At 33.8% G+C, this 144,179-nt stretch overlaps 5 protein-coding genes, 4 long non-coding RNA genes and 3 pseudogenes across 17 annotated transcripts; 5 read left to right on the top strand and 7 right to left on the bottom strand.

Moving 5' to 3' along the window:
• Positions 1-8,847: 8,847 nt before the first annotated feature.
• On the bottom strand, positions 8,848-11,253 carry LOC127898846 (uncharacterized). The gene is made up of 2 exons (XM_052431337.1): positions 10,908-11,253; positions 8,848-9,827 (listed from the first exon to the last, which is right to left on the bottom strand). The coding sequence occupies exons 1-2, from the start codon at positions 11,251-11,253 to the stop codon at positions 8,848-8,850; spliced, it is 1,326 nt and encodes a 441-aa protein (XP_052287297.1).
• A 2,208-nt stretch (positions 11,254-13,461) lies between these two features.
• LOC107175103 (uncharacterized) lies at positions 13,462-16,310 on the top strand. The gene is made up of 2 exons (XM_015526466.3): positions 13,462-16,007; positions 16,103-16,310. The coding sequence occupies exons 1-2, from the start codon at positions 15,557-15,559 to the stop codon at positions 16,117-16,119; spliced, it is 468 nt and encodes a 155-aa protein (XP_015381952.2). The 5' UTR covers positions 13,462-15,556; the 3' UTR covers positions 16,120-16,310.
• Positions 16,311-50,308: 33,998 nt separating this feature from the next.
• On the bottom strand, positions 50,309-52,957 carry LOC127903654 (TPD1 protein homolog 1-like). The gene is made up of 3 exons (XM_052443989.1): positions 52,862-52,957; positions 52,531-52,626; positions 50,309-50,626 (listed from the first exon to the last, which is right to left on the bottom strand). Exons 1-3 carry the CDS (start codon positions 52,929-52,931, stop codon positions 50,319-50,321), a joined length of 474 nt encoding a protein of 157 aa, XP_052299949.1. The 5' UTR covers positions 52,932-52,957; the 3' UTR covers positions 50,309-50,318.
• An 11,140-nt stretch (positions 52,958-64,097) lies between these two features.
• Positions 64,098-76,691, bottom strand: LOC127898845 (leucine-rich repeat receptor protein kinase EMS1-like; annotated as a pseudogene).
• Positions 76,692-97,208: 20,517 nt separating this feature from the next.
• LOC127898959 (uncharacterized) lies at positions 97,209-98,509 on the bottom strand. The gene is made up of 2 exons (XR_008050722.1): positions 98,363-98,509; positions 97,209-97,548 (listed from the first exon to the last, which is right to left on the bottom strand). It is a non-coding gene; the product is annotated as an uncharacterized LOC127898959 (long non-coding RNA).
• On the top strand, positions 98,228-100,508 carry LOC102621808 (uncharacterized). Its single transcript, XR_008050720.1, has 3 exons — positions 98,228-98,621; positions 98,939-99,151; positions 99,866-100,508. It is a non-coding gene; the product is annotated as an uncharacterized LOC102621808 (long non-coding RNA).
• A 3,184-nt stretch (positions 100,509-103,692) lies between these two features.
• On the bottom strand, positions 103,693-111,065 carry LOC127898844 (leucine-rich repeat receptor protein kinase EMS1-like; annotated as a pseudogene).
• An 803-nt stretch (positions 111,066-111,868) lies between these two features.
• LOC112497307 (uncharacterized) lies at positions 111,869-114,492 on the bottom strand. The gene is made up of 4 exons (XR_008050721.1): positions 114,230-114,492; positions 113,390-113,452; positions 112,147-112,256; positions 111,869-112,076 (listed from the first exon to the last, which is right to left on the bottom strand). It is a non-coding gene; the product is annotated as an uncharacterized LOC112497307 (long non-coding RNA).
• Positions 114,493-116,063: 1,571 nt separating this feature from the next.
• On the top strand, positions 116,064-118,020 carry LOC102620941 (uncharacterized; annotated as a pseudogene).
• A 958-nt stretch (positions 118,021-118,978) lies between these two features.
• On the bottom strand, positions 118,979-121,127 carry LOC112497303 (uncharacterized). 6 transcript variants are annotated; one of them, XR_008056727.1, is made up of 3 exons: positions 119,941-121,127; positions 119,478-119,808; positions 118,979-119,354 (listed from the first exon to the last, which is right to left on the bottom strand). It is a non-coding gene; the product is annotated as an uncharacterized LOC112497303 (long non-coding RNA). The 6 variants fall into 6 exon arrangements; XR_008056728.1 differs by having other exon boundaries at positions 119,478-119,805; XR_008056723.1 differs by having other exon boundaries at positions 119,478-120,022; positions 120,426-121,127.
• Positions 121,128-132,930: 11,803 nt separating this feature from the next.
• On the top strand, positions 132,931-136,897 carry LOC102623279 (ankyrin repeat-containing protein At5g02620-like). 4 transcript variants are annotated; one of them, XR_008056384.1, is made up of 3 exons: positions 132,931-133,165; positions 135,537-136,126; positions 136,765-136,897. XR_008056384.1 is itself a non-coding variant. In XM_052444019.1 (2 exons), the coding sequence occupies exons 1-2, from the start codon at positions 133,125-133,127 to the stop codon at positions 136,015-136,017; spliced, it is 522 nt and encodes a 173-aa protein (XP_052299979.1). In that variant the 5' UTR covers positions 132,931-133,124; the 3' UTR covers positions 136,018-136,293. The 4 variants fall into 4 exon arrangements, 1 of the variants encoding a protein (XP_052299979.1); XR_008056383.1 differs by lacking the exon at positions 136,765-136,897 and adding an exon at positions 136,446-136,696; XR_008056382.1 differs by lacking the exon at positions 136,765-136,897 and adding an exon at positions 136,225-136,293.
• On the top strand, positions 136,770-137,876 carry LOC127898668 (ankyrin repeat-containing protein At5g02620-like). Its single transcript, XM_052431336.1, has 2 exons — positions 136,770-137,294; positions 137,697-137,876. The coding sequence occupies exons 1-2, from the start codon at positions 136,770-136,772 to the stop codon at positions 137,874-137,876; spliced, it is 705 nt and encodes a 234-aa protein (XP_052287296.1).
• Positions 137,877-144,179: the final 6,303 nt, after the last annotated feature.

Below are 144,179 nucleotides of genomic sequence, written 5' to 3'. Positions count from 1 at the left end.
TTTTGTAGATAATATCTTCTTCTTTTTTTCAATTCAATTAATTTATAAACCTGTGAACTGAGAAGATGATTGACACGTGCACTTCAGTGAAGTGACTCATTGGCACAGTTTTGCGTGGCAAGCAAGGAGAACAAAACGGTGTCGTTCACCATGAAACTTGGGAAATTTATCCTTAGTGGCCGAGAAGAATCAGTGTCGTTAGATCGGGTTGTGGGCCTTTCTATGGTTTTCACAAAGGAATACTATGGGTATTTTGGTAAATTGATTTTCATTCCCATTCCTTATTCCCATTTATTTTGTCAAGTAAATACATGAAGGGCATTCCAGCACATTCCCATTCCCATTCCCATTTATTTTTGCTAAGTAAACATTGAAATCTCATTCCCAGCCTATTCTCATTCCACCCTATTCCCATTCCATGAAGTAAACGCACCATAATTTCTGATATTTGGTTGCATGTATATATCTGAAGTTTTTGGATTAATCATAATGATGGAGCGGGATAGCGAGAGCGGAATTGATACTTCATGATGACAAAGCAGGATAGCAAAAGTGGAATTAATAGCGGAATTGATAAGATAGATAACACCGCCTACACGTTTAGGTTACATTCTAATTGAAGCAGATTAGATTTCATTCTAATGCAAACGACTCAATGAGAATTTAATAATGTGTTAAATGAGATTAGATTACGCTCTAACCAAAATGATTCTATAAGAGAGATTTTAATAAATGATCCCAAAGGGAATTGTAAAAAAAGGGTTTTATTGAATAATTAAAGCTGAAGCTAAGAAAATAATAAAATAATAAAAAGACCTCTTTATTTATAATGAAGTAAAAGTTAAGTTAAAAGGGAAATTAAATAATAATTATAATAGAAATAAAATACTAAAACATGGCGCTAATTAAAATAGAAAATAACAAAATACCTATAATAATAAATAAAATAACGTCCTATATCACACAATAATCTTGAATGATAAATCCATAATTCTTTATTAATAATTGCATGTTTGTCAACTTTGACACGTCTCTGGCCATGTAAAATTACATGAAGCTCACACGACACAAGTATAAAATCTCAACTTATATACCTTAAATGGCCTTAATAAAGTTGTTACTTGAAACATATACACTCACATTTTTTAGACTGATATTACAATCAAACAACTACTGATCTATTTATATTTTCTATGCTTGTTAATTTTTAAAAAATATCTACTCTACTTAATTTTATAACGGAGAAAACAGTCTCCACTCAATTATTTTTTTATTTGATGGAGAAATTGAATCTCCATATTTCAATATGGAATCTTTCGGCCGAGTGGCAAATACACATTTTTCGAATTCCAATAAATAATAAACCAACGAGACGTATAATAGTAAAAATATATATACAGTAAATTGAGATCAAGATTTTGGCGCCAATAAATTTGTTTCCCTCAGGGTCTTAACGCTGAATTCAACATTGGTAGTTAATTTCAATCACTATCATCATCAAAATTTTATAATTATTATTATTTACTCATACGGTGTGGGTGTGACGCTCGTCACTGTCAGTGGGCTGGGAAAAGTCGAATGAAGTCACCGCTTGTGCATCTTTGGGTAGGGGAGCATGGAGAACAAAACAGCGTCGCTCACAATAGAAATTTATCAAATTTGTCCGTGGTGACCAAGAGATGATACAGTGTCGTTAAGGCAAGAAATTTAAGAGGATTCCACTACCATAAGGAGGTCTTCTTTTTATACCATTTTCTTATTAAATATAATATAATTATATTTATTAAAATAAAATAATGTCAAATTTATTTAAAAGTAATAATATCATTTTTTAAATAATATTATATATTATTTAATAATAATACATTTATTAATAATAATAATATTAAGCTTATTAATTATAATATTATTATATTTATTTAATTTTAATATATTATATTTATTTAATTTTAATTAATAATAATAATAATAAATATTTTACTCTAAGAAAATTTAATTTTGCAGTATATTATTAATAATGATGTTTCATTTGTGTTGTCCTTTTCAATAATTTTAGTTACTTAATTAAATTAAAATTAAATAAAAAATTATGGTTTATATAATTAAAATAAATAGTTTATTTTACATATCTTTAAATAATGGTAAAATTATAATTTAAAATAATTGACTCCCAATCTAAGACAAATAAACACATAATGAAATTTTGATTCCTATTCCATACTCTCATTCTAGTGTAAGTAAACAACTTATTCTCATCAATTAAAGTTGAACTTAACAATCATCATATTATAGTTAATATTTACTTAAAATTGAAAATGATTTTTAAAAATTATTTTAGAATAAAATGCTACATGTTCATTTAGAGCTAAATAGTTAAAGTATCTTTTTTTTCTTCCTTAAAAATATGCTGATGATATAAAATAAAAGGGGATAGGGGATAGGAGAAGGGGATGGATATCTCTAATTTTTATTAGAGAATCCCTAATCCATGTCCATTCAAGCGCGTAATGGATAAGGGTCAATGACATGAATATTCTCTACCAAATGGATAGATGTATTGTATCGACATCCATATACAATACCTAACCCATTGCCATTTGGTAGTCCCACCAAGGTTCAAGTACTAGATGAACTTGAAGGGCTATTAGAATGCAATAACAGAGTATAACTTATTTTAAACTCTTAAAAAAATCCTCATTTCTTATTTATAGCTTTTTCTTTAATGAAATTATAAAAAGGATATAAAAGTACAATAATGTTTTAATTAGATTTTTTTATCATTTAGAATGAATCAATTAAAATTGTAAACATACTTTTTCATAATAAAAATAATTACTAGGTAATTTATATCTTCATTGTTTCGAAATTATTTTGATTTCATCAATAAAAATTAATTATATCACATATTAGGATAAAAAAATAGTTCTTGGTTCATGATTTCCAAAGACATTTTAGTTTAATTAAATTCATATTTATTCTTTTATGTAATTTTTAATAACAGTAGAACTATGATTACAAAAAAAAAAAAAAAATAGGCTGTTATAAGGATATCACAAGGGTGTAAAAAGCATTAGCCCAAATGTAATACATATTGTCGACGAGATTTGGACTTCTTTTTTTTTTTTTAACATTTTGGAAGGAATTGCTTGGACCAGAAAATATTTTACTTCCTAAACATAGCAGAGGTTTAGAATGTATGCAGACAAATTCAATATTTTTTAAAAATAGAAAAAGTGACGGTCATTTTTTGGCTAAAAAAATAAAAATCTTGCTGGAGAGAAAAATCAACTAATTAAATTAAAGTTCTTTATTTGGGCAATTCTGGATTAGAAGATTTAATTTGTTTGTTAATTACTATTTACTCCCAAAAGAAAAGAGGAGGGAATGTTGGATATATTGATGTGGAAGAGTTGAGTTGGATGAATGTAATTGGTAATGATTTTGCTGAGTTGACTTGCATTTGAGCTTGTAATTTTGTTTATAAATGGAGTACCATCTCCAATGTTAGTTTATAAATATGTTTCAAAAAGCTAACTTGATTTTTTGTTGGATTATCAATGTCTATAGTATGGCTCTTGAAGGTTAGGTTCTAATTGTAATTACACCACCGCCTGATTGTTGTATTTTTGTGGCATTATAATGCAACCATCGCATTTATAATTGGTTTCAGTTATGCTTTTTCCCGTTACATACATATCGATACATACATATATATATATATATAGATTCTAACAGGAATCTCACCGCCTGCTCCCCTTATAATTATAAGATACTCGCTACTAAGGTTCTGAAAGAAGGCAGCTAAATCAGCAATAGAAGAGAACTCCAGATCTATGAATAGCCAACAAAGAGCCTAGCTTTATTATATATATGTATATATATAGATACATACATACATACATACATACATACATACATATATATATAACACTCATGCATCACAATTCTTTCTATCTATATCTTGTTAGGGGTGGGCAAATTACCCGACATGAAAATGGTGAAACCCGATCGGGTTGCTATAAAAAAAAAAAAAAAACCTAAACCTAAAGCACACACGCCACACACACAAATCACAAAATTTCCTCTCACAATACACGATTACACGGTTACATACACAAACACTCACTAGACTCACAACTCTCCTCAATCTCATTACACAAAACACATACACAGCCACAGACAACGGTGTTGGGCCAATGCCAACTCGCCAATAGAGGCCGCCACACAAGTCACAGCCTCACCCTCAAGAAGCATCCCATCTGCTGCGCGACTCCACGCCGATTTGCTGCGTGTCCACCGATTTGCTACTGCGCGTCTGTCCATTTGCTGCTGCCCGTCCGTGGCCACTTATCTGCACTCTACTGCTCCAAGCCTTCAAGGATTCAACCCGAGTTACCCGACCCGAGTTTCTCCCGTTTGAAACTTTGAGTTTTATTTTCTGAAGCTTTTTTTTTAAGCTTTGAATTGATGGTATATATAATTTATATATAGTAAACTAGACAATTAATAGTTATTTATTGTGTTTTACTCGAAATGAAATCATTTACTGTAAAAAAAAATATTAGTAATAAAATCAAGAAAATTGGCTAACCTGAACCGATCCTACCCGAATTCCACCCGACCCGACCTGATCCGAATATATTGGATTGGATCCGAATTCCTTATGATGAACTAAGCAAGAAAAGGATGTTCGGGTTGGGTCAATTTCAAAGTCTTTAGAAAGAATTAAAGTAATTTTTATCAAGTATTTTCTTGTGGTGATTTGCTTTAAAGCAAACAGAAAATCATTGAGTATAGATTCAATGTTTTCAAGGTTTTGTTCATTCTCACCATCAGACTCAACATCTTTATCAGAATTATCTTCGGATCGGGTCGGGTCGGGTTGTAAGTTCGAGTTCTATCGGATTAATTTTCATCCCACTCGAACAACCCGAAACCCGATCGGGTTGACCCGAACCCGGTTTTGCCCACCCCTATATCTTGTAAACTTTAATAACATCAATAATGATGGAAACTATCTTAGTTTTCCATAAGCATCATTGAGTCTGGTAAAGAAAATTCCATGGTTTATTGTTAATTTCACATTTTGGGTATTTTGATTTTCTTATGTGTATTTTTTTTTTAAATTTTGAATAGAATATATATTGACTTAATGATCTACTGCTAACTTTTTAGTCGAACACATTCCTTTGTGTTTCCATTTTGGCACTTTTGATGATGAGATGCACTCATCCACGAGTGGTCAGGTATAAATATTTCAAGTTGCCTTAAGCATCTTTTTATATTTGTATGTCTATACTAATATGATAAGTTGCACTCTGTTTAACGTTATTTCATTTTTTCTTTGAAAAAATGTATAATCTAGGGTGAAAAGTGTGGAGTATATTGAGAAAAGTTGTAGCATAATAGCAATTTTTATTGCCAACTTGGATCTGAACCTTGCAACTTAATGCCCTTCCCCACATTTCCTACATCTTACCATATAGTAAAATATATAGACTGCATACTTATCACCTCTATATAGACTACATTTCCTTTTGTGTTTCTTAGGAAAAAAATGCTTGTTTTTTTAGTAGATAGTCGATGCTTCCAGTGTGTGTCAACACCGTCACGCACATGGCCCTATCATTTCTAATGTAAAGCAAATCATCTATGTATAAGCAAACTATGAGCATTTTTCCTCCGTCTTCAACTTTTATAAAGAGTATATGTGTTGGAGGATTAACAATTAAAACACACAAAAAACACACTATTTTATTTCTTCAACAACACTCCTCACCAATTACAACTCGTATTTTTCACTCTCTACACCTTAGAGATTTTGCTGCTTCACTTGATGTTTAAACCAAAGGGGAGAGGGGGTATTTATACATGAAACAAACTAATCACAACCATTCATTTATTCAACTAATAAACACATCCTCACCATCCATTAAAACCTACTCATGGAACCTTCCATGAGTTGGGCTTGATTTATTCATCTTGGATCAAGTTTATGATCCAACACCTCCCCTTAAACTTGATCCTGTGACACCAAGCAAACTTCTGAATTTTACAAAGTCTTCTTATTTGAGTGGTTTGGTGAAGATATCAGCTGCTTGATCTTGTGATTTTACATACTTGATTTGCACTTCTTTTCTTGCAATACACTCTCTTATGAAATGAAATGATAGCGAGTGTCTATGTGTTTACTTCGATCATGAAAGACTGGATTCTTGGATAAGGCAATTGCTGATTTGTTATCAACACAAATCTCAGTTGGCTCTTCTTGTGCCAAACTCAACTCCTTTAGCAAATTTCTGAGCCAAATTGCATCACAAACACTTGATGTGGCAGCTACATATTCAACTTCACAGGTGGATAGCGTGACAATTGGTTGCTTCTTTGACATCCATGTGAAAGTAGTATCTCCTATGAAGAACACAAATCCCGTGGTGCTCTTTCGATCATCTACATCTCCACCCCAATCGCTATCGCTATATCCAACAAGCTTGTAGTTATTAGAAAATGAGTATAGCAAGCCGAAATTAGTTGTACCTTTGATGTAGCGAAGGATTCTTTTTGCAGCTTTAAAATGGGTAGTCTTTGGATTCTCCATGTATCGGCTCACAAGTCCAACAGCATAAAGGATATCTGGTCTTGTGCATGTCAAATAACGTAGGCTTCCAACCAAACTTTTAAAGAATGTTGGATCTATATCTTTGCCTTCATCATGTTTGGATAACTTGACTCCGCATTCCACTGGTGTGCTTATAGGCTTACAATCATTCATCTTGAACTTCTTAAGAATCTCCTCTGCATAGCTTTCTTGGGAGATAAATATGCTTTCTTCCTTTTGCTTGACTTCAATGCCGAGGTAATATGCCATCAGTCCGATGTCAGTCATCTCGAACTCTTTGATCATCACTCTCTTGAACTCTTCAAACAAGCTTGGATTACTTCCAGTGAAGATGAGATCATCCACATACAGGCACACAATCAAAATATCTCCATATTTTTCTTTGACGTAGAGAGCATGTTCATATGGGCATTTGGTGAAGCCTTTCTCTTGAAAATACTTGTCAATTCTGCTATTCCATGCCCTTGGTGCTTGCTTTAACCCATAAAGAGCTTTCTTCAATCTCAAAACTTTGTCCTCGTGTCCTTTCACCACATAGCCTAATGGTTGTTCGATGTAAACTTCTTCTTCAAGGAATCCATTCAAGAAAGCAGACTTCACATCCATTTGAAAAATCTTCCATTTGTTTTGAGCAGCCAAAGAAATAATAAGTCTAATAGTTTCAAGTCGAGCTATAGGAGCAAATACCTCGTCATAGTCTATGCCAGCCTTTTGACTATAGCCTTTTGCAACTAGCCTCGCCTTGTGCCTTTCAATTTCTCCCTTCGCATTTCTTTTTGTTTTATACACCCATTTGACACCGATCGCCTTGTGACCTTTTGGAAGAGTAGTAAGCTCCCAAGTATCATTCTTCACAATGGCTTTGATTTCTTCATCCATTGCAATTCTCCACTTCTCATCTAGTGCAGCTTCTTGGAAGTTGACTGGCTCACAATCAGCAAAGAGGCAAAAGAGAGTGAGATTATCATGTCTCTCAGTTACCTCATAGAGATCTTGAAGACTCCTTGTACGTTCTTCGGTTCTTTCATTTAAGAAAGACGGTGGTGAATCTCCGCATGTGGTTGGTGCTGGTGAGATAGGTGGAGTGGCAGGCTCTTGTTGTTCATCTACTTGTTTTACCTGTGTATGATCATCTTCTTCAATGGAAAAGAAGTTGAAGTCATCCACACCAGAGCCAAAATCCCATTCTCCTTCTTCATAAAAAATTACATCTCGACTGATCACGATCTTTCCATTGTTTGGATTGTAAAGCTTGTATCCTTTGGAGTTGTTGTCGTAGCCGATGAAGATAAACTGCTCACTTTTGTCATCCAGCTTGGCTCTACTTTCGTCTGGTACATGTACATGGGCAATGCTTCTGAAAACTCTTAGATGGGTGATGCCAGGTTTTCTTCCACTCCAAGCTTCTTGTGGCGTCTTGCCCCACACGCTTCTTGTTGGAGATCGATTGGATAAGTAGATTGCACATGCAACTGCTTCAGCCCAAAATTCTTTGGGTAGCCTCTTACTCTTAAGCATGCTTCTTGCCATGTCGAGGATGGTTCTGTTCTTCCTTTCTGCAACACCATTTTGTTGGGGGGATCTTGGAATTGTCAAAGGGCGTCGAATTCCATTTGCTTTACAAAACTCTAAAAATTCTTTGGAAGTGAACTCTCCACCTCGATCAGATCTCATGGCTTTAATCTGGTATCCACTTTCTTTTTCAACTGCAGCTTTAAACTTCTTAAAAGCTTCAAAGACTTCTGATTTTTGCTTCAAAAAATACACCCAAGTTTTTCTTGAAAAATCATCTATAAAAAGAAGGAAGTAATTACTTTTACCAAGGGAGTTTGGCTTGAATGGACCACACACATCAGTATGAATGAGCTCGAGTGGCTTCTGAGCTCTTGAGTTTGACTCCTTTGGAAAGCTCTTTCTGAACTGCTTGCCAAGTAAACATCCTTCACAAAGTTTATTAGGGTGATTGATGTATGGCAAGCCTTTCACCATGTTCTTCTTAGATAGTAGCTCCAGTCCTCTAAAGTTGAGATGCCCATATCGAAGATGCCAAGTCCAGGATTGATCTTTGTGACAGGCTTTGAGACATTTTGCAACATCATTTTGAATATTTAAAGGAAACATTCTATTCTTTGACATTCTCACTTTTGTAATTAGATTTCCTTTGTCATCTCTTAGAAAAAGACTATAATCTTTTAAGTGAATATCATAGCCCTTTTCTAAAAGTTGACCTAAACTAAGAATGTTGCTTTGTAAACATTCGAAATTATTTGGTGGCTACCATCTTTTGCACGAAAAAGAATGTTACCTCTACCCTTCACTGGTACTTTTGAATCATCTCCAAAAGTGACACTGCCATTCACAAATTCACTTAGTTGCACGAATATGCTTCTGTTTCCACTCATATGATTGCTAGCACCTGTGTCAAGATACCATGTATTTTCTTGACCTCCATTTGTGTCATTGCATGCTAGTAAAAGTGTGCCATCTTCACCATTTTTCTCTTCAGCATAGTTCACTCTCTCTTCAATTCTGGTGCTTGGAGCTATGCATTCTGAAGCATAATGCCCAAACTTTTGACAATTATAGCACTGTACTTGGGATTTGTCATACCTCGATCTTGAATTGCCTCTGCCTCGTCCTCTGGTTGAGCTTTCTCCTTTGGCATAATTGGAGTTGTTGTTGTTGAAATCCCAACCTCGTCCATGACCACGACCTCTACCTCGTCCTCGACCTCTACCTCGGACATAGTGCCTTCTCTCATTGTCGGAGCTTTCTTCTCTTTTCTTTGGATTGACTTCCATCTTGAGAAGTTGTTCTTCGATTCCTTGCTTCTTTTTTTGTTTTTCTTCATAGGCTTGCAACCTTCCTTGAAGTTGCTCGATCGTCATATCCTCCAGATCTCTTGTTTCTTCAATTGTCACAACAATATGATCAAACTTCGAGTCTACTGATCGAAGTATCTTTTCAATGATCCTTACCTCTTTTAACTCCTCGCCATTTCTTTTTAATTCATTGGAAACGGTCACAACTCGAGTAAAGTAGTCAGAAATTGACTCCGACACCTTCATGTGTAAGGACTCAAATTCTCCTCGTAATGTTTGGAGACGAACCTTCTTAATTTGCTCCGCTCCTTTGTAAGAGGTCTCTAGTTTCTCCCATGCTTCTTTTGAGGAGGTTGTACCAGCAATCTTTTCAAAAGCATCTTCATCTAATGATTGAAAGATGAGATACTTTGCTTTATTCTCTTTCTTCTTCAAGTCTTTTAAATTCTCCTTCTACGCCGCAGTTAAAGTGGCTTCATTTTCTGGCACAATAAAGCCTTTCTCCACGACATCCCATACGTCATGTGCACCCAATAGAGCCTTTATTTTAATACTCCAATTGTCAAACTTACTTCCTTTTAATTGTGGAACTTGAAATGACATCATACCACCGTTTGCCATAACTCACAAATTGAGTGAGAATTTGGAGATTCTGAATGCACAGATGGATCCGGCACGTCAAAAAACCTTGGGAAGGACTCGAGTCAACTTTCGGTCAACGGTCAACGGTCAACGCTGGTCAACGGTCAACGTCGGTCAACGGTCAACACCGGCTTGGTAGTCTCGGTTCGGTCCGGATTGGTTCAGCTCCAGTTGGCTCGGTTCGACTTGATTCGGTTCAGCTCGGCTCGCCTTGGTTCAGTTCGGCTCAGCTTGGTTCAACTCGGTGAGTCGACTCAGCTTCAGGACATAAAACTTCCGGCGGCAAGTGTGGGCGTGTCCGGTCTCGGATCGGGATGATTTTTGCGGCGTCACGTTCCTCTTGTCGAGATCTTCGATTTGATATGCTATATGACTATATATAGCATCAAGCACTAGCTCTGATACCACTTTGTTGGAGGATTAACAATTAAAACACACTATTTTATTTCTTCAACAACACTCCTCACCAATTACAACTCTTATTTTTCACTCTCTACACCTTATAGATTTTGCTGCTTCACTTGATGTTTAAACCAAAGGGGAGAGGGGGTATTTATACATGAAACAAACTAATCACAACCATTCATTTATTCAACTAATAAACACATCATCACCATCCATTAAAACCTACTCATGGAACCTTCCATGAGTTGGGCTTGATTTATTCATCTTGGATCAAGTTTATAATCCAACAATATGTTCATAAGGACATTGTTTGAAACCCTCCTTCAGAAAATAAGCTTCTATACAACTATACGAAACTCATAGAGCTTATTTTAATCCGTGTAAAATTTAGTTTAATTTATACACTTTACGCTCACTACCATGAATGACATAACCAGGGGCTTGATCAATAAATATCTGCTCCTCCAAATTGCCATGTAAAAATGCTAACTTTACATCCAAGTGAAGGATAGGCCATGAATTTTGTGCTGCTATTGATATAACTAGTCTGATTGTATCATGCCTTGTGATAGGAGCAAAACCTTCCTTACAATCAACGTTATACTCTTGTTTATAGCCTTTAGCTACCAACCGCGCTTTGCATTTGTCAACTTTGCCATTTTCTTTTAGTTTTGTCTTGTACTCCCATTCAATCCCAATGGTCTTTTGCCCTTTAGGAAGCTCCACTAAATTTCGAGTGCTGTTTTTCTCAATGGCTGCATCCATGGCTTTCTGCCACTTTGATTCTTTGATAGCATCTTCAAAAAACTACTGGATCACAATCTAAAAAAAGAGCAAAATGTGAAAGTGGATCATCTGAATGATCAACCCCAGTTATCCTATAATCTGACATCCATGCTGGCATTCTTTTAGCTCATTGACGTCTTTCGCAATTTGTTTCAATAATGGCTGGACTTGGAGGATCTATAGGAACTGTTAGTATTGGATGTTGCTCAATCATATCTTGTTGCTACTCAGTGACATCTTCTGCATGAAAATCAATAGAAATTTGTTGCCCAACAGTGTTATTGTTCCATAACCAAAAGTTTTCTTCATCAAATATGACATCACGACTGACAACAATCATCTTGGTGATAGGATTGTATAATTTGTAGGCTTTTGACAGATCACTAACACCAAGAAAAATGCATTTTTCTCCTTTGTCATCTAGCTTTCTCCTCTTTTGATCCGAAAACAAGTGTAAGCAATACTCCTGAAAATTCTGAAATGATGAACTGTAGGTTTGTTTCCATTCCAAGCTTCTTCAGGGGTCATATTTTGAACAGCAAAAGTTGGGCTTTTGTTCAAAATATGAATGATCCAATTAATAGCTTCAGGCCAAAATGTTTTTGGAACTCGACTTGTTGCTGTTAGTAATATGCCCTATAGGCCAATCGAATGGTGTTTGTTTGTTTAGGGTATTATTGTATTTGAATAGCATTTTGATATTTATAAAATGGCAAAGTTATCACCATTCATGAATATAGTTCAAGAAGTAAAATAGTTAAGGAACACATTCTCGAGTTTGTCGAGAATATGAAACGTGCATCCTTTGTACTATACTTCTAAAATAGTTCCTAGTGGTGGATTTATGATTGGACATTATAAATTCCTATAAATACTACTATGTGTTATGACTCCTTATGGTATGTGATACTAAAATGGATGGTGAGTTTCATATCATTGACATGAGATGTCAAGTCAAACACATAGATACTTGTTGAGAGAACGAGTTTACTGAACTTGACCAAATATAGTATGCCATATGGTTTTGAGTGTTAATGGCTTATTATACATTGTAATAGACACTATGTTTAGTAATGGTCTTTAGACCTGAGGCATAACAGATGTCTTATACATAGACATCTTTGATATGCGAAAGCATAATAATTGATTCCTAATCAAGGAAGAGATCTAGCAATAGCTGTCATGGTTGGCTATGTATGAAGACAAGTGTATGACCAATATGGAATTCATCACTTTGTAATATACAAAAAGGATGTCCCTATGAGATAATATGAATTGGTATGAAAAATCCTTGGCCAAGGTGAAATATATTTGAAGGAGTTCAAATTATATTTTCATGCCAAGTTCATTTAGATTTATTTTGAGATAAAGCATAACTGCTTAATATAATAAACCATAAGCCATGCTTTTCTCTGGACATGGATGATGAAGAGACCAAGACATAGAGATACAATGGAATAGGTTCTATAGATCCAACAATTCTTGTTATTTGGATAGTTGTGATATACTGCTAGGTGTCACTCATGACTTGTAGAAACCTTAAGATTAATATTGGTAAAGCGTATTAGCAATGCATCTTAAGGTCATTAGAAAAGTTCTAATTGATGACTAAAGCGTTTAGCATCATTTAATGAATAAAGAGTTATCATTAAAATAGTTCTACTACCTTATAACTAAGAACCTAAAAGGTCACACACCAAATAGAAATGAAAAAGGAGTTACTAGAAAATGAGAAGTTAAATTTCCTAATTTTAGGAAAATCAATATTTATATTATAATTCATTAAGAATGAATATATATATATATATATATCTTAAATATGATTTAAGATAGAAATTTAGACGTTCCATAAATAGTTTAAGGAACAAAATAAATTTCATAAATCCTCAATTAAACATTATGTAATATCGAGCACGTAAAATGACCATTTTGGACATGTTCCGGTTCATATATGATTATGGACTTCTAGCCCAATTTTGGGCTTTTATTGGATCTAATATGGATTAAGAGAAAGCATTAGAACATGTCACAAAAGAAGCCCACATTCAACCATTTGATTTGATCAAAATGGGATTAATTAATTAAAGATAAAATTAATTAATTTAGCATTTATTTATTTGATTAAATAAAATATTGAAGTGATAAGATCACTTTCAATAAATAATGGCTAAGTGGGTGGGTCTAGTACATGATAATGTTTGGTGCCATTATTGGAGATGATGGTGGCTTTATTTGGTAGAATGAATCATCATGAACTAGCATTCATGTTTCTTCATTATCTCTCTCATTTCTAAACGAAATTTCGAGATTCCAAATCCTATGAACTCCTAGAACATTTCTAAGTGTGGACTGACTAGATTCATCACAATTGGGGTGCTTTAAGGATCTCAGATCGTGGGAAAACAGAAGCTGTTCGTGCAGAGCTCTATTTTCTGGACAGTGTTCGTAGCTTGCTGTTTTCAGTCATTTTCTCCTACTTCACGAAGTCGTTTTTGAAACTACAAGTGAGGTAATTAAACTTAAATCTTTCCTCTTGATTTTCGTTTTTGAATGAAGCCGATCTGAGGTTTCTAGAGCTTCCACCATCCGTTTTAATTTTACTGCGCAAAAGTTGCGTTTTTAGAAACCTCATGGACAAATGTTGCCCTTCAAGTGGTATCAGAGCCATCTTCATTCAATTTTGAATTTTTGAAGCATGATTTATGTTATTTCCATTTATAATAGCATGAAGGATGATCATGGAAAGACCTAGATATTTTATGATAAATTTATGTCATGTGATGATTGAATATATGCGTGATTGAATGAGCTATTGATTTATTTGTTGATTTGGCCGATTTCTAAAGGCTTTAATGGTTGTAATATTTTTAAATAGGGACTTGCATGTCTCTCCTTCTATTAAGATCTGATTGTATCCCATTACCCCTAAATTTGTACCCAGTTCTTCTAAATATGTAATTTCTACAAGTGAGATGATTGTAAAAGGAGGGACGGCGTATTTACGATGCCTTGGAGGTTGGAGCAAGAAGACTTTATGAATCGTTGCAGCACTTCCAATGATATTTTGGCCATTCAAATAGAAATTAATAATTGTAATAATTTGAGGCATAAGATGTCTCATAATCATTATTGTTTGCTTGATACCTAGGTGGACCTTAAAACCAATTTTGGCTCAAATTGGTTTTATTAGAAAATTCCATGATTATCCTTGGTTGGTTTGTCTATAATATGCATGAGATGTATATTAGGGTGCTTAGACATATTTGAATATTGAAAATGGAATAACATGCTAAAAAGTGAGACCATAATAATGACCAAATACTCCCTAATTAAATAAACATAATTATTGTTAAGTTGTAATGATGGATATTGAGAATATCCATCATGGCCTACTAATACCAATGGAATATTTAAAATATTTTATGCTTGGGCTAGTTGTCATGGATACATGGGCTACTCATTCATTAAAATATTAAAAACAAACCATATATCATACGATGATGCATAATTCATACATTAAGCTACCAAGAACTGTTAGGTGAGATTAGTAAGATGTTTTGAAATATGCAAGGGTATTAGGGTAAACTTAACTAAATCATTTATACTAAGAACTGTTAGGTGAGGTATTAATGATTTAGAGGCCGAAGGATAATCGGTACATGCATGAGATGCATTTGGTAAGAGTTACCTACTTATTATAATAAGTAAGCCAAGAACTGTTAGGTGAGGTAAACTTATGCTAATGAGAATCCGATTCCTACTAGAAACTTTTACCAATGAGAGTTTCCGTTTCTTGCATATGGGAGTGTTATGAAATGATAAAATAGTGGAAGGTACTATTTGGTTTAAAGACCAAAATCAAATAGATTATAATAAAATAAAATGCTAATAATTTAATTTATATTTTCTGCAGAAATATTTAATAATGAATAATCCGTTGGCACGAATTCTGGAAAACTACCGTTTGACGGGACCCAATTACGTTGATTGGTTCAGAAATTTAAGAATTATTCTTAATTATGAGAAAATTAGCTATGTTCTTGATACACCTAAGCCAAATGAAATTCCTGAGGGAACAAGTGAGGCAGAACGTGTCACTTATCAGAAGTGGCAAGATGATGACCTAAGTGCTAAAAGCTATATATTGGCATCGATGTCCAATGAACTACAAAGGCAACATGAAAATATGCCTAATGCAAGTTCCATGATACTTCATCTACAATAGTTGTATAGTGAACAAAGTAGAACAGTTAGATATGAGATATCTAAGAAACTGTTCAGAATGAGAATGACTGAAGGATCGGTCAATGAGCATGTACTCAAAATGATTGACTACATAGAGCAGCTGGAAGCTCTTAATTTCTCAATGGATGGGGAATTAGCTATCGACCTTATCCTACAGTCCTTGCCAGACTCATTCTCTCAATTTATCATGAATTTTAACATGAATAAAATGGAGTGCAGTCTTGCTGAACTGCTAAAGATGCTTAATACTGCTGAAACTTGCATAAAGAAGCCAAAAGATGTTATGGCTATAGAAGGGTCCTCAGCTAAAAAGGGTAAAAAGAAAAAGTTTCAACCTAAGGCTAAAGGTGGGATTAAGAAGGGGAAAGCTAATAAGCCCAATGACAAGGGAAAATGTTTCCATTGCGGTAAGGATGGGCATTGGAAGAGGAATTGCAAAGCTTACCTCAACAGCTTGAAAGTCAAGCCTAAAGAGAATCCTTCTGAAGGTATGTTCATTATTGAAACTAATATTTCAATTATTCATTCTACTTCTTGGATTTTAGATTCTGCTGCAACCACACATATTTGTATGTCAATGCAGGATCTGTAAAGAAGTAGAAGACTTAAACAAGGAGAAGTGTCTCTTAGAGTGGGAAATGGAGCAATGGTTACTGCCTTAGCTATAGGGACATTTTTCTTATAAATGACATCTGGGGATGTAATAAGTTTGAATGATTGTTTATTTGTTCCTTCTGCTGTAAGGAACATAGTTTCAATTTCATGTTTATGCAAAGACAATTATGAATTTTATTTCAAAAATAAAATTTGTAACATTTATCATGAGAATAAATATGTTGCATATGGTACTTTAGATAATGATCTTTATGAACTAAACATGAAAGAAAATAATGAGCATGTTGTGAATGTAAATACCATAACACATAAACGTGAAAGAGAAGAAATAAGCCCCAAATATAAATGGCATTTAAGGCTAGGTCATATTGGAGAAGATAGAGTCACAAAATTGGCTAAAGATGGACTAATAGGTCTATTTGGTTTAGAACCTTATCCAACTTGTGAATCATGTCTTCAAGGAAAAATGACCAGGGCACCCTTCGTTAGACGAAGTACAAGGGCCACTGATTTACTTGAACTTATACATACTGATGTATGTGGGCCATTTAATGAAATAGCAATGGGTGGATATTACTACTTCATAACTTTTATCGACGATCACTCAAGGTATAGTTCAATAGACTTAATGAAGTATAAATCTAAAGCCTTTGAAAAGTTCAAAGAATACTGAAATGAAGTAGAGAAACATACTGGAAAAGTTATTAAAACCCTACGATCAGATCGAGGTGGTGAATATCTCAGTGGAGAATTCCAGTCTTACCTTAAAGAAAATGGTATTGTTTCACAATGGACACCTCCAGGTACACCAGAGCTTAATGGAGTATTTGAGAGGAGAAATCGCACACTGTTAGACATGGTGCGATCAATGGTGAGTTATACAGACTTACCAATTTCTCTTTGGGGATATGCTCTCCTTACTGCAACATATGTACTAAACAGAGTACCTTCCAAGTCTGTACCTAAAATACCATATGAGATATGGTATGGTAAACAACCAAGCCTAACTCATCTTAGGATTTGGGGATGTCCTGCTTTTATCAAGAGACTCAAGAGTGAGAAACTTGAAGCTAAAGCGGATAGTGGGAGGTTCATTGGATACTCAAAGGAAACTTTGGGTTATTACTTTTACATCCAATCTGACCAAAGGGTATTGGTCAGTAGAAATGTCATATTTCTTGAAAAAGAGTGTATTAAAAAAGGTGGACAAGCAAGAAAATTAGAATTTATTGAGAATTCTAATGAGGATAAATCCAATGAAGAGCATGTTCAAGTATAAACACAAGGAACACAGTAGCTACGTAGATCTAGTAGGATAATTCACCCACCAGAAAGATATGGTTTACTTCATCAGATGAACGATATATTTTTATTGGGTGATACGGATCATAGAGATGATCTTACTAGTTACGAAGAGGCAATATCAGATATTGACTCTAAGAAATGGCTTGAAGCCATGGATTTAGAGATGGACTCTATGAGAACCAACCAAGTCTGGACTCTAGTGGATCCACCCGAAGGTATTATACCTATCGGATGCAAGTGGATCTTCAAGAGGAACATAGGCTTAGATAGAAAGGTAGAGACCTATAAAGCAAGATTGGTAGCTAAAGGTTATCGTCAAATACAAGGTATAGACTATGAGGAAACCTTTTCACCAATAGCCATGCTAAAGTCCATCAGAATCTTATTGGCTATACCAGAATATTATGAATATGAGATTTGGCAAATGGATGTCAAAACTGCATTTCTTAGTGGGTACATTGAGGAAGATATCTATATGATACAACTTTGTGGTTTTGAATCTAAGACAAATCCTCATAAAGTATGCAAGCTAAGAAAGTTCATTTATGGGCTAAAACAAGCCTCCAAGAGCTGGAACATCCGATTTGATGATGCAATCAAATTATTTGGTTTCATCAAGAATGAGGATGAACCATGTGTTTATAAAAGGGTCAGTGGGAGTGCAATAACTTTCCTTGTGCTATATGTAGATGGCATATTGCTTATAGGAAATGACATTAGACAAATGTCTTCTGTCAAAATTTGGCTTTCTCAAAACTTCTCCATGAAAGACCTAGGAGATGTAATGTATATCTTGGGAATCAGGATTTATAGAGATAGATCTAGAAGATTAATAGGTCTATGTCAAGCTAAGTACATAGAAAAGATATTAAAGAAATTTAATATGTGGGATTCCAAAAGGGGTTTTATACCCTTCAGACATGGAATTAATCTCTCTAAAAGCATGAGTCCTAAAACTTATGATGAGAGAGAGCGAATGAATAAGATTTCATATACTTCTGTAATTAGAAGTCTTATGTATGCTATGCTATGTACTAGACCGGATATAGCTCATGCAGTGAGTGTCACTAGCAGATACCAGAGTAATCCGGGTGAGGAACATTGGACCGCAGTTAAGAATATCTTTAAGTACTTAAGAAGAACTAAAGATTTGTTCTTAACATATGGAGAGGGTAAGCTAAAAAGTGAAGGCTTCACAGATTCAGATTTCCAGTCAGATGTAGATGATAGAAAATCTACATTAGGATTTTTATTCACTATCAATGGTGGAGCAGTAAGCTGGAAAAGTTCTAAGCAAGCAACTACTGCAGATTCTACCACTGAAGCGGAATATATAGCTGCATCAGATGCAGCAAAAGAAGCTGTTTGAATATGGAAGTTTATTCAATAACTTGGAGTGGTTCCAACCATTGCGTTGCCAATCTCATTATATTGTGACAACAATGGAGCTATAGCACAAGCTAAGGAACCAAGGTCTCACCAGAAGTCCAAACACATTGAGAGAAGATATCACATTATCAGAGAAATCATTGGAAGGAGTGATATCACTATGCAGAAAGTAGCCTCCGCTGATAACACTACGGATCCTCTGACTAAAGCACTTACTCAACAACAGTTAGATCGTCATCTTGAGAAGATGGGGATGAGATACCATAGCGATTGGCTTTAGTGCAAGTGGGAGATTGTTAGTAATATGCCTTATAGGGCAATCAAATGGTGTTTGTTTGTTTACGGTATTATTGTATTTGAATAGCATTTTGATATTTATAAAATGACAAAGTTATCACCATTCATGAATATAGTCCAAGAAGTAAAATAGTTAAGGAACACATTCTCGAGTTTGTCGAGAATATGAAACGTGCATCCTTTGTACTATATTTCTAAAATAGTTCCTAGTGGTGGATTTATGATTGGACATTATAAATTCCTATAAACACTACTATGTGTTATGACTCCTTATGGTATGTGATACTAAAATGGATGGTGAGTTTCATATCATTGACATGAGATGTCAAGTCAAACACATAGATACTTGTTGAGAGAACGAGTTTACTGAACTTGACCAAATATAGTATGCCATATGGTTTTGAGTGTTAATGGCTTATTATACATTGTAATAGACACTATGTTTAGTAATGGTCTTTAGACCTGAGGCATAACAGATGTCTTATACATAGACATCTCTGATATGTGAAAGCATAATGATTGATTCCTAATCAAGGAAGAGATCTAGCAATAGCTGTCATGGTTGGCTATGTATGAAGACAAGTGTATGGCTAATATGGAATTCATCATTTTGTAATATACAAAAAGGATGTCCCTATGAGATAATATGAATTGGCATGAAAAATCCTTGGCCAGGGTGAAATATATTTGAAGGAGTTCAAATTATATTTTCATGCCAAGTTCATTTAGATTTATTTTGAGATAAAGCATAACTGCTTAACATAATAAACCATAAGCCGTGCTTTTCTCTGGACATGGATGATGAAGAGACCAAGACATAGAGATACAATGGAATAGGTTCTATAGATCCAACAATTCTTGTTATTTGGATAGCTGTGATATACTGTTAGGTGTCACTCATGACTTGTAGAAACCTTAAGATTAATATTGGTAAAGCGTATTAGCAATGCATCTTAAGGTCATTAGAAAAGTTCTAATTGATGACTAAAGAGTTTAGCATCATTTAATGAATAAAGAGTTATCATTAAAAAAGTTCTACTACCTTATGACTAAGAACTTAAAAGGTCACACACCAAATAGAAATGAAAAAGGAGTTACTAGAAAATGAGAAGTTAAATTTCCTAATTTTAGGAAAATCAATATTTATATTATAATTCATTAAGAATGAATATATATATATATATATATATATAAAACTTTATTTGGTAAAATAAAACTGAGTTGGTATATCGGCTGGAAACCCGAATGTGCGGACTATTGATCTGTTCTAAGTCAGATCTGGGTCCAAAGGCTTCACTTTGTGTAGCATCGATCTGGTTTAACAACGCCACGTACCAATTAGTTATTAAAAATCTGACCAACCGCGATCCAAAGCAAATCTACTTATATTCAAAGCTGGTAATTTATTTTACCAAAAATTACTATCAGTATCATTAGGCTTAGGGATTTTGTAAGGTGAGGCTCTAATTTCTATAGGAGGTTCGCCGTGGTCAACGGTTACACTCCGGAGGGGTGGATGCTCAGAATCGACTGTTCTATTACTTTCGGAGAGTTTCCATTCAGTGGTCTTCTTCCTAATAGTAATAGGGTTTGACTCTTTGAAGGGGTAAGAGATGTTGTTACTAGAAGAATATATCTCGAACCAATCAAAAAACAATATATGAACTTAATGAAGATTTACAAATTCATAATAAGTTTGTTGGATTTCTTTTCTTTGATTTAAAAAATGTTTGAAAAACCAAAGTCTTTTTTCTTTGTTTAAATCAGAATAAAAATCTTTATGCAGAAAAGCTTTATCCAATTCAAATTTCTTTTCAATGACATTAATAACATTTTCTGTAACAGCAGAAAACGTAGGGGAAGTTGGAGGAGAAGGTTCCTTCTCTTCCTGTCTTTGTTCATGTTGACTACTAGTGTAGATAGGGTGAGGAACACTAGTGGCATAGTCAACAGATCTTATAGAAGTGCTAGGTATATCTGAAGTTGAAAACCTAGGTTGACTTTGAAAAGGAAGATTTATAACGGAAGGGATTTTCGTGAATTTCCTTTCTAGTGAAGGAATACTTGAGCACGACTCTTTATCAGAAAATCTAGTTGAAGCAGATCTTCTAAATGACAATTTGACTTTTCCATTAGAATATTGAGTCACATTTTGTAACTCTGTATTAGGCTCAAGTTGTTTTGGAATCGCTGGTGGAGCGGCTCCTTCAAGAATCCATTCTTCTGGAAGATGGACATCTTTCCATTGAATAGGTTTTGGAATGACAGTGTTGGCTCTAGACAAATCAGTCTGCAAGAGAAGAGTCTAATCTCTTTTTGACTGGAATTTATGTTGTGTACTGAATGCAGTGATCATTGCCTTATACGAGATTTTAAAAATTAAGGCAACTGGGATGGATCCCTCAATCATATTATAATTATGGGTTTTGATTTGTAAAATCATGCTTTTCAAAATATTTTTATCTTTAAGTGAAATTGTTATGTTTGGATAACAATCAAATGAAATTGGACCTTTACAAAGACTGGATTCGATGCTACTTAGCAAAGAATCATCAAAAGAGATGAATCGTCCATCTCTTAGGACAGCAAGGATGGAAGTATCCAAGCCTTCTTTGGTTAAGGGTTTTATTCCGACTTGAATAAGACCGATGTGAACATAATTGAAATTCTTTTCTTTTAATTTCTTTAAAGAATGCTCAGAAAACAAGTGAATTGTTTCAAAAGGATTTGAAATAGTTATATCACGTTCTTCAGTTTTTATGATATAATCATTCTTTAAAAAATCAAGCTTTTTTGTTTTGTAAATCTTTTCTTTAGAAATTTTTGGAAGTTCCCAACAATCAATTGCTTTATCAAAGTTCTCAATAAATAATTCTTCTGAACTCACAACATGCTTTGACTCACTAGTCTTCCCGGAAGAAGAGCTAGAAAAGGATGATGTTCTACAGTGTATAGGATCCATGAAAAGAAACCTATGGTCTATCTATGGTTTTGTCAGAATGGCTACAGGTATGGTTTTACAGCCCTAAACGGATGACCTTATCCTATGACGGGACTTACTACCAGTAAGGATTCACCACACAACAAAACTTCAAAATAAAACACAAGTCTTTAAACACAGAACTATAAACTGCTTTACACTATCCTCCCCTTGGCTCTGATACCAGAAGGAAATGTTTGACCACCATGATCATGTTAACAATTTACAAACTATAAATTGCTCTGATACCATGATCATGTTATCATGAGCAATTTATAGTTTGTAATGCACTGGGCCTGTTGTCTTCATCAAGTTCATATATTGTTTTTTGATTGGTTCGAGATATATTCTTCTAGTAACAACATCTCTTACCCCTTCAAAGAGTCAAACCCTATTACTATTAGGAAGAAGACCACTGAATGGAAACTCTCCGAAAGTAATAGAACAGTCGATTCTGAGCATTCACCCCTCCGGAGTGTAACCGTTGACCACAGCGAACCTCCTATAGAAATTAGAACCTCACCTTACAAAATCCCTAAGCCTAATGATACTGATAGTAATTTAAGTAGTATTATTCAACAGAACAATTTCTGTAATACTAACTTAAATACTATAGGAAAACAGTTGACTAGGATAGAAAACTAATTCCAACAGTCAACCATATCTGTTTCTCCTAGTCCAAAGCCTATTCCTTCAAAGTCAGATTTTGATAAAAAGCTTAAAGAACCTATTTTCAAACCCTTTCAGGTTTCGAAAACTAGCCAAAAGCTTGTCAATGAATCAAAATCGGATTTTACCAAAGCCATCAGAGAACAATTAGATAGGATAGAAGCTGCTTCTTCCTCATCTAGCAAAGTTCAGATAGCCCCTGATACTCCTCAATCTAGCAAGATTGGAGTATTAGAGAAAGATGACCAAACTTCTATTGCCTCTTCTGACTTAAAAGCCTTTACCGAAGAACCTGTTTCTAAAGCCAATAAAATCCATTGGGAACTTGCTATCCCTACTTCCAAATCTCCACCTGATTTGACTATAGACAACAGGCCCAGTGCATTAAATCAAGCTCGATATAATGCATCCTCTGTCTATGAGTGGAATATAGATGGAATGTCTGAATACAACATTCTAGGTGTATTGCAGCAAATGACCATGGCAGCCAATGCCTATAAAACCCAATCAGGAACTTCTGACAAGGCCATTGCAGAAATCCTAATTGCGGGTTTTACTGGTCAGCTTAAAGGATGGTGGGATCATCTTCTCACTAAATTGCAGCAATTAGACATCCTTAATGCCATCCAAACCGATGAGAATGGCGCTCCCATTCTTGACGAATTCAATAACCCAATTCAGGATGCTGTTGTCACCCTGATATTGACCATTTCCCTTCATTTCATAGGTGACCCTTCTCACCTTAGGGACAAAAACGCCGAGTTACTACACAACTTAAGGTGTAGAAAACTCAGTGATTTCCAAGAATACAAAACCACTTTCTTTACTAGACTCTTCCTTAGGGATGATGCAAATCATGTAACGTGGAAGGAAAAATTCCTTGCAGGTTTACCCACCCTATTGGGAGAAAAGGTTAGGAATTCAATCAAAGCTCTTTATGACAATCGTATTCCTTATGACGAGCTCACTTATGGTAAACTAGTCAGTTTTGTCAATAAAGAAGGTTTAAAGATCTGTCAAGATTTGAAATTACAGAAACGTCTGAAGCAGGAGCTTAGGAGATCTAAGCAAGAGTTAGGCAGTTTCTGTAAGCAATTCAACTATGACCCATTTAAAGCTTCTACTTCCAAAAACTGTAATGGTAAGTGTTCTTCGAAACCTTACAAGAAACATTACAAGTCTAAGAGCCATAGGAAACCCTTTCATGATTTTAGGAAACTTCCTTATAAGAAACCTTCAAGGCCTTATAAGAAACATAGTTTCTCTAAAAAGAAAGAGTTTAAAGCCAAACCTGAAACCTCATTCAATTTCAAAGATGCTACATGTTTTAAATGTGGCATGAAAGGTCATACTGCAAAGTTTTGCAGAATGAACAAAAGACTCCAAGAGCTTGACCTAAATGAGGACATCCTTTCCAAAATTACCCCCCTCCTTATAGAGCCTTCAGACTCTGAGTCTTCCATGTCGGGAGATAGTGACCCCCTCCAAGTAGATGAGTTATTTGACACCTCTGCATCTAGCAGCAGCGATTCTGATTCAGATTCCTATTTAAAGAAAATCAATGTTTTGACTAAAGACCAAGAGATTTTTCTTGAACTTGTAAAGCATATTTCTGATCCAAATCTTCAAAAGGATTATCTTGATAAACTTTTGAAAACTATGGATTCCGACAAAGCCGGAACCTCTGCTGAGATTTCTAAAGTTCCAATTATCAAAAAGAATTCGTATGATCTTACTCAAATTTTGGATAAAAAGAAAACAAAAAAGATGGTTCCTAATATTCAAGATCTTCAGAAAGAGATAAAAGAAATCAAATGTGAAATCAGAGATTTAAAAGAAAAACAAAAAAGTGATTCTGAGACTATCCAACTTCTTTTACAAAAACAATTGCAGGATAATTCAGATAATGAATCTAATCCTGATAATGGTGATGAAATTAAAGTGGAAAACATTGAGTCAGTACCCGATGATTTCCTATTTGTTTTAAAACAAATCACCACAAGAAAGTATTTGATTAAAGTCACTTTAATCTTTTCTGATGATTTTGCAATGGACGCCATTGCCCTTTTTGATACTGGCGCCAATTTAAATTGCATCAGAGAAGAGATCGTCCCCAAAAGATTTCATGAAAAAACGAAAGAAAGACTTTCTGCCGCTAACAATTCAAAATTGAATGTTAGTTCCAAAGTTGAAGCTTCAATTTATAATAATAAAATTGAATTTAAAACTTCTTTTGTTCTTACAAATGATATACACCATGCTATCATTTTAGGAACCCCTTTTATAAATCTTATAACCCCATATGCTGTCAATTATGATGGTATATATTTCAAAGCAAAATCCAAAGACCTTGTTTTCTCGTTTATTGAAAAGCCAAAGACTAGGAATCTAAACATTGTCAAAGCTTGTTCTGTTTACCAAAACAAAATCAATGCCATTCTTAAATCCAAACAAGATGATTTATTTTGTTTACAAAAGGATTTAAATTTCCAAAGAGTTGGAAGTCAACTACAAAGTGATTTTATACAAAGAAAAATCCTCGATTTCAAAAGCCTTATTGAAAAAGAAATATGTGCTGATTTACCATCTGCTTTTTGGAATAGAAAACAACATTTGGTAGATTTGCCTTATGAAAATTCGTTTGATGAAAAACAAATACCCACAAAAGCACGTCCAATCCAGATGAACATGAAATTGGAACAACATTGCAAAAATGAAATCAAAGATTTAGAGTCAAAAGGACTCATTGTTAAGTCAAGGTCCCCATGGTCTTGTGCCGCTTTTTATGTCAACAAAAACTCTGAAATTGAAAGAGGCGTTCCTAGACTTGTGATAAATTACAAACCTTTGAATAAAGCTTTAAAATTGATTAGGTACCCAATACCTAATAAAAAAGATTTGCTCCAAAAACTCTGTTCGGCTTTCATTTTTTCTAAATTTGATATGAAGTCTGGTTTTTGGCAAATACAAATCCATCCTAAAGATCGTTATAAAACAGCTTTTACTGTTCCCTTCGGACAGTACGAATGGACAGTAATGCCTTTTGGTTTGAAAAATGCACCCTCAGAATTTCAAAGAATCATGAACGATATTTATAATCCCTATTCTGAGTTTTGCATTGTTTACATTGATGATGTGTTGATTTTTTCTCAAAATATTGACCAACATTTCAAACATTTAAAGACTTTTCATCTTGTTACTAAAAAGGCTGGGTTAGCCCTTTCTAGTTCAAAAATTTCTTTATTTCAAACAAAAGTCCGGTTCCTAGGTCATCATATTTCCAAAGGAACTATCACTCCAATTGAAAGATCACTTTTGTTTGCAGATAAATTCCCAGACAAGATTCTGGACAAAACCCAATTACAAAGATTTCTTGGTAGTCTAAATTATGTTCTCGATTTTTGCCCTAATATCAATAGGATGTCTAAACCTTTGCATGATAGGTTGAAAAAGAATCATGTTGCATGGTCAGAAGAACATACTAAAGTTGTTAAATTAATAAAGCAATCTGTAAAAAATATTCCATGTTTATTTCTTGCAAATCCTGCATTACCTAAAATTGTTGAAACTGATGCATCTGACATAGGTTATGGAGGTATATTGAAACAAAAAGAAAATGATAAAGAACAGATAGTACAATATGTTTCTGCTCATTGGAATGATTGCCAGAGAAATTATTCTACTATCAAAAAAGAAATTCTTTCTATTGTTTTATGCATATCAAAATTCCAAAGTGATTTACTAAATCAAAAATTTTTACTTAGAATTGATTGCAAAGCTGCAAAACATGTTTTAGAAAAAGATGTTCAAAACATTGCATCAAAACAGATTTTTGCACGATGGCAAGCTATTTTAAGTGTTTTTGATTTTGATATTGAATTTATTAAAGGTGACAAAAATTCTGTTCCTGATTTTCTAACCAGAGAATTTCTTCAAAACAGATAATGCCGCCAAAGAAGAAAGACAAAGGTAAAGCAGTTCTCAAAGTTACTGATTCTCAAGAACCTTCTAAAGAACCCCAGTCAACTCCTTCTAAAGAAAAACTACTTTCTTCTGCCATGCCCATTAAATCTTGGATTGAAATGGTTGAAGAACATGGAGCCCAATACAAATCTATTTCTTCTGATTACCAAGTAAAGCAATAGATGAGTTCCATTACAAAATCCCCTAAGCTCATGCTCGCCCTTCAAAACCTTTCTCAAAGCCAAATTTCTCCTAAAAAAGAAATTGATATTACAAAACCTTCTTCCCAAAATGTTGTTGTCTCTGCCGAAAGCTCATCTTCTCAAATTGTGCTTTCTCAGCCAACACCTTCAAAGAAAACCTCCGATTGGTTTGATAAAACCCATTTTCAAAACATTCTTTCAATGGAAGATGGATTTTACCATACTGATCCTTTTCAAAGCATTTCAAAGTTTTTCCCCAAAGGTTGGTTTTTCAAACCATGGGATTTGACAAAACCCCAGTCTTACTATCAAAGCATTTTAGAAATAATTGAATCAGTTAAATTCAAACACTTCTTTCTTGACAAAGCCCATCCAGAACCGGCTTATTCCACGGCCACAATCCTAAAAGTATTGAGCCCAAATCAGTGGGGTGACCTACTCCACAATTTTAAAACCTTCCCTCTAAATTTTGAAACTCGTTTACCACATTGTCGGACTTTTTCCTACTGGGATTACCAACAAGCATGGTATAACACCTTTTTTATCCAAAACCCTAAAAGATCTCACTCATGGTTATTTTTCTTCAACACAAAGATAACCGTTCAAAGTCTCCCAAATTGGTTTCATCACTGGTGGAATCTTTTTGGCCCAATTCCACAAATCCTAACACCAAACGCCACAAATTGCCTAAACATCTTCAAAGCTCATTATTTACCTTCTGACTCAGAAAAAAGATTTTCCCCCTTTCTTTGCTTTTGTGCAAATTTCTTCCTACCATGGGTCTGTTCGTGGAACCTCCGTTTTCACACCCAAGATTCCCATGTCATCCTTCAAAGAACCTTTAAAGTCAAATGGTGGTCAAAATTTGACGAACAGTCCAAATTGACTGTTAACATGATCAAAGATTGGCTCTCCTCTAAAAACCTCCTGCAACCAACCCTGGAAGCCTCTAAAGCCCAACAGACCTTCCTAACCCAAAAATCCAAAGCCCAGTCTCTTTTGGCAAGCGCCAAGACTGAAGATGAATATTTTAAAGCCATGGAACAGCTCCTCGCCTCAAGATCAAAATCCTCAGTTGCAGACTCCTCTGAAGATGAAGATGATGATGAAGACGAAGAGCCATTCATTTCCCTCGGAGACGAAAACGAAGATGATTGTTTCGGCATTTTCTCTCCAGTAAAGCATTGTAAATAATTATTTGATTATTTACTTAAAAAAAAAAGAAGAAAAGTAATTTTTATTCTAGTATTTCTTCGGGTGGTCCTCTGGACACAAGTGAGAGCGCACATGTCTCTTCACCCGTATCGTATTTCAATTTTTGTACAAAGCATCTACTATTCAAAGATACGATCCATTTGTTACTGTGCACTTAAAATCCCGCTACAGTGAACAGTACAGAGTTCCAGATGTTACTGTGCACTTAAAGTCCCGCTACAGTGAACAGTTTAAAGATTTTGTATAAAAACCGAGAGGAAGACTCAGACTCCTCAGGTTTTTCATTTCATAGTTTTAAAGCTTCTCTCTCTTCTTCTCTTCCTTCTCTCTAAAAATCTCTCTCTCCGAAGGGTTCCAAAGAAATTTTCTGTTTACACAATAGTTCTATCACAGAGCTTTGGGTGATCAGACTAGTTCTTTACCTTCAATCTTCCCGTCTTTCAATCTTCCCTTCTGGAAAGATTTGAAAATTTGTAAAAGCCAGAAAGCAAAAATGTATGTTTAAATTCAGTTCTTTAAATTTTTAAAGTTCAATGTAATTTAAATTTTCGCAATTTACTTTAAAGCATTTACTTTTCTGTAATTTAATTTTATGCACATTTAAATTCCAGCAATTTATTTTAAAGCACTTTTCTTTTCAAAGCATGCTTGCAGACTGATATGTATCAGATCTGCCATATAAATTCTACATTCCTCTGAGGCAAAGAGACCGGATCTCGATCCTCAGTTGTAAATCTTCTCTTCTTCCTCCATTCCTTCAGAGCACCATTTCCGGGATCCGGAACTGGTACTGTGTATGTACCCAAACCTTTAAAAGAACCTAATCTAAATCTGATAAAGCCCAATAAAAAGAATCAACCACGTTTAAAGTAACTTAACTTTATTTGGTAAAATAAAACTGAGTTGGTATATCGGCTGGAAACCCGAACGTGCGGACTATTGATCTGTTCTAAGTCAGATCTGGGTCCAAAGGCTTCACTTTGTGTAGCATCGATCTGGTTGAACAACGCCACGTACCAATTAGTTATTAAAAATCTGACCAACCGCGATCCAAAGCAAATCTACTTATATTCAAAGCCGGTAATTTATTTTAAAATTTAGAAAAGCCGATCCATTAATTGTTTAATTTGAGTTTTTAATATTGATATCCAACGAAAGCACATCCATCCTTCGATCCCATTTCCTTCTGAATTTTTCCTTCCACGTTACATGATTTGCATCATCCCTAAGGAAGAGTCTAGTAAAGAAAGTGGTTTTGTATTCTTGGAAATCACTGAGTTTTCTACACCTTAAGTTGTGTAGTAACTCGGCGTTTTTGTCCCTAAGGTGAGAAGGGTCACCTATGAAATGAAGGGAAATATTATAACGATTTTTAGGATGGATTTGTATTTGCCAAAAACCAGACTTCATATCAAATTTAGAAAAAATGAAAGCCGAACAGAGTTTTTGGAGCAAATCTTTTTTATTAGGTATTGGGTACCTAATCCATTTTAAAGCTTTATTCAAAGGTTTGTAATTTATCACAAGTCTAGGAACTCCTCTTTCAATTTCAGAGTTTTTGTTGACATAAAAAGCGGCACAAGACCATGGGGACCTTGACTTAACAATGAGTCCTTTTGACTCTAAATCTTTGATTTCATTTTTGCAATGTTGTTCCAATTCCATGTTCATCTGGATTGGACGTGCTTTTGTGGGTATTTGTTTTTCATCAAACGAATTTTCATAAGGCAAATCTACTAAATGTTGTTTTCTATTCCAAAAAGCAGATGGTAAATCAGCACATATTTCTTTTTCAATAAGGCTTTTGAAATCGAGGATTTTTCTTTGTATAAAATCACTTTGTAGTTGACTTCCAACTCTTTGGAAATTTAAATCCTTTTGTAAACAAAATAAATCATCTTGTTTGGATTTAAGAATGGCATTGATTTTGTTTTGGTAAACAGAACAAGCTTTGACAATGTTTAGATTCCTAGTCTTTGGCTTTTCAATAAACGAGAAAACAAGGTCTTTGGATTTTGCTTTGAAATATATACCATCATAATTGACAGCATATGGGGTTATAAGATTTATAAAAGGGGTTCCTAAAATGATAGCATGGTGTATATCATTTGTAAGAACAAAAGAAGTTTTAAATTCAATTTTATTATTATAAATTGAAGCTTCAACTTTGGAACTAACATTCAATTTTGAATTGTTAGCGGCAGAAAGTCTTTCTTTCGTTTTTTCATGAAATCTTTTGGGGACGATCTCTTCTCTTATGCAATTTAAATCGGCGCCAGTATCAAAAAGGGCAATGGCGTCCATTGCAAAATCATCAGAAAAGATTAAAGTGACTTTAATCAAATACTTTCTTGTGGTGATTTGTTTTAAAACAAATAGGAAATCATCTGGTACTGACTCAATGTTTTCCACTTTAATTTCATCACCATTATCAGGATTAGATTCATTATCTGAATTATCCTGCAATTGTTTTTGTAAAAGAAGTTGGATAGTCTCAGAATCACTTTTTTGTTTTTCTTTTAAATCTCTGATTTCACATTTGATTTCTTTTATCTCTTTCTGAAGATCTTGGATATTAGGAACCATCTTTATATATATATATATATATATATATATATATATATATATAAGATGATTTGTTTTGTTTAAAAAAGGATTTAAACTTCCAAAGAATTGAGAGTCAATTACAAAATAATTTTATTCAAAGAAAAATTTCCGATACCAGAAGGAAATAGGATCGAAGGATGGATGTGCTTTCGTTGGATCTCAGTATTAAACAATTAATGGATCGGCAATTTCTAAATTTTAAAATAAGTTATCAGCTTTAAAATTAAGTAGATTTGCTTTGGATCATACAGTGATCAAACAAATTTGAACGCGGTTGGTCAAATTTTAAATAACTAATTAGTACGTGGCGTTGTTAGACCAGATCGATGCTACACAAAGTGAAGCCTTTGGACCCAGATCTGGCTTAGAACAGATCAATAGTCCGCACGTTCGGGTTTCCAGCCGATATACCAAATCAGTCTTATTTTACCAAATATGGTTAAGTTGCTTTAGACGTGGTTGGTTCTTTTTTTATTGGGCTATTATCATATTTAGATTAAGTTCTTTTAAGGGCTTGGGTACATACACAGTACCAGATCCGGTTCCCGGAAATGGTGCTCTGAAGGAATGGAGGAAGAAGAGAAGATTTACAACTGAGGATCGAGATCCGGTCTCTTTGCCTCAGAGGAATGTAGAATTTATATGGCAGATCTGATACAGATCAGTCTGCAAGCATGCTTGGAAAAGAAAAAGTGCTTTTAAAAATAAATTACTGGAATTTAAATGTGCATAAAATTAAATTGCAGAAAAGTAAATGCTTTAAAGTAAATGCTTTAAAGTAAATTGCGGAAATTAAATTGCGAAAATTTAAATTACATTGAACTTTACTGAATTTAAACATACATCTTGCTTTGGTTGGCTTTACAAATTTTCAAACCTTTCCAGAAGGGAAGATTGAAAGACGGGGAGATTGAAGGTAAAGAACCAGTCTGATCACCCAAAGCTCTGAGATAGAACTATTGTGTAAACAGAAAATTTCTTTGGAACCCTTCGGAGAGAGAGGTTTTAGAGAGAAGGAGGGGAAGAAGAGAGAGAAGTTTTAAGCTCAAGAATGAAAACCTGAGGAGTCTAAGTCTTCCTCTCGGTTTATATACAAAATCTTTAAACTGTTCACTGTAGCGGGATTTTAAGTGCACAGTAAACTTTGGAAAGTTGCACTGTTCACTGTAGCGGGATTTTAAGTGCACAGTAACAATTGGATCGTAGCTTTGAATAGTAGACTCTTTGTAGAAAAATACAATACGGGTGAAGAGACATGTGCGCTCTCACTTGTGTCCAGGGGACCACCCGAAAATACATCTCTTTTTTTTTTTTTTTTTAAGTAAATAATCAAATAATTATTTACAATGCTTTATCGGAGAGAAAATGCCGAAACAGTCATCTTCATTATCGTCTCCGAGAGAAATGAAAGGCTCTTCATCATCATCAACATCTTCATCTTCATCTTCAGAGGAATCTGCAGCTGAGGACTTTGATCGAGAGGCGAGGAGCTGTTCCATGGCTTTGAAATACTCATCTTCCGTTTTGGCGCTTGCCAAAAGAGACTGGGCTTTGGATTTTTGGGTTAGGAAGGTCTGTTGGGCTTTAGAGGCTTCCAGGGTTGGTTGTAGGAGGTTTTTAGAGGAGAGCCAATCTTTGATCATGTTGACAGTCAATTTGGACTGTTCATCAAATTTTGACCACCATTTGACTTTAAAGGTTCTTTGAAGGATGACTTGGGAATCTTGGTTGTGGAAACGTAGGTTCCACGAACAAACCCAAGGAAGAAAGAAATTTGCACAAAAGCAAAGAAAGGGGGGAAATCTTTTTTCTGAGACAGAGGGTAAATAATGGGCTTTGAAGAGGTTTAGGCAATTTGTAGCGTTTGGTGATAAGATTTGTGGAATTGGGCCAAAATGATTCCACCAATGCTGAAACCAATTTGGAAGGCTTTGAACGGTTATCTTTGTGTTGAAGAAAAATAACCAAGAGTGGGATTTTTTAGGGTTTTGGATAAAGAAGGTGTTATACCATGCTTGTTGGTAATCCCAGTAGGAAAAAGTCCGACAATGTGGTAAACGGGTTTCAAAATTTAGAGGGAAGGTTTTACAATTGTGGAGTAGGTCACCCCACTGATTTGGGCTCAATACTTTGAGGATTGTGGCCGTTGAATAAGCCGGTTCTGGATGGGCTTTGTCAAGAAAGAAATGTTTGAATTTAACTGATTCAGTTATTTCCAAAATGCTTTGATAATAAGACTGGGGTTTTGTCAAATCCCATGGTTTGAAAAACCAGCCTTTGGGAAAAAACTTTGAAATGCTTTGAAAAGGATCAGAATGGTAAAATCCATCTTCTAGAGAAAGAATGTTTTGAAAATGGGTTTTATCAAACCAATCGGAGGTTTTCTTTGAAGGTGTTGGCTGAGAAAGCACAATTTGGGAGGATGAGCTTTCAGCAGAGACAACAACATTTTGGGAAGAGGGTTTTGAAATTTCAATTTCTTTTTGGGGAGAAATTTGGCTCTGAGAAAGGTTTTGGAGGGCGAGCATGAGCTCAGGTGATTTTGTAATGGAACTCATCCATTGCTTTACTTGGTCATCAGAAGAAATAGATTTGTATTGGGCTCCATGTTCTTCAACCATTTCAATCCAAGATTTAATGGGCATGGCAGAAGAAAGTAATTTTTCTTTAGAAGGGGTTGACTGGGGTTCTTTGGAAGGTTCTTGGGAACCAGTGTCTTTGAGAACTGCTTTACCTTTATTCTTTTTTGGCGGCATTATCTGTTTTGAAGAAATTCCCGAGTTAGAAAATCAGGAACAGAATTTTTGTCACCTTTAATAAATTCAATATCAAAATCAAAAACACTTAAAATAGCTTGCCAACGTGCAAAAATTTGTTTTGATGCAATGTTTTGAACATCTTTTTCTAAAACATGTTTTGCAGCTTTGCAGTCAATTCTAAGTAAAAATTTTTGATTTAATAAATCACTTTGAAATTTTGTAATGCATAAAACAATGGAAAGGATTTCTTTTTTGATAGTAGAATAGTTTTTCTGGCAGTCATTCCAATGAGCAGAAACATATTGAACTATCTGTTCTTTATCATTATCCCTCTGTTTCAAAATTCCTCCATAACCTATGTCAGATGCATCGGTTTCAACAATTTTAGGTAATGCAGGATTTGCAAGAAATAAACAAGGAATGTTTTTTACAGATTGCTTTATTAATCTAACCACTTTGGTATGTTCTTCTGTCCATGCAACAGGATTCTTTTTTAACCTATCATGCAAAGGTTTAGACATCCTATTGATATTAGGGCAGAAATCAAGAACATAATTTAAACTACCAAGAAATCTTTGTAATTGGGTTTTGTCAAGAATTTTGTCTGGGAATTTATCCGCAAACAAAAGTGATCTCTCAATAGGGGTAATAGTGCCTTTGGAAATATGGTGACCAAGGAACCTGACTTTTGTTTGAAATAATGAAATCTTTGTACTTGAAAGAGCCAGGCCAGCCTTTTTTGTAACAAGATGAAAAGTCTTTAAATGTTTGAAGTGTTGATCAATACTTTGAGAAAAAATCAACACATCATCAATATAAACTATACAAAACTCGGAGTAGGGGTTATAAATGTCATTCATGATTCTTTGAAATTCCGAGGGTGCATTCTTTAAACCAAAGGGCATAACAGTCCATTCGTACTGTCCAAATGGAACAGTAAAAGCAGTTTTATAACGGTCTTTTGGAAAGTTGCACTGTTCACTGTAGCGGGATTTTAAGTGCACAGTAACAATTGGATCGTAGCTTTGAATAGTAGACTCTTTGTAGAAAAATACAATACGGGTGAAGAGACATGTGCGCTCTCACTTGTGTCCAGGGGACCACCCGAAAATACATCTTTTTTTTTTTTTTTTTTTTAAGTAAATAATCAAATAATTATTTACAATGCTTTATCGGAGAGAAAATGCCGAAACAGTCATCTTCATTATCGTCTCCGAGAGAAATGAAAGGCTCTTCATCATCATCAACATCTTCATCTTCATCTTCAGAGGAATCTGCAGCTGAGGACTTTGATCGAGAGGCGAGGAGCTGTTCCATGGCTTTGAAATACTCATCTTCCGTTTTGGCGCTTGCCAAAAGAGACTGGGCTTCAGAGGAATTGGAACCAACCCTGGAAGCCTCTAAAGCCCAACAGACCTTCCTAACCCAAAAATCCAAAGCGTGGCGTTGTTAGACCAGATCGATGCTACACAAAGTGAAGCCTTTGGACCCAGATCTGGCTTAGAACAGATCAATAGTCCGCACGTTCGGGTTTCCAGCCGATATACCAAATCAGTCTTATTTTACCAAATATGGTTAAGTTGCTTTAGACGTGGTTGGTTCTTTTTTTATTGGGCTATTATCATATTTAGATTAAGTTCTTTTAAGGGCTTGGGTACATACACAGTACCAGATCCGGTTCCCGGAAATGGTGCTCTGAAGGAATGGAGGAAGAAGAGAAGATTTACAACTGAGGATCGAGATCCGGTCTCTTTGCCTCAGAGGAATGTAGAATTTATATGGCAGATCTGATACAGATCAGTCTGCAAGCATGCTTGGAAAAGAAAAGTGCTTTTAAAAATAAATTACTGGAATTTAAATGTGCATAAAATTAAATTGCAGAAAAGTAAATGCTTTAAAGTAAATTGCGGAAATTAAATTGCGGAAATTTAAATTACATTGAACTTTACTGAATTTAAACATACATCTTGCTTTGGTTGGCTTTACAAATTTTCAAACCTTTCCAGAAGGGAAGATTGAAAGACGGGGAGATTGAAGGTAAAGAACCAGTCTGATCACCCAAAGCTCTGAGATAGAACTATTGTGTAAACAGAAAATTTCTTTGGAACCCTTCGGAGAGAGAGGTTTTAGAGAGAAGGAGGGGAAGAAGAGAGAGAAGTTTTAAGCTCAAGAATGAAAACCTGAGGAGTCTAAGTCTTCCTCTCGGTTTATATACAAAATCTTTAAACTGTTCACTGTAGCGGGATTTTAAGTGCACAGTAAACTTTGGAAAGTTGCACTGTTCACTGTAGCGGGATTTTAAGTGCACAGTAACAATTGGATCGTAGCTTTGAATAGTAAACTCTTTGTAGAAAAATACAATACGGGTGAAGAGACATGTGCGCTCTCACTTGTGTCCAGGGGACCACCTGAAAATACATCTCTTTTTTTTTTTTTTTTTTTAAGTAAATAATCAAATAATTATTTACAATGCTTTATCGGAGAGAAAATACTCTGAAATATGCTTTACAAGTTCAAGAAAAATTTCTTGGTCTTTAGTCAAAACATTGATTTTCTTTAAATAGGAATCCGAATCAGAATCGCTACTGCTAGATGCAGAGGTATCTGAGTCAAATAACTCATCGACCTGGTATTGATCAACACTTCAATCCAAATGAATATGGAATTGGAACAGCATTGTAAAGATGAGATAAATGATCTTATTAACAAAAAGCTCATTGTAAAATCCAGATCACCTTGGTCTTGCGCCGCTTTTTATGTTAATAAAAATTCTGAAATTGAAAGAGGCGTACCTAGACTTGTGATAAATTACAAACCCTTGAATAAAGCTTTAAAATGGATTAGGTACCCAATACCTAACAAAAAGGATTTGCTCCAAAAACTCTGTTCAGCTTTCATTTTTTCAAAATTTGACATGAAGTCTGGTTTTTGGCAAATTCAAATTCATCCAAAAGACCGTTATAAAACTGCTTTTACTGTTCCATTTGGACAGTACGAATGGACTGTTATGCCCTTTGGTTTAAAGAATGCACCCTCGGAATTTCAAAGAATCATGAATGACATTTATAACCCCTACTCCGAGTTTTGTATAGTTTATATTGATGATGTGTTGATTTTTTCTCAAAGTATTGATCAACACTTCAAACATTAAAATCTCTTACAAAGCCATGATTTCTGCATTGTTTATTGAAGAGGGGCTATTTCAATAAACAATTTATTTATTGACAAAACTGACTAGTTCACCATAAGTGAGCTCGTCATAAGGAATACGATTGTCATAGAGAGCTTTGATGGAATTTCTAACCTTTTCTCCCAATAGGGTAGGTAAACCTGCAAGGAATTTTTCCTTCCAAGTTACATGATTTGCATCATCCCTAAGGAAGAGTCTAGTAAAGAAAGTGGTTTTGTATTCTTGGAAATCACTGAGTTTCCTACATCTTAAGTTGTGTAGTAACTCGGCGTTTTTGTCTCTAAGGTGAGAAGGGTCACCTATGAAGTGAAGGGAAATGGTTAAAATCAGGGTAGCAACTGCATCCTGAATAGGGTTATTTAACTCATCAAGAATGGGAGCACCATTCTCATCAGTTTGGATGGCATTAAAAATGTCTAATTGCTGCAATTTAGTGAGAAGATGATCCCACCATCCTTTGAGTTGACCAGTAAAACCGGCAATTAGGATTTCTGCAATGGCTTTGTCAGAAGTTCCTGATTGGGTTTTATAGGCATTGGCTGCCATGGTCATTTGCTGCAATACACCTAAAATGTTATACTCAGACATTCCATCTATATTCCACTCATAGACAGAGGATGCATTATATCGAGCTTGATTTAATGCACTAGGCCTGTTGTCTATAGTCAAATCAGGTGGAGATTTGGAAGTAGGGATAGCAAGTTCCCAATGGATTTTATTGGCTTTAGAAACAGGTTCTTCGGTAAAGGCTTCTAAGTCAGAAGAGGCAATAGAAACCTGGTCTTGTTCTAATACTCCAATCTTGCTAGATTGAGGAGTATCAGGAGCTATTTGAACCTTACTAGATGAGGAAGAAGCAGCTTCTATCCTATCTAGTTGTTCTCTAATGGCTTTGGCAAAATCCGATTTTGATTCATGGACAAGCTTTTGGCTAATTTTCGAAACCTGGAAGGGTTTGAAAATAGGTTCCTTAAGCTTTTTATCAGAATCTGATTTTGAAGGGATAGGCTTTTGACTAGGAGAAACAGATATGGTTGACTGTTGAAATTGGTTTTCTATTCTAGTCAACTGTTTTCCTATAGTATTTAAGTTAGTACTGCAGAAATTATTCTGCTGAATAATACTACTTAAATTACTATCAGTATCATTTGGTTTAGGGATTTTATAAGGTGAAGCTCTAATGTCTATAGGAGGTTCGCCGTGGTCAACGGTTATACTCCGGAGAGGTGGATGCTCAGAATCAATTGTTCTATTACTATCGGAGAGTTTCCACTCAGTGGTCTTTTTCCTAATAGTAATAGGGTTTGACTCTTTGAAAGGGTAAGAAATGTTGTTATTAGAGGAATATATTTCGAACCAATCAAAAAACAATATATGAACTTTATGAAGATCCACAAATTCATAATAAAATTGTTGGATTTCTTTTCTTTGGTTTAAAAAGTGTTTAAAAAACCAAAGTCTTTTTTCTTTATTTAAATCAGAATAAAAATCATTATGTAAAAGAGTTTTATCCAATTCAAATTCTTTTTCGATGACATTAATGACATTTTCTGTGACTGCAGAAAATGTAGGGGATGTTGGAGGAGAAGGTTCCTTCTCTTCCTGACTTTGAATATGTTGACTACTAGTGTAGATTGGATGTGGAACACTAGTGGTGTAATCAACTGATCGGATGGAGGTACTAGGTACATCTGAAGTAGAGAACCTAGGTTGACTTTGAAAAGGAAGATTTATTACTGAAGGGACTTTTGTAAATTTCCTTTCTAAGGAAGGAATACTTGAGCATGAAGCTTTATCAGAAAATCTGGATGAGGTAGATCTTCTGAACGATAGTTTGACTTTACCATCGGAATACTGAGTCACATTTTGCAACTCTGTATTGGGCTCAAGTTGTTTCGGAATCGCTGGTGGAGCGGCTCCTTCAAGGATCCATTCCTCTGGAAGATTTACATCTTTCCATTGGATTGGTTTGGGAATGACCGTGTTTGCTTTGGACAAATCAGTCTGCAAGAGAAGGGTTTCATCTCTTTTTGACTGGTATTTATGCTGTGTGCTAAATGCAGAAATCTGGGTCCAAAGGCTTCACTTTGTGTAGCATCGATCTGGTCTAACAACGCCACGTACTAATTAGTTATTTAAAATTTGACCAACCGCGTTCAAATTTGTTTGATCACTGTATGATCCAAAGGCATATATATATATATATATAAATATATCTTAAATATGATTTAAGATAGAAATTTAGACATTCCATAAATAGTTTAAGGAACAAAATAAATTTCATAAATCCTCGATTAAACATTATGTAATATCGAGCACGTAAAATGACCATTTTGGACATGTTCCTGTTCATATATGATTATGGACTTCTAGCCCAATTTTGGGTTTAGAATTTTGGGCTTTTATTGGATCTCATATGGATTAAGAGAAAGCATTAGAACATGTCACAAAAGAAGCCCACATTCAACCATTTGATTTGATCAAAATGGGATTAATTAATTAAAGATATAATTAATTAATTTAGCATTTATTTATTTGATTAAATAAAATATTGAAGTGATAAGATCACTTTCAATAAGTAATGGCTAAGTGGGTGGGTCTAGTACATGATAATGTTTGGTGCCATTATTGGAGATAATGGTGGCTTTATTTGGTGGAATGAATCATCATGAACTAGCATTCATGTTTCTTCATTATCTCTTTCATTTCTAAACGAAATTTCAAGATTCCAAATCCTATGAACTCCTAGAACATGTCTAAGTGTGGACTGACTAGAGGCATCACAATTGGGGTCCTTTAAGGATCTCAGATCGTGGGAAAACAGAAGTTGTTCGTGCAGAGCTCTATTTTCTGGACAGTGTTCGTAACTTGCTGTTTTCAGTCATTTTCTCCTACTTCACGAAGTCATTTTTGAAACTACAAGTTAATTAAACTTCAAACTTTCCTCTTGATTTTCGTTTTTGAATGAAGCCGATCTGAGGTTTCTAGAGCTTCCGCCATCCGTTTTAATTTTACTGTGCAAAAGTTGCGTTTTTAGAAACCTCATGGACAAATGTTGCCCTTCAGTTGCTTGCATGCTTCTCACCATATTTAGGATCGTCTGATTCTTTTTTTCACACACACTGTTTTGCTCTAGTGTATAGGCTGATGTAAGTTTTCTTTTGATGATGCCATGTGACTCACAAAAATTAACAAGTTCATGTGAGTTGTATTTATTGGGAAAATATGCTCTTTAAAAGCATATGTGTTTATTTAATTGTAATAAACATTTTTTCTGATTAATAAAATTAATGAGGTATTTTATTCAAATATCTTAATTGCATTAATATTTTTATTAAAGTTCATTTAATCATATTATATGTATTTATGTGATCACCATGTAGATTCACAAAAGACATAAATACAAGTTATCTTATGATTAAATAAATTTAGTTCGCAATTGATAAATAAAGTTGGGCACTTTATTTAGGTATAGACTGTAATGAATTCATTGAATGATTTGTCTTAATCATGTATGAATTTATTGATGTAGTACGACTACATTGAACAGGATCACATATGAGATTTAATTAACTTTGAAATGACTGTCAGACTTATTAAATCTCATAGACATTGATTTTACTGTAATCTTAATCTTGAGTTAGTTATGATTTCATGATTGTAATTGTTATTCCATTTGAGTTACCAATGGGCACGACACACAATTGTGGCAAGATTACCCGGTATCTTGGTGGGAGCAATTATGAGTATTGGAGTTATGGATTAACAACATAGAATTTGTACAACACATCTCTTGATGGGTTTTCGGCACTTGATCATAGAATTCTCTGGCCATAGCGTGTCAACATATTTAGTATGTTGAAAATGATCATTAGAGAAAACCAGTAAGTATCAAGGAATAAAATGTAATTAAATTGATTGGACAGTTGAGATATCGATTTAATTAATGATGTGGTACAAAGGATTCTGCGGTAAAGAAATTAATGTGGCTTGGGACGAATTATTATTCGAGCATACAATTATGGAGGTCAATTCCAATCTTTTAGTGGAGTAGATTTGAAATTAAATAATTAGGCTAGTTTAATTACAGGCCTAATTGTTATAGCCACTATTGTATGTTCCCAAATGATCCCCGGGTTAGCTCATTTAATTGACTGCGTCACTACTGGACTAATAAGGAAGATAACTAGCTATTTGGGTCAAAAGCCTAAATATATCATTTAGTGAGAGGCTCTATTTAATTAGCTTGTGTGTAAGGGACCTTAGATTATTTTACAAGGTGGGTCCCCTATAGAAAAAGTAAGTAACGTGAGTTTTGATTTTCATTATTTGGAGCCTAGGGTTTTCACTAAAGGGTGATATAAAAAGACTTATTTTCTCTAAAGAAAAAGATAGAGCAGACATTTTATACAGATCAGAGAAAAATATTTTTTTCTCTATTATTGAGAGAAAAATTTTCTCGTGCTAGTTGCTTTGGTAGTGATAAAGGCGCCCACACGTCAAGTACATATCAAACTTGAGTCATAACTTAGAAGATCATTGGTGCCAGTTCGTGTTCTAACAAGCGTGGTGATGACGGATCATGATCTAACAGGAGTGGTGGTGACGGATCGTGATCTAGGAGCCTAAATCATTTCAATGGAAAAAACCAAATCGGATTTTCAAGGTACGATTTTTAGATTACAAATTCATATATATTATATGAGAGCGGTCTTTAAAAGGTTTTATAAAAATTTTAAAAACTTGAGTTTTCCCCAATAGTATTCTCTTCTACGATCAGTGCGAAGTACTTTTATTTGGCTGCTAATTTATTTCTCAACAAGAACTTTATAGTAAACCCATGTTTTGCGACTACAATCATCAATGAAAGTAATGAAATAACATTTACCTCCATTAGATGCTAGTTTTATTGGCCTGCAAATATCATAATGAACTAGCTCCAACAACTTCTTTGCTTTCCATGATTTTCCTTTGGGAAAGGGATCGCCGTTTTTTTGCCAACAATGCAATCTTCACAAACATTTGAGAGACGATCAAACTATGGAAGATCAGCAACCATCTTCTTTTATTGTAGAGTCTTTAAACCACCAAAATTTAGATGTCCATAACGATAGTGCCAAACCCAAGCCGCCTCCTTCAGTCTTACTGAGAAACATGAATGAATAATGTTGTGCAAATAGAGAGGAAACATTCGGTTTGCTGTCATGCTGACTTGAGCAACTAAGCCCAGTTTTTCATCTCGAATTCGATAGACACCATTTTTGATAAAAAAAATTGTACTCTTCTCTTGCAGTTGATCCACACTAAGCAAATTAGTCTTTTAACTTTGGAACAAAAAGAACATTAGAGATAGTCTATGTTGAGCTTCCCTTAGTCTAGATAGAAACTCTTCATTTTCCCATAACAGAAACTCTTCATGACAAGTTTCATCCAAATAAGAGAATGCAGACTTAGTATGGAGTATAGGATTCCATATGATATCGAACTAAAAATTTCTGGTAAAAGTAACACCCCTAGTCCATAGGCTCAGGCATTTGCAGACTTCATGGTCGAATGTACTGAAGCGAACCAGGAATCAACTCTACTTTAAAGGCAGCGTGTTTCTGCTTCAAGGTGCTGCTCGAAAGTACGCCTCTGAGTATCCAGATCTTTCCTAGTGTTAATCAGCTCATTTCTTACGCTTGATAGCTCATGCTCGAGCTGAGAAACCTTGGATTCAGACAGAGCAACCTTCTCCTCGAGCTTTTCGATTGCAGCATTGAGTTTGGATGATTCCCCTTTCTCCTACTCTAACTCATCATTTAAACTTTGAGTTTCTGCCCTCAATCTCCTGTCGTAATCGACAACTCTAGACCTGTAGATCGAAGAAGCAGTAGAAAGCTGATACGCACACTGCTGGATGGTGTTAAACAAGTCAGGCAGGCTGCAATCATTCTGTTCAGCAAGAAACTCTTATTTCACATGCCTGGCGAGATCCCTCTAGAAGGAACTCAGGAAATCATAATCCTCAACTCGCTGAGAAGATCTTGATTGACTTCTTGCAGAATCAGAAATTACCGGGACTAGGGCCGAAGACTTTTAAACTATTCCCTCAGTCTCGTCAAGAGGAGGAGGCAGTGCTCGAATAGGTGAGGCATCCCTGGTAGCACCCTATTTTTTGGGGGTGTAGATGAACTACTTGGGGGGCAGTCAGTACGACCACGTTTCTTCATCAGCTCGAGTATATTACTCATCTCCTCAGATGCTGCAGAAACAAGTCGAGAGTTAATCAAGCTGGTAGTAGACAACGAATCTTTGTATGAGCTCGCGTTAACTAAAGCTGTCTCGACCGCAATTTGGGCTTTTCTTTTATTTCGTAGACCAGGCTCCAAGAAATTGAAACAAAAAAAAGTAAGAGAGTCAGATCAGAAGAAATACCAGAGGTTGTGGAGCAAAACGCAGTAAGTAGCAAGTGACATGGGGTGCAAAGGCGAGAAGCAACACATATCTCCCTCTTTGGTGTAGAAATTTTCTGACCCCACTTACTTCCTACAAAGAAAAACTTGTTCTTCCAGTTTCCTCCGGAGGTGGGGAGATCTATAATAGGTTTCTTTGCTTCGAGCTGCTTATAAAATAATATCAGCCCGCATATTATGGACTACTCTTGAGCTTGTATAGATGTTTTATGTCCTTCACGTAAGGCGCACCCATCCCACACCTGCACATATAGACCAAAGAGAACCCTCCACCCATTAGGATTGAGTTGACCAAGAGATAGTTTTAATTTTCCCAAAACTTTGATAAAGTATGGCTGAAGTGGTAGCCTAACACCAAGCCTGAAACACTCCAAATATAAGGTTACATATCCTCTTGGGGGGTGGCTAGGGGTGTTACTTTTACCATGAATTTTTAGTTCGATATCATCTGAAATCCTATACTCCATCCTAAGTCTGTCTAAGTCCTCCTGGGTGGCTTCACAGTCCACAAGGTCAATAGGATACAATTCAGCCTCAGTCCTATGACTAATTTTGTTTTCGTTGGCTGAGACTCCTCTGAAGAACTCTCATCGTCACTCTCATCATCACCAATAATCGGCACTACACTAGCATTAGGATTTTCATCAGTATGGGTCTCCTCCCCTGCAGCTCCCTCGTGGGATCTACCTTCTCAAGAAGAACAAGAAGTTTCTGGGGACATTCTCCTAAGAAGTTCCCTAGTTCTAGAAGGCCCAACTTCTTCTATGGTTCCTGAAGGTTAGGGTCTCACCTGGTAGAATAAAAAATGTTGATGTCGAAATCTGGTGGAGCTTCTGATAATGGAATTTAAATTGTATTGATGCTTCTAATGATCTACAATAACAAGAAACAGTCAAGAAAGCCGGATTTTTTCCCGTATTAACCCTCCAACGCTCAAGTCAGCTATTAGGTTATTTTTTTTGGAAAGAAGAATAAAATCTCACACACTTATAATTCCATTTTCTAAATTTTCTTTTTTTTTGGAAAAGACCCCCCTTTCAAGATCTTTCTCAATTTTTATAGACAATCGCTAGTATCAGTTGCTCTTCAATGTGTGACCGTTATCCAATTGAATGCGTCATTTGAATGTAAAAGTTTATACATCCATTTGTGTAATTATTGTGCTACTGTTATAATGTCTGATTGTATTAATCATCGTATCGAATTATACTTATGCGTTACGAACATACTTTTAAATAAATCTCAACGATCTAAAGTACGAGGCAAAACAAATGCGACCTGATTCTAATCTCCTCACTGAACGCTGGTCGAGTTGGAACATGCGACCAGATGACTTCCTCCTCGAGCTCATGTAACTTCTCTTTTTACACCCTAAACAATATATATTTTAATATTTCATATAAAAATTTAAAAAATATAAATATAAAAACTTTGAAATGTTGGATTTGTTCTAAGAATTTTAATATTTTCATTTTCTTAGTTTTTCTAATTAATTAATTTATTTTTGTTCACTATTTAATTAGACTATAAAAATTAACTTTTTTAAAAGCCCAACCCAACCCGACCCAACCTGCAAAACCATGGGTTGGGTCGGGATATGTAATGGGTTAGGTTGGGTTGAAAAATTAAACACGTTCTATATATTCAACCCAACCCGACCCAACCCAACCCGTGCCTATCCCTACTAAATACCAAAAGTTTTTATGGGTTTCCTCCTTCGAATTACACACCATTAAAAGGGATACTTCTTCTTCTTCATTTTCTCAAAAATTAGATCTTTCCCCACAATATTTATTTTAATTTTTACGGCATTCTGAGCGATAATGACCGTACTTGTGACAATGATAACATTCAACCTTACTTTTGTCTACTGAATTTTGTTGTGTCTTGCAAAACTTTGAGCCTCACGACCCTTCCAGCTTCCTTGAGTCTCAGCACCTCTATTTTCTCCATTTCTCTAGTGTGTATTCTTGTGTTTCCATCCACCTTTTCCATGCTCTTTTGAGTTGGTTGCTGTCTACAATGCTTGTTCTTCACTTTCTTGCTGCGTTATCTTTTGCTCATGAACCTATAAGGAATTTTGTAATTCATCTATTGAAAGAGTATCTCCTTAATATAACCAATCACAAAATTAAACATAGAAGTCATTGAACGAAGAATATTTTCAACAATGGTGACATCCTGTAGATTCTCTTCACGATTCCGCATCTTGTTTGCAATTGCCATTATCCTCGAAACATACTCCGAAAACACTCCCCTGACTTCATTTGAAGAGCCTCAAATTCTCGATGAAGAGCTTGAAATTTCACATGCTTTGCCCTTACATTCCCTTGATACTTCTTCTTCATGGAGTCCCAAATTTGCTTAGAAGTATCCTTGCAAAGAATGGTTTCCATGATTGAACGATCAATAACTTGAAAGAGGTAACTCCACCTTCAATCACTTGCCAATATTCTTTGGACCTTAAGAAATTCTCCATCAACATGCTTCAATGATCATAATGACCATCAAAGCATGGGATTGCATGCTGAACATAATTGTCAGAAGCCATGTAGAGACTGCTGCTGTAATGAAAGAAAAATTGTTGCTGCTGCACATTGTTTTTTCACTTTTCCTTCTTGGTGGCTCTGATGGCACTAATAAGAAATTAAAAAGAGGCTAAACTTATGTTGAATGAAGACTTTTATTGCTCACTCTACACTTTAAGCTTACAATTTTGAAAATATAAAATAATGAAATGATGTAATAATTCATAATTGGGTAGGGGCTATTGCAACTTAGGAAAAAGTACCTTTAGCACCCACGTTTCAATTTTAATATTAAAAAAAAAAGTAATTATTCACCGACCACTTGATTTTTCTATTTTTTTAAAAATACACAATTTTTTTTTTTGATAGTACTCCACCTTAAGTTAACATTTTTTTCACTAGTCCACTCCCCTTATAACACTGTTTGAACTTTGTTGACATCATAAGGGTAAAATTATCATTTCACAAAAAAAATTATATACAGGAATGTCATAAGATCATTTAAATTAAATGTGCTCCATTTGATCTAGCTTTATTACAAAAAAAAAAATTCAACAATTACTTATGTAGTGTTTACTTACTGGACTGTGCGTGGAGAATCTGGAGTGACTTAGTGGGCCCCACCCACTTTTGGAGTGTGGATTGGGATTCCTACTTTCATGGGGGGAGGTGAGAGAGGGAATCCACACCTGCATCTTCCTTTTTTACTTATTTTTATTAATATAGTATAATTTATATTTATTAAAATAAAATAATATTACATTTATTTAAAAATAATAATATTATATTTATTCAAATAATATTATTTTATTTATAAAGAATTAATAATATTACTATATACTATCTTTATTTGAAAATATAATATTATCATATTTATTTAATTTTAATAGTATTGCATTTATTTACTATTAATAATTAATAAAAATAATTAGTTTATTCAAAGAAAAATATTAATTTTGTACTATATTATTAATAATAATATTTCATTTGTGTTTCTCATATCAATAATTTTTAATTTACATAATTACAATTAAAATTAATAAAAAATTATGATTTACACAACTAAGAATATTAATAATTATTATTAAGTTATATAATTAAAATTAACAATAAAATAAATAATTTATTTTATAAATATTTTTTATTAAAATATATTTTTCATCAACTTTGTAACTAAAAACTATAAATTTTTAAATAAAGGTAAAATTGTAAGTTAAAACAATTCACTCTCAATCCAAGATAATGTAAGGTTGATGCTATTTGAACTCACCAAATACTCATTAAAATCAATATTTAATAAATTTTTTAATTACTAAAACGTCCACATAGAAAATTACTATAATAGACAAGACTATATAATTACATTAAATTAACAAATTGCAGCTTTTCTCCCATATTCTTTCTTATTCGATGTATTGTTTTCACACTGTCTATGATTTTTTTTAACCCATAGATTAAATTTGTTTTTCCTTATTTACACTTTTGACTTTTTTTAATGGAACAAAGTTTCAATGAAATTTTAATGAAAGCTTATTGCTAGGTCAATTCCTCTTGACTTCCACCATCTAATTTCATTATTTCCAATTTCTTTGAATAGGGCAACAAATCCTCTTCCCATTCAAGAAGCTTTCTTCTATGTAAGAAAATGAAAAAAAAAAAAAAACATGCAAGAACTGTTGCAATTACTTGAAACTTTTTATTTATTATAAATGTATTTGTAATTTTGTTATCAATTGTTTATTTAAAATTTTTTAAGTTTATTGTTCCAAACGCATGAAATATCAAGGAGAAAACATCTACTAAAACTTAAAAATAAAAAGTTCAAGAATTTGGGATAAAATAGTGATGGGAAAAAGTCAAGAAATAAAGAAGAAAAGAACGAAGAAATGGAGAAATGATGTGGAAAGAAAATGATTAGAGAAATTATGATAATTTAGCTTAATAAGGGTATTTTGGGTATTAACATGGGTTAGTAAAACAAAATTGCATGTTTTAAATTTTAAAAGTGTGTATATTCAGTAAATGAGTTCAATGAGCAATTAAGTGAGTTTAAATAACCCGACCCATAATGTAAACACATAAACAGGATTCTGATTTTTATTTCACACTATCATTTCAGTGCAAGTAAATAACCTACTCTCACTCTCACTTCACACTTCTAATTCCAGGATTTCTACTCCTTAAGATTATCAATCCAATCTGAGAAGTAAACGCTGCCTTAATTAAGTTGATTGAATTTTTCATACGGATCGCAGTTTTGTCTACAAACCCACTTTTTCCCATCTCGTACCATAGGATTTGGTGTTCACTTTTTACCTAGGAGATCTTGATGATAAATTTTAGAAGTTAGCCTTTTGCTTTCTACACCATTGAAATACCAAAGTACGTAATTATTCAATTAAACAGAATTTCTGGAGATACTAATATGATTCACCAGCAATTATCTTATGATCTCCCATTATTAATCATAAAAACAAACCTTGATCAAATAATTATAATGTTATAGAGATCATCATTTAGGCTCTGTTTGGTATAACTTTTCAAATAGAGTTTATTTAAGTAAAAGTGTTATAAATAGAGATTTCATAAGTAAAACTTTCACCAAATTTTTTTTTTATTGTTTGGTAATTGGTTGTCAATGAGAGTTTTCATGAAAAATTATAAAATTATTTAATGGGTAAATTTTTTTAAAGTTATATTATAAAAAAATGAAATAAAATTATCAAATATGTAAAGAATATATTAGATTTTTAATTTTTTTTAAAAAAAATTCAAGCTTTACTCCTGAAAAGCCCAAAATTTGAGTTTTGCTAATAAAGGTAAAATAACTTATTTAATATTCAAAAACTCTATTTAAGAAACAACCAAATAATAACAAAAATTTTAAAAAGAACATATAGGATTTAAATAAGCACTTAGAAGCATTAGATAAAACATATGAAACTGTCACTTACAATAACACGATTTTGGTATTAGGTTTGTTGACCAATGGTACTTATGACCTCCACAAATATTGAGAAAATAAGCTCGAGCCTATAAGGGCTCTTATTCCCTTTAATCTCATGTTAGCAGACTTCCCAGCTTAATGCTCGATCGGTAGAACTTTGTGTAGACTACAAATGTTTGTATCTAGGAAAACTATAGTATGATTTTGGGCCCCTTGACCCTTTCATTTATTTAGCCAAGCATGTGCAATTATTATTATTATTATTATTTTGGTCATTTCCAAACTGTGGATCGATTGCTTAAAAATAAAAATTTTTCCAAACTGTGGATCGATTGCTTAAAAATAAACATTCATAGATTATGATCTATGGGCATGGCTTTTAAGCCTTTTAACAGTCAATTTTGAAAAAAGAGTTTTTTTTCCCCCCTTATTAAAGCAAAAGAGAATCTTTCATTAATCTGCAGTATCAAGGAGTGATTAAGGAGATGCACTACAGAATTACAATTAGACTCAACAACAAATGGTGAGAAAACTGTATCAGGTGCAGTGTGAATATGAATAGGGCATGCCTCTACCTCAGCAAAGCACCCAAACCCACTATATTATGCACAGAATCAACGACACATCTGCAGATGTGTTGTCTATTCCTAGAGAACCACACAGCCACATAAAGCATGACAATTGTCAAAACAATTCAAGATCAATCCTCCGAAGAGTGTCAAAAGCCTTCAAAGACATTTGCCAAATATCCATAGAAGAATAGTTCAACACAAAATCTGAAAATAGAGTTTGACATAGAACACCCTTGGGTAACACATTAAATTGTGATCAACCGCCAAAGGCATTTGTAAGAACCATTTGAATCAAGCAGTGCGGGGATGCAAGAGGTTCTTGACATCTTATACTAACGCCAAGATTCAAAATGTTCTCTTTGCTCTGCTTAATTCATCTCTTAACTCTCTTATCTCACGATTATATATTTTCTATATCCTACATTTCTCTATGAATGACCGAAAATTAAAATTCCCAAGAAAGGTTCTTGAGGCTATTTGAAGATTTTATAGGGTATATAAAATAAAAATCTAATGTTTGAAATTCAATAATGGTTTTATTAAGAAAATGGTTTAGATCAAAGTTTGATATTAAAAAAATAAAAAATTCAGATTATTTGCACCAGTATAGGAAAAGAGTGAATCGCGTTGGAGATTTTATACAGAAATAAGCAATTTCTTCTCGTATTGCTTGCTCTACTGTATATTTTATAAGAATGTTAATACAGGAATTGATATCGATTATAGTCATGATCTATCATAAGTCTCTGGTTTTTCGCAACTGAATGAACTGATCATAATTCATCAAACAATTATCTTGTTCAAATATTTTAGGATTTTCATTTAATTTTATGTAGATTAAGCCAAATATAAGCCATTATTCAAATGAAATGGAACTGAGAAATAGAAATAAGATAACATTGCAATTTAGATAATATGGAACTGAGAAATAAAATAATATGACAATTTTTTAATTTCTAATTTACCTACTTTTGCAAATAGAATAAGAACACAATAATGTGGCATGTAGGCCAAAATTTTATTAGTTTCAATCACTCTATTCCACAAAATATTGCAGACTTGTCACAGCAAAGAAAACTGAACATAACTTCATGATTTGATTGCATCATACGCACTCAACTGAAGCAACTGAGAATTTGTACATGAAGTTGGTACTGTATTCGAACAAGACCGCAGCTCGAAACTTTAATGGTTGATTGTTGTTGATGATACAAATATTTGAGTTTTTGGAATGCATAAGAATTTTAGGATCAATGACGTTTTCATGGCTGAATCCTGCACAATTTAGGTGAATTTCGGCAATATCACATCTTGTGGGACAAATGTTGCGTACTTCCACTATAAAAGTTGGAAGTCCACCTCGTCCAGGAAGTTGGCTTTGGGAAATCTGAATATCGCCTACTGAACAGTTTCCTGTAAATGAAGAATATGAACTTTGAGATTCAAAATATACTAATTCAAAAGGAGTCATACTCCCAATATAGGAGTTGCCTCGCCTTAAACTGTAAATTTTTAGGCTCGGCAACGGCTTTTTTAGCCATAAATCAACCTCAGTCAGCGACAAAATAAAATGCTGTATATATATAAATTTCTTCTCTAATAAAAATATCTTTACTTAAAGTGAGGATGCGATTAAAATATGAAATAAGTTCATATTTTAATATATTGAAGAATTTTAATTTTTTTTTTTGTCTGTAAGTGTATTAAAATCTATATCTAATTTTTTTAATTTATTAGTGACATCCTCACTATGCTAAAATGAGGATGTCCTCATTAGAAAATTATTCCATAGAAATTATTTTTTTATAGCAATCTACAAAACCATTTTTAATAATCAATAAATTCACATTCTAATAATCAACCTCAGTTCGCAACAAAAAATAATTCCCTCTCATGCAGGCACCATTATTTTTTTTTTCATGCGGATGCACTATAAAGCCATATGGTTTAATAGAGTCAGTATTTAATTAACTATAAAGTTATATGGCTTAATAGCGTGTCCACAAGAAAAAAAAATGAGGGCGCCTGCATAAAAAAAATGAGGGCGCCGTCATGAAAAAAATAAGGGTGCCAGCATATATGTACACACACACACACACACGTATATAGAGAGAGAGGAACAACTATATATCAGTAGTTTTTTTGTCTAGAATTTTAAAGTGTGAGAAAATCAGGGAAAAATTTAAAACCGTGGGGTTTAAAAAGTTTAAAATTTAAAGCACATAATTTATGTGTTTTTTTGAATTTTCCCGTATTTTAAAATCCTAGACCAAAAAACTAGTCTATATATATATAGTTTTTTTTTATTTTTTGTATAGCAGTCTATAAAATCTTTTAATAATATCACAAAGTCATTTTAAACTGAAAAAAAAAATTAGAAAAAAAATTAGTAAGTATTTAAAAGTTAATATGACAATAATAACAACATTAAACGAAAACAATACAAAAGAAAAAGAATCGAAAAACAGTACGGGAAAGAGGAGGATGCCGGCAATCATATGAAGTTTTTGTGATGCCATCTTTAATTTTTGCTACAAATTCTTACAATGCCAGCTTTTGCAATGATGATGCTTAATTTGTTTGTTCGGTTATTTTATGAAACCTTATTATTCCATTTGTCAGTTGGTTTTTCTTGTTTTCTCTTTTGTTCTCTAGTTTTTCTATTTTTCTTTGTTTTTAATGAAGATAGTTAGGGGAAGCATGTGGCTTTTTTATAGATAGGGTGGAATTGCTTTGTCCCAAAAAAAAAAAAAAAAAGAAAAAATGAACTGAATTGAAAATTTACCAATTCTATGCATATTTTGCTACTATCCTTCTCAATTTACATATTACATTTTATGTTAGGAAAAAGGACATATCCTAAGATTTGGTGAAATAATCACAAAGGCTACCAAGTTTTTAATAAGGGACACCAAGATCCCTTTTTTATTATAATACCCTTTGACTCTATAAACCTAAAAAAGTTACGACTCCTTCTTGTGCCAAAGTCAATTCAATGTCCATCGGTTAACGAATGTCCATTTGCGAATCTAGTCTTAAAATCTATTTACATTGCGTGAAGGTTTGGTTTTGTAGTTGTAGCTGTTTCCGTTTATGAAAAATTATAATAATCACTATCAAACAATATATACAAATGTACAAAATCAGTACATTTATATAATGTACTGATTTAACTTAGGATCATAAACTTAATTATTAAAACCCAAAAAACTATTAAGTTATATGATTTAATAATATAGCTTTTCAAATTTTAATTAACTTTAGAATCCTATACATTTATATATACATATAGATAGAATTATAAGTATATGACTCACCAGCATTTAAAAGTTTATGAGGCAAAATAGGCAAGGTAATATTTTGAAATGAAATTAAGGCTTCTGAATCAATTGAAGATTCGTTGTACTGTAGGCCTGAAACAAAAAGTTTAGGAAGAATAAGGTCACAACAACAACAAAGAAGAAAATAACAATAAGATTGTTATGCACTGCAAACCAAAATTCACATCTGTATGAGAATTTAAAATATTTAAGACAAGATTGTAAGTCAAAATTCACATCTGCATACGATTAAAACAGTTAAGTATGTAAAAATTATTTTAAAAAAATAACACTAAGAAAACATAATTAAGTGAAACAGAGTACATACCGCAAATAATTTCAAGAGAGAGAGCGAGAAAGAGGATGAGGGCAACCGTTTGAAACTTTTGTGATGCCATTTTTAATTTTTTTTGCTACAAATTCTTACAATGCATGCAGATTAAGGGAGCAAATCTGGTTATTTATATAGCCGCACATGCCACAAATCAATTAATGCAATTAATTAAAATAACGTAAATAATAATTGGCTATTTACGGGTATTTTCATAACCGAAATTGATGTGCATGTTTTGGGAAAAAATTTTTATTTTCCTTAATAATTAGATTCTCGATAGTCAATAATTATGATCGATGATTTGAAGAAAGAATGTCACGGAGCAGGTAACAGAAGTGGTTGATAAGGTAAATAAACAATAAATATCATTCTAGTATCGGAACAAGACAATGCGATTAGGTTACACTCTATTGAAGTGCGATTATATATAGTTCTAATCCGAACGACTCAATGAGATTTTGATTACCCGTTAAGCGAGATTAGATGATATCCTAAATTAAATGGCTCTATAAGAAAGATTTTTATAGCTAATCCTAAAGGCTAAAGAGAATTATAAAGAGGGATTTTTTATTAATCAAAAAAAAGTTGTGAAAATAAAAATAAGACCACTCTACTTATAATTAAATAAACCTACATCACTAAGTTAACTTAAAGAAGAAATTATATCACAGTTATAATGGAAATAAAAGACTAAAACACATAGACTCTTAATAAAATTTTAAAAATTACCCAAAACCCTAATTTTATTTATTTAGACTTCATTCAAACTTTTCTAATAAAACTTTCAATATAAGTAAGAAAGTCGCCTAGTGTCATGCACCGCTTGTGCTTTAAGAAGCATACGTGCCTTATTAATTAAGAGGCAATCAGGTACCTACTTCATAAAAACAAGCACATGCATGCTTACCGTTTCATCTGCATCCTTCACCACCTTATTGACATTCTTGCCTCATCAATTTCACATGCTAGCTTCACTTGGTTTATATATAAAGTTTAAGGAATTTGAAAGCAATCTGTCTATATTTCATTTTGAAAAGCCGAGATAAAAACAGAGATCAAAGAAAGAGATGAGCGTAGAAGAGAGAAAAAGAAAAGAAAAAGAAAGAATAAATGAAATAAAAGAAAACAGAGGAGATGGGAGTGAAGAAAAATAGAAAAAAAGAAAGGGAAAAGGGTGAAAGGAATTAAGAAGCCCATAGTGGAAAAGAAGTTGAAAAGCAAAATTAAGAGGAAACATTACAAGAAACGGAATTGAGTAGTTAGATTAATATTCAGTGAATTAGTCGGTAAGATTTATGAAGTTTGAGCAATTATGTTACAGTTTTCATGATATGCATCAGTTTTCATATCAGTTCTAACAATTAATTTTTTAATCTTGTATTTTAGGATTTTTCAAGAACCCATAACGAACTCCGGAGTGAATCAAGATATGTCAGTAGATACTATTATTAATATTAAGTATTCTGCGAAACATTTATGTTTGATAGTATGATTTAATATCATGTTATGATTATATGTATACATATTATATGTTTCATTGAGTCATGGAATGTCATTGTCAGTTACCATATGTGTAACATTCCCCATAGACTCTGCGCATGCATATTGAGAATTAAATTACTCGGCCACTATGATGCAATTAAATTCTGCTTGGTAATAAGAGGTTTCTCCCCCGCTCTACCCATGCAACGATGATATTAGCGAGTATTGAGAGTTAAATTCCTTGCATACTATTTAGTGCAGTTTTATCATGGATGTTTGTATGATTTCATGTTTGCTTATGTAAATATGTTCAGTATGGAATTATGTTATACAATTATGCATAAGCAATAGTGCACTACTTTCTTTTTGTATATAATTCACTACTAGAAAAATGAGTTTTACTGACACCAATTTAGTGTCGGTAATTACTTTTGCTGACACTTATTAATTGTGTTAGTGTCAGTGATTTTTGTGTCAGTAAGTCCTGTGACTATAGTTCACCAAAATAATGATATCATAGTATTAATATTTAATAATACTATTTATATGTCAATAATTTGTATTACTACGGTATCATTAAAATAATAACACAATGATTTTAATATTTAACAATACTATTTACATGTCAGTGATTTATATATTAGTATTTAGTGATGTTATGCTGCATTTGGTTAATAGTGTATTTTTATTTTAATTATATTTTTCCTTTTTATTTTACAATTAAAAAAACTAAAAATATATTAAATATATTGAATCTTACAACACAATTCACATAATAAACATCGCAAACACATCACTTAAATTAACAAAGTACAAAATCAAGTTTCAAAAACCTTAACCAACAAGAATATGCTCAATAATGTCATTGAATATCCATATGTGGCTTCATTTGTTTTCCCACCTACAAGTACATTAAATCAATTAGTACACCACAAAAAAATAAGTCTTGAAATTTAAAAGCAAAAATAATCATAAATTAGTCATACGTTACCTCACGATTACAGGTTGTAATTAACTTGACAACATACGTAGCCCATTGATCACGAAGTCATGAGAGCTCTTTCATGGTGTATTCATCAATTCCCTTGAACTTTAATTTTAAAATAGCAAGTTATTTACCAAAAACAAATTGTAAACTACTTAATTATCATTCATTTAATATATCCACGTGATAGCAATTCAAAACACTTTATGCACTTTAAATGAGCTCCAACAATATTACTCTTTTATCCAAAATTATACAGGAAGACTCTTAATATCTTGAAGACCGTGCTAATAAAAAAAAAGATATTTCAACGAGTGTTGATCTACATTATTATATGAATTACTATTGTTTACTCAACTTATATAATAATCTTTGAAGCCGAAGCAACTTGTGAACACCAACACTAACCACTTTAATGCAAATATGGATGTAGATACAAAGCCTCAATCCCTATGCCTACTATACAACTCCTCATATGAAATATATATATATATAAATTAGTATTGCCTTTGTAAATTAAAATTATTTACGGAAAGGATAGCTAATCATTATTTTACACCATCCATTTTAAAATCACAAAGGTAAATTTCATTATCCATTTATTATTCTACTGGAATGTAATTTCAATAAGCCAAATTCATATAAAACAATATAGATATAGATTCAAGTAGAAACCATAAGCCTTTCCTCAAGCTCTTTAACTCTATATTCCTTGGCTCCTCATAGGTAGAAATGGGCTGCCAGAAATGAAGTGCCAAGATTCATTCAAGCATTTTATCAAACAATTGGAGGGCAAAAAAAATTCGAAGACAATGAACAATATGGCAACATGCATGTGATTACCTACATTCAAGAACAAAAAAAAAAGAAGAGGAATAAAGATAAAGATAGAAGATTGGTCTAATTATCACTCATGTCCTATATAACATGTACACATTACAAGTCATCTCACTGCTAAGTCAGTTACGAATTGTCACTCATTTGTAAGCCATATTGTTAGTGTCTAACATATGAACATAACCAAGTACTCATTTGCTTCACATTACACAGAACATCTTCAAGAGACTTAAATAACCCATGCATGAAACAACTACCAATCAACCTACTCTTCACATGTTGAGGAAAAAAGATAACAGATTTTGCATTACACAAATCAAAAGAGCAATTCAATTCATGTACTTATAAAATTTTAAAATCAAAACACTGTCAAGCACTTATATATTTTAGTCCATAAACATTCACCTACAAACTCCATTTTGCAGCAACTAGCATATGGACTTCCTTCACCAGCAACAAGCATATCTTATAAATGAATAATGAATGGACAAGAAAATCATTTGCGGCTTGCTTTTAACTTGTGAACAATTCACTGCTTAACTGCAGGTAATAAGACAAATCAGTTATTTATTTAGTAACAAGGTTAAGAGTAGATTTTTACTAAACCAGTTGAAATATATATTAATTCCATACTTCCAATCAAAAACAAGGGTAAAAAGGCATGGTAGGTCATGAAGAAATGAACTTACGGGAGCAATAATAACAAATTTGGCTTTATTTTGTAAGCATCATAAACTTGGAAATAGAGAAATTAAAGATGTTAGAGTCATTAAAAAAAAACATGAAAAGCATAGGCATAAGGGTTCCTGTTAGCAAGGACTTGGGGATAATCTTTACAAAATATGTATTTTTTAACATATAATGCTATGTTTAAGCCCATGATTCAAATTAAGAACTAAATTTCAATGACAATTTCACTATATATACAACTCAAATTTTCTAGCATTGAAAACTACATAACTTGAAAAATTGTAATCAAATTCTCTTTATTTTTTTCCTTTTATAGAAATCCAACAAAAACTAGAAGTAACAAGTCTCTCACCACATCAACTTCTTACGGCGAATCAAGCGCGATTCAAGCACCATATATAATAGATGAACTGCCTCTCTTGGCAGAATCATTGCCCATGAAATCTAATCCCAAATACATTGTCGCCCAAAATAGTGACACACCTGGTTTCATCAACTGTGATCTTTGAACAATAGCAAGTGTTTTCTTTAGTGTGTGAAATGGCGAATTATAGTGTGGCTAGGGTTTGTTTGGCACGACAATAAGTTATAGTGGATGTCTTAATTTCAAGCAGCTAGGGTTTGGGTATTATCTAACGGCAAGGGTTTGGGTTTCCTGGGTTATGAAGAGTTTATTGGTGGCAGAGAGTGTCGGTGGTGAGTGAGTGAAGATTTGGGTCTTGATTTGTGGGTGGGTTTTGGATATTTTCAGCAGCTACGGTTTGGATTGTGTTGACAGGTAAGCAGAAGTTTCGATTTAGGACTAACTTCAACTCTGGTGCAGTAAAGAGAGATGACTCTGACTGAACGGCGAGCCAGCGCCCATGAGCTAGGTCTGTCACAGAGAGAGAGAGAAAGAGAAATGCTTGTACTTTGGACTACCGGTGAATAAAAATATGGAAAAATAAGAAAAAAAATAAATTCAAATTACAATTAAATAAAAGAAAAAAGATATAGAAGACAAAACCCATTAGCATCACACTATTGGTAGAATTTCTCAACATCTGAAACAACCCAAAAAATTAAATAAGAAAATTAATCATAAGCTAAATTAAAACAAATCCATCAATTAAATTGACGAAAAATAAAATATTAAGTCATTACCAACTGACAACCCCCTTAGTTCTTTCTCCAAACTTAACTTGTGAGGGAGAACGAGATTACTTGAGTATGCAACTTATTGTAGCCACTTCATCCCTTGTTGATGGTTTTTACTTGCTTGCCCAGTAGAGGCACTAGATGTTTAGTTGGAGAAAAAGCCCCTTCTACAACAAGCAATTAGGGTTTTGGTTCGTTTTTCAATTTGGGAAAATGGAAAAAAAGAAACAAAGTTTTAATTTTTCATTATCTATTTGGATTAATTGAACTTAATTTGTAACTAGACAACAGAAAACAGAAAAGATTGAGAAGAGGAAAACGAAAGAAAAAGAGAAAGATAAAGGCAAGGTAGCAATGTAGTTTAGGAACGATAGCTAGATGGGGAAAATTGCTTAAGTGTAGGTTTTGTGCTGTAGCTATTTATAATTTTTGTTTGTAAATATTATCAAATATTGTTTTGGGCTTGATGCAATAGGGTTTGATGGTTTGTGCTCTAAATGTTAAAGTTTTAAACCTTAGAGGTCTTAAATTCGAGTCGGAACTAAAACAAGTTTTAATATTTTTTTAATCTCTAATACTTTAGTATCAGTAATCTTTGATGTTTAATTTACTGACACACTAGTATCAATAACTTTTGATACCTATTTGTCAAAAGCGGAAAATGGTGCATATATACATAATTACTGACACTTTTTGTAAAGTGTCCGTAACTAAGTGTCAGTGAAAGTCATTTTTGTAGTAGTGATTATATCCACTCACTGAGTTGCAAGGTCACTATTTTCTTATTTACCACATCTCTCCAGGTTTTCACAGGATTTTGTGTAGTTCAGTTTCTAATCAATTGAGGTTGGGCCACAAGACGCATTGCTTCATTACTTGCATTTTGAGCAAGTTAATTTATGTTTATATATATATATATATATATATATATATATATATATATATATATATATATTTATTGTGTATGTATGTATAATGAGATGTGAATTGTGCAAGTTTTGAATATATTTTTGGATGAGGTACATATATTATTATATGATTATGGTATAGGCATGAGGTCAATTTTATATATTCATGAATTAAGTTTATATCATGAGTTTTAGATATTAGATCACATGATTTGACTCGAATCCGACGAATGGGTCGGGGCTGGTTGTGTCCTATAGAATGTGTATAGTACTTTCCGGAGGTTATAACTTGGCTTATAGGTATCCTTTTTGGGCATATAATATATCGTCTCGATACTTGCGACTTTTTTCCCTATGCTCAAGCTAGAAATTTTGCTTATATTCTATTGTTTTTCAGTTTTAAGTTATTTTCTTATTTTTGTTGTTATTTTCAAGATTTTTATCTTTTTTTAGATATCAAATTTGGATGTTGTTTGTATTTTTTCCTTGTTTTGATTAGGTATTTTTATTATGAAATAATATTTCAAATTTATTTATTTTGGTAAATTCATGATATCTAGGGTTAGTATAAAAAGGCTCTAAAATTTTAGTCTTATTCATTTAGACTTTTCTAATAAAACTTTCATTATTTAGAAACCTAATTTCTTTTACCAATCAATCTTTTATGTTTTTGCAGCGTCATTGTCTCCCACTTTTAAAAGAAAATTGTACTTGAGTTTATCTAGAGGATATAACTTATAATAGAGCATCGATGTATCTTGGAGCTTGAACTAATAACCTTGCTCATCAATTATGCTCGAAACTCGAAATACTCCACTCCATGTTTCATCTTTTTCTTGCACTTATGAATAACTTTTTGAGGAGATGAGAGAAGATGAAGCCTTGTGCGAAAGATTCACTTCTAAGCCTCTCAAGTTTTTTGCCAAATCTCAGTCTTGTCACCAATTAACTTTATCTTTATAGCCAAAAATCTTCTTCAAGAATAACATTTATGTCTTCAACATGGATAGGCATAAACATGTCAATCATTGCTAGGGTCTCTTCAACTTAATTTTACTGCACAAACTCAATCATATTATTAGACTCAATGCTCAAATCAAGAGTAGGTTATACCTCCTTTTTTAAAATTTCACATAGATGAACAATATCATCATCTTCTACTTTCATTGGTGTAAAAGGAGATGGTTCGACATCATTATGACGAACTAAATGTTCTTCAATCAATTGTCATATATCAAACCATTCTTTAATTTCATCTAGTCCATGTCGAATTCTTAATTCTTGTAATTATTCCAAAAAATTTAAAGCGTCACATGTCAACCTAAATAATGCATGAGAGACAACAACTTTCAGAGAGACAGTTTGAAGAAAATCATCCATTATGCAAACCCAATAAAAAATATCATCCAGATTACCATCAAAATTTAGGATATTTTCAAATTGAAGCACCCAATATGAACCCTGATGCTTTATATTTGTCATTTTTTTCTCTCAAATAAAAATACAACCGATGGCAAAACTGTAAATAACCTTACTTTTAAGGGTTTGGTGTTGCTGGCGGCTGGTGGCCATGAAAGGGACCAGAGGGAATCAGATCTAGACGGCAGCTGGGAGCAAGTTGATATGAGTGGTGACAATCAACTCGTAGCCGCAACAGTTGGTCGAAACATTAAAGTTGGGCCGCAACTTTGGTTTGATTGCAACCATTCCAGCGATTTTTGGACTCAACACTATGTGGCCAGGGGTAAGTTTGATGATGGGTGTGAGGTTAAATCACAATTACAATGAAAATAAAAGAGTAAAATATATATCATAATATCTTAAATCAAAAAAAAAATCAAAAAAAAATTTTAAAATCTTAAAATAATGTCTTATATTAGAATGTCAAGGATTTTTGTTTTTTAATAACGGAATGTTTCATAACTGCTACGAATGAAGAAAGATTATATTCTCTTTTTTTTCCTTAAATTTTAAGATCATCAAATAGGAATCTTGACAGTATAAAGTAATGAAACGAAGTAATAATTCAAAATTGGGTGGGGGCTATTGCAGCCTAAAGAAAAAAAAACATTAATTAGCACCCACGTTTCAATTTTAATAATAAAAACAACAGAGTACGACAATTTTTCTTTGAATAGATCACTAACGACCTTTATTAATACTAAAAACAACAAAAATTATTGAAGGTCGAATCCAAAATCTGAGTGTTAAGAAGGCTGTTCTTTCCAACTGCAGCTAGAACATTTTTTTTTAAAATTTCAAACCATTTTATTGGTAGGGAGTTAGGCAAGACCCCTACCCATCATTTAGAATAAGTAATGAAATTTTTCTACTTAATTTATTCACGATTTTTTATCTGATATTGCTATTCATGTCAATTTAATGTTTACTAAAAATTCTATGATATTAGTATAAGATACCAATATAAAAAATGAGAGTTTTCAACTCTTGAATTAAAAAAAAAATCTCCAATTAATTTAATTTAATTGATAAGTAATTAAGTAAACTGTAATATTCGTGCTGTAGGTTATATCTTGACACTATAAAATAATTCTTATCAAAGACTATTTTTTACAAATATGAAAGCACACATAGCCAAATTAATTTAGATGTGTGCACGATGAAAATAAATTTATACATAATGATGTCATAAGATTGTTCAAATTAAATATGTTGCATAAGATCTCGCTTTATTTAACAAAAAAAAAATTGTCAACAACCTAGGCTCTCCCATCTCATTCCCCTTCGACAGCGCGAGATAAGGAAAACGGGATATCAAGCGGGAAGGCTGTGAGGGTTCAGTCAAGTCAAAGTAGTCGCAGGAAGCATAGGAAGCAGCAGTAAGAGCAAGAGCAGTCCGTAAAGAAGTGAAGCCTTTGAATGTTGAATGGGAACTGTTGTGCGCGGAATGCGGAATCAAGCGCACCAAATAATTATAGAAAAATAAATGACACAAGAATTACGTGGTTCAGTAATTAAACCTACATCCACATAGGCAAGAAAAAATAATTGTTTATTTAACAATTAATAGAGTACAATATTTGAGTAACGAATCTTACTTCCCAGAAACCCAAATATACCCAGTACTTTCACACTCTACAGGAAAAATAAATTCCCCAGACACACTTCTCTCACTTCTCTCAAAAGCTTAGAAACTTATAAGCTTAACAATTTTTTTGGGATGCAAAAGAATGGAAGAAGTGCCATCTATTTATAGGGAAAACAATTGCACTATTGCACCAACCCCTTTACTATTCCACCTAACCTAAGCAAATTGTCAATGGTGTTCATTTGGCAAATTTGACAAATTTGTCAACTTTCCATTTTTTTCTTCAAATGTTTGGTAGCTCTTTGAAAAATTGCATACTTTCTTGAATTTGCATGCCACGTGCATGTTTTTTCAACAATTCTCCACCTCGGCGAAATTTGTCTAAATCTGAGCCGACTACCAATGAACCATCATCCCCAAAAGTGGCTGCATCTCTGTGACTGCCTATGTACCCAAAATTTGGGATCAAGCCAACCGTAGTTCAAAATTTCCAAAGGACATAACTTAACACAATCAAAGGATTTGAATTAATTTCAAGTAATGTTGAAACTTAACTCTAGAAACTACCTTCGTCAACATATTTGATGGATTATCTTTGGTATCAATCTTTCTCAACAACACAACACCGCTCTCGATAATCTCTCTCACATAATGATATTTCACATCTATGTGCTTCGTCCGAGCGTGATATGTTTGATTCTTCGCAAGGAATATCGCACTTTGATTATCACATAAGACCGCAATGTTCTCTTGGATGACTCCTAAATCACCTAACAAGCCTTTCAACCAAATAGCTTCTTTTACAACTTCAGTTGCTGCCATATACTTTGCTTCTGTAGTGGACAGAGCAATTTTCGATTGTAGAATCGACCTCCAGCTAACCAGACCTCCACCCAATGTGAATACGTAGCCCGTTGTTGATCTTCGCTTGTCAAGGTCTCCAACGAAATCAAAATCACAATACCCAACACATTGTTGACCACAATCCTTCTTGTACAATTAGGGATGGCAATGGGGAGGGGCGGGGAGGGGACCAATCTCCCCGTACCCATCCCCGAAATTTTACGTATGTCCCCGTCCCCTCCCCATCCCCGTCAAAATTATTTAAGAGAATCCCCATCCCCTCCCCAAATAATAACAGGGGATCCCCGAGGGTCCCCGATCCCCGAATAATTAATACATTTTTTTTGTCGATTTTGAGTTAATCATATTAAAATAAAAAATTCAAATAAAAGTAAAGTTCAAAATATATCTTACATTAATATCCATTACAAAAGTCACATACATTAAATTAGTAAGTAACGCAGCATGCAAGGGATACAAACTATCATGAACAAATTAATAGTCTAATACAAAATTGTTACAAATAAAATCAAATTTAGATTCAAAATTAACTTTTCAATGGTGGCATGGGCACTTTATAAATGTGGACTATTCCCTTTACAACACAATAGTTAAGTCGAAGCAAATTAACAGCAAATATTATATTAGATTAGATATTAAAATTATGATTTGCTGTGGGCAATTATAACATCTAAAAATAAATAAAAAATAGATTTAAGATAAATAAAAAATAGATTTAAGATAAATAAAAAATAGATTTAAGTTTAAAATATTTAATGAATATTAAAATTAAAACAAAAGTTTTGGGCTAATAGAATCTGTCCGGTCTTTTTAATGTCATAAATAAAAATTTAGGACTTTAATTAGTTAATTAGGCCTAAAAGTTTAATAATATAAATATTTTGATATTTTTTATTTTTACCAATACTTATAATTTTATAATTCAAATTTTATAATTTATTTACTAGTAATTTTAAAAAATAAAAATTAAATTAAAAATTAAAATGGGGAAATGGGTAGGGGATGGGGATTCCACCTCATCCCCGTCCCCTCCCCGAATAAGAAATTTGGTAAAAAAATTTTCTCGTCCCCTTCCCCGAATAAGAAATTGGGTATGAAATTATCCTTATACCCTCCCCGAATGGAAAAAATCCCCGAGGGTACCCGTCCCCGTGGGGATTTTTGCCATCCCTATGTACAATAATCCAACATTAACTGTCCCATACAGATATCGGAGAATCCACTTTACTGCAAGCCAGTGACTTTTACCCGGATTGTGCATGTATCTACTAACCATGCTCACTGCTTGAGATATATCGGGCCTTGTACATACTATAGCATACATAAAACTACCCACAGTACTAGCATATGAAACACGAGCCATGTAATCGCGCTCCTCTTGAGATTTAGGACATGAAGAAGAGCTTAATTTGAAATGAGGAGCTAGAGTTGTACATACCGGTTTAGTTTTGTCATCCATACCGAATCTTTCTAGCACTTTCTTCAAATAAGACTTTTGAGTCAACCATACGCTCTCATTCTTCTTGTCTCTACGAATCTTCATCCCAAGTATTCTCTGTGCATCACCCAAGTCTTTCATCTCGAACTCAGAAGCCAGCTGCTTCTTTAATCTTTCGATCTCATCTCTATTCTTCAAAGCTATAAGCATATCGTCGACATAGAGTAACAAATAGATGAAAGCTCAATCTAATAGTCTTCTAAAGTAAACACAATGATCGTGTTCACTTCTGGTGAATTTCTGCCCTTGTATAAATTGATCAAATCTTTTGTACCACTGCCTTGGCGACTGTTTTAGTCCATACAAAGATTTAATCAACATACACACATGATTCTCCTTTCCAGCAACTTTGAAACCACAAGGCTGAATCATATAGATTTCCTCCTCCAAATCTCCATGTAAGAACGCCGTCTTAACATCCAATTGAGCAAACTCTAAATTATATTCTGCAACTAAGGCAAGTAGAATACAAATGGAAGTATATTTTACAACTGGAGAGAAAACTTCATTATAGTCAATACCTTCCATCTGAGAAAAATATTTTGCCACGAGCCTTGCCTTGTATCAAGAAGTTGATTGATTCGAAGATCCTTGCTTTTTAGTGTAGACCCATTTATTGCCAATAGCCCTTTTCCCTTTTGGTAACTTTATAAGTTCCTAAGTCTGGTTTTGATGGAGAGATTTCATTTATTCCTTCATGGCTAATTTCCACTGATCACTTTCACTGCTGTGTAATGCTTCATCGAAAGTGTTGGGGATGTCATCATCAATAACTGGAAGTGCATAGGCTACCACCATATCTTTAGTAAGTCATCTAGGTTTCTTTATCTCTCTTCTTGGCCTCCTTGTTGTTATAAAATCATCATTATCTACATCATCAATTGTTTCTTCATTTTGTGGGACATCAGAAGAAACAATCTCTTCTTCAACTCTAGGTGTCACCTCCATAGTTGAACCCTTCTTTAATGTAAAACTAACTAGTACATATGGAGTTACATCAAACTCCACCCGCTGCAATACCTCTTTGGTCTTGTTCTCCACCTGCTGAGAACTTGAAGCTTTTATAATTAAAGCTTCATCAAATGTGACATCTCTGCTACACACAAACTTTTTATTTTCGAGATCCAAAAGCTTGAAGCCCTTTACTCCATCTTTGAATCACACAAAGATAGCTTTTCTAGTACGAGGATCCAGTTTATCATCTTTGACATGATAATAAGCTGGACACCCGAATATACGAAGGGAATCATAGTCTTGTGCATGCTTTCTAGACCACATTTATATAGAAGTTTTACCTCCAATTGCATCAGAAGGCAATCAGTTTATCAAGTGACTTGCGTAACTCACAGCTTCAGCCCAAAAATTTTTATCTAAACCAGCATTAGATAACATACACCGTACCTTCTCCAATAAAGTACGATTCATACGCTCAGCCACACCGTTCTGTTGCGGAGTATGTCTCACCATGAAATGTCTTTTAATACCCTCGTTCTGGCATATTTACAAGAATGGATCATAAGTATATTCACCCCCATTATTAGATCGTAATACTTTGATTTTTCTGCCAGTTTGAGTCTCCACCAATTTCTTCCATTTCAAGAAAATCTCTAGAATCTCATCATTTACTCGCATGGTGTACACCCACACACGTCTAGAGAAATCATCAACAAATGTAACAAAATAATGGCTTCCACCAATTGATACAGCCTTGGTTGGTCCTCATGCATCACTATGAACATATTCAAGGATCTCACGAGTATCGTGATTAGTTGTACCAAACTTGACCCTTGTTTTCTTGCCTACTATACAATGCTCACAGAAATTTAATTTACGGGTTTTAGTACATTTTAAGAGTCCATGCCTCATCAGAGTTTGCAAAGACTTCTCTCCAGCATGTGTTAACATATATGTTTCCATAATATTGATTTTGATGATAACAAACAAGATCAAATTATTTAATATTCTTTTTAAATAAATCATTATTTTTACATTATAAAGGTTTTATATTTAACGAAAAAATGATTTTATGAAATTGATTGTTTTTATTCTTTTTAAATAAATCATTATTTTCACATTATAAATGTTTCATATTTAATGGAAAAATGATTTTATGAAATTGGTTGTTTTTCAAAGTTTATGGTTTAATTGAAAGAATTTTGAAAACTTTGAAATAAACAAGTATTGCTTGAAATTTTGGTAAATGACTTATTTGAAAAGTGTCATAACATTTTTGGCTATATCATAATTTCATAAAGTTTTGGGATTAACAAAGCATTACTTAGAAATTCTAAAATTGGACCTATTTGCAAAGTTTCATAACGTTTTGGGTCGTAATATAGTTTTGTAAAGTTTTGGGGTCAAACTATAATTTTAGAAAATAGTGCACAGTGCAAGTTATTGTAGCATCCGGCTTACCGGATATAAAAACTGAAAAACCGGATATTGGGCAGAATGTATCCAGAACGTAAACGGCTTACCGGATTTCGTAACCGGCAAGCCGAATAGGCAAAATTCAAAATTTTGCCTTAACGGTAACATAAATCCGGCTTACCGGATTCCATAAACGACAAACCGAATACGCCCAGAATGTGCATAACGGCTAGTTTTTGAGTTCAAACTATATAAACTCAAAACCAATTCATTTTTGGGAGATCCAAGCAAGCAAGAACAAGTGCACACAACATATATTGAGCTTCAACTTCGTGAATCATCATTCATTAAATCATCTTTGTTCTTCAATTTGTATATCTACTCTTAAAGAGAGATTCATTGTTGTATTTTTTATTTCTCATCAAATTGTGAGAGTACAAGTGTGAGAAACACTTGGGGTGAAGAGATTGGAGATATAATCTCTTGTTGTAAAGGTTCATTGTTGTAAAAGTTCATTGACACCTTGAAGTCAATTGTAAACATTTGAAGCCTTGGAAAGGCTTGGATAGTGAAATCCTCAAGCCCGGTGTGCTTGGAGGCGTGGACGTAGACGGGGATTCCCGAACCACGTAAAAATCCTTGAGTTTGCTTTCTCTTCCCTTACTCATTTATTATTGTGCTTTTATTGAATTTATTGTTTTCGAATTTATTAAGGCATTAGATTAAATTGTTGTGTGGTTTGCCTAGGATAATTTTTTAAAATCCCAATTCACCTCCCTCTTGGGTTGCCTAGTTAGTATTTCAGCATGTCCCAGTCGTACATGCCATAGCTTGGTGGTGTCACTGTGCGCTTCAACAACATTTGCTTCATTAGTTGTACCTCCCTTCAAATAGTACAGATTGTGACGCCGAACCCCTTGCAGAATCACCATAGCTCCATATGTAAACTTCATTATACCATCTTCAATGGTAACCTTGTAGCCTTTAGCTTCTAAAGCACCCACAGAAATTAGATTTTTCTTTAAAGTCGGAACAAATCTAACCTCTTTGAGTTCTCTAACCATTCCATCAAACATTTTGAGCCGAATTGTTCCTATCCCTATTGTGCGACAAGGTTGATAATTCCCTATCACAACTTCACCGGATTCCAAATTACAAAAATCTGTAAACCATTCCTTAATAGGACACAAATGATAAGTTGCTTCAGTATCAAGTATCCACTCGCTTGAACTAGCCACATATATTGCAGGAGTGATACTTAGTGAATAATCAGAGTCCTCATCTTTCCGTGCCATGTTTGCTGCTACTGGTTTCTTCCCATCTCTCTTTTGAGCCTTTGGACAATCTTTCCTCCAATGACCCATTTCATGACAAAAGGCACACTCATCTCGAGCTAGATTTCTGTTTCTCGATTTGGATCGAGAATTCTTTCCACCACGCTTTTTCTTTTTCTCCATCGCCCAATCTCTGCTCACCAAAATTTCAGACAATGCTTGTTCGGAATTTTTATCATTATTCTGAATCTTCAAGTTAGTCAATGTTGTGCAAACATCTTTGAAAACAATCACACTCTTCCCATATATCAAAGTAGTCACAAAATTGCTATATTCCTCTAGTAGTGAGTGTAACAGAATCATAGCATTGACTTCATCCTTAATATCTTCATTAAGATTCTTCAAATCAGCAAGTAACTTTTCAAATCTTGAGACATGATCGTGCATGAACACCCCAGGCTTCATTCGAAAACCATATACTTGGCTCATTACATGAAGACAATTTTTAGGACTTTTTAACAGATTCTTCTCCTCTAATGTATGCCACAAAGTCACCGCACACTCCTCATCTTTCACCAAGTATTTCACCTCCTTAGTCAAACAAGATCTGATCTAACCACAAGCTTTCTCGTTGATACGATCCCAAATTTCTTCATCATACAAGTGTCTTTTATTTTTCAGAACAATATCGAGATCGATTTGAATAAGGGCATCCATAACTTCGCGCCTCCACATGCCGAAGTTGATTTTCTCATCAAACTTTTCAACATCGATCTTCTGGCCTCCTATAACAGGTGCTGAATAGCGATTTGACAAATCTCGCCTCCCACCTTAAGTGTCTCCTGAAATAGTCTCGGTAGATCTCTCCCCAATTCTGGAAGTTTCATCTTCTACCATTTTCTCAACGAATTATTTCCACTTGAAAAATAGTCTCTATGATGTTAATTTTGTGTGAATAAATGCATCAGGAAAGTTCCCAGGAGACTGGACGGGAACTCGGTCCCAATTAAAAACTAGAATCCTTAGACTTTTATCGCCTTTGTGGACAGAACTTTTCTAGACATGCAAAAATACACACTACTTACAATAGACTGTCTCCCCAAGTACAAATGGCCGTCTCCACCGTATTCGTGAATAGTACCATATACGTGAACAGTACCGTATCCCCCCCAGTACGAACCGTCGGCTCTGATACCACTTGTTGTGCATGGAATACGGAATCAAGCGCACCAAATAATTATAGAAAAATAAAGGACACAAGAATTACGTGGTTCAGTAATTAAACCTACATCCACGGAGGCAAGAAAGAATAATTGTTTATTTAACAATTAATAGAGTACAATATTTGAGTAACGAATCTCACTTCCCAAAAACCCAAATATACGTAGTACTCTCACACTCTGCAGGAAAAATAAATTCCCCAGACACACTTCTCTCACTTCTCTCAAAAGCTTAGAAACTTATAAGCCTAACAATTTTTTTGGGATGCAAATGAATGGAAGAAGTGCCATCTATTTATAGGGAAAACAATGGCACTATTGCACCAACCCCTTTACTATTCCACATAACCTAAGCAAATTGTCAATGCTGTCCATTTGGCAAATTTGACAAATTTGCCAACTTTTTATTTTTTCTTCAAATGTTTGGTAGCTCTTTGAAAAATTGCATGCTTTCTTGATTTTGCATGCCACGTGCATGTTTTTTCAACAGGAACTGGGAAATGAACTGCTACTGGCGGATCCTTGCCTAGAACCGAAGCCTTTAGCTAGCCGACCTTGTACCATAAGTCTATACTGGCATTTCTTTCAATAGGTCAAGCAAGTCTGCTATCAACTCTTGTAGGCTATTGAATCCATTTTGCAAATTCATGTGCCTAGTCTCCAAGGGTTGATGAGGTGTTATGCCATTTTACGAAGGATGGCAATTATACCGTTAAATTAGTGCATCTTATGTCTCTGGCTTGGGAGAATATGGATGCTGTAAAAAGTTCTAGTAATTCTTCAAGGGATCGGAATAAGATCTGGCATCTCAATGTTCCTCGTGAGGTCAAATTCTTTTTGTGGCAGCGTTACACGGTTATGGTTCATTTAGTTAACACTTATTTGACTTAAAGAAAGGGTTTGATGAATACAAATAAAGGACAACACGGAAATCGAAACGAAACTTAATGTAACTGTGCAAGTCTGTAAGATGCTGACAACCTTTTGAATCCTCACACTGCTTGATTCAAAAGGTTCTTACAGATGCCTTTTGGCCGAGGGTCACAATTTAATATGTGGTTCTAGGAATGGACATCACATCTGCAGGGGAATATTGGACGTGCAAAGGCACAAAATGCTCCCGCAACAAAGAATCATTCCAACGATTACCATCCAACGGTATAGGAGAGACTTTTTTATCAAAGCGAGGCACTAGAGACTGCGCAAAAAGAATTGAGCAGTGGAATCCAATTGCGATGACAGACATCCACTTGTGAGTTGTGACCCACACCCAATATTTCACCGAATACCCCGTTCAAGAACACCATGTACCCATAGAAGACTTCACCAGACATAAGATAAGGGTTATGACCATGCTTGGCAGTAAGAAAAGACTTGTGTTTAAAGTATCGAGCTTTCAACACCCGAGCTACCAAAGAATGTTCAAAGACCAATCACCAACCTTGCTTAGCCAACATCGCTCTATTTTTCTTTTTTTCTTTTTTCCATTTTTCCCGAAAGGAACACCCTTCTATTCAAACAACAAAAATCTCTGAAACCATTACAAGTCTACAAATCAAAACGACCAAGCAACCAAGCCTACAGAGTGTTGAAGATGACTGTGCAAACCAATTGGGAATCTTGAAAGACTAATCATCGGCAACTGCTAATCCTTAGCAAGCTAGACCAAAAGTGTATCCCCCTACAATACCAACAAGGAGGAACTGCTATAATATTGTCAACTTGTTTGTTCCTAGAAAATGGAAAGTAAAACTGGTCATGGATAAAAGAAACCTGTATAACTTGACAACTTGGACTGATGTCTACTTACCCCAATGAAAAACCAGCAATTGGTTAAAGCAGCCACTGAATGTTGAACAAGATTTTCATTTTAACTTCATTTTTCTCTCCTTCTAGTCTTGCGTGCTTATGAATTGTAAGAACTCGATCGTGTGAACGATAAACGAGGGTCTAGCAAAAGAATGGTATTATGAGTGGCATACGAATATGAATGAACAAAAATATGAACCTAACTAATAACATTTCAATGTAAAAGAATGGTCTGTTTTAAAAAACTTACCAAATTTAGAAGTGCTGTGATCTTACCAATTAGCTTTTGGCTTCTCCTTACTGTTACCTGCAAAGCGAAATGCGAAGAGATTCAAAATTTGAAAACTTAAAAGCTGCATTTATTTCATTAATTTGCTAGCTTGTAGCTGTTATGAGCCATCTTTTGATTATATAGTTTGAGAACGGGCCATTTGACTCCAATTATGGAGCAACATCCAAATGGGAGAAGTGGAAACAAAAAGAACGACCAAGTGAAATAAATTCATGCACCCTACAGCTAAGTCCTGTCTTGTTTTACTCAAATTGTATTAAAAAAAATACGCAATGATTCACCAACAAAAACATAACTACCAGAAGCTATCCTTTAAAGATGATTTATTGCTGCATAGTTCATCCACGGTTTCTAACTAAGTGTCTGAATCATAGCAACTTGCTCTAGTGAGAGAAATTTTGAAGATCCAGATAAACATTATAACAATAGCATCAGGTTAAGCTGATGCCATCCATTATATTATGGATTCCCCCTAATGTGTGCTCCCCTACATTAGAGTCTCCAATTAGGCAAGGTGGTCTACAGTTGATGCATCTGCCTGTACTGCCCCACAGTCTAAAAGTACATAATGATCTGCACATATCACACTTCAAAGCTCAACAACATAACAAGATGAAGAAAAGAAATACTCACTTTCCAAATGGCTCTAGGCGATTAATAATTGCACCATTACCAACCCCACTCCTCTATAAAACTTATTCTAAAATTTCTTATTCCAATTAAACCTATATAAATGAAAAGGCCACCAAGAAACCAAATGAATAATTCATAAGTCACTGTCAATATCTTTCTCCAATTAAAACTTCAATCCTTCTTATTCATATTCTACCTACTTCTAGCTCACATCCCCTTTACTCCCAAAACTGAAGTCACTATTAATGCCAAAAGCATCTATAAAGTCATGCAAGATGCAAGCTGATATTTATTCTATATTTACAGGATATCCTGTTGCTGGTGGTGTAGTCATTTTCCTGCTAACCTTACACAGATCACTATTCTCTAAACTGTTATGAATTAGGCTACAATATCAATAATTTTGGCCTAAATGCTTAAATGTGATATTGCAAAGTATAGGTAACTATATCATTGTTAAACAAATCTGTTCGGCCATATGACATAACAGGTTTTGTGAACTTGGTTGGTGTTGGTAACAAATGTTTCTCCCACCTGATCTCATTATGTCATATTTCAGGCTAAGAGGAGACAGAAGACACAAAGACATTAATGGCCATTTTTTAGGTTGGTTGCAGTAATAGAGTAGTAGTCACAATTCATTGACACTAGCAGTTTACATTCTCAAACATAAATATTTTGACAGGGTTTACCTCTGTTGACTCTATCATCTTCACTACACATTAGCATAGATACTTCTTTTTCGCTCTCAATCACAGCACTTTCTTGCACAATCAACTCCACTGAAAACGAACCAACTTTGGTATCTCTGGTAGAAGCAAAATAACATCCACACTTTTAACCTGCATGTTTTAACATAACAAAAACTTCAGCAAATAGAGCTTATACTAAGGGATTTTTTTGTTGAGTAGTATCTAGTTAGGACATTGTATATGTGAGTAGATTTTTTGTGTAGCTTTCAGGGGAATTGCGAAAGTTCCCAAGCTCCCAAGTAATGACTTTAATTGACAATAAAAATTTTTTGAAACTAAATTATGATTAGATTAGCAGCAGGAACTCTGGTGCTTATCATTCTAAGTTCATTCTACATATTTTGCAATTTATTTCAAACTTACCTCTGCTATATATATCCTTAGTACCAGAGGATTCTCCCCTTTCTATTCTAATCTCTTCTGAATGTTCTTCCACTATAATATTTTCAAGAAACTCCTGCACATGAAGCATGCTAGGCCTCACAGTAGGATTATCAGAGACGCAAGCAGTGGCAATCTGCAACATTTTAAGCATCATTGGTTTTGAATTTGCATTACGTACTATAAGGTCCAGAACATCATCAACCTATTCCTTCTTCATCATCAGCAACACCCAATCAACCAAGTTCCCACCATCTTTATCTTCAAACTCAGGTCCTGTGGGCTGTTTTCCAGTCACCAATTCAAGTAAAATAACACCGAAGCTATATATATCACCTCTTTCGTTAGCCCTCCCAGCTTGGCCATACTCCGAGGGAACATAGCCAATCGTGTCTGCTGTATCAGTGCTTACATGACTCTCGCAATCACTGATCAATCGAGCAAGCCCAAAATCTGAAACTTTTGCTTCAAAGTAATCATTGAGCAAGATGTTGCTGGTTTTGATATCCATGTGGATGATATAAGGTTTGAAGCCATGATGAAGAAATGATATGCCACGAGCAGCGCCATATGCAATTTTACAGCGTTTGCCCCAATCAAGAGATGCAGCCCGATTTCTTAGCCAGTCATCTAAGCTTCCATTGACCATGTACTCATAAACAAGTAGCTTCTCCTCACCAACTGAGCAGTAACCAAGCAACTGCACAAGATTTTGGTGCTTTACCATGTCCAAGGTTTCCATTTCAGCAGCGAATTCTCGGTCACACTGTCCGGTAGCCTGACTTAGCTTCTTGACTGCAACTGTTTTCTGATCAGGCATAGTACCTTTGAATGCAGTTCGAAAGCCACCACCTCCAATAACATTTTCCTCCCAGACTTGGCTCAAACATGGCTAAATTGATGCTCAAATGCTCCATTAACGCGATGCTGCTGCGATCTGAGATACTCTTTCTATTTTGCTCAGAGATACTGTTCTGCTTGCTTTCTTCAGTTTCCTTAGGATCACTTTGCCTGTTGCTTCTTTGAATCCACGACCGCAGCACAAAGACGATAATTGCAATGACAAGAACTGAGCCAACAACAATTCCAACCAGGGCCAATTTACCAAAGGTCAAAATCTGACAATCTGAACCCATAATTTTCTCACAGAGATCTTTGTTCCCAGTGAGTGAAATTATTGAGAGGTTCTGACAAATACCACTTCTCGGCACCTCACCTTCCAATCTATTATCTGCCAAATTCAGGTATAACAGATAGGGCAAACTACATAACTTCTCTGGAATATGTCCATCTAGCATGTTCATTGAAAAATCCAGGTATTCCAGTTGCACAAGATTACCAAGTTCAGGAGGAATCTCTCCTGTAAACTTGTTTAGATGAAAATCCACACTTGTTAAGCATGGAAGGTTATTCAAAGACTGTGGCAAACCCCCATCAAAGAAATTATTACTCAAGTTCATTATTAAAATCTTTCAGGCAACTGAATTTAAAAAAAGAGCTTATTTAGTGGACCATAAAACTTATTGGATTGAACATAAAGCCCCACAATTCCTAGAATGTGTGACAAAGATTAAGGAAGCTCACCATCAAGCTCATTACAGCTTAAATCCAGATGGGTGAGCCCGTTCAAGTTCCCAAAACTAGTTGGCACTGAACCATATAATTTATTCCCTGACAAATTCAGCCTTACCATTTACCAAACCACTCAAATAACCTAAGCTTTCAGGGATGGAACCCGTAAGCTGGTTATGTCCCAAATACAAGCCTTGAACCTTGAGAGAGTCACCAAATTCCGGTGGAATGGAACCTGTTAACAGATTCCCAAACAAGTTCAAGGTTGTAAGGTTTGTTAGTCTCGAGAGTGATCCAGGAATCTTACCAGAGAGCATGTTATTGTTGAGTAGAAGATATACCACCACCACGCAGCTCCCCAGTACTTCAGGTATTGGACCAGACAACGTATTGTATGAAAGATCAAACTTTCCGTGATTCTAGCTATAACTTAAATCAGGTATATTGACCTCATGAAAATAGGATGAAGGCTTTGAAGGAATCGGCCCCGATAAATTATTATGAGAAAGATCTAAGAATTGTAGCTAAGCCAGGTCTGCAATCTTCTCTGGAATTGACCCATTGAGATTGTTGCTTCCCAGGTCCAATGTGTTAAGTGAAATGCAGTCTCCAAATTCCATTGGAATAATCCCATCAAAAAAATTTGAATTCAACTTAAGAATTTGAATATTTGTGAGATTCCCAATTTTCTTAGGTATTTGCCTTGTTAACATATTGCTACTAAGATCAAGCTTCTCCAAAGCAACGGCATTACTTATCTCCCAGGAAAGAGAACCCTCTAACAGATTACTGGCTGCATTAAACTCCATCAAGTTCTCCGAGTTCCACAGACTCACTGGTATTACACCAGTGAAATTGTTATATTGAAGATCAAAAACCTTCAATGGCAGCTCCGAGATATACTCAGGTATGGAACCAGAGATGCGATTATTTACGAGTACCAACTCACTCAGATTGGTACACCTGTCAAAAACATCTTCAATAGTTCCTGAAAGCATATTCCCATCAAGATTAATCTCCACAAGGGATCCTGAATTACACAATTCTCTTGGTATGGGACCAGACAGCTTGTTATTGCTCAAACTAATGTACTTCAACATAGAACAATTTCCAATCTCTGGTGTGATTCGGCCAACAAACTGGTTATTATACAGCCAGAGGGAGTCCATTTGGTTCCACTTCCCCAGCCAAGAAGGCAATGGTCCAGAAAGTTGGTTCATTCCAGCAGAAAACGTAAAAACTTGTAGCTCGGCCAGCTGCTCAGGCAACGACCCAGATAATGCATTGAAAGAAAGCACCACTGCTTTCAAATTCCTACAGTTACCAAGCTCAGCTGGTATGGACCTATGCCAAGATAAAGGTCACTGAGCTTTTTCAAGTTGCCAATTTCAGGGGGAATGTTACCAGACAGTAAGTTATTTGAAACATCCAGATAACTCAAAGACTGTAAATTTTTTAAGAGACTTACAGGGAGTGAACCTGAGAGAAGATTGTCACTGAGGTCCAAGTCCTGCAATTGAGTCAAGTCACCGAGTCGACTCGGAATTGTTCCATTCAAGCCATTGCCGGAAAAATCGAGGGACTTGAGCTGTTTTATGTCCCCAAGCTCAGATGGCATTTCCCCGGTGAAAGAGTTGGAACGAAGCGAGATAGTTTCGAGCCGAGTCAGCAAACCGAGTTGACTCGGGATAGAACCGGACAGCTGGTTTTCACCCACAGACAGCATTTTCAGACGTTTAAGGTTGGAGACTTGAGGAGAAAGTTGACCAAAGAGAAGGTTTTTGGAGAGGTCAAGGATTCTGAGGCTCGAAAGATTAAAGAGGAAAGGAGAGACAGGGCCTTTGAGTGACTGAGTTTGGATAACAAGAGAGACGACTCGGCTGTGTCTACATTTCACTCCAAACCAGTGACAGTGTCGAGTCGTTTTGTTCCATCCAGAAAGGACTTGAGGATTTTGAAGGGAGTTTTTGAAATGAACAAGACTTCTTCTTTCTTGTTTTGGCTCATCAATGGCGGTAAAAGTTCCAAAACTTAAAGAAAAAACCATCAGACAGAGCAGGAGCTTAGCCATTTCCAGGGAATAAAATCGAAGTTGCAAAGGGTAAAGGAAAACGTTGAAGAGGTGAAAATATAACAGAGAAAACGAGAGTACAACACAAACAGCAGAGAAAATGAGATCACAAAACAAACACTCATTCTCTCTCTTTGACTATAAACATCACTCCCACAAGCTTGAAACGCCGCCGTTGGCTACTAAAAGGTGCTTCATTTTGGCGCCAAATTGTGTGTTATATGATAAAATGACAGAAGTACCCATGGCAAACAAAAATAATAGAACTGCTCATAAAATAATTATGCCAAAGAGAAGGGGACTATTGTAATTTAAATGATTACCTATAAAGAACTATTATTTCAATTTTTTTATTGACAATTTTACAATTAAATTATATTATATTAAACAACAGAAAATGAATTGATTTTAAATTGTTAATGTTGGATCAATGATAAATTTCTTATATTTTTAATAAGAGAAAGAAAACTTAGACTTAAAAATACAAAGGTTTAAATGGAATATGTACTATATTAAATTTAATTTATTATCAACAAATATTTTGCTCAAGAATTAAAAAATAAATTTAAATTTAACGATTCTTTATCTTTTAATAAATACAATTAAAAAAGGAGTATTTTACTCTTCTTATTTCTTATAACAAAGTAATAAACTAACATGCATAAATACGGGCGTAAATGCTCCATACGACTCTTGAAATGTTCGAACACGTGATTTGTAATTATTATAAATCATATTATATAACAGCCTAATATGATTTTATTTGTTATTTTTTTACTTACAAAATTTAAATTTTTAATATTAATTAATTAACAAAATTTTGTGCCTTATAGATGCACTTGTCAAATGTCAAGTGGAGCCTGTCAAAATCGCTTGTACGAGTGGTTATGCCTCCTGTGGGCAATATGAACGAAAAGACTAGACTTTGATAGTTATAGATAGCTTACTACTATAAGCTAAAAAGAAAAGTTGCAAGAAATTTTTTAAGTCAATTTTACTTGTATTCATAGAAAAAGAAACTTCATTGGATAATCACTGTAGTATGGCAGCACTAGCAGCCTTTGGAACTTGGAAGCGTAACGTAATGAAGTGTAGCCAGAGCTTTATGTGTATGTCACCGTATACTTATATATTGTCATGACTCACGAGATAATTACATGCAATGGAGTAGGTGTAGATCGGTTTGGATTGGTTTAAATTAGAGATGGCCAAGGGTCATGTTGGTAAAGGCAGGCCTATGAACCACTTGGGCTTAGCCCAGGTGGCTAAAACTACTCCCTCACAAATGTGAGGGAAGCGGTTCGAGTCTCCGCAGGCGCATTATAGGGATGTTCTTCTTTGGAGTTTCAGAGCTTAAGTGAAAACACTCTTTTTCTTAGGAGTGGACTTGGGCGTTCCTCGAATATTTAAGAGGGTTAAAAAAATCTGAGCGATAGCATATTAGAGTTGATGTAAATGGGTTTCAGTAATTTGTATGGTATAAATAGCATGAGCAATAGTTCTCTTCAAAAAAAAAAAAAAAAAAAAAAAGAAGGCCTATAAGGACATGTGGGTTGGCACGACAAGTATAATAATTTTTTTTTTCTTTTCTTATGGAGGCATACTAAACTGTTAGTGCGTTTTTTTCTTTTTAAATCTATGTACTTTTTTTGAGTCAACATGTTTTTAGTCAAATTCCATCTAATCATTTTAAAATTAAAATTCATATTCAATAATAAGAAACTAATAATAATAAGATAATATAATACTAACTATTAAGTTAAACTTTACAGTATTATAATTCTTTTTTAATAAACAACAACAACAACAACAACAATAATAATAAATTTTTTTAAGGGTTAATTGTTAACTTAAACTTGCATAGAGTCATCAATAATAGATCATAGTTCAAAATAAATTAATGCATACATATATAAAATCATGGTATATATAATTTTATTTATTAAAATCATGATATTATCTATAGATTATAAACATAAAACAATTAGAGTATTTTTTATGAAACGGAGAATTAAATGAATTTGAAAAACTTATGCTAATAATATACATTAAAAGATTCAATTTGAAGTTATTTGTAAAATCATAAAATTTTAAATTTATTTTTCAAAATAAGATTTTACTTTAATATACTTTGGCCAGCATGCTATTAATACCTTGCAAGCCATGTGTTAGCCCACTAATAAAACGTGCTTATCCCTAACCTTCTTCACGTGTCTCTTTAGCACATTTCTAAGAGCACAATGCTTTCAAGGCCCAGTACTTAAAATTCTCAGCCTAACTCAGTCGTGTGTATGCCTACCACGCCATGTGTCCTATCAAAATGTTCTTGTGCCATATGGTGCTATTTGGATGTGTGACATGCCCGTGCCATGCCATGTGGAGCTAGCCTGCCGGGCATCTCTAGTTTAGAGAAAAATTGAATCCAAATTAGTTCAATTGAGTTGGGATATTTTGAAACTAAAATCTGAAACTTCAAATAGAGGTGAGGCAAATTAGAAATTCCAACTTGATTCGGCTCAATTAAAGCTTGCTTGGTATTGAGGTTGGACAATTATAGTTTAGAATTTATTTAGTAAATATTAGCTACTGTAACTTAAAAACTAAGTTAATTTGATCCACCACTTTTATGATTAAAAACTTATAACATCTTTACTTTTTTTTTTAAATTATTATTTAAAAATTATATTTACTACATATTATTAAGTTTTACTTCATAATTAAATTTTTTTAACAAGGGTAATTTAAAAAAAAGCACCTAATTGTGAATTTTCTATTTCTCATTTAATTAGTGTTCAATCTTGCAATTATGAAAGAACATATATCCAACATATAAGCACCCAGACAAGGGAACAAATTCATTAATTTATGCATATAGACGAAAATGACTTGCATTTGAAGACGATCCATCCAGCATATAAACATCATGTTTTAAATAAGGGAAATGCTACGGTTCCATGACTAAAATTATGGCATTAATACTGAGATAAACATAAATTTTATAAATTACATAGATTAGTATATAGAATATAAAATAAGTAAATTAATATAAGAGTAGTAAATTGATATTATAAAATTATAAAAAAAGTAAACACATGCCAAAATAACATAAAACTTATAAATCAATATTAAACTATCATTAAAAAAATTTATTCATTTAATTTAATTAAACGAAGAAAAATGTCAGCCATCAACTAAAAATAAAGTAATCGTATTGAAAATAATTGGAAAATTTTATATTGAACGGGTTTAATCATAAATTCTATATTTGTTCTAGGATATTAATAATTTTTTTTTTTTGTTTTCTACCATAGTATTGTTTAATACACAGATTAGTTAAGCAAAATTATTTTTCTTGATGTGGATCAAGGTAAAACAAAATAATAAAAAAAGAATCAAGGGAAAATAAAATATAAAAGTATTTTTTTGAAGATTAAAATTCGTATCTTATATGTGGATGAGCATTGACAAAACTAAGGTAAAAAGAAAAGCAAAGTTTAAAGGACCCATAAGTAGTAAGGATTAATTTCCCCATACCTCTCGTGAATTGACAATATCAAAACTATCCCTTTACTTTTAAATACATCAAGTTACTCATTAAAAATTGTTATCTCATTTATTTTTAATGCCAAAAAGGTAAAATGATATTTATACATTCTCATATCAGTCAATTAACCAAAAAAAAAAAAAGAAGTCAAATCTCTATGTAGGCTAATTTTCAATGGCCTAAATATTTCTAAGTTTTCTAAAATAAAAAATGAAAAAATACCATTTTGCACCCATAAATATCAAACCCTTGGCTTCTCTCCCATCTATGGCCGTACGCTGCCAACACAATCAAACCCATAGCCACGCGCAGCCAAGGCAACCAAACCCTTAACAGTACGTGGCCATAGAAACCAAACCCATGGCCATGCACAGCCATGGAAACCAAACCCTTGGTTGTGCGCGGCATGGTAGCCAAATCCATGTTCACGCGCTGCCATGGGAACTAAATCCATGGTAACTGGCAGGGGCGGAGACAGATTCACTGGGGGCTTTAGAAAAAATTATAGTGATTCACTGGGGGTTTTATAAATCAACAGGGGCTTTAGAAAAAATTATTGAGAATTTTAAGAAAACTAAATTAATTATTAAAAAAAAAAATTTCCAGTGGGGGCTTAAGTCCCCACTGGTCCTAAGGTGAATCCGCCCATGGTAACTGCAACACCTGGCGAGTATATTGCTTTGGTTTTAGTTATTCCATTGAGTGTTCATAATTCAAGCCGCTTCAATAGCTCTGTATTTGTTGTACGAGACGGCTTCTAATATACTCTCTGTTTTTGGCTTATGGTCTCGACCAAATGGGGCAAAGCACGAAAGCTGTTCGAAGCTCTATTTCTGATATGAACTGCTTCAGTAAAATCCTTCAGTTCATGCCTTTCACCCATTCGAGTTAGCTCTCGATGCTCTTAATTAGCGCAACTATGTTTCTTAAAACCCATAACCGATGAATTAAGAAACTTTTTTGAGCCTAATCTCCTTAAAGTTTGGGAGTATCTGATCCTAAGATCGGGTCCGATATATTTGAAGAAACCATAAGTGTGGTGGCTTAGAACCAAAGCCTTAGCCGCGTGCGGCCATGGCAACCTGGGAGTCAAATCCATGGCCGCGTGTGGCCAAGGCAATTTTCTTTTTTGAATTTTACGGACTGCGTCATTTTTATTTTATTATTTTTGTTAATTTAAAAAGTATTTCTTTTAGAGTTGAAATCTTTAGTCAACAAAAATATTAAAAAAAGGATGTTTTTATACTTTAACAAGTGGGCGATGGTCAATAATTAAAATTAATACTTTTTTGAGAAGAAAATTAATTACTTTTAGAATTCAAAAGTAAGAAAAATGATTTAAAAATTATCAAGGGTAAAAGTTTGTTTAGTCCCTATATTTTAAAGTTAGTATTCGTTTAGTCCCTATATTTTTTAAAATACCTCAAATCATCTCTGTCATTAAATTATTGACACTCTTGCCGTTATCTTTTGTTCATTTTAACTTATTTTTACAATATTATCCTATTATAATAATTTTTTAGACATTATTAAAAAGAAAAAATAAATTACCAGTTTAACACCAAAAAATAAAATAAAATAAAAATATATATTAATTTTTGTGGAACACACTCTTGAGTTAAATATTAATTTTTCTAAAAAAATTGATAATGTAATTTTTTTACAATATTAATTTTTTAGACATACATGAGCTTCTACAAAAATTAATATATACCTTTTTTATTTTTGTTTTATTTTTTAGTTTAATTCGATAATCTAATTTTTTATTAATATCTAAAAAAGAAACATTATTGTAAGAGTGTAATATTATAAAAACAAGTTAAAAATAATAAAAAATAATGGCATGAGTGTCAATATTTAACAATATAAACGTTTTGAAGTGTTTTTAAAAATATATGGATTAAATAGACACTAACCTCATATATTATGAGGACTAAACAAACTTTTACCCAATTATCAAAAAAGATAAGGCGAAATTATCATAATGACTATGTAAGCACACTAAAAAGCAAAAGCAGAGATTTCAAATCCAAAACTCCAAAACCAACAAACAAAATCAAAATCATCGTTCTTTTTATCCTAGAGAGATGTGAACACACATGTATGGATTAAGCAGAAGCAAAGATAATAATTGATTAAAAAAATGAAATAAACTAAACAAATAGAGAGAGAGAGAGAGACGGTCACACGAACCAAAGCCATCTAACATGCCCCACCTTATTTTATTCTCCAAATCTTTGTTGGAGTGTGGTTATTCTTAAGTCTCGCTGTTCCATGCGGTTGGTGGAATTGATTCTTGTACGTTGGCTTTTGGTGGGATTTTGTTTTGGAAAATGATGTTTGCTCCGGATCAAGCTTCGAAAACTCAAAATGCAACGTTTCACAACTAAAGCCAAGAAACGGCGCGTTTTGCTTGCCTATTTCCCCTTTACTTCTTCGTTTCTCATCTTTCACTTAACTCTTTCCTGTATCCTTTTCTCTGGCTGCTTATGAAGAAACAACAAATTTGCTCACATCAAGTTCAAATCATCATCTTCTTCAAAGATGCCAAGATCCTTTGCTTCTCTTTTCTCCCGCAAGAAATCGCAAACACTTACCTTCAAAGATTACTACACAAACTGGTGCAACACTCTGTAAAAAACCATCCTCCCTCCCTCTCATTCATAAATCTATTTCTTTATCTTCATAAATCTATTTCTGCAAAAAAAACCCTCCTCCCTCCCTCTCATTCATAAAGATTACGCACCCACGCACTTGTACATGTATATCTGACTGATATGAGTAGCTGCAGAATCTGTCTAAAGAGGCTGTTATGGGTGATGCCTCACATGCTTTTGTTCATCTTCATGCTATGCTTGTAGCAGATAAGGTGAGGAAACTGTGGTGGTTTAAAGTTTTGGATTCTTATGCTGGGTTGATTGTACTTCCTAATTCGCGGTAAAATTATTAATTTGAGATTCATTTATTGTGAGTACTGGATTCTGCATCTCCAAATTCAACCTTTGTAAAAGCATTGCAGTATAAGGTTGGGATATACAAACAAATGCCCAGCTCATTAATCAACATTCAAAATGCAATATAGAAACAAATACTCAGTTAATCTTGTTCTACCGAAACTTCACAGCCGCTGTTGATCTTGTTCCGCCGAAACTCAGCTTTCACGGACAAATTTTGCAGCTGCTGTTAATCACCTTCTTCATTAAATGGGTGCATTCTTTGTAAGAGGAAGATCACAGCTTAAGACGAAGAGGATGAAGAGAAAAACAGTTGTTAAGTCGAACAAAGAAGAAGAGAGACGTAGGGATTCTGCAGAGTCATTTTGCAAATGCTAAGTCAAACAGCAACGTTTTGGAGAAGTAAAAAAAAAAAAAAAAAAAACCAAACGGCGTCGTTTTGTTTAGTTTCGGGGTTTGACTCGGGGCAAATATCATAACTCTTTTATTTTTGCTTCTCTTATTTCAGTGCTTAAAGGAGAAAAGCAAAAGCTAACAAAGAGTGCTTCTCAAAAAGCAAAAGTTGACGCCCATGCCTTTGCCCTACTGTTTACCTTTCGAAGCCCTCCACTGTCCAGCTCTATTACCGTTTTGGTTATGAAAAATTATCACAAGTTTTCTACAAAAAAAAAAAAAAAAAGGTTCTTTGCCGTCTAAATTAGTGTTCAATAATGCCACACTCACAAAAACATGTACGGCAAAGCAAGTAGTATTGACAATGCTGCTGGTAGTGAACTTGCAACAACAAAAAAAAAAAAAAACACTTAAGCTCCCCAACAAATGACAAATCATAACTTATGCCTTTTTCCTTTTCATTATGAGTGCATTTAGCACACTGTATTATATTATATTGTATTATATTATTTTAATATAAATATATTTTATTATATTGTATTGTATCAACATTATATTATAATAATGTTATATAATGTTTGGTGCTACACTATACAACATTAATTTTTAATTTACTATATTAGTGCTGCATTGTATTATATTAATTTTTTTTGTGATTAATTTAAATTATATATTTAGAAAATAATATTTATTACTACTTAGAAAATAAGAAATAGAAATTTAAATTTTTTAATAAAAATGTTAAAAAATCATAATTCTTCATAAAAAGTAAAGCTTATAGTCTTAAATTTTTGAAAGTATAACATATATTTTTCAGTATTTTCTAAATATACAACCTGTGAAATAAAGATTAAAGTAAATAATTTAATCAAATAATGTATAAATAATATAACACCATAAATAATTAGTTAAAATCTATAAAATTAGTTCAAATATAATTTTAGGATGATAGAATAAAAGTTTATATATACCACAAGATAATTGAAAACTAATAAAGTGATACAATTGTGGTAGTATATTCACTAACAAAATGAATTCTGCTAAAAAAATCCAGCAATTATTATATTATTAGTTTTCAATTAATATTATTCAAATTTATTCATAGTTAAACATTTAGTATTAGTTATATTAAATGATTTTAAAAAAATTGATTTAATTATTGTAATACAATTAAATAATGTAATATTTTTTATATTACTTAAGTACTTATTAGTAGTTGTATTAAATTGTTGAGTAGTAATCGATTTTTATATATTAATTACTATATATAACTATTTAATCCAATATTTTGTTATATTTTTACTTTCATATATTATTTAAGTATTTATTATTAGCCTTATTAACTTATTAAAGATTAATCAATTTTATATGTTAATTATTATAATATAATTAAATTTACATTATTTAGTTATATTTTTAATATAATGTAATTAAAATATAATATAATATTATTGAATAATAAATTATTAATTTATTAATTTATATTAATAATTATAATCTAAAAATAAAAAATATTATATTATATTATACTAAATTAAAAAATTATATTTATTTGTTATTATTACAAAGTTAAAACAATGGAAGGCATTAATTAAACCCGACTTTTGGCGCCAAGTTGCAGCATTATAATTCAACCTAATACAGCAATTTGGTGTCTCAAACATGGAACACAATGCAACCTCATGTAATGAGGGGTGTCAAACACAGGCGGATCCAACTAAGGCTCAGGAGGGGCTTCAATCTCTTCTAGACCATTAATTTTTTTTTTAAATATACCTCAAACCCCTGCTAAAAGAATTAAATAAAAAATTTAAATGTACCCCAAACATGGGCGGACCCAACTATTTACTTTGATGTATTGTTCACCTTTCGAAGCCCTCCACTGTCCAGCTCTATTATCGATTTGGTTATAAAAAATTATCACAAGTCTTCTACAAAAAATGGTTCTTTGCCATCTAAATTAGTGTTCGATAATGCTACACTCACAAAAACATTTACGACAAAGTAAATAGTATTGATAATGCTGCGGGTAGTGAACTTGCAACAACAAAAAAATACACTTAAGCTCCCCAACAAATGACAAATCATATCTTATGTCTTTTTCTTTTTTATTATGGGTGTGTTTGACACAATATATTATATATTATATTATACTATATTATATTATTTTAATATAGATATAATGTATTACATTATATTATATTAATATTGTATTATAATAATACTATATAATATTTGGTGTTACACTATATTATATTAATTTTTAATTATATAATATTTGATGTTGTATTATACCGTATTAATTCTTTATTCACACGTATGCTTGAGAAATTGAAACATCTCAGGGCAAGTGATTTATCTAAAAATGGATCGAAAAGGACTATTTTGCGTCAACTGTGTGAATCCTCTCAGTTGCATTTCTTAGACTTGAGTAGAAATCTTCTCTTAGTTTTACTTTTTCGATGAGTTATTCTGCTAAACTGAACAACTTTCTCGTCGTTTGCCTTCTGGGCTTAGAAAGTGGAACCAATTGGTCTCGCTTTGGCTTTTTAGTAACAAGTTGGTAGAATCCCCCCACTAGAGATTAAAAGTTAATCAAGGTTGAAGTATATCAGTTTGAACAACAACCAAGTTGTTTGGTTCCGTAACAAGAGACTTCCCTAATTCAGAGTCAATTTTAGAGATTGATCTTATTAGGAATTTGTTGTCAGGTACCATTGAAGATTTGTTGGACCAGTAGATTAATCTTACTCAGCCAGTTTTCTCTAATAATAATAATCTCTTTAGTTCAATTCCAGCCATTGATGTATCTTGATCTCCAGTCCAGTAATCTCAAAGGTATAATGCAAATGGAAGAGTAAAACTCAGAGAACCTAATGGAGCTTTCTGCATCTAGTAATTTGTTAGGAGTTTCTCTTCTTGGGAAGATTGGTAACATTGTTGCTGCAGAGGGTCATTCTTAGTAACAATTTGCTATGGGGGCCTATATGTAAAGGAATTGGGAATCTCAGAGGTCTTCAAGTCCTTAATTTGAATTTTTTTTTTTTTGTGGGATCATTCCACTTGAGGTTGAAATAAATTTTAATGTTGACATTTTTTATTGAAATGAGATAGCTTTCTGGGCCATTGGCTTCTTCGCTTGGAAAGTTTAACCAAATGGACTTTTGTAATAACTATTTCGTTGGCTGAATCCCACCATAGCAACAACTTTTGTCTGGTTCCATCCCAAGATAATTTTCTAATGCAGAGTCACTTGTGGAGATTGATCTTGATTGTAATTTTCTTTCTACAACTAGTGATGATGTGTTTTTAGAAGCGTACTAATCTTATTCGGTCAGTTCTAGTTTATAGTCACATATATGCTTTTAATTTTTGAATCTTCTATTATTGGTTCTTGATCTTGATTTTAACAATTTCACTACTAAAATACTAGTGAGTTTGTGGAATTCAATAAATTTGATAGAGTTTTATGTAATGAATCATCTTACTCAGCGTCATACGAGTGTCGCATGTGAGATTACTTAAATACTATAAGCCTACAATGTATACATTTTTTTCCCATTTTATAATTGATCATCGCCTGAAAAGCTATTCCAAATGACCTTGGCCGTCTATTCAAGCTTGAAACCTTATCACCGTTTTCCAACATTTTTCACTAGGAAATCTAACCTAACCTTGGGAACTTGACTACTTGAGACATTTCGAGACTCTCGATTAATCTACTAATGGGTTGAAGAGGACTATTCCGTGAATTGACTCAATCGTAGTACTTTGTACCCAAGTGACAATCTTCTCTCGGGCTCACTCCCTGAAATGAACTAGCTTTCTGGGCCATTACCTTTCCGATAATTAGATCATGGCCCACCCAAGTTGAAGTACGTTGATTTGAGGACATCAAGTTGTCTGGTTCCATAAAAAAGTAATGTGTCAAGTGTAATTGAAAGTCAAATTGGGTACGTAGATTTGTCTCGCTAGGAATTCGCTTCAAGGTAATGTCAAAGATGTGTTTGACAAGTGCACTAATCTCAATCGGTTTGCTCTTGTTGATAATCATATCTGTAGTTCCAAACTTGAGTATCTCTCGGAGATGCCATTGGTGACTCTTGATCTTGATTCTAACAATTTCATTGGCATGATGTCAATGAGTCTAGTCAACTCAGAGAACTTGATCAATTTTTCTGTAGTAAGTAATTTGTTAAAGGGTTCTCTTTCTGGGGAGATTGGTAATATCATTGCTTTGGATAAGGTTGCTGTTAGTAACAATCTATTGACGGAGATTATACCTAAAGAAATTCGGAATCCCACCGAAGTAACGTGTACTAATATAAATACCTAAGGATCTTTCGATCTTCCATTGATTCTTTTTTATCTTGATTTTAACAATTTCATTAGTGTAATACTAGTGAGTCGGTTCAATTCGAAGGATTTGATAGAGTTTTCTATAGTGTAGAGATGACAATGGAGTAGACATGAGTTGGATTTATTCTGCTCTAGATCTAGATTCATAATAAAATTTAAAATTTATATCTACTTCAGATCCATCATAGGTTCATATTGTTTGCTCCACATCTAGATTCAAAAAAAAAAAAGATCTATATTTACTCTAAATCTTAAAAAAATTAAAATTCAAATATGCACTACATCCATCATAGATACTAAAACTCAGTAATAAAAGAAAAATAATTTTTTAGAAAGGAGATTAAAGACTAAAATGTATTGATAACAATTAAGTTATCTAATTTGTCTAAAAAATCTAACAACTATTGTAGCTTATACTTTTACACTAAAACAAACAAATAAGAGTAAGATTGATGTAATATTCTAATGTTTCCATGTTTCTTTTATCTTCTCGATATCGACACACCCATCATCATTGTTACAACGATAAATAATGACATATAAATTAAATATGATTTAATTTAGTGCTTTTTATTTTTATTATGACTATATTTAATTAAATATATGAATAACATAGTTATTTTATGATAGATAGCCACCACTAATTAGTGATTACATAACATGAATAAGATTATTACAAAATAATAGAAAGGGAAACTCAAGTTTAGAGATTTACTTGGCAATTAAAGGATTGATCTAAGCATTCAAATGGAGTAGAGAAACAAAAGTAGATCAAAGAGAAATTAGGGCCGATTGCCCTAATTTTACTTTACACTTAATTATTTTTCTTGTATTATCATTTAATTTACAAAGCTAACTTTAAATTTTAAGATGTTTAAATACATGGTAAATCTAAATACCACTAATACACTATGAGTAAATTTTATTATCATTTATAATTACACAATTTTTTTAAAATTTTTAAAATTAAATTAAAAGTAAGTGGAAATGGATTTGGATATGGATATTAAGATAGATGTTGACCTACTTCAAATTTGTCTTATATCTACGCATCAATATTAAAATCCAGTTCAAATTTATTTTAGACTGACTCAAATATGATCCGATTAGATTTGAATCATATAGATCTTAGGTCAAATCCAATCTATTGCCATCCTATAGTGAGCAATCTTACTCAATGTGATTCAAATCCAATCTATTGCCATCCTTACTATAGTGAGCAATCTTACTCAATGACGCACGAGCATCGCACTTGAGATCAACTAAACATAAAACTCTCCATTTTATTATGCTGTATAGAATATGACAGGTTGGGATGTGATATGTTTACAAACTATCATTTAATGTGAAAATGGCAATTTAGGGTTGTCTCATGTTTATGGAATACATAGGGTTGAACTAAATTGTATATATAATGTTTACATTAAAGTAATTAAAATAAATAACTAAAAAAATGTTTGGATATTTTATTATTAGTTATTTATTTCACATTAAATTATAATGTTTATAATAATACTCAAATAAAATAACTATAATAATGAATACTAAATTTAAATTAAGTAAAAATTTTGAATATTTTATTTTTGTAATCAATTAATAATTTATTTTTTATTCTTAGTTATTTATTTCACATCATATTATAATGTTTGTAATTATACTTAATAAAATAATTATAACAATAATAATAAATTAAAAGTAAGGGAAATCTGTTCGATATTTTCTTTAAATATAATCAACTAAAAACTTTCTTGTATTATTAGTTATTTACATTTTTTAATTCTAATATATATATAAACATTATATATTGATATAATATTAATATTAATATTGATAAATTAGTAAATATACTTGAGCTATAAAATTGTCCCAGGAATAAGAATTCAGTTTTTGATGAGCACTTAGTCAATGTTTATTAGGTAAGAGAAAAAAAATTAAAATACAATATAAATCTTGACTCTTAATTCTTTTTTTAACAAAAAATAAGTTCGGCACTGTTTGTCTTAGTAACTTTATCCCAAGGGCTCATGGGATTAATTTTCTTAAGTTTATGAGATAATTTTGTGGGCCCTAATTTATTCCAAAGCTATGTATGTACCAAACAGAGGATAGGAATTAGTCCTATCCCAAACTTATTGACCACCAATTGTAATGTTATGAGAGTTAAGTGAAGCACAGAGAAATCATGTACAGTCAGGACAATCACCAATGATATGATGCACCTGTTAGAGAATTAACAAATTAAATACTCAAAAAACACAGTATTTTATTTCTTTAACAACACTCTTCACCAACTACAACTCTTATTTTTCATTCTCTACAAATTAGAGATTTTGTTATTTCACTAGATACTTAAACCAAAGGGGAGAAGGGGTATTTATACATGAAACAAACTAATCACAATCATTCAAATAAGAAATTACAAAAAAATAATAACCATTCATCTTCACCTGTCAAACCTACCACACCTAACACAAATAATTCAAAACTCACCAACCATACCTACTCATGGAACCTTCCATGAGTTGGGCTTGAATTTATTCATCTTGGATCAAGTTTATGATCCAACAACACCTTCATAACCCCCCCCCCCAAAAACCCTAACAATTTTTCTTGCATCCTAAGAAACAAATATTTTCTCAATTTGCGTCAACCGTACCTCTCAGACTGCTGCCATAGGGTCACTCATAAGAATCACATAAGTAAGCAAGGCCATTTGTAGTTGCGACTTGAAGATTAGCATTGAATGATGTATACATATTAAGAATCAAGATCGTTATGTGATTCAAAGATGGTAAAAATCTAAATCATACATATAAGGAAAGAATAAAGATTATGTGCTGGTAAATACTGAAAAGAATCCTAAGATACTGTATTTGATTATTTAGCTTTGGTAAAATTAATTTTACGGAGACTTATTTAATTTCAATAAGTTTTACTTTTATTTTTTGGTGCATGTGTGAGTGTAGATTAGTGATTGCAAATAGTTTTATTTTACCATCTACATGAATTCAAATCTTGAAAAAAAGAGGATAAAAGTTGGATTTTATCCACCCCTAACTTTTCAAAAAACAAAAAGTAAATAGTTTTACCCTCTTGGGCCATTGAGCCACATTAAATGAATAAGAGCGGGATGAATTTGGTTACAACAAAATTTAATGCAATTATGACTTTTTATAGGTTTTGTCTAGGATTAAGATTGGACAGTTATAACTTTTAAGTTATAATATTAAAGTATTGGGTAAATATTAGTTACTATAACTTGAAAGTTAAATTAATTTAATTTTATACTTGTATGATAAAAAATTTATAATATATTTATTAATTTTGTCAAAATTATTAATTAAAAATTTTATTTAATATATAATATTAACTTTTATTTCATAGTTACAATTTTTTTTCTAGAGTGGTTAAAATTTTTAAGTTGCAATACTTCAACATGAAATAGGACCTAAGTTTAAAAATAAAGAAATGAAAAATAACAAAGGTTTGCATTCCTACCTTGAAAATGAATAAAGCAATCTCATACATGAATAGTTCTCACAATGCAATGTAACTAGTGCAAATGAAGTATATATAATCTCATACATGAATAGTGCTCATAATGCAATTTATGTGTTTATATATATATATATATATAGGAAAATGCTTCTCATCGAGAATGCTGAGAGAATGCCGAGAGTGTTAGCCTAAAGGGCTATACATGATGTAATTTTGATGATAACAAACATATGTATTGAGTGATTTAATAAATATTGTATTTCACATTTTCACTAATTTTTTAAAGATAATATTTATGCAAGTGAATCAAGTGAAATCAAGATTGAAGACACTCAACGGACAATGGCAACATCAAGAATATAGTTTAGAGCTCAACGAACAAATTAGTGCAATAAATTCTTGTAAAGCCAGTATGATTTAATTGATGTATGATTTAGCATTCGAGAAACTCAAAAGATTAATTTAATTAAATACTTTGCATAAACTAAAAGGTTTTATTTTTATAAAGTAAAGTATTTTGTGGATTTAAGTAATTTGGACTTAAATGCTAAGATTTGAAATCTTTGATTTTAAATAAGTATTAAATTTCAGAGTTGGACGTTTTTATAAACATTTGAAATGTTTTGGGCCATACTATAATTTATGAATATTTTGGACTAAAGTGAAAGATTTTGAGAACTTTGAAAAATATGGGTATTATGTTGAAAAGGACCTTTGTGCGACATAATAAAATTTTTGGGGCCATATCATAATTTCAGAAAGTTTGGGAAAGACAATTATTTTTAGGAAGTTCTGAAATTGGACCTATTTGTAAAGTTTTATGACATTTTGGGCCATAGTATAATTATAGAAAGTTTTGGGTTAAAGTTTAATTTTAGCTAACACTATTACTGTAGCAAAATTAAAAAATAACGGTAATATCATTGTTCCTGAGTGGCTAGCCGGATAATCAAGCGGCTAACCGCTTGAGCACGGGAATTTGCCTATAACGGCTAGTTTTTGGACTTTTACTATAAAAACTCAACTCAAACTTCATTCTAAGAACTAACACAAGTAAATATAAGATCATATAACATATATTGAGCTTCCATTTCGTAAATCATCATTTATTGAATCATTATTGAGCTATAATTTGTTATCCACTCTTAAAGAGAGTTTCATTGTTGTGATTTTTATTTCTCATCAAATTGTGAGTGTACAAGTGTGGGAAACACTTGGGGTGAAGAGATTGGGGATATAATCTCTTGTTGTAAAGGTCCATTGACACCCTGGAAGTTAATTGTAAACATTTGAAACCTTAGGAGGCTTGGATAGTTAAATCCTTAAGCCGGGTGAGCTTGGAGGCGTGGACGTAGGCAGGGATAGCCGAATCACGTAAAAATCTTTGTGTTTGTTTTCTCTTCCCTTACTCTTTTAATATTGTGCTTGATTGGATTTATTATTTTGATTTGATTAAGGCAATAGATTAAATTATTGTGCGAATTGTATTGCATAAATTTTAAAATCTCAATTCACCCCCCTCTTAAGTTGCATAACTTGCATTTCAGAGAGAAACGACATACAGTAATGTCGTTTCTCTCGGCCCCACCCTCCACCACGTGAACTTTTGCCCCTTTTATTTTTTCTTGATACTTTTGCTTTTTCCACATTTTTTACTCTTTCTCCCCCACATTTGATTCTAGCTGTCGAAAAGCACTAACTGAGTTGAGATTTTTCTCTCATTTCACAAGTAGAGAGAACGGCATTAGGGCAAGAGTATTTGCTCATTCACGTGAAAGGATTGAGTTGAGTTTTTTTTTCTCATTTTAGAAGCAGGAAAACGGCATTAGCAGGCTAGTAGGAGTAGTTCATCACCAGCTTGAAGTAAAATACCCAGCTGGTAAAGAGTGATTTTTTATTTATTCTATTATTTTTTGTTATATGATAATGAAATTTTGATTTAGAAATTTTGATTTAGAAGTTTGATTTAGAAATTTTTATTTAGAAATCAAATAATGATAAATTTGATTTAGAAATTTTTAATTTAAATTTTGTGTTGGATTTAGAATTTCTTTTAATATAAATGTTGTGTTTGATTTAGAATTCTTTTTATTTAGAAGTTTTTTAATTTAAATGATGGGTGGGATTTAGAAATTTTTAATTTAAATTTTTTTCAATTTAAAATTTTTTAATTTAAATTTTGTGTTCGATTTATTTTTTTAATTTAAATTTTTAGAATATGATGGATTAAATTATTAGTGGATCAAAATTTTGTAAAAATTTATAATAATTTATTCTTAATACGAATATTAATTATTTTGTATACTTATATTTTTTAATTTCTAAAATCTCATATTATATTTTAATTTTTTATATATTACAACAACTGCTCCTGCCGTATACTTTGCAACCACATTATCCTTCTTATTCGATGACGTACGAAGGGTTTGGAAGTGGAAGTTTCCAACATTTGCTACATCAACAATGTAACGTAACGAAAACAACAATGAATGTGATTAATGTTTGACTTATATTTTGTTCGAACAAGTTTTTCTAGCATTTCGCTTATATTTGGCTAAATCGAACTACTTACATTGATGAACATGTAATTGCACAATTGTATTTTCAACGATGAACATGTATTTTCACAAGTAATTACAAATAAAAATTTATACCCAATCAGAAATTTTTACCAAATAATTACCAAATGTAATACATATACCAACCGACAATTTTCACCAAGTAATTACCAACAAAAATTTATACCCAACCGGCAATATATCAAAAAATTTTCAGAACCACCCAGCACAAAAAACCATACCTAGAATGCCCGTAAATCTGCAATTTTACATGCAAATCAAACCTCAACTGTCAATAAACCACCATCCAGTGGGCAAATCTAGGCTCAAAGCTCGGAAATTTCTGATAAAGATCAAATTTTTAAGGCGAATCAAACCTCAGTTGTCAATAAGGCACCACCACATGTATTCAACTAATGGTTCTAGTTCCAGACAAAAATAATCCAACAACCGTTTAAAATATATATTAAAATTGAATTTAAAGTTGTACAGCCATTGGCAGAAGGCATGAAATTGAAAAGCTACCGAATAAGATAGGTAAAAAAAAAACGAGAAATAAAATAAGAGCGCGAAGCGCGGATCTCACTATAAGGGCATGTGGATGGGCTGGCAACTAAAATTTACAAGGGCTAAGGGATTGCAAATTTACAGCAGGTGAGAACATGGTCGATGGAGAGAGACGAGCAGTGAGCAGCGACCACCGACCAGCAACAACCGAGTAGATCTGGAGTAGCAGCGAGCGAGGGAGAGGAGGGAAGCGGAGAGAGACGATGAGAGCGAGCAGCACCACCAAGCACCGAGCACCGCGAGCAGCGACCACCAACGACCAGGGACCACCGAGTAGATCTGGAGTAGTAGCGAGCGAGAGGAGGAGACGAGGAGTGGTAGAGAGCGAGTGAAGGAGACGAGTAGTGAGCGAAAGGAGGGGAAGAGAAGGAGTACCAGCGAGCGTGGGAGAGGAGGGAGAGAGAGTCAGCATTTTTTTTCCTTTTATACCGACCTTTTAACTTTTTAAATTTAAAAAAATCTTTTGTTTTTTTTTCTGCCGACAGAAACGGCATTACTCATGCCGTTTCTCTCGACATTCTCTCGGTGTTCTTGACATCTAGCACTCCTCATATATCTATTATAAGGGCTGGGTGGCTTCCTGGACAGTGATCCAATCCAAGAGTGTATATATATATACATATAACTCGGCTTTATTACCCAGAATAGTCAACAAAGTCAATCACTAGACCTTCGTGTTAGGTAGCCATGTCAGACGCATGCAAAAGTAAGTTGTAAACTTAAACCTCTATACCCAAAAAGGCCCAGGACTTAAGCCAATACCCAGAATGACCTGTGTAACTTTACAAGTGTAAAATTAACACCTCCCAAAAGGCTTATTACCTTGAATCACACTCCAACGATCAATGGCAACCCTTTTTGATCCATATGATCCCAAGAATCAATCTCATGCTCAGGTTTGTATCAACAGCACTGATGGCCTTAGTACTGGAAAGTTGACACACTAGGATTCTTATGACTGTTACTAGAGGGCCCCGGAATAACGACTCCGGATTAATTGATCACAATACCTTTGATAAGAACAATAGGTACTATGCATGATTTTCAGATTAATTATCAGCACTAGCAAGGATACAAGTCAACCAAGGGAAGTTCATGCTTTAATGGGTATTCCCTCAAAGTCATATCACATTCTTTCCGCTTATCCTCTTGAATATATAGAGAGATGTGTACCAAAAGATCCGGGTATGTTTGGGATCATGTTGATTTAGTTTCCATTTAACTTGCGGCTGCTTCTGTGGATTCTTTTCCCAACAAAACCTAACCACAAATTTCACAGTTTTTGTTATAAATATATTATTATGATGTAGCAGAGTTGCAGTTATGATCATTCCAAAAAACCACATCTATCAAAATGTTGCAATATAATTTTTCTTCAAAATTGTCTTAGTGTTTAAGTTTAGGTACTATTGTATAGACATATCCTCACAAAATAATATTGGATAGACCTACAAAATCTACCACAAACTAATCCTTTAATAATTATAAAGGATAGGGACGCGACTGCACTCTTCAACTCCATTTACTAAGAGTTGAGACATCTTCAATCCTTATCATTAAATCCACATAAATATTAGGCGACCCGGCCACATCAAATAAGTTAACTATATAGTTTTACACTTGACGTGACTTGTGAGTTCATCTTTGTTATGTTGTTTCTTCAAAGCAAAATGAAGCCCGTCAAATTAATCGATGAGTGCAATTTCATCAATCAGCCGCTTATAACTCAATGCACCCAATTACTAATTGCATTTATATATAGGGAATAAAAAGCATACCATGTATATTGTAGTTTATGTTCTATGGCTAAAATCCATAACATGATCAAATTTAATGAAAGGATTAAAAGAAATTAATAAGCTTTAATTTACCAGGGGAAGTTTCTTCGATTAATCTTTTGATGGAAACTTGAGCTATTCGCAGAACTAAGCTGAATTTTGTCAAGAGCATGGTCATCATCAACGTTCATCTCTCTCAAGCTGCAGCAACTTTGCTCCAGCCAATCCATAATCACGATGCAGTGCAGATGAGCATTATGTATTTTCAGTTATATTAGCAAACAATTATTTTTTTATAAAGAATTAATAAATCAACAAAAGAAGAATATTATTAATATTAAAGATGAACGATTTTCAGCTTTATATCATACTAAAAAAATTGTTTTCTAAAACCAACATTATGATTTTCAAGTACAGTAACAATATATTTATTCTTTTAACCCAATTGTTATATTTATGGAATATAATTTTTTAATAAATAATGTTGTATTTGTTATCACTGGCTTTCAAATTAATTGGTCAGATCTTAAAAATAACAGATCTAAAAATTCATAATTGCTTAATGTTAAGATTCTAGGTGAGGTTGGACTAATTAATGCAAATTATTAAGAAAAATAACAAAAAAATTCAAAAAAAAAAAACAAATATTAGAGTGCCAAAAACTACAAATCATACAAAACAATTTATGATCACGGAAAATGATAAATACATATACAGTATATATTTATAATATAAGACAATATATATTGAGGATTTGTGTGGTGTTAATGCATATACACTGATGAATGAAATGCTTGACTTATTCGTTGTAAAAATTGGATGAACATATTTTCGGATGGTGGTCGACACACGTGAACATATTAATGTGTAAATTAACCAAACATTTTACTTGAAGAAGATAAATTATAGGCAAGTAAAGCAGAAATCCAAATTAACATACAAAAAGTAGAAGAAATTCATTCCATCATCTTTCTCCACAAGTAGCTAGCCATGGACGCTAAGCATATTTCCAATCATATAACATCTACAACAAGGGGGAATCAAAACTATGCATACTAGCATATATTAAACTCAGATACTTCTAGGATGTCTGTGAACACACATAAATAGTTATTAGAAGGTAAGAACAGCGACACCTTTCTATTTGAGAAAGACATTGGTAAGAGCTATCTTTGACTTCAACGAGTTCTCCAACAGTTCTGGGACCTGAAGGAAACATAGAACATAAAGCTAAAACTCAACATAAATACTTACGCTATGAAATTAAGTCCATTCATGCTCATATGGTTTAACCTTTATCTACATCATGTTGTTAATTTCAAGTTATGATGGCAAATAACATTGCGAAAGTTTGAGAACACGTGCTTCAAATATCATCAAGACATAACTTAAAGTTTTGAACAAATGGTTTAGGACGTTATTTCATCAAAATAATACTTATAGGATGTCATTGAAGACTAAAAGAAAAAAGAGATAAAATAGTAGGAGTTTAGCAACATGCATGCTAAACATGTTAAATATGGTATTTAAAAATGTTCTAAAATCGTGTGTTGCTAAAAGTTGCTAAAAAGTTACCACTTACAATGTGCTTCATGGTGTGTTGTCAAACAAAATATCACAACAGTTTTATGAGTGTGGTGGATTCCATAAGCCAAATGACAACGTGCAAATGAAGCATGTTGTTAAATGTAGAGATGGCAATTTGACCCAATTCAAATTTCAGTCCGATTGACCCGACCTAAATTTTTTGAGATTTGATCAGAATTTCAAGGTCTCAAGTCGAGTTCGGGTCAAAAAATTAGGGCCTAATTAAATTCGGGTCAAGACTTGGGTAGAATAGAGACCGACTTAACCTGACCCAACCTATAAAAAAAAAAAGAGGCTAGCACATGCACATCATAATTCAAACGCACACATCACATTCTCAACTTGCACAAGCACATCACATATTCACTTTCTCAATTCTCAAATCTCAATCGCAAATCACAAAACCCATCAACCAAACTTACAATTTACAAACCTTAAGTCAAAATCCAGCCACCACCAGCGTGAATCTGTTGTAGCTCGTCAACGTATCGCGTCTCCTCCAAGGCCCAAGTTGCCCCGCACACGGCGTGACTGCACAAGCCCAGTGCCAGGCACCAACCAACCATTTGTGCAAAAGACATCTCTATTATCCTCTGCAGCACCACCGCCAACCAACCACCACAAAATTGATAGCCAGACAGCCATGCTCTAGGGGGGAGAAAGGGGATCGAGCCGCTACCACCATTAACTTGGTAATTTATAAATATTAAAGAATTTTTTCATTTAAGCTTATTGATTGTTTTAGAATTTTAGTTAAATATATTCATGATAATTAATTCAACTGATGTGCAAAAACGTATTGTGCTTGTACCGTATGTTATGCTGTTACTGTAAATATTATATTTTAGTTAAATATAAGGTTATGAATATTAATCATTATGTTGTAATTGTAAATTAAGGTTAATCATGTTTTAAGTTTATAAATTAACTTAAAATTTATAAATTTAATCATGTTTTAAGTTTAATCATGCGTATAAATTAACCTAAAATTGTTACACATTTAATTTAGGTCATTATGTCAAATTCGGATGCACGAAAATCGAATTCGCATGAAGATTTTAATGTGGGTGAAGAGAATAAAGATGATGTCGTTCAAGCGGTTGAAGCAGCTGAAAAGGTTAAAGAGCCATCCCTTAATGATGATAAGGTACGACAAAGTACCAATAAAAGAAAGCGAGAAGGGGGCCGACAACCTTCTCATGTTTGGGGACATTTCTCAAAGGTAACATTAATGGTGAATTAAAGGCGAAATGCAACTATTGTCTCGCTAAGTTTGTAGACTTTAATACTAATGGAACCTCTCATTTGAATAGACACTTGAAAAGATGTAAGGCAAAGGGTGTTCCTAAAGTTTTTGATAGTCTTCAAAAAACTCTTAGCATGTTGAAGAAAGATGATGGAAAAACTTATGTTGAGACAAGATAATTTGATCTAATTGTTGCTCGGCAAAAGTTGTAACATTGGTTGTAAAGTATGAGCTACCACTTAATTTTGTGGAGTATGATGCATTTAGGGATTATACCAACCTCGTGGTGAAGATGATGAGTAGAAACACTTTAAAGAGTGAGATCTTTAAATTATATCAAGTTGAAAAGGTAAAAGCAATGGCTTTGTTGGAGAATTAATAATCATAGTAGGGTGGCAATTACTACAGATATATAAAATACTAATAATCAAATGAAGGGATATATGATTGTTGCCGGACATTTTGTGGACAAGTCTTGGCGATTGCAAAGTTGAATTTTAAGGTACTTGACAACTCTACGAAATGAGAGTTATCATAATATTTTTAGGTTTAAACTATTATTACTTAGAGAGTAGATGATGATTTTTTATCCAATTTTTAGCTACATTTTGCATAAGTATCTATTTAAGTTTAATTATAATTGAATATGTTTTGGACCATTTTGTGCTCTAATTTAGTGTACTATTGCAGGTGACTCAAAAGCGCATGTCTTGTTGACGGATGTTGAAGAAGAAGGACTGCATTGTTACAGCAACAAACCTGCAGAAAACTACAAAAGACTTATCTGCATATGAACAAAGACAAATCTAAACTAGAGAGAATGTTGTAGTATTTGTTGTAGCAATCTAAGATCAAATACAGACAAAAATATCCAGACTATTCACGTGCTAATCGACAAAGTCTATTACAGCGTTACTGCATTGCCACTATCATGTGCAGACAAAATAGTGACAGACAATACAAAAAAAAAATGTGGTCCTAGGATGCCAAGACCTAATGCTTTTTTGGTTACCCTAATCTCAAGATATAAAAGAGCATATTTTTAAGGAGAGACTTCATCAATAGTTGACGTATGCAAAGAAAACAAAAGGAGAGATTTCAAAGCTGCAATAGAGGCATTCTTTCGTGGAGAAAAAAGAGAGATAACTGAAGATCAAAGTGTGACACTTTGGATCTTTTGTATCTCAACATTTATATTGTATTTTCCTTGTTTTATTCTCCTTTTGATAGTGTAACTACTGGCAAACACTTGTATTATTACTATTTCAAAGCTCATCATGAGCTAAACCTTAATTTAGTGGGTTTTGAATAAGCTTAATGATTCGTTGATTTACATGTATGTGTTACTCATAATTTGTAGCATTTTGTTTTAATTTTACTTATTGCAATTTTTCTATTTCAATTGACTACTTATTTAGTGGATAATATCCAAGAAGGGGCCTTAAAAAGGTGTGATTTAGTGGAACAAATTAAGATAATACACAGTTTTAGATTAAGTTTCCCAAGTTGAGTTAATCTCGATTTGAATAAGGCAATGCTTAATCTAAAATTAGTGAAAACTTGACATAGGAATTCCTTTTGTAGGGCAAATGGAGTATAAAACGTATAATGCTATATCTAAAGTTAGTTTCATAAGTAATCACTTTTAGACTGCATATAGATATAACATATCCAAAATTTGACAATTGAAGATGCATTCGCGATTCTGTCTAGTACTATAGTAGATGTTATAGCAACTGTACTTCAAGTGAAAGATAGTTAATAACTAGTAAGTGAGTTTAGAATGCAACTATCCCTTTGTCATTGAATATATCTTTGTGCTTGACTTTAGATGCTCTTTATTGTATTTTGTTTATTGCCTTGTTCATTTCATTAGATCATTAATTTCTTCATTTATTGTGTTTTATTTAGTTTACTAAAATTGCACTGATAAGATTGCTATAATAAATTCGCTAAAATCAATCTTTATAGAGACGATCTTGATATTCATCATTATATTACTTTTTATGTACACTTGCACATTGACATGTAACACCAAACCAATACTTTTCTTATTATTTAATTATATTTTTTAAATTTTACTTCAATCTAATTATTTCTAAAATTTAGTTTTTGGGTGATGAATATGTTTATATATTTGCTAGCTCCACGTCAAGTGTGAAAAACAATTAGTGCTTGACTGTGTAACTAAATGGAATTCTACGTATGTGCTTGATGTTGTTGTGAAATATAAAAGTGTCTTTTCTAGATTGCAGCAGCGCGACAAATACTACACTTCTTTGCCAACAGATGAGGAATGAGAGATGGCTGAAAAGATGTTGGAATATTTGCTACCGTTTTACTCGATGATAGAGCTATTTTCAAATACACAATATATGACATCTAATCTTTTTTTTGCCAATGATATGTGAAATGATGATTAACCTGGATCAATGGGAACCTGTGGTTAGAGAAATGGTTGGTCAAATGATTATGAAATTTGATAAATATTGGGCCCAAATACATGGGATTTTGGCGACGACTGTTATTCTTGACCCGAGATTCATGATTCAATTGGTTAATTATTATTTTCCACAACTTTATGGTGAGGGTGCTGCAAATAAAATCCAAAGGATACGCAATCTAGGTAACGATTTGGTTAAATTTTATGAAGGTAAGAATGGGAATGTGAGTAATACAATTGTTGGTGAGTTTTCTTCAGTCGATGATCGCTTTAATTTTAGTATAGGCACTGCTGGTAAATTTTTTAATATACGTAAGTTTGAGACATTTGCGAGCCAAAATAGTGAGACCATGGTATCGAAGTCCGACCTTGAGAGGAACATAGAAAAGCCTTTAGTCAAATCCACTCAAGACTTGAATATTTTGAATTGGTGGAAGGCAAACCAAGGTAAATATCCTATCTTGGCTCAGATAGCGAAGGATATCTTAACCGTTCCCGTAACAACCATTGCCTCTGAATCATCATTTAGCACTAGAGGTATAGTTTTGACTCCACATTAGAGCATACTTCATCCTGCGACATTGGAAGTGCTTATGTGCACTCAACATTGGCTACGGGCGAACTCCAAAGGTACGAATACAAAATAATGTATAAAATATTAAAATAATTGGTTTAATAATAATTTTACATACTTAATTATTTTTTCACTTTCTTTTTCTTTTTCTTTTTCTTTTTCTGTTGTAGGTAAAATTCTTGAAAGTGAAATTTTTACAAGAGAGGAATTTTCGGATGAAGAAGAATGTGGCTTGCAAGTATTAGAGTAGTTTGTTTCTTTTTTCTTTTTTTTATGTTGGGTTGTGGACTTGTAGAATTGAATTATGTGTTTTTATTTGTATGAGACATGAGTTTTTTTTTTTTTTCTATTTGGCTGGGTTATGGAATTAAATTGTGTGTCATTGAAATGGTTGTGGTTGTAGAATTGAATTGTGTATTTTTAATTTGGTATGTGTTGATTATAGTCTTATTAAAAAACATTTCCTGGTATATTTGGTTGCTTAATTTCCAGTTGTTAATTTGATTACAATCACAATTACCATTCGACAGCTAAGCATATTTTCATTTGATCTTCAAATTGACTAAGGTATATGTTAAGGTCATTTAACCAAGTGGAAGTGGTGCATCATTCAAAATCAATTTACTTGAGGTGACAGTAAAGATTAATACATGAGGAACAATTATGGTTGGGTCGGCCCAACCCGAACTTGACCCGAATTAGACCTGACCCAATATATAAAAATTTGGGTTTTTAATCGGATTGGGTTTTTTATTTGAGAAATCGGGGTCGGGCTCAGGTCTGGCCAAGCCCGAGCCCGAGCTGACCCATTGCTATTGCCATTCCTACTCCCCTGTCAATTTTTCCCTCACTTTATTCGAAGGTTTCTCTGAAGTCGTGAGGAACCAAAGGTTGTGGAACAAATATTTTTCTTCTTTCCAGCAATAAGGTTATTTACACTAGAGCTCATAAAATCATGAGTTATTTTTTTATGGCTAACCACCGATAAAATCAGGTTCACTCATTCTCTCATCACCATCACTCTTCATTTTTTAGGCCATGATATTGTATAAGTATATCTTTAATCTATAATGTAATAAAATAATTATGTGCATATCTACATTGTATTATTGTCAATACAGTCAGCAATCAACCGGTTATAATAAAAACTATATTTCATAATTAGTTGAAGGTTTCTTGAATCTGTTGTCAAGGCGACTCCTGCTTCTTTTCCATTTTAGTAGGCTCCAAGAAATTTAAATCAAGAATCAACTGCTCAAATGTATTTGTGATCAAATAATTTTAAATACAACTTATTAAAAATAAACTATGTAAAAAGTCTTACTTTGTTGTCAGCAAAGGCTATCCTCATCCCTTTGTCAGCAGGACGCTTTGGTGATGGCAGTGGGGCGGGTTCGGGGTAGAGATCATGATCCCTGAACCAAAACCCGATTTGGAAGTAATCTCCAAACATGCCCCATATCCACAAAAAAAAAAAAAATTCTTAATTGGGGATAATTTAGGGATGCCCCCGATAATCCCAAAGTAAGTAGGGATTAAAACGAGGACTGATCCCCATTTAATTTTTTTAATAATAATTTTGAATATTCAGATTTTGTTCTAAAAAAATAATCATTATATACAGATTTTGAAACATAAATTTATCCTTGTCTTAAATTGTTGGGCTGTATTGCAATTCCATTGAAAAAAATTATGGAAAAGTCATGAATCTTGCGTGTCCATAAAGAGATGAAAGAAATTGTGTAGAAAGTAATGAAATAATAATATAAATCCTATAATTGAAAACTATGATCAGATTAGATCGGAGACAGACCAAAGCTGAAAGCATAACTAGAGTAGGACATGAGCTACTTGTCGACCATATTAATTCCAATGGAGCTTATCACATTCATGGCCAGGCTATGACATCTAACACTACTAATAATTTCTTCATGGTCTCCATCACTACTTCTTATTCTTAATATCAGAGATCTCAAATTCATGCTAGGTTCTCCTTTAAAGGCTTCATCCTATTTTCATGAGGTCAATATACCCGATTTAATTTATAGTCAGAATCATGGAAAGTTTGATCTTTTATACAATATGTTGTCTAGTTTAATACCTGAAGAACTAGGGAGCTATGTGGTGGTTGTATATCTTCTACTTAGCAATAACATGCTCTCGTAAGATTCCTGGATCACTCTGGAGTCTAACAAACCTTACAACCTTGGACTTGTTTGGGAATCTGTTAACATGTTCTATTCCACCGAAAATTGGCAACTTTCTCAAGCTTCAAGGCTTGTATTTGGGACATAACTAGCTTACGGGCTCTATCCTTAGAAGTTTAGGTTGTCTAAGTGGTTTGGTAAAGCTGAATTTGTCAGGAAATAAGTTATCTGACTAAGTACCCACTAGTTTTAGGAACTTGAATGAGCTACCCCACCTGGATTTAAGTTGTAATAAGCTTAATGGAGAGATTTCTACGTTTTTGTCGCACATTCTGGGCATTTTAGGGCTTTATGTTCAGTTTAGTAAGCTTAATGGTCCACTGGATAAGCTCTTTTCAAATTCAATAGCCTGAAAAATTACAATAATAAACTTGAGTAATAATTTTTTTTATGGGGGTTTGCCACGATCTTCGAATAAACTTTCATACTTAACAACTATGGATTTGCATCTAAACAAGTTCATATGAGAGATTCCTCCCGACCTTTGTAATCTTGTGCAACTGGAATACTTTGATTTTTCAATGAACATGCTAGGTGGACATATTCCAGAGAAGGTATGAAGTTTGCCTAATCTGTTATACTTGAATTTGGGAGATAACAGATTGGAAGATGAGGTGCCGAGAAGGGGTATTTGTCGAAACCTCTAAATAATTTCACTCACCAAGAACATAGATCTCTGTGGAAAAATTATGGGTTTAGATTACCAGGTTTTGACCTTTAGTAAATTGGCCCTATTTGGAACTGTTGTTGGCTCTGTTCTTGCCATTGCAATTATTGTCTCTATGCTGTGGTGGATTCAAAGAGGCAATAGGCAACGTGATCTTGAAGCTACTGATGAAAGAAAGTGAAACAATATCTCTGATCAAAATAAATAGAACCCGTTGATAGAGCATCTGAGCATCAACTTAGCCATGTTTGAGCCGAGTCTCGGGAAGTTAACTTATGATCAGATTGTTGCAGGCACCAATAAATTCTACGAGAAAAATGTTATTAGAGGTGATGACTTTGGAATTGCATTCAAGGTACTAAGCTTGATGGTAAAACTGTTACAGTAAAAATTAAAGCCAAGCTACAGGCCAGGGATGGAAACCTTGGGCATGGTAAAGTGCCAGAATATTGTGCAGTTGCTTGGTTACTGCCCAGTTGGTGAGAAGAAGCTAATTGTTTACGAGTATATGGTTAAGGGAAGCTTAAATGATTGGCTAAGAAATCAGGTTGCGTCTCTTGATTAGGCCAAACACTGCATAATTGCATGTGGCACTGCTCGTGGCATAACATTTCTTCATCATCGCTTTCAACCTCATATTATCCACAGAGATATAAATGCTAGCAACATCTTGCTCAACGAGGATTTTGAAGTAAAAGTTTCAGACTTTGGGCTTGTTCGACTGATCAGCGATTGTGAAAGTCATACAAGCACTGATGTAGCAGGCACAATTGGCTATATTCTCCTAGCGTGTGGGTGAGCTGGGATGGCTAATGAAAGAGGTGATATATATAGCTTTAGTGTTGTCCTACTTGAATTGGTGATTAGAAAACAGCCCACAGGACCTGAGTTTAAAGATAAAAATGGTGGGAACTTAGTAGATTGGGTATTGCAAATGATGAAGAAAGAACATGCTGATTAGGTTCTGGACTCTACAATACTTAATGCATATTCAAAACCATCGATGCTTAAAATGTTGCAGATTGTCGTTGGTTGCATCTTCGATAATCCTACTACCAGGCCTACCATGCTTCGCGTGCAGGAATTTCTTGAAAAATATCATACTGGAGAAAACTTTGGAAGATATTAAAATAGAAAAGGGGGAATCCGCTGGTACAAAAAATATATAACTGAGGCAAGGTTGCAAGAGTTTCTACTGCTAATCTAATCATAATGTAGCTTCAAAACATTGTATTTTCTATCAAATTCATTGCTTGGAAGCTTCGATATTTTTGCAACTCATTTGGAAGCTACACTAGATTTTCTTTGGCCATGTGCTAGAGCTTGCTATTTTATAATTCGTTTTTCCAAAGTTGTTTATTACTTCATGTTCTTTTTTTTTTTTTTTGGCCTAATTCACTTGCTGCTAACATGTGGATTTTCATCTGCAAAAAATGTTGAAGCTTTCTACACTATTTGCTAAAGTTTATGAAAGTCTATTAATTTCAACTTAATTATAAATTACCTCAACAAAAGAATCCCTTAATATAAACTCTATTTACTAAAGTTTTTGGTTGGTTAAATCATGCAGGTTACGTATATGGATGTAACATATAGTAACTACATGATTTAATTGGCCGAAAAGCTTCAGCAAATTGAGTTTATATTAAGGGATTTTTTTATTGAGGTAATTTATAATTAAGTTGAAATTAGTAGACTTTCATAGCCTTTAGCAAATAGTACAGCAAGCTATTTGCAGATGAAAATCCACATATTAGCAGCAAGTGAACTAGACAAAAAAAAAAAAAAAAAACATGATGTACTAATGAACAACTTTGGACAAGTGAATTATGAAATAGGAAGCTCTAGCATATGGCCAAAGAAAATGAATAATATATTTTATATGTGAGTAGATTTCTACTGTAGCTTCTAAAGGAGTTGCAAAAATGTCGAAGCTCCTAAGCAATGAATTTGATAAACAATCAAAAAGTTTTGAAGCTAGATTATAATTGGATTAGCAGCAAAAACTCTTGTAATCTTACCTCAACTATATATCTTTTGTACCAGAGGATTTTCCCCTTTCTATTTTAATAGCGTTCGAAGGTTCTTCCAATATGATATTTTCAAGAAATTTACTGCACACGAAGCATACCAGGCTTGGCAATAGGATTATCGGAGACGCAACCAACGACAATCTGCAACATTTTAAGCATCAGTGATTTTGAATATGCATTAAGTACTGTAAGATCGAGAACCTGATCAGCCTATTCCTTATTCATCACCTGCAACCCTGAATCTACTAAGTTCCCACATCTTTATCTTCAAATTTAGGTCCCGTGGGCTGTTTTCTAATCACTAATTCAAGTAGGACAACACCAAAGCGATATATATTATCCCTTTCATTAGCCTTCCTGGCTCGCCCATACTCTGGGGGAACGTAGCTAATTGCACTTGCTACATCAGTGCTTATATGACTTTTACAATCGCTGATCAGTCGAGCAAGCCCAAAGTCTAAAACTTTTGCATCAAAATCCTCATTGAGCAAGATGTTGCTAGCTTTTATATCTCTGTGGATAATATAAGGTTAAAAGCGATGATGAAGAAACACTATGCCACAAGCAGCGCCACATGCAATTCTACAACGTTTGCCCCAATAAAGAGACGTAACCCGATTTCTTAGCCAATTATCTAAGTTTCTTTTGACCATATACTCATAAATAAGTAACTTCTTCTCACAAACTCAGCAATAACCAAACAACTGCACAAGATTCTGGTGCTTCACCATACCCAAGGTTTCCGTTTCAATAGTGAATCCTCAGTCACCCTATCTTGTAGCCTGGCTTAACTTCTTGACTGCAACAGTTTTCCCATCGGGCATAGTACCTTTAAATACAGTTCCAAAGCCACCACCTCCAATACCATTTTTCTCACAGAACTTGTTGTTGCCTACAACAATCTGATCATAAGTTAACTTCTAGAGACTTAGCTCAAAAATGGCTAAAACATGTCTAAATGTCAAATGTTGCATCAATGGGCTATTTTTATTTTGATCGGAGATATTGTTTCACTTGCTTCCTTCAATAGCCCCAAGATCTCGTTGCCAGTTGCTTCTTTGAATCCACCACAACACAAAGATAATAATTGCAATGACAAGAACAGAGCCAACACCAGTTCCAACCAGGGCCAATTTACTAAAGGTCAAAACTTGGCAATCTTAACCCATAATTTTCCCACAGAGATCTCTGTTCTCAGTGAGTGAAATTATTGAGAGGTTTTGACAAATACAATTTCTCGACACCTCACCTTCTAATCTATTATCTGTTAAATTCAAGTATAACAGATTAGGCAAATTTCATATATTCTCTGGAATATGTCCACCTAACATGTTCATTAAAAAATCCACGTATTCCAATTGCATAAGATTACCAAGGTCGGGAGGAATCTCTCTTGTAAACTTGTTTAAATGAAAATCCATAGTTGTTAAGTATGAAAGGTTATCCAAAGACTGTGGCAAACCCCTATTAAAGAAATTATTACTCAAGCTCATTAATACAATTTTCCAGGCCACTGAATTTGGAAAAAAAACTTATCCAGTGGATCATGAAGCTTATTAAATTGAACATAAAGCCCCACAATGCCCAAAATGTGTGAAAAAGAAGAAGGAAGCTCACCATCAAACTCATTATAGCTTAAATCCAGGTTGGTGAGCCCATTTAAGTTCCCAAAGCTAGTGGGTACTAAGACAGATAACTTATTTCCTGACAAATTCAGCTTTACCGAACAACTCAGATGACCTAAGCTTCTAGGGATGTAGCCCGTAAGCTGGTTATGTCCCAAATAAAAGCCTTGAAGCTTGAGAGAGTCACCAAATTATGGTGGAATGGAACCTGTTAACAACTTCCCAAACAAGTCCAAGGTTGTAAGGTTTGTTAGTCTCGAGAGTGATCTAGGAATATTACTAGAGAGCATATTATTGCCGAGTAGAAGATATACCACCACCACGCAACTCCCCAATTCTTTAGGTATTGGACCAGACAACATATTGTATGAAAGATCAAACTTTCTGTAATTATGGCTATAACTTAAATCAGGTATATTGACCTCATGAAAATAGGATGAATGCTTTGAAAGAATCGGCCTAGATAAATTATTATAAGAAAGATCTAAGAATTGTAGCTGAGCCAGGTCTGCAATCTTCTCTGGAATTGACCCGTTGAGATTGTTGTTTCCTAGTTCCAATATGTTAAGTGAAGTGCTGTCTCCAAGCCTCATTGGAATACTCCCATTAAAAAAATTTGAATTCAACTTAAGAATTTGAATACTTCTGAGGTTCCCAATTTCCTTAGGTATTCGCCCTGTTAACATATTGCTACTCAGATCAAGCTTCTCCTAAGCAACGACATTACTTATCTCCAGGAAAGAGAACCCTCCATTAGATTACTAGTTGCATTAAACTCCATCAAGTTCTCCGAGTTCCACATACTCACTGGTATTAAGCCAGTTAAATTGTTATATTGAAGATCAAGAATCTTCAATGGCAACTCCAAGATTTACTCAGGTATGGAACCAGAGAAGCGATTATTACTAATACCAACTGACTAAGATTGGTACACCTGCCAAAAACATCTTCAATAGTTCCTGAAAGCATATTCCCATCAAGATTAATCTCCACAAGGGATTCTGAATCATTCAATTCTCTTGGTATGGAACCAGACAACTTGTTGTTGCTCAATCTAATATACTTCAACATAGAACAATTTCCAACCTCTAGTGGGATTCGGCCAATGAACTGGTTATTATTCAGCCAGACGGATTCCATTTGGTTCCACTTCCCAAGCCAAGAAGGCAATGGTCCAGAAAGCTGGTTCATTCCAGCAGAAAATGTAAAAATCTGTAGCTCGGCCAGCTGCTCAGGCAATGACCCGGATTAATATGATTATGACACATGGCGACTATAACATTATAGGACTTACATTCATTTATTTATGTTTTTTTCCCTTAATAATAACGTAAAGAATATTTTTAAAACAAAAATCTAATAGCAAAAAAGAATCCCACTTTATGTAAACTCTAATCTTCTTCTATATCTTCAAAGCTTGCAACTTCAACCCATTATCAACATTTGTAATATAAATCAAACATGAAATTTCGTTGTAGTTTCAATATATTTTTCAAGCTTTCTTTCAGATTTGTAAATTTCAAATTAAAAGTATTTTGGATTGCTCAACTTTATTTGTCATCGGTGCGAAACTAGTAAATCTTTTATGACAAAAGAAGATAACGTTCGATTTATATATATTGAGTTTCTTTTTATTCAACATTTGTCTTTAGAGAGAAAATTGGTAGAGAAGACGAAGAAGCTCTCCTTTGAATTTCATTGATCTAAAACCATTAAATAAATTAAAATCAAATCTAAAATCATTCGATCATTAAACACTTTTTTGTTTTTTATTTATTCTGTCCAGAAAATATATCAAACATACATGAAGTAAAAATTTATGTGATGATAAAAATTTTAAAACTTAAATGTGGAAAGTAATTTATAATTATGGAAGCAAAAAATTATTTGTTTCATTACCTAATAAAGAGAAAAGTAAAATGAATAGATATCAACAATTCAATGTCATGGTTGACATTTATAATAATGTTATTAAAAGTTTAGGAAAAATTAGCTTTCAAGAAAGCACCACTGATTTAAAATTCTTACAGTTACCAAGCTCAGATTGTATTGACCCAGTGAATTGGTTTATGCCAAGATAATGGTCACTGAGCTTTTTCAAGTGGCTAATTTCAGGGGGAATGTTACCAGACAGTAAGTTATTTGACACATCCAGATAACTCAAAGACTGTAAATTTGTGAAGAGACTTACAGTGAGTGAACCTGAGAGAAGATTGTCACTGAGGTCCAAGTCCTGCAACCGAGTCAATTCACCGAGTCGAATCGGAACTGTTCCATTGAAGCCATTGCCGGAAAAATCGAGGGACTTGAGCTGTTTCATATCCCCAAGCTCAGATGGCATTTCCCCGGTGAAAGAGTTGGAACAAAGCGAGAGAGTCTCGAGCCAAGTCAGCACACCGAGTTGACTCGGGAGAGAACCGGACAGCTGATTTTCACCCAAAGACAGCATTTTCAGACGTTTAAGGTTGGAGACTTGAGGAGAGGGTTGACCAAAGAGAAGGTTTTGGGAGAGGTTAAGGACTCTGAGTTTGGAAAGATCGAAGAGCAAAGGAGAGACAGGGCCTTTGAGTGACTGAGTTCGGAGAACCTGAGAGACAACTCGGCTGTGTTTACATTTCACACCAAACTAGTGACAATGCCGAGTCGTTTTGTTCCATGAAGAAAGGACTTGAGGATTTTGAAGGGAGTTTTTGAAATAAACTAGGCTTCTTCTTTCATGTTTTTCTCATCAATGGTGGTAAAAGTTTCAAAACTTAAATAATTGGGTCAGAGTAGGAGCTTAGCCATTTTCAGAAAGCAAAATGAAAGTTGCAGAGAGGTTGAAGAAGCGAACATGACAGAAAATGGGACCACAAAACAAACACTCACTCACTCTCTTATTATAAACATCACCTCACAAGCTTGAAACGCCGCCGTTGGCTACTAAAAGGTGCTGCACTTTGGCGCCAAATTAGAATGAGTTCCACTGAGGTAATGAAGGGAAAATTAAGTCTATAGTTAGCCTAGAGAAGCATGCTTGAAACGCAGGGATTACAGTGTGGACTACGTTTAGATGGTCCCAACAATCACTCTGGAAATATATCTGGTTCAAAACTTTTGAGTTAGATATTTGATTTTTTTTAAAAAAAAAAAAATAGCTGGAAGTTAATATACTTCCCGTATGTGATCACATAATACAGTTGTGTTGGGTCCAGAAAAAGGGAAAATTACAGTAAGTTTGCACATGGTTTGCTGTCAAATGGGCAGATAAATAAATGTGTGGTGGATCATGGACGTATGGATGGGCCACTATAAGGAAAATGACTTTTAACGCAGGCAATGCTTGTTGCTAAATGGATTTCACAGCACACATCTGCAAATGACTTGATATTACTAAAAATAGTAAACTTTATAGGAATTGAATGACAAACATTCAATAGTACCTCTCATTGACGATCGAAGAGATTAATATACAGCAGCAACTCCTCCAAGTCCTTCAAAGCATTAGCAATAGCTAGTCCCAGTCTCCTAGATAGAGTTTTATATGGCTGCCCTGCACAAAGTATTTAGTTGGCTTAGTTCAGGAAGAAAAATGCTAGTATGTGTATATATGAAATAGTAAGGTTTTACGTCAATTCAACCTAATTTAGGACTATTAAGCATTAATTATATTTACAACAATTAGCTTGATAGGCAGCTATCACACAATAACTTTAATTGAGTACGGAAAATTATTTATGGAATAGTTCATAAGAAAATACAAAATACCTAGTGAGTAATAAAACTTTTGAAAAAGAAGTTTGAATATTGAATTATCAATAGTCAGCTATTACTTAATAAAACTTTTGAAAAACTTTTTTTTTGTAATTTTAGTAATAAAGAACATCCTATGTGATTAAAATAGTGCAACAACTTAAGAGAACTGCTCTCTACTTTTGACTTTCTACAAGCTCTGATTTTTGAGAATTTCTTCTTACTTTCAGTTAATTGAAAACTCACACTCTAATTCAAGCAATTAGGCAAACCCAACATGCACAACCAAGCATGCCCAAAAACCACAAAAACAAAGACGATAATTAAAAATGAAATGACTTAAAAGTAGCTTAAAAATGAAGTCCAGAAAGAATACTTTGATGGCCTTTAACATAATCACTGCCCATAAATGTAAATTGTATAAAACCCCATAAATTATAAGATATACCTCACTAAAAATACTAGTTGTTTACTCACAAGTAAGTTTCATAATTTATAAATCAAGTAGTAAACCAAAGAATTGTTTATGTAATCACATAAACTATAATTTATTACCATCATACTTCATACTTCTATGGAGGTCAAAAATTCCAAAACAGCTTGTGTGGAGAATGTTCTAAAACTTAGGAAGGTGCATGATACATAAGATCATTAGCATCATAATCCAGCCAATAGCAAAAGTATTAAAATGAATGCCTCGATGATTAACCACACAATTACCTAAGCAGCAGCTTTAGCTGCTCGATTACATCTTCAGCAGAGACATTTACCACAAATCTTTTTAATTGTTTATCCAACTATTTTATCACAATATTTTGCTTCTCAAAATCACTTGATTTCACAATGTTTGCGGCCAAAAGCTTAAAGTCAAACCAACTCAAAGTAATAAGTATGTAAAAAAAAAAAAACCAAGTGAATTGGAAAATTACTCACTCAGTCGAAGCTTTCCCATCATTAAACTACTGCAAAGTAAAACCAACCGCTTAGGTGCATAAGCTAAAAAGCTGCAATGAAGCAATGCGACAGAAAATTTTTTAGTACTTCAAGATGATAAAATCAAAAGCTTGAATGGCATTCTTGATATTAAACTGCAACCAACAAGGACAAAGGTTTAGAAACTATATGTTTACTCAACCCACCAACTCAATCATGGATCACGAGTCATTCCCATTAACTTTTGTTTTCATGTTGTAAAATCTGTACTTTCAATACATTTTAACAACATGTGCATTAAGCGCCTTGCCAAAAAGTGGATTTCACAACAATCATCTGGTGAACGTGGCTATATTCTTGTTGTTATATCCTATTTTTCTTGTAGTGAAGATGAAGAACAAATGAAAATATAAATCAGACACGAGCAAATAAATTAATTATAAGGCACCACAATCTGACACGGCAAGTGAATTTTTGTCTCAAGTTTAATTGCAGGGACAGAGAATTAGGTGAAATTGCAGAAAAATTTTACGACAGTAGTAAAGAAGACAGCAAAGGTAGGTTGTGATGTTTTAAGACTTTGCTATTTGCATTTTGTTAGACAGAATTTTGACCAAGTTATTTTTAGACTATGATGTAGTCTTATATTTTATTTCACTATTAGAGAATAAAAGCCATACATCTCATGTGAATATTACGGCCTTTCAAGAACCAATTTGTTTCTTCTATTTATTACTTGGGAATCACAACCAAATTAGACAGATGCTCGAAAAATAAAGACATCTAGAGGCATAAGAAATGAATTTAGGAATCAAAATGAACTCGGGCTGATTGCCTTACCTGCTCCTTTGACCTCATCGGATGATTTTGAAGATCCAAGGGTACAGACTTTGCCTCCTGTGGACTTCCCTATTATTGATCAACAATGGAGCTCGGCTAAAATCAAATTTTGCAATATTTCAACATTTCTTTTATGTTACACCAGTATAAAATTGTATTAATTTCTACATATTAATTTTACTAATTCTAAGAAGTTACATGTTCAAAAGAGAAATGTACCAATTTTAGAAAATGTAGGACTAACAATGTGATGATAAGGTTTATAAAACATGAACCACGAGGTAAAAAATGATGGCAATTAAGGAAATATTTGCTAGCATCGTGATCATATACTCCAATAATGTGAAAGCAAAATCCAAGCATTGGAACAAGAAGCCCAAATGGGTGGAGTGGTAAATTGAAGGAAAAATTGATCAATTAATATTGAAGTGGTAAATTGGTCTTTACATTATAAAAAAATTTGAAATTTAGAAAAATGATATAAAACTTGTAAATTGAGTGTGAAATAAAATAAAAAAATTTACATATAGAATTAATAAATTGAAGGAAAAAAAGGATAAATTAATGTTGTTGTGGTAAATTAGTCTTTAAAATTGTAAACAAAACAAAAACTTGAAAAATAACATAGAACTTATAAATTGACATAAAATATTAAATGAAACAAAAAATATATAAACCACACATAGGACTAATAAATTGAAGGAAAATGGGTAAATTAATGTTAGAGTAGTAAATTGAAATAAGAAATTATAAACAAAACACAAACTTGTAAATTGATATCAAGTGTAAAATGGAACAAAAAAATTTATAAACCATATGTAGGACTAATAAATTGATAGAAAAATAGATAAATTAATATTGAAGTTTTAAACTGAAACAAGAAATTATAAATAAAACAAAAACTTAAAAAAAGAGATAAAACTTGTAAATTGACATTAAATATTAAATGAAATAAAAAATTTAAAAACCACACATAAAATTAATAAATTGAAAGAAAAATAATAAAATAATATTAAAATGATAAATTAAAATAAGAAATTATAAATAAAATAAAAATTTGTAAAAAAAAAAAAAGAACAGGTTTTTCCTTCTTTTTCCCTCTTTCTTTTACGCAAAGTATTGGTAAAGAAGTGGAAGCTGGAAGCGGTAAGCAAAAGAATGAAGAAGCAAAATTTGAGCTTCAGACAAGGGGGGCCCCGCTAAGTTCCAGCAGCTGATCATAACCGTTGAGTCAGAAACGGTTTTGCTGAACAGCTTTAAAAATAATATTTTATTTTAACTCTAATCTTAAATTCTTATTTGAAACAGAGACAGAAATAATAATAATAATAAATTTTCAACTCATTTTACGTGAGTCTAAAACTCACATTAACTGGTCTTTTCTTTCTTTAATTCTCTTCTTTTAACAGTGTGTACACCCCTCGTGAATCGTGACTGCTCATTTTTTTTAATCCTGCAACTGTTGAATCATACCATAATTTTTGTCTTCAGTCAGCAAAGTCGTCGGATGCTTTCTTATAAAATCTAACGGCTGAAATTAATTCTTCGAAAATTGATGTAGCTATTAGTAACCGTTGCAGCCGATTGTGTATTTATAGAGCAGTTCAGTGAGCGTGGGCTCTGAAAATTTCGTAGTACTTATTACAGTTTCGCCGATTTCATCTTAGAATTAGAGGATTGCGCTTTTTGTGGGAATTAAAAAATTTATGATGATTCCTACATGAATGTGGCCTCTCATTTCTGGGCAATCGACGGTGAAATTATAATCATCTCGGCAAAATGCAATGGGAAATTAGCAGTGCTGAAAGTTTTGGGCATATGTCAAATCAAGTGATTCTCGCGTCAGTTTGATCTTTTTCTTGTGCTGATCGAATCACTTAAACCCTCAATTCAATTCTCTGAATCCGCAGTTGAATGCTGCCAAATCCACCGCGTTTTGGTTGCTCCGCCGCTGCAAAAACCTCCATCGTTTGAGAATTCGCTTGCGGCTGATTCTGTTATTATCGTTGCCCTTATTTTATTTTCTCGTTTCTCATCCGAGTCATTAGTTTTTTCTCCATTTCTTATCAGCTTTTGCCTTCTCCGTGGCTTTATTGTTCTCTCTCAATCTCGCTCTTTCTTGTTTGCTTCCATTTGTTTGTTCTTTGCCTGTTCTTTACCAATTAAACTCGCTAATCCTTCCAAAATCTCGAGGCCGCCTCCACTTGTGTTTTGGTCAATTGGGTCAAGGCCCAAGCCAGTAAAGAGGGGAAATTCCGGTTGCTCGGTGCAAGTCTACCGCAATGGCAATGTTTATAAGGGTGAGTATGACAATGAAATGTTCTGGGAGTGGTGTGTATTATCTGAGTGGTAGATATGAGGGTGACAGGGGTTGATGGCAAATATGACAGATATAGAGTCGAGACTTGGCTAGAGGGAGCCGATATAAGGGCCAATATAGGCAACGCTTTAGGCATGGTTTTGGGGTTTATAGGTATTATTACGAGGATGTTTATATAGGTGAATGGTCTAATGGGAAGAGTCGTGGATGTGGAGTTCATACTTGTGAGGATGGGAGTCGATATGTTGGCGAATTCAAGTGGGGGGCCAAGCATGGCCTTGGCCATTACCATTTCGGGTAGTTTCTTTTTTTTTTTACCCAACGGATTTAGTTTTATTAATTAATTGGGGTGTCTTGGGTTAATATTTATAAAGTTTTTTTTTTAATGGATTGTGCTATTTGTTGCCAGAATTGAGGATTGGTGACCTTTGTATGTGCATTAGTTTCCATGCTTATTGATATACTTTTCTGGTTTTTACTTCGATTTTGAGGACGTTATTAATGACATTGAATTTAATTAATGAAATGGTACTTGCATAGATGGGAAAAGATGAGGCACTTTATCTGCTAGAATATGGTCAACAAGGCTCATAACGTGAGCCATGTAGTTTTAATTTATGAAATCTGTTCTTTGTATCATTTGATTTCATCACCATGAGTTTACTAGTGATATTGATCATGTGATTATGTTCCATTGGTTTTAAATTAGTGTTCCTACATTAGTACTAGACTGTTACTCGTTATTGGATTCGCTGACAACTGTTGGATGATAATGCAAGCGAGCTTAGGTTTGATCGTAATTGCATTAATCGGTGGCCAAAGGTTATAGTGATCTTGAAGATGTCATTCATAAGGATAATTGGTGTTCATTTTGTTGGTCTGGATACTTTGCTGAATTTTATTAGTTTGCAAGTTAATGGTAGATTGTAGTAATTGTTTGTTCTGGTATTTTTTAATGCATAGGCATATCAATCTTTTTCTTCCCATATTGACATCCAAGTTTTTTACTTAGAAATGGGGACACATATGTTGGAGAATATTTTGAGGACAAGATACATGGATTTGGTGTCTATTGTTTTGCCAATGGGCATCAATATGGAGGAGCCTGGCATCAGAGTAGAAGATAAGGGCTTGGAATATAAACATTCAGAAATGGGGAAACCCAATCTGGTTACTGGCGAAATGGAATTCTTGACATTCCAAGCACACAGAATATGACTCATCTTGTATCACCTATTGCAGTTTACCACTTCAAAGTACTCAATGTAGTGCAGCTATTTGAACCTTTTTAACCAAACTTTTATTTGTGACCACTCAGCAGCCGTTGATGCCTAAAATTTATTACAGCTTTATTGTTTTATTGCAGATGTTTCAATGTTCTTTTTGTAATATGATTAACATATGTTTTCACTTTCAGCATTTTATTGATGTTAGAAAGATGAATGAAATTTAGGATAACAGTCGGAAGTTATTTTTGAGTTTGGTTGTCTGTGAGAAAACCACACTGAGTTACACAAAACTTGTTAATTTCATAATAACTTTCTTCAAGTTAATTTTTGTTAATCGGGGGTTTTTCTTTTCTTATTGCTTTTGTCTCGTAATCAGGAAGCACAGCGAGCAGCAGAAAAAGCTTATGATGTGGCCAAGGTAGATGAGAAGGTTAACAGGGTTGTAGCAGCAGCTAACAGAGTTGTAAATGCAACTAGAGTTGCTGCTTTTAAGACTGTCCAAAAACAAACGCATCATAACAACAGCAAAGATAACATCCCCTTCCTATTGTACGATATATACCTATGTGCGTCTCACATAGTAGTACAATTGTCTTGATAGCTTCAAGACGATGATGACTAATGAGTCATCATCCTCTCTTCTCCACCTTTTTGTATCGAATGGGCTTCAAATTTTAAAAGTCCTTGCATTAATAATATTTGCTTCTCAGATTAAGATGGTGGAAGAGGGTTGTATCAGGTCTATCCTTCTAAGATCATCTATTTTGATGAATTCCCAGACTAACAGGGAATGGAGAGAGAGAATAGAGGCGATGACAATAGCTTGTGTGTTGAGATAATACTTGCCTTTTCTATCTTCTTAAGAGTTTTGTAAAGTTAGATGTAATGTAAGAGCTGGAGCATTAGTAAATGAACTCATTGGTTCATACAATGAAACACGGTCAATGCCTGCCTATATCTTGGGGAGTTAATGGGTTTTAATCCAAAAGGATAATCAACCTATACCTTTGAAGGAATTGATTTCATTTCGCTAAAATACAATAACAAAAGATCCAATTTCAATTGGAGCAAGTTTCTTATGAATCATTACTAATGGCGGAAATCAATTTTCATTGTGGCCTATTTAAAAATTATAGCAATGATATTTAACACCACAATTGTGAAGCAACAGGCCATGAAGTTAACATCACAAAGCTAAAATTCTATTAAAATCTATTTAACAAAGAGATTCAAATTCAAAACTTTTTAAACCAAATATCCAAGCATAAAAATCCATTTAGACAATCCTGCCCTAGGAATTACTCCCATCACAAATAAATGAAAAAAAAAGATAGATTGGCAAAAAAATTAGCTCTCAGTCTGCTCCCTCAGCCTCCAAATGATACTCCTCATGGTCACAACACTAGCAGTACTGGAAGGGACCTTAGGACAGAATTTTGAATAATTTAAATTGAATAATCAAAGTAAAGATGACAACCGATAAGAATCTTATATCAAAGTGTTAAGCACCTCCAGCTTTCACCTTGCCACAGTATTTGCAACTCCAGATTCCTACAACCTTCCTCTTTATAGCATACTACCAACAGCAAGGAATATGTAAACATTTAACACATCCACATTCAAAAGCGAAGAGTCATTGATCCACGAGCATAAAAAGAAACGAAAAAGATAAAGAGCAGGAAAGAGGGGAATGTATTACCTTCCCACAGAATTCACTGTAAGTACTTGCTCTATTGACTGACCTCCCATCTTCTTATTCTGCTTATGCAAACTGGCACCATAATAGGTACGTGGAAAAGAATAATACCTTATAATTCCAAGATCCCCAGGCCACACATGCGAAAACAAAGTAAAACATCAAAGCAGGGTTAACAAAAGGCTAGAGAGAGCACCACAAGGCTTTTCATGATATGGTTCCTATCATAAATTTCTATTTGTATAATACCAGTACCAAGCTTTCTCGAGCAACCACGCGAACAACTCACGATTCATGCTCAAAGCTTGATGAGACATAATATTTCCGCCTGCTACTGATGTAAAGATATCCCAAGGTTAAAAAAAAAATGAAAATCTATGTCTACGTTACCATAACATTTATACTTGAGGACACTAAACAAACCCAAAAAAAAAATAATAATAATAAAACTAGCCTCAATACACACCATACTTTCCAACAATTCATGCCTTCTTGGTCATCTTTCTCTGCAAAACCCGATAGTATGAAACCATGATCAAATGCATGGGCTGGCAAAGTTTTAAAACAACAAAGCAAGACCAAAATCAAAATCATCAGTATTGGAAAGAGAAAAATAGTGATTGAAAAAAGAAATTGGAAGAATTTAAAGCCTTTTGACAGTCAAAAATCTAATGAGGAAACATAACAAATTGGGAGGTGTTACATTAAAGAAAGAAGCATTGCAGCTTGAGAATATGAGATAAGTATTAAATAAACACATCTAAATTCTAAAAGCTCCAACACCAGATTCAAAATCTCGTTGTTATCTTATTATCAAGTTAAAATACTTCGCGAATCTAGTAACAATAATTGGATCGATTGTACTCGACTTCGATTTTCACCCAAACCAACAACATAAATTCATACAAAGAGAATAAATAAAATAAAAAGCATAGAGATAGAAAAGCATACCATTTTGTAGAAGCAGACCAAAAATTCTAAAAATCTCACTGTTGCTGAGAGTAGAGAGATATGATTGGCCGAGCTAAATGCCCTCGTTCGTTCATTATTGTGTTGGTGGTAATTTATATATTCTGCTAATACATGCAAGTTAATTACGAGTTTTAAATCTTTTCAGAAAAAAAATTACGGGTGATTCGATTAGCACAGGAACAGATCGAAGGGACGCGAGATTCATCTCTATCAACACTGACCACTTCACTGATCAGCAAAGTCATCTCTATCAACACTCGTAATCACCAAATAATCCAAATGGCTCCCAAAAGTTCAGGGGATGGAGGTGCAAACTACTTCTTCACATTGCAAATTCTATCATTTGCAATCAATCCAACCTAATTAACACGCATTCCAAATTCCTATTAACGCAAGTGCAATTTGATAGATCCGAATAATTACCCGCAACAGCAAGTACAGGTAACCCCAAGATCAAAAAGCTGTTTACGTAAAAGGTGCTCGTCTCGCCGGCAGATCAGCACTCCCTCAAATTAGGGCATCTGCCCTCTTCACAAAATGTCTCAAGCTTCGACTCGCCCAATTTTTTCTTTCAGCGATGAAGGAATCACCTCCGGGAATCGATTCCTTCATCCATTTGGCCTTTCCCAGGGGCTTCTTTCGATTGTCGCCTTAACTTCATTTTTTAAGTCACACTTCCTTTAACATAACGTGTCACGTGCATTTTCATATGCAAGTAAACTTTTTCTTGACCGACTTCTCCGGTATTCTCTAGCACAAACGTGGCCATCTACGAAGCATTCAGTTACTTTTAGATCGAATGGTTACATTGGATAACGATAAAAAACTTTGGTACTATACAACAGTTGCAATATAATAGAGTCCCATTTTTTTATTACTAATTTACGGTATCAAAAAATTTAGATAGTTTAATTTCGTAAAGCTTAACCAAAATATTTTAAAAAAAAGTAATGTAACAGAAAATAAGCGTGCTTTTTTCAAGATTTTATCTTTCCATTCTATGTAATAAAGAATTGCAATAATACAATCTCAGAACCATGCTTTAGTAATTTTTTTTCTTTTTTTTCTCTTGATATGTGCACCCCACCTCTCCAAACTTCAAATTAAACACATTTATTAGATTTAGGGCTAATTTCACAATCTATAACTTTTAAAATAATTGTTATTAGTTATAACTGTAGAAATAATCAATTGTGAAGAGGATCAGTTAATATTTTATAAAATTTTATATTTAAAAACATTGTGAGTTTTAAAAGTAGTCATATGTGTCTGTTACATTTTACTGTAAAATTACTAAAAGAATGCAAATTACTAAATTAGATATAATGTAAAATAGAATTTATTTACACATTTATAAACATGTGGAAAAAATAATTTTTATTATGTATATATAATAACTAAACTAAACTAAATTTTTGATATTGTTAAATTTTTTGGTCATCTCAATATAATTGATAATAATGATAATCTTTTTAAAGTTAATGATTTTTTTTCTAAATGAATAAAGATAATTTTAAATTTTTATGATAGAAACGAGAATATATATGAAATTATATTAAGTATAAAATTGGTTATCAAAATCATATTTTGAAAAACTAATCCTTTACTGCTTTTTTAAATCTAATGTAGAATGAGGTGATTTTGCCAATAGTGATTTTTTAAAAAATATTTATCAAATATTAAAATTAATTTTTTACTTTTCAAATCACTTTTAAATCTCCCAAAAACAATTGCAAATTGGCCCTTAAATATGTAACTTTTTGCGACTATCTTAATTTTGAGTATATGTCCTTATATTTAACAAAGAAACAAACTTTAAGAATAAAAATCAATCATGGATATATTTAACTAATTTTCACTCAATACAAAGAAGGGATTACAAGGTTTTAGAGAATAAAGAACAAATAGATAGAAAAGTTGAAATCACCAGTTTATATAAACATTTATATGTTATTTCTAAATAATAATAATAATAGACTATTTCGTCAACCTCTTCTGTAAATGTGATGCTATTAACAGACGTATAATCACATGTTACAGTTTCTGAAAAACATATTGATTTAATCAATCTATATTAATTACAATTTCTCACTTGTGTTGTCCATCACTTTATAGGAAAAGTGGTGGTTGTTAGGTTAACAAGTGGGCTTGAGACCGTTCGGTTCATACCTATAATTCAAATCATTTTGTTTTTGTTTTTTCATTTTTCTGAATTTTATTTTTATGGAAGAGTAAGAAGAAAAATTGAAGGATGGAAATGTTTCTCCATCATCATCACCACCAACACCTCCATCACCTCTCCCCATAAGTATAGGACCCGGCAACCATAGGTACTTGTTCTCGCCGCCTCCTTCAAGCCGCACGTTGGCCGGAACATCCCCCTTTTCGCTGAAACACTCCCCACTACTGCCCAAGTGCCATCGGCATTTTCATTGGATAGGAAAGTCCCAGATGGCCAAGTTGATGATAAAACTGAAATGTAAGTTATGCAACCCAACATGAGGGGTGGATTGGGTTTTTAAATTTTATGTGATATAATTCACACAACAATTTAATCTATTGTCTTAATCAAATCAAAACAATAAATTCAATCAAGCACAATATTAAAAGAGTAAGGGAAGAGAAAACAAACACAAGGATTTTTACGTGGTTCGGTCATCTTCGCCTACGTCCACGCCTCCAAGCTCACCCAGCTTGAGAATTTCACTATCCAAGCCTTCCAAGGCTTCAAATGTTTACAATTGACTTCCAAGGTGTCAATGGACCTTTACAACAAGAGATTATATCCCCAATCTCTTCAACCCAAGTGTTTCCCACACTTGTACACTCACAATTTGATGAGAAATAAAAATCACAACAATGAAACTCTCTTTAAGAGTGGATATGCAAATAATAGCTCAACAATGATTCAATTTATGATGATTTACATTTTGGAAGCTCAATATATGTTGTATGATCTTATATTTACTTGCATTAGTTCATAGAATGAAGTTTGAGTTGAGTTTTTATAGTTAAAGGCCTCAAAGTAGCTGTTATAGGCAAATTCCAGCGCGCCCAAGCGGTTAGCCGCTTGATTTATCAGGCTAGCCGCTCAGGAACAGTGATATTACGGTTATTTTTGAATTTTGCTACACTAATATTGTTCACTAAAATTACACGTTGGCTTGAAACTTTCTATAATTATACTACGCCCAAAACGTCATAAAACTTTACAAATAGGTCCAATTTCAGAACTTCTTAAGAATAGTTGTCTTTTTCAAACTTTCTGAAATTATGATATGGCCCCAAAGATATTATTATTTCGCAAAAGATCCTTTTTAACATAATACCCATATTTTTCAAAGTTCTCAAATTCTTTCACTTTAGTCCAAAATATTCATAAATTATAGTATGGCCCAAAACATTTCAAATGTTTATAAAAACGTCCAACTCCGAAATTTAATAATAATACTTATTAAAATCAAAGATTTCAAAACTTAGCATTTTAAGTCCACATTACTCAAATCCACAAAATACTTTACTTTATAAAAATAAAACCTTTTAGTTTATGAAAAGTATTTAATTAAATTATCTCTTGAGCTTCTCAAATGCTAAATCATGCATCAATTAAATCATACCAGTTTTACAAGAATTTATCGCACTAATTTGTCCGTTTTAGCTCTAAATTTTATTCTTGATTTCGCGGTTGTCCGTTGAGTGTCTTGAACTTGATTTTACTTGATTCACACGCATAAATATTATCCTTAAAAAACTAGTGAAAATGTGAAATACAATATCTATTAAATCACTTAATACATATGTTTGTTATCATCAAACTTATATTATATATAGCCCTTTAGGCTAACAAAAATTACTTCATGCCCCAAAGAATTGTAAGTCTTCTGTTATATCTATTCTTCTAGAACATTTTTGGCTTGGCATTAGCAGCATATATACATGATTAATTGATCAATCAAATAAAGGAATAAGTTCAGCACATCTGAACTTGCAAGTTCAAGAGTGACTTTCCAGGCACCATTTGGGTGGTAGTGTTTTTTTTTTTTTTGTTGCCCTTTTTGGTTCTCTTACTCTTAAGGACACCAAATTTTCTTTTGAATTCCAACCCATCTAACAAGTAACAACTAGTGAGAGCCATGAAAATTAATGAAGTAAATTTTTTTCTTTTTCTCATTTCCATACCAACAATAATCTCTTAATAATTTGTGTCTCCATGAAAACACAGGGTAGATTGGCTTTCACAAAGATGCCGCAGTTGCTTTTCCTGGTCTCCTCATATCTTTGCTCAAAGGCAAAAACAAGATTGAGCAGCCACGGCCACAGAGTTCGCCTAGGCTGGAGACCTTTTTCCATCTTCTGTTTCAGACACTCATTTTTGTAACTCAATTTCAGTATCCCATTGTAGTGAATAAACTCTACATTTTAAGTTGTAGCAAAATGCTTGAAACATTCTCACTATTCTTTGTTAAAATTTGCTGTTGAATTGAAAGATGTGTTTATGTGAAACATGCTTTTTTCCTTGGTCATTTCTGAATCCATTATCTGATGCCTCGCAGTTGAAAAGTATGACAAAATTTCAAATTGGATGTATGCATTCATTAATCTTTCATCCATTCACAGATTACTAATTTTCAAATGGAATGTATGACAAAATTTCAGCCGATCATGGTAATGGAATTAATAAGTAAACAGTCGTGAAATTATGCTGTCCACACTAGAAAAATATGCAACTGATTAACCTTCAGTGTCTTACTAAATAGCCAATTTTTCCAACTAAACTTTAGGTTATGTGAGTCTGGTTTTAAAAGAAAAGTATTACACGGCTAAGCCTAACTCACAAGCAAAGAGTATGATGAGGCTTACAATTACAACCCTGTATTACATTACAGTGCATGAATTTTAAGGGTCATTTACGACAAGCAATTATCCAGGTAGAGAAGATATAATTACTGCTCATTTTGTTGTCTCTGAGTTAGATTATGTAAAGAAAGTTTTGGCAGGTGAGAAAATGATAGAAAACAAGAAAGAAAATTTAAAGAGAATTCCAGAAGCTCAGCAAGACTTGTTGATATAATTACTACATGGATTTGACGCCACCGTAATGAACACTGCAACCAAAAGACCCAACTGAGTTCTAACTTGGAACGATAAATGACGATGTGAATAAGCATATGATAATAAGAAGCACTTGGTTGTAGAATCTGTTTTTCACTTTTTCTCAAGGGAATGATAAATTATTAAATAGAAAAGCAAAGAAATGTGGTGATGGGACATACTTTGGTCACTCAACATTTGGGAAGCGTAACTCCTTTGGGGATTGCTACCAGCTAATCCAAACTGCATCATAGATTCAGACAAGGGAACGAACATCAATTTCTTACCAAGATCTTCGATCCTCGTGTATCATCCAGAGGAGAAAAAAAGGGTATTTGGTGAGGGGAGGGGACTCGGAATGGGGCGAGGCTTTGCGAGGGGCTTCGGTGTGCCCCGCGGAGAGTCGCTCGCGCAGCAGCGCCCGAAGGTCGGGGTAGTGCACGTGTAGAAGATTACAAAAGCAGGGATCAGGGATAGAAAAACACATTTTAAAGAGAGAATGTGGAATAACTCACCTGCATCCGTGGAAGAAGAGATTGGGACGACACTGTACGTGACATATTGGGAATCTAAAAGAACACATGCAGTGAGAATAAGTAATGAAAGGAATATATAATCACCAGAAAGATTATTGAAAGAAACACAACTTAAAAGGAACAAGTATTGATAATGATAACTAAATTTTACGTTACTAAAATGAGTCAATTAACTTTCAACAATTTTATTAACATTATTTGGTCCATTAAGTTTAAATCTGAACTCCTTTAATTTAATTCAAATTCAACCGTGTAGGATTGGGTATTTTGAAATACCCATCGCACACTAACAACAATTTCTGGTGAAGCTCAATCGCACAGACATTTCATCGAACATCTAGGCATTTCAATCAAATCGCTTCTTTTAACTATTTGTGACATCCTGTATACCATCCGTAAACATTCCAATGCCTAATGTGAAATGGATTCGGAACCACAATCTTTTATATGACGCCACAAATGTTCAGCTTTTGCCTCACTCTCCTTAGAAGCCCGAAGACTTAAGCCTTACAGATACAGAGTTGGAGCAGTAAAATTCAAATCCTCAAGAATTGAATGAAAAATCCACTTGATTGAGCAAAGTGAAGCAGTAAAGGGCAGATGAAAATTGACACATTTGATCCTACCGACTTGTTATTTCTCTCTCTTCTATATTAGGCTGTTTTTCTTTATAATATTTTTCCGGATAAAGTAGTAAAAGTAGAAAATTACAAAGCTGAGTCCTTCAATGCTTTTGAGGCTTTCACTTCATCTTGCTAGAATGCTGGGCAGCTAGTAGAAGCATCTCAACTTCTGCTTCATTGTCAAGACTTTGGTGCATATTTTCTCTTGTGGTTTACTGATTTCAATTAATTAATTATTAGGAACGTAAATTTAACTTTCTAAAATGGACAAACTCTTCTACGAACTTTCAATGTTCAGTTGGAACAATAAGATATTCACTTAGTTAGCAACCAAACAGTGCAGAGCATATACAAGGGGAAGAAATTTTACAGGGAATCTGATGTCCCATTTGAAGTGCATATTAATGGAGTTCTTTAACTTCAATTTTCTTCTTTTAGGTCTTATCTAAAACATAGCTAACATATCATTTCAGGGGAGTTGAATTCGAACACTTTACAATGCTGTGAACTTTAAAATATTTTTTTTGGTGCACTCGTAAATGTTGTGAAACAGTAATTATTGAAATTAACGGCGAACTTCATAGTGCTTACATCCAACTCAAGTGTGCCCAAGCAAGAGTCTATTAGCCCAATACACATTAGACTCGGCCCAGTCCTCATATTATCAAACCACTCAATTTTATCCAAATCTCATATGAAGCGTCATGAATGATGAAAATAAGACAAAAATTTTGGGTTTGTTACAAAACCAGAAACGGATGTTGACAAAAAGATCCATATCTCATTGTATACATAGCCTTAGAACTTGTTCTTTGGCTCATTCAGTTTCTTTACAGCCCCTTGATAACATTGTATCTTGTATTCTCATCAAATAGTGAAAACTCTCTTTGACTTTCACAGTGGATATAAGGTTGTTTGCGGCCGAACCACTTTAATCCTTTATGTTGATTCTGTGATTCTTATTGCTTCTTTGTGTTTAAATCTTATTAGTTGTATTGATCATATTTAAGATATATCGATTAGGTAATTAGGTTTTTAATTTGAGGATCTAAAGCTCAAGATTAGATCTTAGAAGAGACCTGAATCAATAGCTTGTCGGTTCAAACTCAACGTATATGAAAAAATATATTATATTTTTATTAAAATTATTATTAAAAATTATATTTATCATATATTATTAACTTTTATTTTATAATTATAATTTTTTAATATAATTATATCTTAAAAATTACAACACCTTATACTAAATACTATATTAAACTATAAGTACTATTTATAAACAAAAATAATGGTCACATTCAAGCAAATGTGACCTTTGGACGATAGCAGCAACTTCTGCAACCTAGCCTTGTCCCAACTTCTGAAGTGATAGCAGTAACATACAGCTCAGCATAGATGATTGAAGTCCTGCACTTTCATTAGAAGATTGGAGAAGATGATTTGATAGCAAGATGATTTCTGTTTTTGTTTGAATAAAAAAGAAACCAAAAAGAAAATCTTTAATTATTTCACAAAACGCAGTTGTGATTATCGTCCACAATTCCCTTATCTCAAACATGCTTTTCCGCATGAGTTTTGCTATTTGCCCGGGTCAAACCCCGAAACGACAGCATAGGTCGTCGCTTTCGGCTCTTATTTTTTTTTGTTTTGATTCGTTTTAAAACGACAACGTTCTGCTTATATTTTTTTTCTTTGTTCTGATTTCTTCCTTCTCTTCATTTAACCCAACTACAGACCCATTGCTTCATTCTCTTCTCTTCGTTCTCTTCATCAACCGACAACCACGTTTGTTTGCAAATCCAACTGCAAATCCTTCAGAACCCAGTTGCCCCTTCGTTTGCCCCGTTCCATTTTCCTTCATCGAACTGAAATACAGGATGCCTGCATAGTCTCCTCGTTCTCTTCTCTTCTATAATCAATCCAGATTGGGTTGTCTTATAAAAAAAACTGATATAGTTTTGGCAATTAGGGGGTTTAACCTAGCAAAAGAAGGTGATTATGCAGTTTTGCTTGATAACAAACTTGGGCAGACAAAGTTTGATGGTGGATATGTTCACAATGGGTCATTGAAGGCTGCAAGGTGGGTTTTTGATGCCGAGTGTGAATTTTTAAGGGGCTTGGTTGACAGGAACCCAAATTATACTTTGACATTTGCTGGGCATTCATTGGGGGCAGGGGTGGTGGCATTGTTGGTGTTGATTGTGGTTCAGAATCTGGACAAGTTGGGGAACATTGAGAGGAACAAATCAGATGCTTTGCAAGTGCACCCACTAAGTGTATGTCACTGAATTTGGCAGTGATATATGAATGGATTGTGAATGGCTGTGAGAGGAAGGAGAAAACGGAAGAGAAAGAGAAAGTAATGGTTTTGCCTTAGCCAAAACAGCGTCATTTAAGGAGAATGAAAGAGGAAAAAAAAAAAAAAAGGATGAAACGACGTCGTTTGGATGAGTTTTGGGGTTTGACCCGGGGTAAGTAGCATTTTCCTTTCCGCATATAACAAGTCAAAGTTTAGCTAAGGCCTGCTATATAAATTTTCTACAAGCAGTCAATGAGAAAATTGTCTTATTCTTAAGTCTTGACTGCTATTCAGATCATTTTAAATTTAGTGTGTTGACTAATATTATACATCTTAATTTTTTTTCTAAAAATTTATTTCATATAATCTAATATTTATTAATTAAATAATAAAATAATTTATTTAAATCTTATACTAAATTATCAATCACTCAGACACATCATGTATTATTTTATTTAAAATAAAAATTTAAGATATTTGTCGTTATTAAAAAATAATTTTCTTTCTCTAAAATTATTTCACAAAGGTAATATAATAATTTGTGATCATGCACACAGTGATAGGGCAGTTATTGAAGCTGAAATAATATTTGTCTACTGCCCATCTGAAATCTATTACCAATAAAAAGGAACATAAAAAGCTTCAACTATTATTTCTTTTCATGTAGGGCCAGCCAAACAACACCCTCCAGTTAAATTAATATTTAAGATTATCCTATCAATTATAATTATAACAAATTAAATTAATATTTATTAAGCTTAAGTTAATATTTATTAAGCTTTCAGCATCTGAGTTACCACTCTGTAAATACGCCAGCATTTAAGCGACAAATAAATTTTGTCAACGAATATGAAAGCTACGTTCAAGCCAAATGTGACCGTTGGACATACAGCTCAGTATGAATAATTGAAGTCCCGTTGATTTGATAGCAAGACCGATGAACGCCGACAAAAGGAACAAAAAAAATCTTTAGTTATTACATATTATATTATTAAAAATAAAATTTGATTAGAAAGAACGAATAATTTTCTTTTGCTAAAGTTATTTCACAAAAATAATGAAGAAATTTGTGATCATGCATGCAGTGATAGGAGGACAATTATTGAAGCAGAAATAATATTTATCTGTTATCCATCGGAAATCTATTACTAATTTTTTTTTTATAAAAAAAGTACCCTATGTCTTTTTAATTGTTATTATGGGTAATTTGTAAAAACCTCCCTTGAGGTTTGTCTTTACTATACTGAGAGAGAATTTATGTATATATTAACATACAGCACCCCTGACCGTATATGAGCGTTAGAGTGCCGTTTGGTTATTAAGGGCAATAACGTCATTGCAAAAATAAAGCGGCTGACTGCAGAAAGAACGCAATAGCTTTTGCTTCCTCTCCCTATCTTCGTTCTTATTCTTTCTCTCTCTCAAAAGAATTTGGAGGCAGAAAAGGAAAAAAAAATTCTTCTTTTCTTTCTCTTTTCCCCCCTTCCTCTCCACCCATTTCGTTCTTTTATCAGTAAAGCTGAAAAACAAAGGCCACTATTCCTGCATCACCACCACTTTGTCGTATTGCTTTGCTAGTCAACAAAATTTCTAACCCTATGTTAGAAAATAACACCAATATTAATGCTTCTTCTTCTTCTTATTATCTTTTCACCTCTTCAGAAAAATGGTGCACTAGTTATTCATAACAAAAGAGAAAGAAAACCAGCAGGCACCCCATGTAGCTTTCTTTTTCAATTTTCTTTTGTATATGGGTTCAATTTTTTTAAGGCGAATTGCAAGTCTTAATTTTTTTTTTCCGTTTTTTGTTTGATACGCACACACGCATAGATCCAGATGAGAGGTGGTTTTTATATGCTGTTCAATCTGATTATAAAGCACATCTCAAAAATTGTGGTACTAGAGGCCATTCTTCTGACTGTGGCCGAGTGTTTTCCGGGTTCTTCTCTTTCTCCTAAATTTACTTCCTTTTTTTTTCTTTCAACAAAAATGAGATTCTTTGCTCCTTCAAGTGGGACTTCGGGGGCAAATTACCTCCACAAATTGACCCACGGGCCATGGTTACTAGATTTGGAGGGGAGAGAGAGTGACCTACGGCTGCTGGAATTGGGGGGGGGGGGAGAGAGTGAACCGTGCGTTTTGTGCTAGATTTGGAGGTCCAAGGGGAGAAAGAGAGTGTGACCCGTGACCCACAACTATTAGATTTAGAGGGGAAAGAGAGTGAGAGCTGTCGACGGAGCGTGGTGAGGAAGAATGGGAGATTGGTCGCTTGGTGAGATTAGTGGCATGAGCCGTGAGGGAGAGTGAGAGAGGGTGTGCTGTGAACGCTGCGTGTGTGTTGCAAACGGTGTTGCACAGTTCTTTCAATCAAACCCTATAAGATCCTAACAAAATCATGCCAAAATCTTGATTCACCAGGCATTTTAATTAAGTTAAAAACTTCGGTTTTGTTATCTTCTGCAATGCAAGAAGCATCGTCAAGTCTGCAACTCCACGTTGCTGCAAGTATTGTTAGTTATTGAACTGTGCAGTGAAGGGCATTATTGCACTTTCGGTAACAGAACAAACAGCAGTCTATCACTGATACACGGTTAGGGGTGCTATATGTCAATATATGCATACATTCTCTCCAAGTGGAACAAGGGCAAACCTCAGGGGAGGTTTCCATAAATTACCCTTATTATTATTTTTCAATGGAGAACTAGCCAAATATCAGTCTCTTGTTAAACTCTACTCTCTTTTGTATCGAAAAGTGAAAAATGTGTTTAATATTTTGTTTGTAAATATAAAGATAAATTAAATTGAACCAGAACAAAGCCTTTCACTGGAACCCCGAACCCATTATATAAAAGATAAAAATAATATGTAGATATGGGTTCACCTACGTTGTAACGGTTGTATCATACCTCCACTTTTGTTTTTTGTGATTTAACTAATGTTAAATTTCTCTGAGCACATTATACTCCATTTTTATTCATAATTTATCAAGAAACATTATAGTATTTTACACTCACATACACTGACAAAATTCTATTGAGTCGCCTTACACTCTTTTTATTTATTATTTTTTTTATAAATATTAAAGTATTTATTTGTTTACATCCAACATGTATTAATCAACAGAAAACACTAATATAAACAAAAGACAACAATACCCTTAAATTTATCTTTCCTCTCACTTTCGTCTCCATCGTCATCACCCCTCACCTTCATCTTCCTCCATCATTATCATCTTCTTCTACATCTTCCCATATTTTAAGAAGAAGAAGATATTATTTTACTTTTAGAATTAAAATCGTCAAAACCCATAAAAAAAAAAGAATAATAAGATACTATTATGCTTTTGGATCCAAAATCAACAAAATCGCTAAAAAGAAAAAAGAAGATACTATTATATATTTTGATCCAAAATCGACAAAATCCCAAAAAAAAAAAATGATCTTGAGGTTCAAACTAACATCAATAAACCAATTTCATGCTTCTTAACATAAATTATTTCCAGCATCAAAAAAGCCACACTACCAAAGACCTAGCTTTATTCCAAAGTCTACCCATCAAATTCCACTTATCCAATCTCTTTCTCCCTACTTCGACAACAGTGGACTTTGTTTGCTGAATCTGTTGCTGAAAGGAAAATTTGTTGCTGAAAGGTGAATTTGTTGCTGAAGTTGTTACCCTTCCGTTGTTGCCGTGGCTTTTCATGAGCACAAAAATACCTGAACTCTACACCTCATCAATTTTCTTCAACATTTGTTAGGAAGGATAATTTTGACCATCTAAGATTTATAAACAAATTGTAAATGAAAGGAGAATAAGGTGCTGAAGTAAATTTGACAGTAGTTAAATCATAAAAGACAAAAGTTGGGGTACGTATAACTATTGCAACAGAGGCGGATCCGATATATATACCTAATTGCATTTTGTCATTTTACTTTTGGTTTGTTTTCCATTATTTTAATATTTTTATTATTTTAATTTTTAAATAAAAAACAAAAGACAAAGGGACCTACAGACACGACAGCAGGCCGGCTGTCTCGTCCCTTTGTCGTCCGTTTGCTTATTTAGCGGCACTCTTTGTGAGTTGTGATTCCAAAAGTTTTATCGAATTCCACTCCTCCTCCGTGAGAAAATGGCTGCTTCGCAACAAGCTTCTTCTATCAATGCTCAAAGGTAATCGCTGGGAACCTCTCAAGTTTCTTTTACATATATATAAGTGTTGCTCACAAAAATATGAAATTGTTTTGATATAAATTTAAACGAAGTAAGTAAATTTTATCTCATGATAAGAGATTTTAATTAATTTGACTATTTTGGTTCAAAAAAAAAAAAAAGGAAGAAGGCTATTTGGTATAAATATAAGATCAGATGCTTCATATACATTAATTTTTTCTTCTTTTAGATGATTGATGATCTTTAATTGACTGTTATTTACTTGATATAAGAGGATGGAAAATTTTCCAATTAATGTTCAAGGGTGTGTACTCCATGTAATTACGATGAGCATGATAGTGGCAGGCCTACAGCTGGGCTACACCAGGCTGCAATCGGTTTTGATCAGGAAACAAATCATTTATACCCCTTATGTTTTCATTAGTTTTATATAATAATAAAAATTTTATTTTATTTTCATATATGTCCAGCTCAATTGCCCTTATGTTTTTCATCAATTGTATATTATTGTAGAGTTTTTATTTTATTTTCAAATATGTTCTCAATTAATTATATTTTTTCCTATTGAAATTAGTGACTTATTTTATAAAATGATTAAATTATATATTTATTGGATAGATTTAAAACATGAAGGGGCTAAAATGTTATTACTGCTTTAGTTTATTTTAAGACAAATCTAATTGAAAAAAAAGTATATCAATCTAATATAAAAATGTTGCTGGTATTAAAATTACTTACAAAAACAACATCTAATAGAAATTATCAACATTATCATAAATTGTCTATGTAAATTTTGAGATTTCATTTAGTAGTTACAATAACTAAGAAGACAAGTTAGAAAATAAATTTTGAGTACTTTGAGGAGTAGAAAATAAATTTTGAGTACTTTAAGGAGTTTTTGATAAAAGAATTATCGGCATCTGATTCTTCAAAGAGAGTCAGACCAACTAACAAATACGTTTGTATTGAATGTTTAGTTTATTATTTAATCTTTGACTAACAATACTTATAATTTAAAACGATGAATAAATTTTAGTTATTTAATTTATTTAAGCTTGGTAATCAAGTATATGACTTGAAACATTAAAGTTCTACTTGTGAGTTTTAATTGATTGTAATTACATGTAGGGTGAGGATAGTTAAACCCACAAAAACGTTCACTAAACCCATCTTTTAATGAAATTTTTATTACTAAGTTATCCCAAAAATAAATTACAATTGTAGAATAGATAATATGGTTAAATTAAAAAAAAAACACTATTTCCATCTTGATCTCCTTTGTATTGTTCTCTCTCTTTGTTCAATGGGAATTGATTGATCATAGTGATTGGTATTGAATTAATTGGAATCACAGAGGATAATTACTTGAGAGATATTCTTTGTCAATGAGAGATTGAAAGTACAGGAGGAATGAAATTTGTTTGCTTGCTTGATCTGACCTAACTTCTAAGTTTTTTTTTTTTTTAAAGTAAGGGGGTGGGCAAAGCCCAAATATATATATTTTTATTTTTCCTCCTTACTACCCCTACGACGCGAACCCAGGTGTCAACTGCTACAAGCTTGATGCTATTACCAACCCGACCACGGCCTTGGAGGTGGCCTAGTTTCTAAGTTTAAAGATGGTAGAATTTGAATTTTGTTTCCCACATGCTACTAGAATTAAGATCGAAGGAAGTTGGATTTAGTTAATAAGTTCTTCCTAACCCAATTTCTTATAACTTGGTTTGTTTTTTAGCCAAGATTTCTATATTCGGTGTGATAATATAATGCAAATAAATAGTGGAGAAAGATTTTTTTTTCTTGGTGTGATTTATGATTTGTTATTTGGTATAATTTATGAAAATACGTTCAAAGGTTAATGGGACAAAAATCAAACGATGGAAAAAATGAATATGAGAGTGAAACCTTAGCATTTGTAATGGTGCAGAAAGATCAATAAATAATTACAGAGATAAAGAAAGGACGAAGAAGCCTTGAAAAAAAAAATTGCATAAAATATAATAGTTTTGTTCAATGAGAGTATAATAGGTACTAAGATGAGTTTGTTAAGTAAAGCATAAAATTTCAAATTTTGATAATGGGTTTGTTAAGTAATTGGGTTTAATGAGTATTTTAGTGGGTTGAAATAGCTCCACTCTTACATGTATTGATATAATTTAGCTTAAATTTCTTAATTGATTTATTAATTTTCATATAATTACATGTTATTATAAGTTGTAACGACGGATTTCATAATTAAAAAATAGTGTTTTAGCCCCGAGGGTAGATGTTTGGAAAGGATTGTACCTGTGTCGAGGAATTTTCACTTCTTTTTTTTTCCCCCTCTTTAGTTAACATGAGTAAGTCTTCATTTTATATTATCTTTGCACAGAGAGTCAACAGTGGATCATAAACTGTTCAGAGCATTGAGACATGGGTATACAGATAAAGTCAGGGAATTCGCACGTCTAAATGGAAATCGCATTTTGGGCACGAGTCAGAATGGTGACACGGCACTTCATATAGCTGCAAGATTCGGACACGAGATTTTAGTAATGGAAATACTCAAGCATCAGTCTGATCTCGTAAGTGTGCCGAACCATAAATCCGAAACTCCAATGCATGTTGCGGCGAGGGCCGGTAACTTTGGCGCTGCTCAAATTTTCATGAGGCCTCACGGTAATGGTAATAATACTGGGACGTTTGATGACATTTTGAGAAAGCGGGACGAAGAAGGTAACACACCGCTGCATAATGCTGTTAGAAAATGCGACGGCAAGATGGCATTCACGATGATAAAAAAGGATCCTGAACCAATACGTTATAATAACAAAGCTAAGCAGTCTCCACTCTCCTTGGCCATTGATGCATGATTAACTCATATCGCGTGCTGTATGATAAAGGAAAATTCGTCCGCTCTTGATCACAGAGGACCCAATAACCTGACTCTTCTTCACAGTGCCATCATAAAGTCACAGTTTGGTGAGTCTTTACACGATCTTTGTTTTTTAAATATTCATTTATAGTTAAGATTCTAAACAACGGGCCTGCAATTGCTAATGTTTAAATTTACTTTTTAGGCCCTTCACTCTTCTAGTACTTGAACCTGGATGGCAGCCAAATAAAATTATTTGAAAACCTTTCGGTTAGTCCTCTCGCCCATAGGGGTGAAAACGTAGGGTCTGAACTTTATACCACAAAAATGTACTTTTTTTAACGGATTTCTCAAGATTAATCTCGTGGCCACCTGGCTTGCTATATGCAAAGATGATAAGGATAAATTCGTACATTTTATTTTCAGTGAAAGGTGACTCATTTGCAATAATCTCAAGCATTCTTGTACCTCGTCATCAAAAAGCTCCATTGAGGTTCTCTAAGAAGAATCCAAGTTGCTGCAGGATTCGAATTCTATCATCCCCGCCAAAATACTCTCTTTGTTGCATTTCATCGAACATCTAGTCATTTCCAACAAACACGTGAATGATTTGCTAAAGTTTTGTGGGTGTCAAATTTGTTATAATTTGATACTATTTGTTGATGAATATACCTTAACTATTAGAAATTTAATGATAAAATAAATAACATTATTCTAAACCTCTCGTTTTGAAATTTAAATTCAGTTGTAATGGCCAAGATACTGGAGGCGAAAAGGGATCTCATCAATGTACGAGATGAGCGTAACAGGAATCCACTTCGCTATGCGGCTGCCTTAGGTCATTTTAAAATTGCATGTCGATTATCAGACGAAGATGATAGCCTTGTATATCAACATGACTGTAATGGGCAAAGTCCTCTTCACCTAGCCTCCCAGAATGGACAGCTATCTATCTTGGAAAACCTTCTCCATTCTTACCCCGATTCCATCGAGTTTATTGATAATAAAAACCGCAACATCCTCCATCTTGCTGCACAAAATGGACATGCAGATGTTGTTGTTTTTATTTTGAAGCAGCCTGAGGTTGAAGATCTGATCAACTCATCTGATGTTGATGGGAATACCCCTTTGCATCTGGCTGCCATTAACAATCATTTCAACATTATTTTAGTTCTTGCGAGAAATATGAGTGTGAATATAAGGGCAACCAACAAGAAAGAGGAGACTCCTCTTGCAATAGTTCAGTTATCTAACGATCCTGGGGAAATGTCAAAGGTATGTGAATATTCCATGTGATCTCCAAATGTAAATATAAAAGACACTGATTCCTGATTCTATTCCACTTCTTAGAAATACATACATACATACAGACATACATACATACATATATATAGTCATATTTAGGTGCGGACATTTGTAGTTTATTTGTGCGGATACATCTCTTTATGTTTATGTAAAGCCCTGAATTACCCTTTACATCGATATAAACCCTCTATTGAGTGCATAGGTTTGTTGTTTTTACATTATGACCCGAAAAACCAAAATCCTGGCAATTGAGGTTGGCCTGTAACTACTATACTACTGAAATCATCCTTTCGATGTTGCTTGATAATCTTTGTGACAGTTTCTTATAAGCTATTGGGTCACATATATACGTATACTTTGTACTTCGTGCAGTTATTTGCTATAAAAGCACTAGAGATGGCCTATGCAAGGCCATCTCCAGACCAAAATGACATCTTAGAAGGGCACGGGAGCTCAACCAGTGGAAACGGAACAACAACGTCTGTTGAATCCAAATTAATTACCAAGACCAATTTGGAACCCCCAAGACCCACTCAAAGAAACTTGATCTAGTTCTGGAATTAATCTCTCAAGAAGTTTTGTCAAGAACCAAGAATACCTACTGAAATTAATCACACAATCAAAGAAAAACAGATCACACACTTTGCACCAGGATTATAGTGGTTCGGCCAATTTCTGGCCTACATTCACTGTGGAAAATGCAGCAACCCTTTTACTGATTTCAGAGAACAAGTTACACATATGAAGAATGAATACAACTCAATAGAATACCATTAGTAATAGAGCCTAGGACCTTTTATAGTCCTTTCAGAACCAAGTGAAAGAACCCCCAGAGGTCAGCTCACGTTTCTGTATTTCCAGCCAAGATGATGAATCAGCTGTCTCCCGCGTGATCTAACCGAATTAACCAATTCTTGAATCTGCTCTGGGACACTTGTCAGAGGCTCATGCAATCTGCTAACTAAAACGCAGATGTGGCTGCCATTTGAGTTAGTGAATCATGTGACGAGTCACGTGCATTACTAACACATCCAGCCGACATAGCGTTTAATCCATTCAGCTTCTCTGAACTCTAATTCAAACGACAAGTCATTATGCTTCATGACAGATAATCGACATGTCATACAAATCCCCAGGTTCAGTTTTGAGCTTCACAACTCCAACATTCTCCACCTTGAACTCAAATCAGTTACTCCTCAGTTCCTGCTTCCCACTTTATCCCTGCAGTTTTATAGCCTGCATATTCCAGCTGAGTTCATACAGAACTCTAGCTTAGCAACTGGTACACCCTTTGTCAACATATCAGCAAGGTTATTATCAGTGTGAACCTTTATCAGCTTCACCACTCCTTTAGACACCTCCAGCCTGACAAAGTGAAGTTTAATGTCAATGTGCTTTGTCTTTTCGTGATGCACCTGGTTCTTGCTTAGGCAAATAGCACTTTGACTGTCACAGTGAACAACCACCTGTCTTTGTTCAAATCCTAATTCTGTAACCATTCCTCTGAGCCATATTGCCTCTTTAAAGGCTTCTGCAACTGCAGTGTACTCAGCTTCTGTTGTTGACAGAGCAACAACACTTTGAAGTGAAGCTTTCCAGTTTATGGTGCAGCCACTGAGTGTGAACAAATAGCCTGTCAGAGACCTCCTTTTATCTAGATCCCCTGCATAGTCAGCATCCACATACCCTTCAACATCAACTTCTGTACCTCTTTTTGTACCATAGATGAGGCCATAATTTGCAGTCCCATTGAGATATCTTAAGATCCATTTAACAGCTCTCCAGTGCTCCTTTCCAGGATTAGCCATATACCTGGAAACTACACTTACTGCATGGGAGATATCTGGCCTTGTTAAGACCATGGCATACATCAAGCATCCCACAACACTTGAATATGGAGTTTTGCTCATCTCAGCTTTTTCATCTTCAGTTCTTGGACACTGATTACAAGACAACCTGAAATGAGCAGCTAGAGGAGTTTGAACTGGTTTTGAATCCACCATTTCAAATCTCTCAAGTACTTTCTTTATATAGCAGTGCTGTGATAGTTTTAATATCCCCTTCTTGCTATCTCTCAGCAGCTCTACTCCAAGAATCTTCTTGGCTGCTCCAAAGTCTTTCATCTCAAAGGTATTCCTTAACTGCTTCTTCAGTTTATCTATCTGATCCATGTGGTTACATGCTATAAGCATGTCATCAACATATAGCAACAGATAGATCTTACCCCCATCCTTCAAATCTTTGTGGTATACACAGCAATCATAAGAGCATCTTTGAAAGCTATTCTCAGCCATGAACTTATCAAATCTCAAATACCATTGTCTCGGGGATTGCTTTAATCCATATAGAGACTTTCTCAAATGACACACATAGTCAGCTTTAGCTGAATCTTCATAACTCTTGGTGTTGCCATTACAATCATTTCTTCCAATTCCCCATGAAGGAATGCAGTCTTGACATCCATCTGTTCCAGGTGCATGTCATTTACTGCAACCAGTGCTAATAAGATCCTTAAGGAAGAGTGTCTTACCACTGGGGAAAAAACCTCATTGAAATCAATTCCCTCTTTTTGTGTGAAGCCTTTGGCAACCAGCCTGGCTTTGTATCTGAGTGGTTCAACTCCTGGTATACCTTCTTTGATCTTATAAATCCACTTGCAGCCAACTACTTTCTTCTTTGCTGGTTTTGGAATCAGATCCCAGGTGTGATTCTTGATCAGTGATCTCATTTCTTCATTCATAGCTGCAATCCACTTCTTTGAGTCCTTACTACTGACAGCTTCAATGTAAGACTTTGGTTCATCTTCTTCTATTTCCTGTGCTGCTGATAGTGGAAATGCAATCAAGTCTGCATATGCATACCTCTTAGGTGGCTTTGTTTCTCTTTTCTTTCTATCTCTTACTAGCTGATAATCTCTGAGGTCATCTTCACCTTCTGATTCATCTTCCTGTTCAGGCATATCCATTCCAGGTGCATTCTCAGGCCTTATCTTTTTATCAGCTTCTGTGCTAGAGCTTGGAAGCTCTACCTCAAGAAAACTCTTCTTGTCACCCCCTGATTCTCTCTTAATGGTTTGATTTTCAGTAGCTGAGTTTTGAAGCATTTCATGTTCATTAAACACCACATCCCTGCTGATTATTGCCCTTGGTGGCTTCATGTCTGTACACCACAGCTTGTAACCCTTCACACCAGCAGGATATCCTAAGAACACACATTTGAAGGCCCTGGGCTCTAACTTCCCTTGTTTGACATGAGCATAGGCTGGGCAGCCAAATATTCTTAATTGAGAATAGTCTGCTGGTTTGCCAGACCAGAGCTCATATGGGGTTCTGAAATTGATTCCAGAAGAGGGACTCCTGTTTACTATGAAGCAAGCAGTATCAAGAGCTTCAGCCCATAGACTCATGGGTAGCTTAGAGTGGATCAGCATACACCTAACTTTATCTATTAGGGTCCTGTTCATCCTTTCAGCTAATCCATTTTGCTGTGGAGTGTGTCTTACTATTTTGTGTCTAACTATACCATGCTTTGTACAGAAATCATCAAAGTCCTTATTGCAGAACTCTAACCCATTATCTGTTCTCAGTCTCCTCACCTTTCTATTGGTCTGATTTTCAACTAAAATTTTCCAGTTCTTAAACTGATCAAACACTTTGTCTTTGCTCTTCAAACTAAATACCCAAACCATTCTTGAGAAATCATCAATAAGAGATAAGAAATACCTAGCCCCACCTAGAGAAGCTGTCTGTGCAGGCCCCCACAGATCAGCATGAATGTAGTTTAGAGTCCCCTTTGAGTTATGGATACCAGTACTGAATTTCACCCTTGAAGATTTTCCTATGACATAATCTTCACAGAATCTCAAAGGCTCTATCTTATCTACACCTAAGACTCCCTGTTTTGATAGTTCTACCAAGCCCCTTTCACTCATGTGGCTTAACCTCATATGCCACAGCATGGTTTTATTTGTTTTCTGGTTTGACACAGCAACATCCCCTGTAACAGCTGATCCCTGTAACACATACAGACCATTGCTCATGTTCCCTTTCATCACAACCATTGACCCTTTCAAGACTTTTAAAGTGCCTGACTCAAGCTTAACAAGGCATCCAATTTTATCCAGCATTCCTAGGGAGATAAGGTTTCTTTTGAGATCAGGCACATGCCTGACATCCCTTAATTCCCTAATCATGCCATCAAACATTTCCAACCTAATTGAACCTCTGCCAACCACTCTACAGCTTGAATCATTACCCATTACCACTACCCCACCATCACAGGTCTCATAGTTTGTGAATAAAGTTTTATTAGGGCACATGTGGAAGGAACAACCAGAATCTAAAACCCAATTACCTTTTGTTTGAGAATTAGTTGCTATTAGAACTCCAGCAGAGTCATAGCCATCAGATTCTTCACATTCTGATGCAACAGCAGCATCTCCACTCTTTTCCTTTGCTTTATTCTTCTTGTTTTTGAATTCAGGGCAATCTTTCTTGAAATGACCCTCCTTATGACAATGAAAACATTTCAAGTTCTTTGGCCTGGATTTTGACCTCTTCTTCTTGTTTTTACTTGTCTCTCTACTTTCAGTTCTTCCCCTTGCTGTCAGCCCTTCTCCATCCCTGGTTTCTTTCTTGATTGCAGCCTTGGAACTCAGAGCTTCTTTTACATCTCCCATAGCGAGAGTCTGTCTTCCATACATCAAAGTATCCACTAGATTCTCATAGGAGCTCGGCAGAGAGCAGAGCAGAATCATGGCTTTGTCTTCATCATCAATCTTTACATTAATGTCTTCAAGATCTAAGATGATCTTGTTGAAAGCATCAATGTGATCAGTAATTGATGATCCCTCTTCCATCTGCAGGGTATAAAGCTTCTTCTTGGTGGCTAGTCTTTTAGCCATTGACTTCTTTGTGTATAAGTCTTCAAGCTTCTTCCATAAACCTGCTGCTGTTCTTTCTCCACCCACCTCTCTAAGTACACCACCCCCAAGACTTAGAATTATTGCACTGTGTGCCCTATCAAGAACCTCAGATAATTCTTCTTCAGTTACTTTCATTGGCTTCTTGGATGTTGATTCATCATCGAGTGCAACATCCAACCTTTGATGCACCAATAAGGCTCTCATCTTGAGTCTCCATAGGTGGAAATCATTTTCGCCAGTAAACTTCTCCACTTCCAGTTTAGTTGACGCCATTGTAAAGACCAATAAACCAGAGATAGGCTCTGATACCAATTTGTTGAATCCAAATTAATTACCAAGACCAATTTGGAACCCCCAAGACCCACTCAAAGAAACTTGATCTAGTTCTGGAATTAATCTCTCAAGAAGTTTTGTCAAGAACCAAGAATACCTACTGAAATTAATCACACAATCAAAGAAAAACAGATCACACACTTTGCACCAGGATTATAGTGGTTCGGCCAATTTCTAGCCTACATCCACTGTGGAAAATGCAGCAACCCTTTTACTGATTTCAGAGAACAAGTTACACATATGAAGAATGAATACAACTCAATAGAATACCATTAGTAATAGAGCCTAGGACCTTTTATAGTCCTTTCAGAACCAAGTGAAAGAACCCCCAGAGGTCAGCTCACGTTTCTGTATTTCCAGCCAAGATGATGAATCAGCTGTCTCCCGCGTGATCTAACCGAATTAACCAATTCTTGAATCTGCTCTGGGACACTTGTTAGAGGCTCATGCAATCTGCTAACTAAAACGCAGATGTGGCTGCCGTTTGAGTTAGTGAATCATGTGACGAGTCACGTGCATTACTAACACATCCAGCCGACATAGCGTTTAATCCATTCAGCTTCTCTGAACTCTAATTCAAACGACAAGTCATTATGCTTCATGACAGATAATCGACATGTCATACAAATCCCCAGGTTCAGTTTTGAGCTTCACAACTCCAACAACGACAAAAATGGTCTTTGGTCCTAAAAACGAAGACATGGCTCGAAATCTCTTAGTAATGGCAATACTAGTGGCCACACTGACATTTACATCAGCTTTCACCATTCCAGGGGACTATGATGATAAAGGCGTGCCAAATTTTGATACAAATCCAGTTTTCAAAGCATTTGTCATCACCGATACCGTAGCCATGACTACTTCTCTGACTGCCGCAGTTCTCACTTTTTGCCATATTTTTTACAAAAATGCTGGAGATCTTTCCATGAAGCTTCTGGTTGCCGCAATTGTCCTGTTACCAATAGGACTAATGTCAATGCTGCTTGCTTTCATGACCAGATTGTGGATAGTTTTGTCCTACAATCTGACTCTTGCTATAACTGTTAGTGTAATTGGCTTGTGCTTCCCCGTCATTATGTTCATCGCTATCGCTTGTTTTGACTCACTGTCTATACACTTGTATTCCTCGACTCAGCTTTTGATGTCTGGGCTGGACACCATCGAGAGAGTAGACATTTATCAAAATCTGAGGGTGTACAAGGCGCCTCAGGTTTACGTATTGCAGTTGGTATCGCAGTTGTGTATACAGATGGTGATGTCGTTCTTTATTCGAGGGGCGACTTTATTTCAAGATCCGGATGAGCGTAGTTACTGCCTGAGCTTGGCAAGTTTCTGGCTAATTGAATTGCGTCAAATGTATAAATACACTTCATTTTCTTTTTACATTGCTGAACAGGTCACTCGCCTCCACAGCTTTAGTCCACTTCCGCAACCTTTACATCAGCTGATCATCGGAGTGGTTTCAAGAATATTAAGCAGAAACGTCTCGCCACGTCATTCAGAGCAGGATTCTTTGCCCTGAAGTCTGATCTGAGCAACTAGCTCCTTTAAAGTCAAGCTTGTAGCAGGTGACACTCGGGTTCGGGTAGTAAAGGGGA

This window comes from Citrus sinensis, chromosome 7, assembly GCF_022201045.2.
Source record: "Citrus sinensis cultivar Valencia sweet orange chromosome 7, DVS_A1.0, whole genome shotgun sequence".
Taxonomy (NCBI): domain Eukaryota; kingdom Viridiplantae; phylum Streptophyta; class Magnoliopsida; order Sapindales; family Rutaceae; genus Citrus; species Citrus sinensis.
The sequence above is the reverse complement of the archived record's forward strand: the minus strand, read 5'-3'. Positions and strand labels throughout refer to the sequence as shown.

Bases quoted from the DNA above. Each gene is read 5' to 3' on its own strand.
- LOC127898846 (XM_052431337.1), bottom strand. From the start codon at position 11,253: ATGGATGCAGCCATTGAGAAAAACAGCACTCGAAATTTAGTGGAGCTT. The intron at 9,828-10,907 runs GTAGTGAGCGTA...TTCAATCATTAG, and splicing joins CCCTGGTTATGTCATTCATG to ATGAAGATGCTTTTGAAAAG.
- LOC107175103 (XM_015526466.3), top strand. From the start codon at position 15,557: ATGAGAATGACTGAAGGATCGGTCAATGAGCATGTACTCAAAATGATT.
- LOC127903654 (XM_052443989.1), bottom strand. From the start codon at position 52,931: ATGGCATCACAAAAGTTTCAAACGGTTGCCCTCATCCTCTTTCTCGCT. The intron at 52,627-52,861 runs GTATGTACTCTG...TTTTTGTTTCAG, and splicing joins CTCTCTTGAAATTATTTGCG to GCCTACAGTACAACGAATCT. The intron at 50,627-52,530 runs GTGAGTCATATA...CTTCATTTACAG, and splicing joins TCATAAACTTTTAAATGCTG to GAAACTGTTCAGTAGGCGAT.
- LOC102623279 (XM_052444019.1), top strand. From the start codon at position 133,125: ATGGCTGCTTCGCAACAAGCTTCTTCTATCAATGCTCAAAG. The intron at 133,166-135,536 runs GTAATCGCTGGG...ATCTTTGCACAG, and splicing joins TCTTCTATCAATGCTCAAAG to AGAGTCAACAGTGGATCATA.
- LOC127898668 (XM_052431336.1), top strand. From the start codon at position 136,770: ATGGCCAAGATACTGGAGGCGAAAAGGGATCTCATCAATGTACGAGAT. The intron at 137,295-137,696 runs GTATGTGAATAT...TACTTCGTGCAG, and splicing joins ATCCTGGGGAAATGTCAAAG to TTATTTGCTATAAAAGCACT.